Source organism: Rissa tridactyla, chromosome W (assembly GCF_028500815.1).
Source record: "Rissa tridactyla isolate bRisTri1 chromosome W, bRisTri1.patW.cur.20221130, whole genome shotgun sequence".
Lineage (NCBI taxonomy): Eukaryota > Metazoa > Chordata > Aves > Charadriiformes > Laridae > Rissa > Rissa tridactyla.
Window position 1 is genome coordinate 22,788,942 of NC_071496.1, and position 144,179 is coordinate 22,933,120.

Here is a 144,179-nt window from a genome sequence, read left to right on the forward strand (position 1 = left end):
TGATAAAGGGGCTCTTCCCTTCCCATTGAGGACTGGCTATAGGAAGCAACAGTATCAAATGTATTTTATACACATTGTATAAGCTTTGTTATACAAAGAGGTTTGATAATCTTTTGATCATTTCCACTATATTTTACAAGGATATTTCCTAAGTTAGTGACAGCTGTTTAATTTTCTTCTACCCATTTTCATTTTAAACAAATAGAAAGCTTTTTGTATTATAATCATTAGTTTCTTAGCAGGATGCAACAGCCTTTTTCATAAGCATTGCTGTTTGCTCATATTTTCTATTATTGTGATAGAGATTTAAGAACTGCAAAAATAATATTGTTTTCAATATATTAACCTAATTTACTGTTACTGTTTAGAGAGTTTTTACAAAGTTGTTTAGGAGAAAAGTTTTAGTTGAACTATACTGTCATCTTGTGGTGACCAATGTTCAAATTCACACATGAAAGTTTTCTTTTCAAACTGAAGGATCTGGATACCATACAAATAAAGTTACATTTCTTGTGGCTGCTTGGTAACAGATATTCAGGGTAGTTTCTTCCTCACTAATTCCAACGACATGTCTGCCTCTGCAAATCAAGATGATATCCAGAAACAAAGACATCCAAACTGACTCTCATGTCTTCCTGATACATTGTTACCTAGGTCAAAGTGGTCAATATCCAAGAGGACCTAAAAGCATTCCTTTGATCTAAGAGATCACATTTAGAAATAAAGACTTCAGCTTGTCTGCATCTCTGAAGATAATTGATATCAAGCACCAACTAGCTTCTAGCATATATCAAGCTTGAATCTTCACCATTCCTATCCCTTGTAGTCATCCTCACTTGCACAAAGGGTGTTCCACATGTGCACAAATAAGTGATGCCAATATGATGACATTAGACAGAAATTGCTTGTATATCAGTCTTGCATTTGCCACACATGAGTCCTTTCAGCAGTGTTCAAGTTTTGTAGAACCAATACAACTACTCTATTTTGGAGCAAATCACACCATAGTCACATCAGGGACTGTATGGCTGTACTGCACCCTGGCAATAGTGCTACGTAATATGACACCAAACCTATGCAAAACAAATGTCACTGAGGTTATTTGGTGCTCATACCCACCTTCCTCTGTATTGCCTAGCCAGCCCTGGTTTTGGTCTCCCTGTCCCTGATCTGGACTTATCTGTAAGGCTGCTCTGCTTTAGTTGTGGGGAGGGACTGGAAGTGGGCGATTCTCCTCTTCCCCATCAAAGTGCCAGGGCAGAGCAAGGAGGTTGGGAAGGTCCTTGGATAGGATCAGCTTGAGGCAGAGGGGCTTGTACCCCAGAGGGATGGAAGAAAAAAATGGATGGGCGCATCCAGTGCTGCATTTTGCTTCAGTTTTTCAACCCCAACCAGATCAGACAGACTGCAGAACATGGTGTTAGGGGATACAGAAAGGCACCCACCTCCACAATATTCAATAAACCCCGATCTAGATGCTTAATAGGATCACAGTGTTTGCTGGCATGACAAAGAGTTTCTCCCATCTCTGGACCTGGATGGACCAGAAGTGCTGTGCAGAAGCTGTGATGGGACACAGGCTGCAGTGACAGACTGCTGTTTCCTACATCAAAAAGACAGTCCTGAAATCCAGATGTGTCACCTTCTAAATTGTTTGGACTACTTCCTATGCATTGAAGCAGAAGGGTGAATTAGCTAGTGCTGAATTTAGGCTGGTGACATTCAGCAGTTGCTAGTACATGAGTCTGTGGGTTTTGAGCAGGCTGGAGTTCACTATTGGCAGTGAACTCTGTCCTCACCTGTGACCTGCATGGAGGCTAAGAGCTTCTGGGATTGTACTGGATCAGCCACAGCTCTGCCCATTCCCTACCCTAGAAGTAACCAGTGCTCCTGAATACTAAAGATGATTGCATGATGATATATATATAAAAAAAAAAATAATCTTTTGTTCCTAACAGGTTTGAAGACATGTAAATGAACAAGATTATTTTTATCCCACAAAGGATAAGAATAATTCCTCTGGCAGCATATCTTTGCAGGCAGCCAAACCAAGATGCTTCTTTTGGAGGCTGTTGCCATGGCATCTGTCCAACGTCTTCACAGCATCTTCCAGATTTCTGAGATCTAATGAGAAAGAAAGAGGAAAGGAGGCACTAGTTAAAAGACACACAGCAAGGTTGCTGGGAGAAATATGACCCAGTCCAGCCTGTAGGATGTATTCATACTTTGAATTAATTGGGATTTTTTTTCTGTGTGGCATTTCATCCATAGGACACAGAGTTTTCTCTTTTGATTTTTGGCAGACGACAGAATTGCTATAAAAATATTTTCATTGAGTCAATCAGGGAAAAATTAATTTTACCTAACTTTAAACTAATTAGTTTACCTAACTATGTGCCTAGCCTAAGGGGGCTGTCTAGGCTCCTGTTAGAATTAATGGAAGGAGAAGGGTTCCTCCCAAGGATCCAGCCTACTTTGGACACCTAATTTAAGATGGGATGATTTACCCTTTGGAACCATTTATATCTCTCCTTTAACTACAGCGGGACCATGGATGGACTAAATGCCTGGATTTTCAGGTGAGGTAAAATGAATATGAGCAAAGACCTCTGCCTTAGGTGTTACTCCAGGGATAGTAGAATCATAGAATCTTCATGGTTGGAAAGGACCTTGGAGATCATTGAGATCGAGTACAACCATACACACACGCAAAAAAAAAAAACAAAAAAAACCCCAACAAACCACAAACAACCTACAATCTCTGCCACTAGAGCATGCCCTGAAGTGCCACATCTAGACGTTTCTTAAATACCTCTAGGGATGGTGACTCAACCACCTCCCTGGGCAGGCTGTTTCAGTGCCTGACCACTCTTTCAGTAAAGTAATTCTTCCTAATATCTAATCTAAACCTCCCCTGCCGCAACTTCAGACCATTTCCTCTGGTCCTGTCATTATTCACCTGGGAGAAGAGGCCAACACCCACCTCTCTCCAACCTCCTTTCAGGTAGTTGTAGAGGGCAATGAGGTCTCCCCTCAGCCTCCTCTTCTCCAAGCTAAACATGCCCAGCTCCCTCAGCCTCTCCTCATATGACTTGGTCTCCAGACCTCTCACCAGCCTGGTAGCTCTCCTCTGGACACGCTCCAGCACCTCTATGTCCCTCTTGTACAGAGGGGCCCAGAACTGAACACAGTACTCGAGGTGAGGCCTCACCAGTGCCGAGAACAGAGGCACGATCACTTCCCTACTCCTGCTGGCCACACTATTCCTGATACAAGCCAGAATGCTGTTGGCCTTCTTGGCCACCTGGGCACACTGCTGGCTCATGTTCAGCTGGCCGTCCACCAGCACCCCCGGGTCCTTTTCTGCTGGGCAGCTTTCCAGCCACTCTTCCCCAAGCCTGTAGCGTTGCTTGGGGTTGTTGTGACCGAAATGCAGGACCCGGCACTTGGCCTTATTAAACCTCATACAGTTGGCCTCGGCCCATCGATCCAGCCTGTCCAGGTCCCTCTGTAGAGCCTTCCTAACCTCAAGCAGATCAACTCTCCCACCTAGCTTGGTGTCCTCTGCAAACTTACTGAGGGTGCACTCAATCTCCCCATCCAGATCATTGATAAAGATATTAAAGAAAACTGGCCCCAAAACTGAGCCCTGAGGGACACCACTGGTGACCGGCCGCCAAGAGGATTTCACCCCATTAATCACAACTCTCTGGGCACGGCCATCCAGCCAGTTTGTAACCCAGCGAAGAGTACACTTGTCTATGCCATGATTCGCCAGCTTCTCCAGGAGAATGCTGTGGGGGACGGTGTAGTAATTGCCAATCAAAATGAAAGAGCTGAGTGAACAGCCTGAGACACACATTTGTGCATCTGGAAACAATGCAGCTAAAGTGAAAATGGCTTTTTACCCCATCCCTCAACCTTAGCAAAAGTCAAAAGCCTCCCAGCACATAAATCAATGCCAAAGGAATTCAGTGAGAGGCCATGCTCAGGAAACAAGTGAGGATAAATTAATATTGAGGCAACTGTACAAAGCTGGTTTGTCCAGGAGTGAAAATGCAGCAGTCAGACACAGCTTAATTGCTTTGGGGATTGTGCCATGGGATGATGCCTTTTTCTGAACAACAAGCTCCATGTTACGGGGTTCAACTGTCCACACATTCACTGTGGGGGGGTTCATCACAGTTTGCTGGCTTGTGGCAGACCCGGACAGCTGCATTTTGGAATAACTGCATTTTTAGTCAGCTTCAGTAAACCAGAATCAGAAAGAATGAGATCTAGCCTGCCAGATAAATACATACTTTTATCAAGAGCTGTTAGACAAGGTTATATAATTCTACAGTCGAGGTTAAATAAATTGGTTTTATTGTCAATTGCTGACTTTGAGACAAGTAGGTATTGAACTGGTGATAAGTTAAACACAAATTTCCTCAAGTTCTCTCTGTACATTATTTCCCTAAAATTAACTCTTCTAAGATAAAATTGCCTATAGATTGTGAGTCTACTGAAGATGTGTGGTAGGCTGGCATGTGAGAATTTAAATGGTGCATCTGAATAAAAAACAATTTTGCATTAATGATGCCCATTGCGATGCTTTAGACTGCAGGCAGACTGTCACATGACGTGGGGGGGACTGGGGACAAGCAGAGCGTGCAGTAAGGGCTGCCTATTTTTTAAGGCAGTTCACTTTGAAAGTATGTATTACAGCCAAGAATACCCTGTCCCTGAATTTCAGTCATGAAAAGTTTTCACTGAACATGGAAATAGAGCCAGGACTTGATTCTGCAGCCTGAAGTGGAGCTGTACCTGTGAATAGCATCATAGGCACTATCGCAGAGAAGCTGCATTAGAGTTAAAAATTATGTGCCAGTAAGGCAACTTAGGTGCGTTAAATATTTTCTTGACCAGGTAGAGACATATTTACACAAAGATACTCCTTAGTCGTTATTTCCGGGACCAGTCGTACCATGGCCTAGGACACATTGCAACGCACTAATAAGCACCAGTTTTGAGGTGGTGTCACCAGGGACGACCAAACTTTTGGGGCCCAGGCCCCCGAGGGTCTCACCTGGGACACCAGGGCTTTTGGGGACCCCAGTCTGTCCCAGCAGGCCGGGTCCGGCAGGAAGGGGCCACCACACGGAGGGGACTCCTGAGCACAACCCGGGGCTGTTACCTGAAATGAAAGCTCTCAAAACCAAAAGCATAGAGAGGAGATATTGCTTTATTCAACATCAGGTGCCAGGGGGAAACCCACAAATCTAGCACACTTCACCGGGCATATTCTCCCATTATTTATACACAAAAGATTCTCATAATTCCACCTACCTAATATATAACTTCACCTAGGCTTACATATTCATTAGGATGACCGAATAGCTTTTTTGCACATGCGTATTAAGTTTTTCTGCGTTGGCAAAACACTTCTGCACAAGCATGAGTGTCTCAGTGGTCGTTTGGGTAAGGAGACCCTTCCTCACATTATCCTTTTAAGGTATTGAGTCATCTCAGAACAGTATAAGTTTACTGTAAGTTTGCCAACTTCTTGAGGATGATAAGGATGTTCCTTGAAGTAGCCACAGCTCTGTCCTAATTGGTATAGGAGTACATACTTGACGCATAAAAGAACCTTGAAGTGATTTACTACTTCTCGTTATCCCATCCTTGGTGATCAGCTACTTCTGGCTGTCTCCTCATTATCACTATATGTAAGATCAGCTCAGTGACTACTTTCTCACACAGTAAGAAGGTCAGTAATTAGCTGTTTTCTAAACAAACATTTTAGCTAGCATATGGTTATAAACAAAGCAGAGGCCTGTCTTTGGTAACAGGGCGAGGCCAAGCCAAGGACCACACTCGCTCTCTGCCGCACCGGGCCTCCCCAGCCGGGACGGACCCCTCCGCCGCGCCCAACCGGACACTCTCGGCACACACCCGGAAGCGCTTGCCGGGCTATAGCGGAAGCGGGGCGGGGCACAGCCTCTTTGGTGCTGGCGCCTGGAAAAGATGGTGAGTGCTGGGACTCGAGTGCGGGGTATCCGCTGCCATCCGCTGCCGCGCCGGGCCATGGGCCTCGTCTGGGGTGTGGGGCGGCCCTGCGCCCTGCTGTAGCCGGGTTCGGCGGCGGGACGGCGCTGCGGGGCCGGGGTCTGAGCCTGAGCGCCTGGCGGTGGGCGCCGCTCCTGGCCCGGGTAGTGGCGCGGAGTGTGTCGTCCTGGGCGGGAAGACCGCGGTGGGGTGTGGGGCCGTGCTGCCGCCGGGGCGCCTCTGGGGTCTTCTCCGGGGTCTTCTCGGTGCTTGCTGCGGGCCTGGCTAGGCTGGCGCTCTCCCTGGGGATGAGGCAGCCTTTCTGATAACGTAGGAAGAGGGGGTTTGCTCGCCAAAGCCTCTTGTAGTGAGTGTACGGCTGATCCGCGTGAAATAAATACCTTTTCTCAGGAAAAAGCAGTTTACTATTTATCCCTCATGATTTTGGGGTAGATGAGAAGGGAGCTGGAGATAACCACTCGGTGGCTTCGTTTTAGTTCAGCACTGGGCGGGGAGGTAGGAATGGCAGAGAGGTGTAAGGAACTGATTTCTAAAAATGGAGGATACCTATAGGTGAAACTGAGTTCAGTGTGCCTCTGACACGTTTATTAGACTTTGTGAATTTGCGCATGTTTTTTAAAGGAGCTTATGCTTGAGTTACGTGACTTGTGAGTGCTAGTGATATTTGTAATGCCTCGAAATGTTTTTCAGACGAAGGGTACATCATCATTTGGCAAGCGACGAAATAAGACACACACCTTGTGTCGTCGATGTGGGTCCAAGGCATACCATCTGCAGAAATCTACCTGTGGGAAATGTGGTTACCCTGCTAAGCGTAAGAGAAAGTGTAAGTAATGCACTTGAGTTTAAAAAGTTGTGTTTCTTTGTCATCTTCAATAGTCTGGCTTTTTTCCAACCGAGGAAGAATACTGTGTCATCTTGCAGTGTTTGGAGCTTTTTTTGAAATTAACACTGATTTAACTATATTTCAGCTAACGTGTGCAGTATTACTGCATAGAAATTGACTTAATTTATAGCTTTTTTTCTTTTGCTTCTGTCAGATTGAATAGTTGTGCTATTCAGACATACTGTGCAACTAATTATTTGGTGCAGATGAGCAACAGTAACTTCTGTGTTCTAGATAACTGGAGTGCAAAAGCTAAAAGACGTAGCACCACGGGTACTGGTCGCATGAGGCACCTGAAAAGGGTCTACCGTCGATTCAGGTATATTTTATTACAAACTAGTGTAATGTGAAACCTTTCATGGATTTCACTGAATTATAAAATTTGTCATTCAAAGTTAACGCTCTTATTTAGTACATTTAATGTGATATGGTCTTTCTTTTTAAATATATTGTGGAAATAAATGATGCCTTATGTCTTCAAAGAAATATGCTGCCAATTATAAAAAGCCACTCACTGTTAACACATAGGATGTATAGCAAGCTCTGATGTTTCTGTTAAGTGTAGATAGTACAGAACACAGAGGGTATTGTAATAAAACGCCCACATTTGAAAAGGTATGCTTTGTGTAGCATTGCCTCTATTTGTGAATCAGTGAAATTGCTGGTTGCACTGAAGTGTGGGTTTTTGTAAGAGACAATTCTTGAAATGCATTCCAATCCCCTCTTGCCCATAAAAAAGTTCAGGATTGAAATACTTCAGTAGTCACGCTCTAATTTGGAGTTCAGATAGCAGTAACTGTAACATCAGATTCTGAGTTGCAGGTTTCTAAAATGTGTTATAAAGCTTTGAGTTGTACTTATGAGGTACTGTACTGTTAAACTCATTAAGAATTTATTTTGTATGACCTCCATGTTCTAAAACAGAGCTCTGTAACCTCTGGCCTAATACACCAGAAAGCCAGATGAAAAATACCGAGCAATTCAAGAGTCTTTTCCTAAAAATGTAGATTGGATTTAATAGTGAAAAGTAGGAGTCTTTTAAGTCTTCGACCTAGGTCTAGTTGAGGGATCTATTCATCTGGGTTTTTTTGGTGAGTGCAGTCTTTCCCAGCAGCAGCCAGAAAATACCTTATGATGTGCAACTGCAGCCTGATTTCCACCAAGTGTTGCTGAAGTAGAAATATCATATCCAAAAGCAAGCTTGAGGTTGACTCTCCTTATGTCATGCCTGTCTTAATCTCTGGTTGGAGACATAGAGGATTTCTGTAAGAAATGGACTTGCATGTCAGTACTACCAAATGTGAAAAGTTTTGCTGAGTTGCTTAGTAGGAACATAAAGTAAGGAGTGCCTTCAGTTTGGCGTGTTGTATCTGATTCAGTCTTGCAGTATTTACTCAGTTACTGAAATCTTCCTGTTTGAATCATAGAATCATAGGGTTGGAAGGGACCTCTTACTTCAGCAGGAGAGAGAGAAAACCACACTGCTTATTCCAAACAGCTTGTCAATTATGTTTTTTATTAAAAATGTCTGAACATGTGAACTCCATAGTGATTTCAATGCATTACTGAGAGACGCTGAAAAAAGCTGGTGAACTTGATCTAAAATATTACTTGTTAGAAAATAACCTGGAGCAGAAACCACCTTTTCAAAAAGTGGTAACCATATTTCTACTTGTAGGAATGGATTCCGTGAGGGAACCACGCCGAAGCCCAAGAGAGCAGCTGTTGCAGCCTCCAGTTCATCATAAAGGCTCATCTATTTGTTAAAATAAATGGTCTTATTCAGAAAATGTCACCTTTTATATGTGTTTTACTTCGGTGAAATATGGGATTCCTGAAAATACATATATTTACACACACACAAAATCTTGATGGTATGCACTAAAGCAATTCATTAAAAATAATCCTTTAATTGATTTTTTCATTTGATAGCACCTCCACCTTGAAAAGGACCGTTATCTCCGTGCTGAACTTAAAAAGAGGCTTGTATGTGTTACTCAAAAGAACTTGCCTGCAAGAGAAATGGAATATCGGCTCTATGGACTGTTTCATTGTGCCCAAGCATGGAGAGTCAGAGTTTATCTCAAAGATAGTAACTTGAATAATGGCTCTAAGTGCTGTTCTGGAAAGGAATAGTTGAAGAGGGAAACTCCCAAGTCTGGAGCACACGTACTACCAGACATGAAGAAACTGGAGATCTGCTGTAGTTGAGACAAGTTACCCAAATGGTCTGGGAAGGTTGGTGTGGAAAGATGACGCACAAATAGATCAGAGTTAATTATGCTGGGTGTAAACAATAAATAGTAGGTAGTATGATACAGAAGTCAGTGACTTGGGGGTATGTTTGAATTATGGATTGATACCTGATAAACTTGCACTCTACATGGTGTGTTACTGGGTCACTCAGCTGGCTCTCAAACTCAGCTTTAAAAAAAGTGATCATAAGATGCTGAAAAGAAAGTTTTAGGAATTTAAAAGATAGTAATCACTGAAAGGGTTTAGAGGACTTTCAGATGCCTTGAAGAGAAAATACTTTGGGGGGAAAAACAAACCAATCAAAACCTTCTGATACTTTAAGCTTCTGAGGCTGTTCTACGATTCCTTTGGTTTCATCATGAATTTCCAGAAGTCGCATACTGCTTTGTCAGTACTGAAGGATCATCAGTCAACAAATGTATTGTGCAAATCACTAAAGAAATTTTCAGCCAGGTTTGAAACAAGTGCACCTGACTACACTTTCTTATATTTTAAATGAAGTATAATCAATGCCTTTAGATAATTGAGTGTATCTACTTAGGCTGTTTCTAAGCAAAAAGAGAAATCTTACCCTGCTGTTCTCTTATCATGTACCGAATATACTGTACTCATTCTGCTTTCAATTGGTCCTCCTGAGAGTCTGAAAGTGGTGTTCAAGCTGTTAAATTAAAAATACATTTTGTACATATTACACATCTATGTATTTGCAGGGCTCAGGAGTGCATCTAAAATGTGGTTTGATTATATACTGGGAAACAAATATAGGAGGAAGTAATTATAATGTCTTTGTTTTACTCAGAGTGATAATAACCCCTCAGAGCATCTTAAAACAGGTCAGCAAGGCACTAAGGGCTTGTTGGACAGTGGTATGGCAGTTATTCTGACTATGGGTGAGAATGAAAACCTTTGCTTTGCAAAGTCTTATATGATGTTTTCTGTGTAATGTGGGATTTTTGTTTTGAGCAGCCTGTTACGCTGATCCACAAACGTGATATAATACTGCAAATGCAAGTGCTCAGCTATTTGCTGCTGCTATGCGTTAGCGCCTCAGCATGAATTATATTATGCTGTACCATGCTCCTGACAAATGAGCATTTGTATAATATACAACATATCAAGGTTATAGTGATTGGAAGGAAACGGGAGATCTGATCACTCAGGACATGAAGGCTGAGGTACTCAACAATGTTTTTGCCTCAGTCTTCAATGGCAAGGGCTCTAGCCACACTGCCCAAGTTGCAGAAGGCAAAGGCTGGGAGAATGAAGAACTGCCCACTGTAGAAAACCAGGTTTGAGACCATCTAAGGAACCTGAAGGTGCACAAGTACGTGGGACCTGATGAGATGCATCTGCGGGTCCTGAGGGAACTGATGGATGAAGTTGCCAAGCCACTCTCCATCATATTTGAGAAGTCCGTGGCACTCTGGTGAAATTCCCACTGACTGGAAAAGGGGGAAACATAACCCCCATTTTTAAAAAAGGAAAACCTAGGGAACTACAGGCCAGTCACTCTCACCTCTGTGCCTGGCAAGATCATGGAGCAGATCCTCCTGGAAACTATGCTAAGTCCTTGTCTCTAAATTGGAGAGACATGGATTTGATGGATGGACCACTCAGTGGATAAGAAATTGGCTGGATGGTTGCATTCAAAGAGTTGTGGCCAAAGGCTTGATGTTGAAGCAGTGACGAGTGGCGTTCCTCAGGGGTCAGTACTGGGACCAGTGCTGGTTAACATCTTTGTCGGAGACACGGATGGTGGGATTGAGTGCACCCTCAGCAAGTTTGCCGACGACACCAAGCTGTGTGGCGCAGTTGACATGCTGGAGGGAAGGGATGTCATCCAGAGGGACCTGGACAGGCTTGAGAGGTGGGCCTGTGCCAACCTCATGAAGTTCAACCAGGCCAAGTGCAAGGTCCTGCATCTGGGTCAGGGCAATCCCAAGCACAAATACAGATTAGGCGGAGAATGGCTTGAGAGCAGCCCCGAGGAGAAGGACTTGGGGGTGTTGGTTGATGAGAAGCTCAACATGAACTGGCAATGTATGCTCGCAGCCCAGAAAGACAACAGCATTCTGGGCTGCATCAAAAGTACTGTGGCCAGCAGGTCGAGGGAGGTGATTCTGCCCCTCTACTCTGCTCTGGTGAGACCCCACCTGGAGTACTGTGTCCAGCTCTGGGTCCCCCAACATAAGAAGGACACAGACCTGTTGGAGCAAGTCCAGAGGAGGGCCACGAAGATGATCAGAGGGTTGGAGTACCTATGCTATGAGGACAGGCTGAGAGAGTTGGGGTTGTTCAGCCTGGAGAAGAGGAGGCTCCAGGGAGACCTTATAGCAGCCTTCCAGTACCTAAAGGGGGCCTACAGGAAAGCTGGGGAGGGATTCTTTATCAGGGAGTGTAATGATAGGATGAGGGGTAATGGTTTTAAACTGAAAGAGGGGAGATTTAGATTAGATATTAGGAAGAAATTCTTTACTGTGAGGGTGGTGAGACACTGGAACAGGTTATCCAGGGAGGTTGTGGTTGCCCCATCCCTTGGAAGTGTTCAAGGCCAGGTTGGATGGGTCTTTGAGTAACCCGGTCTAGTGGGTGGTGTCCCTGCCCATGGCAGGGGGTGTTGGAACTAGATGATCTTTAAAGTCCCTTTCAATCCAAACCATTCTCTGATTCTATGACTGAAACTTGAAATGGCTTGCAGTAACTTTGAAAACTTGCAACCTTAATTTCAGGGGGAATTTTACCTACAGCATGAATTAATTTTATGTACAAACAGTTTGATAGACACTGTATTTTCAACTGTTTTAAAATTCTTTGTGAGGGGCAGGAAATCAGTTAATTTGGGTTATGTGAAACTGTACTGGTTTGGGGTGGAGCAGAGCCAACTTTCTGTTCAGTGAGAGAGGCTCTTGCTTATCCTTGTTGCTGTGGCAACCAGGGTCAGCTGACTTGGTTGTTTACCCTGTGGAGGGGTCACACCTGTGGGGAGGAGTGGACAGGTCAGGTGACTCAAACTGACCACTGGGGTATTCCATCCCATCTGCCCTGCTCAGTATAAAAGCTGAGGGAGCAGAGGGTTTGAGTTGGCTCTTCTTCAATGGACTGTTTCTTTGATGTGTCTCTCTCTCTTTAGTGACTAACGTCTGAGGGAGGATCCTGTTAGTTTGTCTACATTCAGTCCCTATCAGTGTGTTCTGGAATCCAGTTCCCATTCAACACTGAGTCCAGTCTGGAACTTTCCCAGGTGTCTGCCAATGACATCTACCTGGGAGCTTGGTACAGTTTTGTATATATTGTATCTATTTCATTATTTCCTTTTTTGTTTTGTTATGAATATTTCATTACAGTAGTTTATTTTTTTCTAAATTTATAAATCTTTTTATCTCTCTCCTTCTTCTCCTTGGAGCAAGAGGTAGGGGAGAACATCTGTTGCCTTGTCATTGGCCAACCAGTCCCAAACCATGACAGAAATATATTCATAAGAACTTGGGTAGCTCACCATTACATGTCAGTCATAGTTGGACTAAGCTTCACTAGATATAGATTTTGAGGCGCTTCAGTTCTTTGTAGTGTTTTCTTAAATGTTGAAAGCTAGACTGCCTCAGTGGTTTTTTAGTATATAAATCTTTTGTTGAGATCTTTTTATAATAATCTTATTTCAAGGGTTATCGGGATTGAACCTCTGCATAATTTTCACTGTTAGTTTAGATCAGCCCCTTTATGTATAGAACTATTACCATATACCGTCTGTAATATCTTTGATTTTTGTATCTTTCAAAATGATACATATGGCACAGTTAATCCAAGAGACTATTAGATGTACAGTCTAAATTACACCAGAAATTATTACATTTCATATTCAGCGTAGAAAGTCTCACTTTTTAGACAAAAATGTTTCAGATTAAGGTTTCTCAAAGGTAGAGAGGTGTTGTTCAAGTGATTGTGGTGGTGGAAGATCGACCAGATTTGGTATGTCTAGCTCCAAAAGTGTAACTGCATGATAGAGTTTAAAAAGAAAAAAAGGATCCTTGTCAGATTGACTTGATGGTCAGAGCTTTTTTCAGTCTCAAACTTGTAAGTGGGAACTCTGGTCATTGCCATGAAGTAGTATTTCATCTGTGTTGATTCATATTGAAAAGATAAAAAGACCTAAGACAGCTGTTCAATGCATAGTGAGCCATAGGTATCAGGCAACTAACCAGAGAGTTACTTTAAATCCAGAGTTCTAGGTTTATAGTAGAATGGGGGTTTTTGTTGGGTTTTCTTTGTTGTGTTGGTTTTTTTTTTTATGTATGGGCTATTGAGGGTAAGAAAGAACAAATGCCTACACCAGTACAAATGGTTGTATGTTGCAGTTAATAAAACTAATACAGTCTCTCAAAGGTAATTTAGACTTTTAGTACCATTGTACTTCCTGAGAAGACATTTAAATAACAGTACCTGCTTTAGGTAGGCTGCTTGTGAACTAGCAAACCCAATAGGGTGAATGAGCTACACCTCTATCAGTGTGAGATTTTTGACTCCACAGCAGGAACAGCTGAACAAAGTGTTTCACACTTTCTGACCCCCAGCTGTTTCTACCATCCAGTGTGCTAGCATAAAGTGGTGCTAATTTCACTTTACTATGAGTTGAGATTAACTCCTCTGATGCTGTATTGTGAGGGTAGTATGGAAATCAGTCTAGCTACTATTTCCACAACAACACAAGCAAACAAAACCCACTAGATTTTTGTGACCCCTGGAAAGGGGAGAAGTGGGATATGTCATGGGATGCTCTAAGAACAAAATATTGGGGGAAGAAGGGTGTTAGTCACTTTTCCTCATGAATTTACATGAAAAAGGTTCATGATTCAATTCATAACAATGATTTGAAGACCTCTCCTAAGAGTAAGTTACTTTCCTATGTGCGGCCGTAACTACTACACTAGATTCTTAAGATTTTCTGCTGTATTAAAATTTGATTCAGAGACATAAATGATAACATTTGAGGTCTTGGCCTTACAATATAAATGTGGAGGGTTTTTTACTCAAAATATTGAATAGCTTAAGTGATGCTGTTTGTTTTATTCAGAATGTATATAAACTCCCCTACCTCATGGGGCAGTTGGCATAGGCTGCGTCCATAAAAACATGTAGATAAAGCAAGGCAAATTCCAACATAAATATTTTTTTATGTGTTTCATGAGGTAAACAGGCTTATGAACTGTCTTGGTTTCAGGTAAGACAGAACCAATTTTTTGTTCAGTAATTTTACTTTTTAGCTAAGCCTCTTCTAACTAACTGAACTCTCTGAAATTACCAGCATATTTTTCAGATGGTAGCCCACTTCCAGAGTGATAAAACCTTGTTTATAATTAATACCAATGAATGGTATGCAGAGAGGCTCCTGCTTATACTTATTGCTATAACAACCAAGGTCAGCTAACTTTATTTGCACTGTTAGAGGGTCGGAAGCAGAAAAGCGTAGAGGGGTTGCACCTACGGGGAGGAGTGGACAGGACAGGTGACCCAAAATTGACCAACAGGGTATTCCATCCCATCTGCCTCATGCCCAGTATAAAAGTCTTATCACTCTGAGAGTGAACAGTTTCTGAACAATATGCTGTTAATTTCAGACTTTAGTCAGTTAGAAGAGGCCCAGCTAAAAAGTAAAATTACAAATCAGAAAATTGGTTCTGTTTTACCTCAAACCAGGACAGTATATATCGTATATATTTCATTATTTCCTTTTTATTATTTTATTAATATTTTTATTAAAGTAATTTAGTTTCTTCTAAACTCATAAGTCAATCTGTCTGTCTCTTTCCTTCCTCTCCTTGGAGAGCGAGAGAGGTGGGGGAGAGCATCAGTTGTTCGTTTCAGTGGCCAGTCTGGCCCAAACCGCATTATTAGTGCCTGAGACCCCGCCTGCATACGGGTGTTCAGCCGCTGCCCCAGCGAGAGCTGCTGCATATTCTCTGCAGACAGGCCTTGCAGCATGCAGCAGCACATTGCACGGCATCCTGTGGCTGTGGCAATGGCAATGCAGACAGCCCTAGCTATCTCACTGCGATAACATGATTTCTCAATTAAAAGTATGTGTATGCTTGACGTATTTCCTCATTTTGGCATCAGGAGGGACAACCCGTGCTGTGGGGAGCACTTAGCCCTAGCTTCCCGCTATCCGCGGGCACAGGCCCCGCGGATGATGGCAGTGCCAGCCGGCAACACGGAGGAGCTTCAGTTTCGGCCGACACCGGTGGGCCCAGGCCAGCACCGCGCCGGCGCTGAGGGGAACTGTCACCGCCGCTGAGAACCGCCCTGCGCCCGCCTTCTCCCCCAGTCCCGAAATCCGTGTGAATTCTCAGTACTCCTCGGGGGAGGTGCTGATGTAAAAACGTCCTGGCCCCTCCCCCCGCAGCTTTCGGGGGCTGTTTCTCCCATTCCGCCGCCTCACCCCGCCCCTCGGGGCGCCGCTGAGCCGACCCAGCCCTTCCCCCCCCGAACAGCAATGGTTTCTTCCCGGGGAGGGCGGAAGGATGATGTGCGGAGTTCGCTTCTGGGTTTTGGGGTGGGTGTTCTGTGGTTGCTCCTCCTCCGCTAGCGTTCTTGCGCGGCGCGGGCTATGCGCAGACTTGGCCCTTGGCTCAAGATGGCGGCGGCGGATAAACAGAAGCACGAGCACGGGCGGGTGAAGATCGGGCACTACATCTTAGGCGACACGCTCGGTGTCGGCACCTTCGGCAAAGTCAAGGGTGAGCGGTGGGGAGTGGGGCCGCTGCCTGCACCGCGGAGCGGCACGACTCAGTCAGGCTGCGGGGGGTAGTGCCCCGGGCGGGTGTGTCGGGCTGAGCAGCGGAGCGTCCGTTGCCGGCTGAGGGACGTGGGCCTCCTGCGGTCGTCTCGCAGCGGACGGTCCCTTGGGGCTGGGGCCAGGTGGCTGTTGAGGCCTGACCGGGGCTGGGGAGCGTGTGGGGGACGGGCCGCTGCCCTAGCCCCACAACGTCTTCTGCCCAGTGTGTTGGGGGGTCTGAGCTTCACCAGGGGCGACACTGGGAAACCTGGGCTGCTGGGCGCTGCCCGGCCGTACTCGCTGGGCTGAGTGAGTCGCTGGGCTGTGGCGGCGCTAGCATCGCGGGCCGATGGGGGCAGTGGGAGAGGGGCCGGGGAGAGCGACTGCAGGGCTGACGTGTCGTCGCAGCAGCCGCGAGGTGTTTCACGGGCCGTTAGCTGGAGCCTCGGCCCTAGCTGCGGTGACTGCAGGGTGGGAGCCTTTACGGTCTGAATGTTGCCGACTGAGTGGAAATAGCGCCTGATATTCTGTGAACGTCTTTCCTGAAAGAGGAGTTGTATTAGTTTACTTCTCGGGGGGTGGGACTTGCAGTTCCGCAGCGGGAAGTAATCGCTAGAGGAGCAACAGCTTTCTCTTTAGGAAAATAATTCCTCGAAACTAATTATGCTGCATTTATTTAAAACATCACCGGATATGTAATGAAAGTAAGCAGTCTTAATTCTTGAGCTGTCTGTATGTTTTGCTGCAGAAGTACTAATACTTGATGCCCTTATAAGGCAAGCAAGCTTTCTCCTTCTACAAGGGGAGAAATAAACATAAAAAGATGTGCCTGAGATTATTGGATTAACTGGCAGCACAGCTGACACACAGACATGGAAAGACTTTGTGCTAGTAACAGTTGACTAGTGGTTATCAAAGGTTTTTTTCAGCTCAAACTTAAACAACTTTTCCCAGTAAGGGTGCAGATGCCATGCAGTAAACTTGAAGCCTAGTAGAAATAAAATAGAAATTAAGTTCTTTCTTGATGTCATTCATCACAGATGAAAAAACTCTGCATTATCTTAAACTGTTCCTGCTGTGTTGTTTGTGAGAATTGTTGAAGTATTGGGGTATGCACATTGAAAACAGTTTCATGAATGAGTTAGACTAGACTCAGGTTGTATTCTTAAAATAAGTTGTTTTTTTTTTTTATGGTTAACCTAATGGATTGCTTATGTACCAGTATAATCAGTAAAAAAAACCCCATTTTATCCTGTTGTATCTAATGTGCTAGCTGGCTTTTACCATGATATCTTTTTTTAGCATAGATGTTCCTATTGTATGTTCTCTGGCACAAGCTCTTTCAACTGTTGTCACGTTCTGAAGAAATTACTAATGTTTCAGCAGTCTTACCATGTTTCATTTCAAATTTACTTCCCTTTAGTTTAATTTCTTTCTCCCAGAAGTAGCATCAGATTATGGGCATCTCTTTTTATGATTGAAGAAAGTGGGCGAAGAGCATAGATTTCCCTCTCTAGAAATTGAAAGCGATGTCATGGATGGTGCTCTATATAACAGTACAACCGAATCCTACCTGAAACTTGCTCATTAATAAGGAACTTCTGTCAGGCTATAGAAAATAGGAATAAATTTGACTATAAGAATATCTAGGAAAGCAGTGGAAGAATAATTTGAGAGTGAAGCCCATTGAGTCTCCTTTACAGGCTGAGAGAGTTGGGGTTGTTCAGCCTGGAGAAGAGAAGGCTCCAGGGAGACCTTATAGTGGCCTTCCAGTACCTGAAGGGGGCCTACAGGAAAGCTGTGGAGAGGCTGTTTGCAAGGGCATGTAGCAATAGGACGAGGGGCAATGGTTTTAAACTAGAGCAGGGTAGGTTTAGATTAGACATTAGGAAGAAGTTCTTTACAGTGAGGGGGGTGAGACACTGGAACAGGTTGCCCAGAGAGGTGGTGGAGGCCCCATCCCTGGAGACATTCAAGGCCAGGCTTGATGAGGCTCTGAGCCATCTGATCTAGTTAAGTCCCTGCTTAGTGCAGGGGGGTTGGACTAGATGACCTTTAAAAGTCCCTTCGAACCCAACACATCCTATGATTCCTTTTTTTTTTTTTTTTTTTTTTTTTTTTTCTCCAAGGCTGGCTTATAAAGTGACACCGCCACACCCCAATCACTGGGGAACAGTGTGAGCTAGCACAGGCAAGGATGTAGGAACAACCACAAAACCATGGGCAAAATACAAAGAGTAAATTTATTCTTATTACCTTGCCAACTGGGGAATCCCCGAAGCAGCACACAAGTGGGGATGTAGGCACTGCTGAGCAGCTCGGTCCATGTTTTCGCCTGTATATCAAGGATTCAAGCAGGTATAGTTTGCCACTGTGCTTTGATCTTTCCCACAGCAGGGCAGGAATCTCAAGCATGTTCAATAAGGTGCCTCTAAGTCTATCACAGGCCTATGTTATCTAAACACAGATGTTCTACTTGTCAAGCACACAAGGCTAAACAGACATTAATGATTTATGTGTTTTTGACACCCCAGCTGCAAGTCACTTGAGACCATTTACAGTCTTCCTCACTGATCTTTCATTACTTTCCCATAAACAGTAACCCCCAACTGGCAGCTGAAGTACCATTCCTTTCCTAGATAACTTGGTGCCTCCTTAAATAGAGAGGAAACCAGATAAGGAAGACAGGCATCAGATTATCTTTTCTCGGGGAGGGACTACATGGTTGAGGGGAGGAGTCAAAGATGATATTTTTTTTTCAGTGCACTGCACAAAACTAAGGTTGGCATACCCATAAATGTTCCAATATGTTTCCTCTTACACTTTCGAGTGTGCTGTTTGCGCTGCTGCTCCTGTTCTTATCTGCATTGGCAAAAACATGCCTGAAGTTGAAACCTTGAAAGATGTTATTTTATATTTTATTTTTTTTTTATTCAGTTAGGGTTTTCCTTGAGAGCTCATGTGATGTAGGGGGTCAGGCATATAGCTTCTTGAAAGTGGGTCTTTGGGGCTGCCAGTGGTTGCAGCCCCAAAAGATGAGTTGGAAAACCAGTGCTTTACTTAATAATTCCTAAAGGTCTCCTGTTGTCAAGGTAGCTGTCAGATGACTTCACCCTCCTACTTAGCCTTTTATCCTCCCAGATAACTGTTACGGATGTGATGTTTTTCCAGTTTAACGATTCATCTGGCTGTACTAGCCTGAATTAACTACTGACTGACTGAATTTATTTGATGGTGCCTCAGATGGGCAGTCATGGAGAAGACAGCTGTTTTGAGCCAATATCCAGGCAAAGATAAAATATCACAGAAGTAAAAAGCTATGGGGTAAAAGAGAGTACTGAAACTAAATTCACTTCAACAAGGCCAAGTGCAGGGTCCTGCACGTGGTTTGGGGCAGCCCCTGGTATCAATACAGCCTGGAGGATGAAGGGATTGAGAGCAGCCCTGAGGAGAAGGACTTGGGGGTACTGGTGGATGAAAAGCTCAACATGAGCTGGCAACATGCGCTTGCAGCCCAGAAGGCCAACCATATCTTGAGATGTATCAAAAGAAGCGTGTCCAGCAGATCGAGGGAGGTGATTCTGCCCCTCTGCTCTGGTGAGACCCCACCTGGAGTACTGCATCCAGCTCTGGAGCTGTCAGCACAGGAAAGACATGGACCTGTTGTAGCAGGTCCAGAGGAGGGCCATGAAGATGATCAGAGGGCTGGAGCACCTCTCCTATGAGGACAGGGTGAGAGAGTCGGGGTCATTCAGCCTGGAGAAAAGAAGGCTCTGGGGAGACCTTATTGCGGCCTTTCAATACTTAAAGGGGGGGTTGTAAGAAATATGAGGACAGAGTTTTTAGTAGGGCCTGTTACGATAGGACAAGGGGTAATGGTTTTAAACTAAAAGAGGGTAGACTCAGATTAGGTATAAGGAAGAAATTTTTTACAATGAGAGTGGTGAAACACTGGCACAGGTTGCCCAGAGAGGAGGTAGATGCCCCATCCCTGGAAACATTCAAGGTCAGGTTGGACAGGGCTCTGAGCAACCTGATCTAGCTGAAGATGTCCCTGCTCATTGCATGGGGTTGGACTAGATGATATTTAAAGGTTCCTTCCAACGTTAACTATTATATGAATCTAAATCAGTTCTGTGTTGTTTTTGTTTGTTTTTAAAAAGCTGATGTTTCCTGCTGAAACCAATTGCAAACTTTATTTCTATATATTTTTTGAAATAAAGTTAGCTTTCATAAAGGGAAGAGTAGTCAGGCTTCCAGTGATTTGTACTGAGACAATGAGGGGACTAATTAAGAGTGTAAATATTTGATATTTGTTCCAGTCTGTAGAATTAGATTAAAAACCCTGGTCTGTATAGCCTGGAAAGCTGATGTAAATAGGCCTTCTTGATTAAGACAATGATAGGAGACCTGGGAATGGACAGTGAAGATCAGTTTGTTATCTAATGTTGTGCAGCAATATGCTTTTGCACAGCACTAACTTTTTTTTATATTAGTGAAAACATTTGTTTAGCTCATATTTTTAATGACTACCTTCCTCTGAGCCTCAGGTTGGCTTTTTGGCATATGACAGAAATGCTTCATTAAACACAGCATATACTTGTTCAGCTTTTTTTTCTACAGCCTTCATGACTGGTACCTGTATTTCATAAGAATATTATATTTACTCTTAATGGACTCATGATCTGTTTTCTTTTCCAGTTCAAGACCTGGTGAACTAAATTTAGAGACTGTTGCTCCTGCACTTGAACAGTTAAAACAAGTCATTGCTGCTTTGAGACTGTCTTGGAAATCTTTGTTATGCATAGCCATAGTGAAACTTTAAAGGAATTTGCATTATCAAAGAATAAAGAAATATAGGGAAATGTTAGGTCTGTAAAGAGAACTTCTTTTTGTGGTGATTCTTCTGAAGGACTGATAGCTCATTAAGGCTTAGGATGACTAACATAAATATATTTTGATTATTTGTGAGCTTTCCCTTTCATAGGTAAAACTTCTGTCAAGAGGTGTAATACAAAGTAGCTTTCGTAAAGATAACACTGGCTTCTTTTCTGCATGATGCTATCTGAGATCTTGCTTTCAGTTCTGTTTTTATGCTGAATTCAAAAGTAGTTGGCAGTCTGTTACCAATTAGTGTCTGCTGTTTTGCTGATACCAGATACCTTGAACTGCTTCATCATACAATAAGTTCTTATGGCATGTGGATAAAGACTTAACTTAAAACCATAATAGCAGCTCAGTATGTTTTTTCCTTGGAATTAACAGTTTAGTTCTAATGTGATAGTACACAAACAATAACAAAGCTGCAAAGCCACTTGACAGTAGAAAAAAATGACAGCTCTTTTTGTCTTGGTTAAATGTATGTGGAAAAACTTGTATTTGCTGTTACTTTATGCAGCAAAGTGAAGATTACTTTTGTCTGGGAAGACTGAAAGATTTCCGAAAAGAATACATAGTTTAAGACTTAAAGTATGTAACTTGTGGTAGCTGAACAGTGCTAATGGATACTTAGTGGGTCGTATCCAAGACGACAGTTTTATTTCATGAAGTAGATGGCTAATGGAAACTCATATCTTAAAAAACTAAATTTGATATAATCTTAAAGGGGGGGGGGGCAAAAATGACTGAAGAAAATTGCCATTCAATTTGAAAAGTCTTAAGCAAGTGAACAGACTTTTTGAGATCTTTTTGCACCTGCACAAAACCACAGTATGTTTTCATTTAAATAATTTATTTGAAGTTGGCAAACAGCTGAAGAAGCAGAAAAGCTTGTTATCTTCTCATCAATGAATAGGCTTGAGGCACACAAGATTGAAGGCTGTGATGGCTAGAATTGGTTTTAGTCAACTGCAAATGTTACTGTTTAAGTACTTTGAATGAAAAATGTGTTTTAATATAAACTTTTCTTATGTGCCTTGCATATTGAACATAGAATGTTGTCGCTAATAAATGACCTTCTAATGTTTTGCTGAGTTCTAATTCCAGTTTTCATCTAAGGTAGACTGAAAAAACAGAAATGAAACAAACTTGCTGATAAATTAAACTTTATAACACAGTGCATGTCAGAACTGAATATTTATATGCTAAGCTGTAGAATTGCTCAAATGTGCTACTTACATTTAAGAAGGTGTTTAGTTTAGTACTTTTTAAACGATAGGAAGATGCAAATTAATGTGTCTGATTTTTGGTTAGTTTCTAAGAAGCTGTTTCTTACTAACAAATTAATGTTAAAATTTAACTTGCTGATTAGAGATATTTTTTTTTTTTGTAAATACTTCTGGCTTACCTCAGTTCACATTATTGATAGGCAAAAACTTTAATTTGAATGGGATAGTTGCTTTTCTAGTGTTTTATGTTAGTGATTCGTTAGCCCTTGGGGTTCGGATAGAGGTGATATAATTTGTTAGGTTCCTTTAAAACCTCAATCACACTTGAACTGAAGAAAAAATTGGGATGTAATTGCTTTAATTGTAGATCTGATTGAAAGCAAATAATTCTCATAGGTGATGTGATTTTACAGTTCTAGGCACTCGCCTATCACTGCTTTGTGGTCTGTCTAGAACTTGTGATGAGTGTTGGCTCCTTCGAATGAGTTTTCTTTCACCTTTCAGGCAGAGCCTTTCTGTATTCTCAGGTACAAAAGACATCTTGCCACTGCATCGTGATGGTTCAGGGTCTTGGATGATCCACTACTTAGTTACTTTCCTACAGGAGTTTAGACAAACTGCTTTATTTTACACAGTAGCCATCTTTTTGTTGTAAGAATAATCAATCGGAGATGCTTATTGTTATCTCTGTCTCTCTGCTAAGAATTTCTTTTCACTTGTATTGGTTTTTAGCTCAATATAGAGGCAAAAGGCAGCAGGAAAGTCTTCTGTTGGGAATGAGATTTACAGATTGATAGGTGTTTGCGAATCCTGACAAAATTATCTGTTGAATGCAGAAAGATTTTTTTTTTTTGTTGTTGATCACTGCTGTTTATCACAACTTCCCATTGATATATTTAAATAAAGTTTGAAGCCTGGAGATTAGTTAAATTTTTGAGTGAGGAGAGACACCCAGATGAATAAGTACTCTGTTCAGCAGAGATCTGTTACCAATGTCCATTCAAGTGGACAAGGATGAACCATGTAGGTGTCCCTGTAATCTGGCTTGTCTTCAGAAGGTAGGGTTCAGGGTGGCAAATTAAAGTGATGTAGTTATGATATTAGTAGTGTTAAATCACTGCATGCAGATAGCAAAGCCTTCTAGTGGAAGAGATACTTACTCTCTGTGGCTTTTCTGTGATCCGATGTTGGGTTTAAGAAAAATATTCTTAGCAACTCTGTTGTGGCTACTTCCAACAGCACCTGCAAAATTAAGGGATTTAAGAAGGGTAACTGACTAGGAAATGTTTTACACTTTCAAGTTCCTCTGTTGAAAGAAAAATGGAACTCTCCTGGAAGTAGGAAAGAAACTGAGGAATGTAAGAGGTTGCATGTTTGCATTGCTTCTCATAGTTACTACTGGATTTCATTTTGTGTGTTTCATATAACTTTTGCCACTTATTTTATATAATAAAGCCCTGATGTTTACTACACAGAATGTGGAGCTTATATAGGGTCAGACTGCTCCAAAAACAGATAATTATTTATTTTTCAAGTAAACTGATCAGATACTTTTAGCAGTAGTGCGGAGTAATTGCTGAAACAGGTTTCTTGAGGGAAGGATAGCAGTGATGTCTTCAGTAAGAGCATCCTTGCAGATAAAGTAGAAGAGCTGTAGGAAAGCATGTCTGAGTGGGTTACCAAGTGAGCCAAAAGTTTGGAGTGACTTGTACAGGGAAAGAAAACGGTTTCCCCAATTAAAAAGGATGGCAGTGTTTTGGGATGCAAAATGTTTTGTTTGTTTGCAATAGTGCAAAAACATAGTCACGCTGCAAGACTTCTGAGGGTTAGGTTTAAGGTTTGTTCCTACATATCCAATTAATCTTCTAATGATAGAATTGTGGGAAGAATTGGAGTAGGGCAGAAGAAATGATGTGCCATCTGGTTTTCAACCTCCCCAAAGATAATGGAGATATGTGGAATGCTAACTTCTTAACTGTGGTATTTCTTGGCTATAGTTGAAATGGTCCAATTAATGTCTTTAGGGAGCAATTGAGAACTCTGACTACTTCCTTGTTCCTTGCAGTTGGCAAACATGAGTTAACTGGGCATAAAGTTGCAGTGAAGATCCTGAACCGACAGAAGATTCGCAGCCTTGATGTTGTAGGAAAAATCCGCAGGGAGATTCAGAACCTCAAACTCTTCAGACATCCTCATATAATTAAGCTGTAAGTTTTGCTTGCTGTAATCAATTCTATTTAAGCAGTAATCTCTTGCTCTCACCGATCTGAAACATGTTTAAAGGGCAGTACTACTAGCAGTATACTGTTAGGAAAGTAACCGGTTTCCAAATATGCAACCATCTTCAGTGTTCTCTGTAATGCATTTTCACAAAACTGATTTCTGCAGGGCAGAGAGCTTCCATTAGGTCTTTACTTGCAAATTCTTTGGGCAGGTATATAAAAGGTAGTGGCATGATAGATACTTATAGTAACATCCATCTCAGTTTTTTTAGCTGCTGCTTCCGTATTCTTTTTTCTGGTTATATTTGATCTTTGTTTTTGCTTAGAAACCGAGTTAAGAACAAGATTATAAAGGGCATTTCTGTAGTTTTTTTAGGGATGTGTTGGTCAGTGACCTATATTTTCCCTATGTAGATGGTGCTCTGCAAGGTTTTTCTGAAAGATGTGTAGTCTGTTAAATATGATCTGATATTTCAGAGTTCTTCAATATAGCTACTTGTCTAAATAATTGTGATATTTACAGTGTGCCTATTTACACTGTTTGATCAATAGCTCATCAGTAGAGTTCAGAGTACAATTAAATATGTCCTAGAGTATAGACCCCTTATATCTCATCTGAGGAAATAAATTATAAATGCTATTGACTTTTTTACTTTTGTTTCCTATAAAGTGAAACTGCACATCTAGAATGTGAGTGACTCTCACTGTTAATTGTGGTGTTGGAGTTTAGTTTTGTTTGTTTGTTTTTTTACTGGCAGAGTCTTTTCTTAAGACCATGCTGCTACTGACAAATGCCATCCCTATACACTTCTTTGATTTGGGAACAGCACTTATACTGGAGCTAAATCAGACTGTCTTAAAACATCACACTAACTTCTTCAGTGGGTCAGTTTTCGGAAGACTATTGAGCTGATTTGTCTGGCTACAGAACTGCTAATGCTGTCAGTTAGAATTCATGAACAAGTCCAAAGCACATACCTGTAGCTAAAACAAAATAGGAAGTGTCAATGTACCAACTGAGATATGGGAGTGCAACAATAATGTGTACTTCTGGTGCTGCTAAAATTTTAAGTCAGCTTAACAGGTTTCAGGTGACAATTTCTTTCTTGGGGAATTATGGGGAGAATTTTCTCTCCTGCGTTTGGAGAGAAGGGACAAGATGTAGGAGATGATGGAAAAATTGATGGATCCCCAACTTTTCAGTTGGTCAGCCTGTGTTTCCAAAGCAGAAGGGTCATTAGCCTGTATGTAAATAGCATTTGAGCTATAATTGATACTGTTGTGTAGATAGACTTGCTGGTAACTTAGGATCATGCCGCTTGTGCGATTAGCTGGATTGGGGAACTGCTAGATAGCAGCTCAAGATACTTGGGAATAAAGGTAAACAGATTACTTCATCTGAATATTATAAATTAGACAATGTTTAATCAGGAACATTGCTGTGCCTTATTAAAAATTTCATACAGTGCTTTAGCAGTATATGCAGTTGCAAGCCTGCCTCAATAAGATTTTCTTTCTATACTATACTTTAAATAAAAACCTTTGGAGCATCTCCTCTTGTGGTTTTTGACCTCTAGCAATAGAATGCATCTTGTTTTCCTATATAAAATTGCCTCTTTGTGTATTCTGGTCATCTATGCTGTGTGGTTTGATAACCTTATTTATATTATAGGTATGTAACTCTTCCACAGCCTCCTTTTCCATAAATAGAAAAATTAACTGACTATAGAGAAGTGTGTCTGAGTCTTCCAAGAGGCTGAAAACATGCGAGGTGCAGAATGGCTCATTCTTTTCAGTGATGCTGAGAGGTTTATCTCCTGGTATTGTTCACTATCTCACTATCCAGAGGATAGAAAATCACTGTGAAGATCTAAACTATAAACTGTTGCTCATGTTTGCCTGAAGCATGGAGCTCATTGATTTCATAACTATGGGAAAGGTCATTAACGGTAATGCTGTTAGAAATGAGGTTGCACTGTAACTTTTGGAATAAAAGGATTAAAATACTATTTCTGTAGAGCGTCTTAGCCATGGCTTCAGAATGTTCATGTTTAAGTACATGACATACTTTCAGCCAAGGTATTTGAGAGAAAATTAGTAATGGTAAAGCATCTTGAACTATAAGATGTTAGGTAAGGTTAACTTTGAAGAGCTTATGTTGATAACTGCCTCAGAATAGTATTCAGGTTATTGGAATGCTACACTATAATACTAAGCTGTTAAATACACACACGCATATATATGTGCACACATACATTCATTTGGATAGTCTGAACTCATTGCTGTCTATGCAGTTCAAGAATAACTTGTCTCAGTAAGCTGAAGCGTGTCTATTTTTTCCCCCTTGTCTTAGAATCAGCATTTTGAAGAACATTTCAGTTCTGTAGTGTATGCGTGAATTCAATTATATTTTTTTTACAATTGGGATATTTGTATGCTTAAGCGTAGTACCTTGAAACATTCACTTTTATCCAGTTGCTACCTCCTGTCTTCTCAATATAGTATCTGAATTTTGACTGAAGGTTTATCAGTGTGCGTTTTCTTGTTACATTAAAAATCGATCACTTCTGACTGCTGTAAGGGGGGAAAAAAATAAACAACTTTTAGGTAAGGATACGTAGAAAACATATCAATCTCTTAAGTGGGGAGTTTGGCCATAAACTAGTTATTTAAAAACATCAAAGCTTTTTTCAAACTAAAAGTATAATGATAAATATATAATAACTAGGGTGCTAATGCTCTTAAATACTAATGACAAATTTAGGTCTCTGTAAAAGATAATTGCTCTCAATCATCATTTTTCAAGTCTTGAAGTACACTTTCTTTTTATTTATGGCGAGGCAGGGTGCAGTTTTTTTGCCTGTTAAGGTTTAAAGGTGTATGCTTTTGAGACACTAGCACAGTCCTTTTGAATTCCTTCCTCACTGCACTAAGATGTCTGTGGGGCAGCACTGTAAACGGCTTCATAGAAATCATTTCAACTAAGAATAGTCCTCTGAAAGTATGAAGACTGATTTTTTTTCCCTGGTGGGAAATACAAATTCCCTGCTAGTCTTGGCAATGATGGCATCACATAGTGAAAGGAAATAGCTTCTAAAAAATATTATCATTCCAGTAGCTGTAAACTGTCTGATAAAATAAAGTATACTTTTATCTGACTCTCTGCACAACTTTGGTTTTACTAAATGTAACTAGCGTCTTTTACTGAGTGCGTAGACTTAACAGATACCTTTTCTTATCAGGTACCAGGTCATCAGTACACCAACTGACATTTTCATGGTGATGGAATATGTTTCAGGAGGAGAACTGTTTGATTATATCTGTAAAAATGGAAGGGTAAGAAGTAGTCCAACTCTACAAATCAATGACTTGCATTCTGTTATTGCTTTTGCAACATTCCTGTTAAATGAAGGTTTGTTTTTATGTATTCAACATTAATTTTGCAGTTAACTATTAGAATATACTTTATGACTGCATCTTGTTTTGAAACTAAAAATGGTTATGTGTTAACATGTTTCAGATCTTTATGTATGACTTCATAGCATTTTTCCACTCTACTGAAGAATAAATGATACTGATATGTTAATTTACAATGGCTACATATCCAGTTGGAGTAGCTGAAAACTATTTCTTCAGTAAAACCTATTATTGGAAAGCTACCGTTGTGCCCTTATTACCCTCTTCTACTAATAGAATGGTTTCTGTGAAAGTCCCAAAGTCACTTTTGACAAACCATCTAGATAGCCAGGATACTTTTAGTTGTTAGATTGAGCAAACTTTGACATAGATTAGGAGGTGTTTATAGGAAATGCCCAGCTAACAGGAGCATAAGTAGCATCTAAAATTTATCACTTCTGCATTGAGCGTCAGCAGCTTTTGTCAACTTAAATCTTACACTGTACTTAAATATAAGAGCTCATTGATTAGAGCTCAAACCAGGACAGGTACAAACAAAATGATGTAAGCTATGATGCTTTCTGCTACAAGTTCTGATCATCTGCTGTATAAAGTATCAAAACTATGAATAATAACTTTAGGTCATGGGAAAACTGCCTTCAATTCATATAGAGGAAAACCAGTTTATCTTCCACTGTCTCAAAATTGTCTAAAACCTTTGTTTGTCTTAGCTTGATGAAAAGGAAAGTAGACGTCTGTTCCAGCAAATCCTTTCTGGTGTGGATTACTGTCACAGGCATATGGTAGTACATAGAGATCTGAAGCCTGAAAATGTGCTGCTTGATGCACACATGAATGCCAAGATAGCTGACTTCGGTAAGCATTCCTATTTATATGCGATCACATTTCTGGTGTTATTTAGATCCTGTTAATTACTCTGGGAAATGATTAATAAAATGTGTATACTTGAATATCCTGGTGTGGGACATAATACAAGAAAACCTGAAGAGTATGACTGTAAAACAAAATTGTGTTCTTGCGCACGTGTAGAATTTTTTTTCCTCTAAAGCTTTCTCTTCAAGTCAGGTATTTTCTGTGACTGGGTGAAACTGTTTGGTCTTGCTCAATATTATCTCTGAAATGCTAAATAGACTTAGTTTCCTACCTTGCCACTTCAAAATTTACTCTTGTTGCCTGTTTCTCCATCTGTAAAATGTAGATGCTTAGCTGTCTTGGAAGTACAGTGCAAGGACAGTTCGTCATATTTAAGGACCGCGTTGCTCTAGTAAAATACACTACTCCTCCTATGAAACTATTTTAAATTCACTTTAAAAACTCTAAAGATGTGATTGAAAAAATGTAATTAAAGCATAAAAGGTAAAACGAGAACAGTTAATTTTGCAAACTCCTATGCTTTTTGTTATATAGCTGCCTAACTAATCAGAAAGCTTAATTGTTTATACTAGCTGTTTAACACAGTTGCTGAGAAGACTGGCAGCTAGTTCCTGGAACTATCTGAATCGGGAAACCTGACCATATAAGCATATTAAGGTATCCATATTGCTACGTCATCATGATATATCTCTTGTAGGCGTAGTAGATAATACCTGCCTTTGTAAAGCGCTTGGAGGTCTCTGAAAGGTGCTAGGTAATGCTGACTATTCTAAGTATATCTTAAAAGTACGATGTTCAAGTATGTGTGCGCTGGGATTCATAGTGATTTCTCAAGTGTAGGAATATAAAATGCTTTGGGTGAAATGGCTTACCTGGTGAAGAAATTAAGTACAGTAACTTATAAAAAATCTTCCTGTAACTCAAGTATCAGAAAAGCTGTAGCATTCAGTTAATCATGACAAGTTTATTAAGCAAGAACTTAAAAGCTTTTGTATGAAAGCTAGCCAAGCTGTATTCTTTCATATTTCCCTTCCCCGGTAAAAGGGCATAATTCCTTCTCTGAGACTGAGTTCTCTGGCCTGTAGTAATCTTGATTATGCAGCCTCCACTGAGGAAACACAGCTGTTTGAGAAGTGGTAATTCTTTACTGATCATAGGGTATGCTGAGGGCTGGTGAATGAAGATGGCCTAGTTCTAAAGTATGCTATAATCACTAACAATATCTAAAAATCAAGCTATACTAAACTGCAGTGATTCAGGAACCAATTGAAGCAGTATAGGTGTCTAAATTGTGGCGAAGCTGTGTGTGTTCCTCGGATTCCTTATTTTATATAACTTCTTACAGAATTTTATGCAGTTCTGTGGTAGCATCTTCCACTTCAGCATTTAGAAACGAATGTGGTTTAAGACACTTTCTTGTTAATGACCAAAATCCTGTCTTGCTATGCTGCTCTCTCCCTTAGAGCATCTTTGTTCTGTATCATGCCTGTGTAATCCAAAATGGACTGGTGTTTGTCTTAGAATGAATATGTTTTCAAACATTCCTAGGTTGTGTGCAATAATGGATTGATGTTACTCAAATTTCTAGTAAATTAAATGCAGGATCGTGTGGCATTCTCATATTAAAACTTGAATAATTCCAAACAGTGTTGCTTCCTTACTGACATAAGTTATCTTTCTAATTTGAATTGCTAGTGATTTGTTCTAGGTGGTATATGCAGTGTGAAATCATTTTGCTCCCTGAATCTTTAGTAGTTACTCTTATACACTTTCAGGTCTATCAAATATGATGTCAGATGGAGAATTTTTAAGAACAAGCTGTGGTTCCCCTAACTATGCTGCACCAGAAGTAATTTCGGGAAGGTAGTTTCTTTTCTATTGGATGTATGTACTTCATTTTGCTGCTTAATTCTAAAGGCTACAAAACTAGTGCAATTGACAAGCTTGATGCTGAGAAACTGTGGGCTTAACTCTTAATTGACTTGATAATTTTTCATAAGTATTTAAGGCTTCAGTGAACTAGCTTTAAATAGTTCCTGTCAGGTGGAGGTGATGTCTAATGTCTCAAATCCAGTGTGTACAGTGTGCCTGAATTGGTTTAAGAATCTCACAGCTCAGATCTTGGAAGTAGAGGTACAGATAGAAATACAGGCAAAGTCTACTGTGAAGTTGAGTAGCAGTGAAATATCTGCTGCAGAATCGATAGTCAGTCTGAAGGTAACTTCCCCCTATTTTTTTTTTTTTGACTCAGTGATTGTCAAATCTGCTGCTTTCAGCTACCCACCCCAATATCTCTTGCTGATTGGAGGCCAAATGTATGTTTTATTCAGGCAGAAACATAGATGATGTGACAAGTTCTGCTATATGGACTTGTCTTAAACTTAGCCTCCAAGATTTGGAGGCTAGATGACTGCATAGATTCCACTCAAACAGTGATAACAATGTATAACGTGGGCTTTCTTGGTAGTAGGTGCAAGTTTCTTCCAGTTTACCATTGTCTTAATTGTATCTGTGGATTATTTTTATACAGTAGAGAGGAAAACTAAGTACTTGTGCCCTAGCTTGTGTTACATATTTGAAGGGGAAGGGCACTAGAGTTCAAGGGAGGCACAGCACTGAAATGGTATAGTAATTGCAGATAAGTTGTCCCCAAGTTCACACACTCTTAATTAAATATGATACAATGTAAGCAAGTAGGAAAAAAAATAAATCTATTTAAATGTATTAAGCATAAATTGCTAATAGTTAACTTTTTCCCAGATTATATGCAGGTCCAGAAGTAGATATTTGGAGCAGTGGGGTTATTCTCTATGCTTTGTTATGTGGAACACTTCCATTTGATGATGATCACGTGCCAACCCTTTTCAAGAAGATATGTGATGGTATCTTTTATACTCCTCAGTACTTGAATCCATCTGTAATTAGTCTTCTGAAACACATGCTGCAAGTAGATCCAATGAAGAGAGCAACAATCAGAAACATTAGGTAAAACATTAACTGATGTCTGATTGCAGGATGCTGGAATGGTAATCTCAGTGAAAATATGCAGAACAAAGAAATCATTCATATAGCTTGTCCCTGTTTTATAGTCTGAGATGAAAAATTTAACTTCTGGTTGTTTGGTTGTTACAGATAGCCATCATGGGCTCCAGATTCCAAGATAGGATTCTGAAGAGGGTGATGCTTTGACAAGCGTGCAGTGGGTAGAATAAAAAATGGTAGCTAATAAAGCTGTCCTTCATGCAGTAGCTTAGTTAGGTTTTCCTCTTTCCTTTGTAAGGAGCTTTGAGAGAGCTCTAAAAGGCTACCTTAGTGAAAATACTTCCTCTTTTAGGGTTGAAAGTTCAGTAGAACAAAAAATTTGGTATGCATATCCCTTGCTACTTTTTTATAATGGGAAGTACTTTCTTGCAGAAATCAAGGCACTGTGAGAACTAAACTTTGTAAAAGTTAAACTAAGTTTCTGTCCACTCATCTAAATCATGTTAAATAAGTCCAGAAGAGAAGTGATGTGAAAAAAATGTTGAAAAATGTTGACTACAGAGCATGGATGGATTTTGAATCCTAAACAATTTTGTCCTGTTAGTCATGAGACATGTCATCCCAGTTTAAAGGACAAACTCTTGAGTTTAATTGAATACCTTAATTTTTCTAAGGGGTGTGTGTGAGTGCAAGGGAAGAGGCCCACTGCAATAAATAGTAACAAAATACTCCTCTTGACTTAGTTATTCAGCTAGAGTTGTGCTTTGTAGTCATATAGGAAAAGCTTTCTCTACTTCCAAATTAACTGCTTGCTTATGGTGAAAGTGCATTTTGCTCAACGCGTTTGTGCTGGGCATGTTCTCAGGCTCATACTGACTAGAGCTTGATCCATATAACTGCTCTTAAACCTGTAGCAAGTCTTTATGCTATAGACTGGGATACTTTTAAAATTGGTGTCATGCCATATCCTTTGGCTAGTTAAGCAGATTACTCTAGACACACAAAACAATTTTTTTTTTTTTCTGTATGATTGGGCAACTTAAGTATTTGGTTCCTTCTTTATACTTCCTCTTCCCTCTTATGAATACTAGCCTATGGATACAGTAGTAAAGAGGTACAGATCGACTCTTCCATAGCCTTCCCTCAACTCTAAGTCTTGAAGAGACAGTAGGGGGTTTTCTGAATGAAAAAAAATCATAGCTTGTTGGGGGTGGGAAGCATGTGGCTTTAATGTTCAGAAATCCTTGTTCAAGCATCTACCATTCAGTATCAAGATCAATTTATTACATATGTGCTTGGGGAGGGACAACTCAAGTGGGTAGCATGCAAATTTCAGTTCAAAATATCTCAAAACTAGGACAGTGGCAGTAAAAAAAAAAACCCCAAAAACCATCAAACCCACAAAACCCGACCATTTTATATAAATGCTTGTTGATGAGTTATACAAATATATTTTTGGAGATTAGGTAGTTGAAGCCCTTACAGGAAAGAGGATTTCTTTCAGTCTCCTGTAAAATGTCTAGCAAAATCTTGTGAAAGAGGTGATTACTTTCCATTATGTACTGTTGTGCTGCACGGAAGGGGACTTGGACTGACGACTGTGGGGTTTTTTTGTACAAACTAAGAATAACTTTATTTTAACAAATAATTTAATACTAAAAGGGCTTGCTTTACATATATATATATATATACACACACACACACACACTCAGACTTTGTTTATTTTTAAATCTAGGGAACATGAATGGTTTAAGCAGGACCTTCCCAAATACTTGTTTCCTGAAGACCCATCATATAGTTCTACCATGATTGATGATGAAGCCTTAAAAGAAGTGTGTGATAAGTTTGAATGCACTGAAGAGGAAGTGCTAAGTTGTCTATACAGCCAAAATCATCAGGACCCTTTAGTAGTTGCTTATCACCTCATTATAGATAATAGAAGAATAATGAATGAGGCCAAAGACTTCTACTTGGCTACAAGCCCACCGGATTCTTTTCTTGATGATCACAATCTGTCTCGCCCTCATCCTGAAAGAGTGCCATTTTTAGTAGCTGAAGCACCACGTCCCCGCCATACTCTTGATGAGCTGAATCCACAGAAGTCAAAACACCAAGGTGTAAGAAGAGCTAAGTGGCATTTGGGAATACGGAGTCAGAGTCGACCTAATGATATCATGGCTGAAGTTTGTCGAGCAATTAAACAACTGGATTATGAATGGAAGGTAAAAGAGTAAAGGACAACACCAGACAACAGTAAATTTCTGAGCTGTATAATTGCATAGCTTAGAAGTCTGAAACTACATTTCTCCTGTGCTGGAAAATAATTTCATGTGCCTGTGCTGACTGCTTGTGCTTGCTGTGCAGGAAGGGTTTTGAGGGGGGCTATTTATGCTGACAGGAAAAGTCTTGCTAAGGTATTTAACTTTTCTACTGAGGCTGTGGGAATGTGTTGAGTGGTATGGGGGTGGAGGGGCAAAAAAAAATAAATGCTCTGACACGTAAGCCTGGAATAACTTGATAATACCAGTGAGTTGAAATAAGAAAAACAACGTGCGGTGCTTCTCAAGCAGTTCTAGTTACTAACTCAAATCTCTTTTATACTAGGTTGTAAATCCATACTATCTGCGTGTTCGAAGGAAGAATCCAGTGACAAGTGCATATTCCAAAATGAGTCTACAGTTGTATCAGGTGGACAGCAGGACATACCTACTGGACTTCCGTAGCATTGATGGTATGTGAAGACTTACATAAGTTAATGGAGTTGTAAGGGAAATAATTCTAAATGCAAACATGTCTTAATTTACTTGTTTAGAAGTAAGTGTTGCTCTTTATTAGTTTAAGTCAAGCTAGATCTGAATTGGTGTTTCTTTATTCCTTCCTGGTCTAGTGTTCCTGTGACCAGACGGTTAGCTGTTTCATCCCTTAAATAATCATATTTTAGCTATATCAAATCCCAAACTGTTCCATTTTGTTTCTGCACCAGCACTAATACCACTGGTGCAAAAGGGGAAGGATTGTGGGAGGTGAGATTTGGATCAACCTAAACTGCCTCTGGGGCCTCACCCCCAAATTTAAACATTAATTTAGATCTGAAGTATGTGAACATATTTTCCTAGTGAAGATAAAGCTTGGTATCTAGGCATGCAAATTTTGCTTGGGCTGTACATTGCTGTACTGTGTCTGGCTGAGATGGAGTTGATTTTCTTCATGGCAGCCTGTATGGTGCTCTTTTCAATCTGTGACTAAAAGTGTGTTGATAACACACCAGTGTTCTGGCTATTGCTGAGCAGTACTTGCATAGTATCTAGTCTTTCTCTTTCCCCACTGTGCTGCACCCAATGAGTAGGCTGGGGGTGAACAAGAAGTTGGGAGGGGACACAACCTGAATAGCTGACCCAGACTGACCAAAGGGATGTTCCATGCCATATGATGTCATGCTTAGCAAAAAAACTGAGGGGATGGGGATTTGGGGAAGGCAGCCATTGCTCAGAGACTGGCAGGGTATTAGTCTGTTTGTAGGAGGTGGTGAGTGGTTGCCTTTACATCACTTCATTTTTCCTTTTTTTTTTTTTCTTTTTTTTCTTTCTCCTTCCTCTTATTAAACTGTGCTTATCTCGACCTATGAGTTTTCTTGCTTTTGTTCTTCCAATTCTCTTCCTCCATTGCACTGAGATAGGGTGGAGTGAATGAGGGCTTGGCTGGGGGCTTAGCTGCCAGCCAGGTCCAACCTACCAATGCTAGTAGTGGACAAAATTTGAGATGGGAATTGTATGCTTGCAGTAAGTGTGAAGTCTTGAAAGCAGTTGGACTAAACTGTAGAAAAATCTATTTTATAGAGTGAAAATAACACAGCATACAACTCTATTGTTGTCTAACCCCAGCTGGCAACTGAGCACCACACAGCTGCTTGCTCACTTTCCCCCTGGTGGGATGGGGGAGAGAATCAGAAGGGTAAAAGTGAGAAAACTTGTGGGTTGAGATAAAGACAGTTTAATAAGCAAAGCAAAACAAGGAATTCGTTCACTACTTCCCATTGGCAGGCAGGTGTTCAGCCATCCCCAGGAAAGCAGGGCTCCATCATGTGTAACGGTTACTTGAGAAGAAAAAATGTCATAACTCTGAATGTCCCTCCCCTTCCTTCTTCCCCCAGATTTTTATTGCTGAGCATGATGTCATATGGTATGGAATATCCCTTTGATCAGTTGGGGTCAGCTGTCTTGTGTACCCCCAGCCTATTCACTTGATGGGGCATTGTGAGGAGCAGAAAAAGCCTTGACTCTGCGTAAGCACTGTTCAACAACAATGAAAACATCCCTGTATTATCAATACTTTTTTTCATCACAAACCAAAACCATAGCCCCATACTAGCTACTATGAAGAAAATTAACTCAGTCCCAGTGTCATGGTTTAGCCTCAGATGGCAAAAAAGAACCACGTGCCGCTCGCTCAGGCCTTCCTGATACAGGAAGAATCAGAAGAAAAAGGCAAAACTCTTGGGTTGAGACAAAGGCAGTTTAACCGAACAGCAAAGGGAACAAGAAAAAAACAACAACAATAACGCGGACAGAGGAATATACAAACACGATTACGGAACTGCCGCTCACCGACCGGACCCGGTATGCCCCAGCCTGCTCCAAGCAGGACTTCCTGCCCCCCTCCCCCTGCAGCTCAGGGTGGGCTCCACCTGTTATAACAGTCTCTCAGGGCAGGTGAGATGCTGTGTGGTGCTGGCCTGCTGCATGCTGTATTTTTTGGAGCTTGTGACTGGTGCACCCGGTGTGGCTCATGCACACAGTCCGTGGGCTGAAGATGTAGATTTTGAGGAAGTTGCTGGGTGCCAGCTGCTGAGGTCAGTTCTGATCCCATCACTGCTGTGCCTTACTTGGTTTTTCATCAAAGTCCATCTGTCCTTAATTTGGATGATTCTTACTGTAGTACAGCTGATAGCATTTACAGTAATGAGGACATACAGTGACAGTGTTACTTAGCAATCAACAACACACAATTTGATTCATTGGCCATTCTCGTACAAAAACAGATCCCCATGAGGTACACATCGGACCTCCCCATCCTTCCGCATCACCCACCAAGTGCACCCAGGTCCTTGGGCAAAAGCAATCCCACGGATGGGTTTGCCTTTGCCTGAGGCAGGACTAACCAAGACTGTCTTCCCTAACATATTCTTCATGTGCACTACGGGGACTTTATCCCCTCCTACGGTACGTGGAAGTTTTGATTGGGCAGGGCCAGCTCGATTGGTAGATCCCTCCGGAAATGAGTCCCGTTGTCCGACTCAATTCTCTCTGGGGTACCATGTCACCACAGGACTTGCTTTTCAAGGCCCAGGATAGTGTTCCGGGCAGTGGCATGGGGCACAGGGTATGTTTCCAGCCATCCAGTGGTTGCTTCCACCATTGTGAGCACATGGCGCTTGCCTTGACGGGTTTGTGGCAGTGTGATATAATCAATCTGCCAGGCCTCCCCATATTTATATTTCAGCCATCGCCCTCCATACCAAAGAGGCTTCAAACGCTTGGCTTGTTTGATTGCAGCACATGTCTCACATTCATGGATGACCTGTGCATTGGTGTCCATGGTCAAGTCCACCCCTCGGTCACGAGCCCATCTATATGTCGCATCTCTTCCTTGATGGCCTGAGGTGTCATGGGCCCACCGAGCTACGAAGAGTTCACCCCTATGTTGCCAGTCCAGATCCACCTGAGCCACTCCAATCCTAGCAGCCCGATCCACCTGCTGGTTGTTCTGATGTTCCTCAATGGCCCGATTCTTCGGTACATGGGCATCTACATGGCGTACTTTCACAACCAGATTCTCTATCCAGGCAGCAATATCTTGCCATAGGTCAGCAGCCCAGATGGGTTTGCCTCTGCGCTGCCAGTTGCCCTGCTTCCACTGCTGTAACCACCCCCACAGAGCATTTGCCACCATCCATGAGTCAGTGTAGAGATAAAGTACTGGCCATTTTTCTCGCTCAGCAATGTCCAAAGCCAGCTGAATGGCTTTTACCTCTGCAAACTGGCTTGATTCACCTTGTCCTTCACTGGCTTCTGCAACTTGTCATGTAGGACTCCACACAGCGGCCTTCTACCTTTGATGCTTTCCCACAATCCGGCAGGACCCATCAGTGAACAGGGCATATTTCTTCTCATTTTCTGGCAGTTTATTGTATGGTGGGGCCTCTTCCACATACATCACCTCCTCCTCTGGTGACATTCCAAAATCCTTGCCTTCTGGCCAGTCCATGATCACTTCCAGAATTCCTGGGCGACTGGGGTTTCCCATTCGAGTTCGCTGTGTGATCAGTGCAATCCGCTTACTCCATGTAGCATCAGTTGCATGATGTGTGGTGGGGACCCTTTCTTTGAACATCCAACCCAGCACCGGCAGTCGAGCTGCCAAGAGGAGCTGTGCTTCCGTACCAACCACTTCCGAAGCAGCTCGAACCCCTTCATATGCTGCCAATATCTCTTTTTCTGTTGGAGTGTAGCGGGCTTTGGATCCTCTGTATCCCTGACTCCAAAACCCTAGGGGTCGACCTCGAGTCTCCCCTGGTGCTTTCTGCCAGAGGCTCCAGGTAGGGCCGTTCTCCCCGGCTGCAGTGTAGAGCACATTTTTAACATCTTGTCCTGCCTGGACTGGCCCCAGGGCCACTGCATGGACTATTTCCTGTTTGATTTGTTCAAAAGCTTGTCGTTGCTCAGGACCCCATTTAAAGTCATTCTTCTTCTGGGTTACTTGAAACAGAGCGTTTACAATTAGACTGTAATCTGGGATATGCATCCTCCAAAAACCCACAATGCCTAAGAAAGCTTGCGTTTCCTTTTTACTAGTTGGTGGAGACATAGCTGCTATTTTGTTGATCACATCCATTGGAATCTGACGGCGTCCATCTTGCCATTTTATTCCTAAAAACTGGATCTCGTGTGCAGGTCCCTTGACCTTACTTCTTTTATGGCAAAACCAGCTTTCAGAAGGATTTGGACTATTTTACTCCCTTTCTCAAAAACTTCTTCTGCTGTGTTGCCCCATACGATGATGTCATCAATGTACCGCAGATGTTCTGGAGCTTCACCCTGTTCCAGTGCAGTCTGGACCAGTCCATGGCAAATGGTGGGGCTGTGTTTCCACCCCTGGGACAGTCGATTCCAGGTGTACTGGATGCCCCTCCAAGTGAAAGCAAACTGTGGCCTCCACCCTGCTGCCAAAGGGATTGAGAAGAATGCATTCGCTATATTAATCGTGGCATACCACTTGGCTGCCTTGGACTCCAGTTCGTACTGGAGTTCTAGCATGTCCGGCACGGCAGTGCTCAGCGGTGGCGTGACTTCATTCAGGCCACGATAGTCTACAGTTAGCCTCCACTCTCCATTAGATTTTTGCACCACCCATATGGGACTGTTAAAGGGTGAGCGAGTCTTGCTGATCAGTCCTTGAACCTCTAGTTGACGGATCAGGTTCTGGATGGGAATCAGAGAGTCTCGGTTAGTGTGATATTGCCGCTGATGCACAATTGTGGTAGCAATCGTCACCTGTTGTTCTTCGACCCTCAACAACCCCACAACAGAAGAATCCTCCGAGAGACCAGGCAAGGCAGACAACTGTTTAACTTCCTCCGTCTCCAAGGAAGCTATGCCAAAGGCCCACCGGTACCCTTTTGGGTCCTTAAAATACCCTCTCCTGAGGTAATCTATACCAAGGATGCATGGAGCCTCTGGGCCAGTCACAATGGGATGCTTTTGCCACTCATTCCCAGTTAGGCTCACTTCCGCCTCCAGTACAGTCAACTCTTGGGGTCCCCCTGTGACCCCAGAAATACAAATGGGTTCTGCCCCTCTATAGCTTGATGGTATTAGAGTGCACTGTGCACCCGTGTCCACTAGAGCCTTATACTCCTGTGGGTCTGATGTGCCAGGCCATCGAATCCACACCGTCCAATAGACCTGGTTGTCCCTTTCCTCCACCTGGCCAGAGGCAGGGCCCCTCTAATCCTGGTCATAGTATCCGTTACTCACTTCTTGCAGAAATGACTTGGAAGTTCCCTCAAGAGGATCAGTAGCAAGATCAGGCCTTCTGCTCTGTCTGGGGAACTGCCCGCTGGAAACTGGGGCAGCACTTTTCCTGGAGGGATCCCCTTTTGTGGTTGTCCTTCCTTGCAAGTGCTTTACCCGTGTCCGCAGGATCCAAGTAGGTTGTCCATCCCACTTCCTCATGTCCTCTCCGTGGTCACGCAGGTAGAACCACAGGGTGCCTCGTGGTGTGTACCCTCTGTACTCTCTCTCTTGAGTGGGGAAATGCCTGCTTCTAATAGCTGAGACGCTGGCCCATACAGGAGGGGAGTAGGTCATATTCTCTTCAAGTGGCTGGACCTTCCGGGACAGTTTCTCCACAGCTGAGACAAGGGCGGAAGAGAGATATTCTTTGTATCGCGGGAGCTGGCCAGCCACCTCATCCACCGTTGGTCCCTCTTCGCCTTTCCATTCCATTACTGCCAGTGAGTTGGCATCTGACGATGGTGTGCTTCGTACAAACTTCCACCACATGGGCCTTGTGTATTGGACCTCATCGGGGTCTGTGGGTAAGTCTGCATTGTCCAAGTCATAATAAATCATCTCCCGCACAGCTAATTCCCTCAGGTACTGGCTACCTCTTTCCATGGTAGTCCACTTGCTTGGTTGACATACAACATCTTCACTGAAGGGGTACCTCTCCCTCATGCCTGACGGGAGCCGTTTCCAGAGGCTGAGGGCTTGGGTCTTCTTTCCAATGCCTTGTCAATGCCCCCTTCCCTAGACAGGGATCCCAGCTGCCTGGCTTCCCTACCCTCTAATTCCAGGCTACTGGCCCCATTATCCCAGCACCGGAGCAGCCAGGTGACAATGTGCTCACCTGAAAGTCAGCTAAAATCTTTTTGCATATCCCGCAGCTCACTCAAGGATAGGGATCGGGTGATTATCTCTGGTTCTGCCTCTTCCTCCTGCTCTTGTGATGACCCTGGTTCATCATCATCCCTTACTAAGCAAACTGATTTCTTCGTGTACTACTCCTTCTGTATGGGGGCAACTGATACTGGCACGGATTGGTTCCCTGGTTCAGCCGCAGTGGCTGTCGCAGGGGTTGCAGTAGCCGCAGTGGCTGTCGCAGGGGTTGCAGTAGCCGCAGTGGCTGTCGCAGGGGTTGCAGTAGCCTGTCAGTCTGGTCTCCATCTCTTTCCCCTGAGGGTGCTGCATAATACTGAGCAGTGCCTGGTAGATACTGGCCAGGGCCCAGCACAGTGCGGGGAGTTGTGCCTCTCTAGAATAGCCACAGCATTTTCCCTTTAGATATTCTACCACTTTATCAGGGTCCTGTAACTGTTCAGGGGTGAAGTCCCAGACCATGGGAGGTGAGAGGTTCTCTAGGTGCCTGCCCATGTTCTCCCACATGCCATGCCACCCCTGACTATCCAGCCTTGGAGCAGATCTCCGGGTGGTAGTCTTAAATAGTCATTTAACCCTAAACAAGATCTGGAACATATTCAGGAGACATAACACTAGGACCAGGCTGGTTTGAGTATCCCAAGGATATTAAAAATTCTCAAAAGCTGTCATACCTGGCCTGAAGGAGAATAGGGAGTTAAAAAGAGCTGGGGAAAGTGTCCCTCCCTGTTTCCCCCACAGACTGGGTGTAATTATTAATAAATTCTGAGAGATGGTGCCCAAGGTATGGACAGGACAGCAATACCACATAAACGCCCCAAAGTAACTGTCTGAACAGTAATGTTATCATATCATAAGCCGATATCGCACAGGACAGCAAAATGATAATCCTCATCCCTCTCCCAGAAGTAACAAAAATCATTGCAGGCAGTACATAAGCCATATAGGAATTCACATAACACAGCCATGAGAACAAACCAAGCAACATGATGACCAGCACCTATTTATCTAATACGATAAATGCACACAACAAATTCATTTTTACAAGCTCTAGTTGGATTCTGTCGTTATCTCAACCCTTCGAGCCCCACGTTGGGCACCAAAAAGGACTGTCGTGGTTTAGCCTCAGACGGCAAGAAAGAACCACGTGCCGCTCGCTTGGGCCTTTCCAATATGGGGAAGAATCAGAAGAAAAAGGCAAGACTCTTGGGTTGAGACAAAGGCAGTTTAACAGAACAGCAAAAGGAACGAGAAAAAACCAACAACACTAACAATAACACGGATAGAGGCATATACAAACACGATTATGGAACCACCGCTCGCTGACCGGCCCTGGGGACGCCCCAGCCCCTTCCCATCACCCTATCCCCGCTGGAACCAGGACACCCAGTCAAAACCAGCACAAGCTCCAAGCCTGATACGTTCCTGAAAATGGAGGAGCTAATATAGGCCAGCCATAATGCTTGTTTAAGGGCATAGTGGACTAAAGCAGAATTGCTTATAGCCAGTGGTGTACATGACATGCTTAGGAAAACATGTGGTGTGGAAAAATTATTTGCTGGAATAGGGCTGGATTACAGTATAGGATTGCTAAGGCTGTGTCTCATGATGTTTTAACCTGATCTGACTTTGTACTGCATTTCTTGCCTTGTCCCTTTAGACAATACAAGTGCTTGCTTAGATCCAGTAGTATTTGATACAGGGGATGAATTGCTTTACTATACTCACCACCTGCAGTACAGGACAAATGCCATCCCTGTGGGAGGGGAGATGACTGCCATGCAGCTGAGGGAGGGCAACCTGCTGCAGTCCTGGCCTCAACTCTTGATGGACTTGGCATCTGTCTTCCAATAGTGAAGCTGATCTGACTTTCCTTTCCCTCTACCACAGCTAACCATTCTCTATTCCTCTTAACAAACTGTAGTTTGAAGTAGCTTTCTCTCTCCTCACAGCAATCTCTCCTGTGTTCACTAATTTCTCCTGGAAGTAACTTTTTCTGGTGTGAGTCAAAACTGATGTTGAGTATTTAAAGTAAAAATAGAGATACTTCAGCAGAACGCTACCCTCAGTATGAGGAGGAAATACTTCCATCTTAGAAGTAAACTTAAACTGCTGCAACCCAAATGCATTTTAAGGAGGAAAAACTTCCAAAAATGAAGGATAAATTAATGTAGATGCTAGCAATTAATGCATCAATGAATTATAATAAAAATAAAAAGTATAAATAACCAAATAGAAAGAAAACAATAAAAAATAAAGTTGATACTAGCAAAAAGCATATACAAAAAGTTTGAACTGTTGTTTGACTTAACCTTATGATGCTATCCTGTTTCTGTTTTAAGTTTAAATAAATTGAACTATTCGCTTCTGAAACTAGTTCATGGAAAATATGGTGATTGCTGGTCTAAACTAGATCAGATAGTCCTGGAGCACAATTCAGAGCATGAGAATAATTTGCATAAGGACACTTGATTCTGTGTCGCTATATGTATAAGCTTTTATTTTGTATCAACTATATACAGTTTTCAAAAGCTGTTTATATATTAAGATTTAAATTACAAGATTAGAAGTGTGAGAAGGGGAATGTGTTTGCTGTTCCTATGACTGATTTGATACTGATAATTATTTTTCCTCCTCTCTCCACTTGCCCCCCAGATGAAATTACTGAAGCAAAATCTGGAACTGCAACTCCACGGAGATCAGGTTCTGTGAGCAACTGTAGATCCTGTCAAAAAGATTCAGATGCTGATACACAAGGAAAATCTGCAGATATATCCCTTACCCCATCAGTGACCTCTTCACTTGACTCTTCTAAAGCTGACTTAACTCCAAAACCAGGGAGTCATACAATAGAATTCTTTGAGATGTGCGCAAATCTTATTAAAATACTTGCACAATAGTTTTGAAGATGGGCTTATTTCTTTTACAGCAATAAGCATGCTTAAATCAGTCAGATGTTTCCAGTTATAATCAAGTTAAATTAAGGTGCTGTAAAAACTAGACACAGAATGCAATTTGCAGAGGAATTGGAATGATTATGGGCAGTTACGTATATTATTTTGAAGCTGGAGTGAATTATGATTGTCTGCTGTCCAATAGCATAATATGAGTACAGGAAGTCACATGCCCTTGGGGGGGTGTTCATAACACTTTACATAAATGTTATATGAAGTTTAATGTGCAAAGTTACATGGACCTTCTTGGTTTTTTTCACTGGTAATATATACATCTGATGCCCTGTAAGTAAATGTACACTTACTAGTTCAATGACCTAAGCGTGACTTGTTGGTCACTGTCTACAGTTGTGCCTCAGTTGATCAGAATTGTCAACATCTAAAAGTAATGTGTGAACTGCTGTGTTTCAGAAAATAATAAAGACTAGTTTAATGCATTATAACATACTACTTTTAATAATGGATAAATTTGATTAAATGCATGCAAAGCCAACCACGTGGAAACGTACGTAGATGCTCTGTAATGCACTAAGGGTGAAATTCTGTGGGCTGTAAGTAGAACAATTGAGGCCACAACAGTGGTGAGAGACTTAATGCTGAGAAGACTTGGCATCCTGTGGGCTGAAACAAAATGTTGCTCTGTAAAGAACTATGTCAGCAAGTTCCTGATCTGTGCAGATTTGCTAGCTCACACCTTAGTGTGGTAGCAGCACAGTAGCTCCCCACTGCTACTGCAGGCTGAGAATCCTGCTCCTTATAAAGGTGTGCGTGCAGCTAAGAGCACAGCCCTAATGCTATTCCAGAAGCTAAAATTTAAAGTTTTTAAAATATATGTTAATACTCTGATACAGCTGTTTATATTGTATGCTAAATAAGCATATATTATGCTTATTCACATATATTCACTTTGCAGTTGAAACTACATATCATAGAAGGGTTTGGGTTGGAAGGGACCTTAAAGATCATCTAGTTTCAACTCCCCCCTGCTATGGGCAGGGACACCTACCACTAAACCAGGTTGCTCAAAGCCCCATCCACTCTGGCCTTGAACACCTCTAGGTAGGGAAGGGGCATCCACAACTTCTCTGGGCAGCCTGTTCCAGTGCCTCACCACCCTCACAGTAAAGAATTTTTTCCTAATATTGAATCTAAAGCTACCCTCTTCCAGTTTAAAACTGTTACCCCTTGTCCTATCACTACACTCCCTGATAGTCCCTCTCTACCTTTCCTGTAGGCCCCCTTTAAGTACTGGAAGGCTGTTGTAAGGTCTCCCTGGAGTCTTCTCTTCTTCAGGCTCTCTCAGCCTGTCCTCATAGGAGAGGTGCTCCAGCCCTCTGAGCATCTTCATGGCCCTACTCTGGATTTGCTCCAACAGGTCCATGTTCTTATGTTGGGGGCCCCAGAGCTGGATGCAGTACTCCAGGTGTGGTCTCACCAGAGTGGAGTAGAGGGGCAGAATCACCTCCCTGAACTTGCTGGCCATGCTTCTTTTGATGAAGCCCAGGATGTGGTTGGCTTTCTGGGCTATGAGTGCACATTGCCAGTTCATGTTGAGCTTCTCATCAACCAACACCCCCAAGTCCTTCCCCTCAATCCATTCTCTGCCCAGCCTGTATTTGTGCTTGGGATTGCCCCAACCCAGGTGCAGGACCTTGCACTTGGCCTGGTTGAACTTCATGAGGTTGGCATGGGCCCACCTCTCAAGCCTGTCCAGGTCCCTCTGGATGGCATCCCTTCCCTCTAGAGTATCAACCACACCACTCAGCTTGGCGTTTTTGGCAAGTTTGCTGAGGGTGTACTCAATCCCACTGTCCATGTCACTGACAAAGATGTTAAACAGCACTGGTCCCAGTACCGACCCCTGAGGAATGTCACTAGTTGCTACCTGGACATCAAGCCTTTGAGCGCAACTCTTTTGAGTGTGGTCATCCAGCCAGTTCCTTATCCACTGAGTGGTCCATCCATCAAATCCATGTCTCTCCAATTGAGAAACCAGGATGTCATGCAGGACAGTACCAAACGCTTTGCGCAAGTCCAGGTAGATGACGTCAGTTGCTCTTCCCTTATCCACCAATGCTGTAACCCTGTCATAGAAGACCACCAAATTTGTCAGGCATGATTTGCCCTTAGTGAAGCCATGTTGGCTGTCACTGATCACCTCTGTTTTCCATGTGCCTTAGCAGAGTTTCCAGGAGGATCTGCTCCATGATCTTGCCAGGCACAGAGGTGAGATTGACTGGCCTGTAGTTCCCTGGGTCTTCCTTTTTTTCCCTTTGTAAAAATGGTGGAAAAGATTTTCCTGATATATAGGTTGAGGTTTTTCCAAGCGACCTTTATAGTAAACTCTGCTATTTAAATTGTGACATTAACAGTCCAACTTTTCAGTTGAACATTTAAAACTCATTGTGACAACTTGACTGCTAATATTCAAAAAGTTTTCAACAGTAGATTGCCATTACCAATGACATAAATCCTTCTGTTTATGGTTTTTGCAATGTTTTGGGAAGAAAATTGAACCTTAAATGTTAATGTCACAGCTAGTACTTGCACAAAACCATTTAATATCTTGTAAACTGGATGTAATTATCCACAGTTCCATTTTCATCTAGCACTAATAGATGTAAACATTAAACAATAAACTAATAAAACTAAATTAAACATTTAGTTTTGCATTCATGAATGAGCATTCTCTTCAAAATAAACTTTGCGACCTACTCAGTGTTGAAGATTGTCCTCCCAGTTAGAGACTGGAAATCAAGGCATTACTAATGAACAGTCAAACCTTGACTCTTGAAATTAATGGGGGTTCTTGCCAATGACTAGCTGAAAACTGCTAGCTAACAGCTATAAGAACAGTCTAGTCCAGGCCAACTGGCTTCAGTTCAGAAATTCATGTTATGAATATGCAAAGCACAGAATTTGAAAAAACTTAAAGCTGCTTAAACCCTGGAGCTGCTGTAACTGTGTTCTGAACTGGGCAATGGTGTGGTCTGCCTAGTATGTAGGTACAAGTTACAACTTCAGTTCTTTATCCTCAAGTGTCACACACAGTCCCTGTAATGCAAGGTTCTATTACTGTATCTCAAAGTGGAAGATTTCTCTTAAATAAAGCTTTGGGTTTAAACTCCTGAGATTGAGATGTCAACATGAGGGACCAGCTGCAAATCCTACTTAAGGTGGTGGTTGGTTTTTTTTAGCCTTGTAAGAATTGGTCCTGATGTACTGAATAAATCAGTGTACTCATTTTTGTTACCCTTTTATTTTGAAATTGTTAAATATTGCACTTGTACAACATAACAAATGCACAGATTCTTGTTATTGCAGTAATTCCTCATCTGGAACTGGTTTGGGATCACTGAAAGTGTCTCTTGCATATGTTAAACTAAATATTTGCAAATGGTATCTGCTCCTGGTTTGCAAATTTGTAATGCTGACCACAAACGTAAGGTGTCCAGATGCAAATAGCTTTTAATTTTTATATACTTTTTTGGCCCTCTTGTGCATTAAGGCAACCATGGTTTTTACTTTGCCTTGGTATCTGGATGCTAAAGTAAGTTTCTGGCAGGAGTGCACTATATGCAGTTTTAAATAAAGTAAATTTTATTGGTATGGTAAATCAGTTGTGATGGCCAAAAGTTTCCTGATGGAACAGTTGGGTTTTTTTTGTTGGTGGTTTTTTTTTTTATACAGCGTGGGGGAGGGAGAAAGGGGGACTGACAAGCTATTTGAATCCAGAACCGGTTGTCTGTTGCATAACTTTTCTATGCTTTGTAGATCTTGCTGTTGTAACTGCTTTCTTTAGATGTTCCTACTGATCTTGCAGACCTTCTTTTAGCATTGCACTAGTATCTGCTAATAGGCTGTGAAACAAAAATTCACTGAGAAGTCTGCCAGGGTTGTAAGGAGGCAGTTTATGCAAACATACAAATTGATTAAGTATGTTACTCTATATTCCCAAACTTAGTCCAGTCGGAGTACGTGGAATTATCTTGCTTTTGTACTGTAATTTTTTCAAAAACATGGATAAACCTGATTGTCCATGTGTAATATAATGGATAAAAATTTCATCTTGGTGATGCAATATTTTAAAAAAAACTTTCATGGTTGTTTTGATATGAGTGTTTAATACAAACTTGGAAATAAATTTTATTTTACCAGTTGATTACTATCGTAAGATATAAAGTCCTGTTCTTTAACAAAGATGTGCCTACTTCCTGTGTTGCGTGTTGGGGTTTTTTTTTTGACAAAGCTGAATGCCTCAAATGCTTGTTTATAACTTTTTAACCTCTCAAAAACTTAAAACTAAGTAAACATAAAATACTAAACCATTTTTTTTTAAACTGTGCATGCTGTCTTCTAGTGTCATATATGTTATAAATTAATAGACAAACTTACACTTGTTTTAAAAACAATAGTAATTACGATTTTAGAATAAGCAGCAACATGACAACTAAAATTATTGCAGAATTCCTAGCTAGGCAGGCTGGGTGCCACCAACTGCTAGCCTGGTGACTGACTGACTATTTTCCCTTTGATCCTATAAACTCCCTTACAGCAAAATGGAATTTGAGATGGAAGGAACACTGGTAAAGTCCCCTTTTGCGCTGCCCTATGGTGACTCACCTTATCTAGCATCTTGCACTTTGCTGATTTTGTGCACCATGGATGGTTCTTTTATCTTGATATTTGCCCCTGTAACTAGGGAGCAATTTAAAACCTGTAGTTTTAAATTAAATAGTCTGTCTTTTTGTTTTTCTTCCTCATCTTCATTCTTGTCCATTTTTCCTTGTAGTATTTCCTGCTCTTAACAGATTCCTTGGGAAGAGGTGACTGCTCTCATACTTAACAGTCACATATTGTCAAGAGTTTTGTGTGACAGATGGCATTCCCATCTTCCTTCACCTCTCCCTTTGTGGTACTTGCCTTCATAGTTGAGTATCACTAGCAGGTGATAACCACTCAGACTTGCATATTATCATCCCCTTGCATTCCCACAAGTAGTACTTCTGTACTTAACTATGCAATGTACTTAGCGTTGCTGTTATTAAAATTCTCAAAGCCGTGTCTCCTGCCTTGCAGCATGGAACAGGTCAGCTAGGCTCACCCCCAGGGTGCTCCTTTACCGAATTGGCACACCCCCTGTAATGCCCATACGCGTCCCAGTCTCTCATTAAAGCTGGAGTTCACTTGCGTTTATACACATCCGAGGGCTCCCTCGAGCCGGGGCCTCCAGGGCGGGAGCTCTAGGTGTCCTAGCCGTCTCCGGGGAAATTACAGCTCCCGACGTGTCCTGCGGCACCCCCGGGACTACAGCTCTTGCCGTGCCCTGTGGGCCTGATGGTGATGGTTGTTCCTTGTGCTATGGGAGATGATGGGCCCTGCTGCTCGTGCTAGGTGGACGGGGAGGAACCCTTTTTCCTGCCCATCTTCTCTTTTCCGCTATTACCGCTCTGCCTTTTCGCTTCCTTCCGGTTGTAGGTCAAAGCTTGCGTAGGCTTTTCAGCCGGGAGAGAAGTGTCCGGAGGAGGGTGGTAAGTAATGGTCTCTTCCTTTAGGTTCCTGCTCAAGACTTGGTTCGTTTGGAGGGGGGCTGTAGGGAGGTTGGGGTGGGGCCGACGCGGATGCAGGATGCGATTTCCTTCAGCCCACCTGGCTGCTTTTTTCCTGTCGCCTCCTCGTCGGTTGTGCTGGACCTTGTTCCCGGTCGCGGTGAGTGGTGGGCCGTGCCCCGCCGGAGACGCCCGTCTCGGGGGTGCCTTGCTGTCTGAGGAGCAGCCGCGCGGGGAAACTTCCCCATAGGCGGCCGGGACGAAGGCATTTAGGGCTGTGCAGCGGGAGGTCTGGTTTTTTGTAGTGTATTTTTTTTTTTTTTGGTTGGTTGGTTTGATTTTGTGCTGCGGGATTTTGGTGTTGGTTTTTTTGGGAGGGTGCGTGTTTCTGCTCGAGAATACCTTCTAGCTAGGCTCAAAATTATAATTGCCTGACTAACGCCTCTAGTAAAGCTGATGGGCAGAATTTGTGTGGGTGGGTGGCAGTCTGTTACCTATTATTGTTTTAGAATCAAGGTAAGTGAGTGTAAGAAAGGCAGGTATTGTTTTTGCAACGGGGAAAAGCTGTTTCCATCAGAGGTGACATGATAAGGGAATGACTAAGACAAAGAGGCTCCAGCAAAGGCTTGTAGAACAGCTCTTATCACACAGACAAAAGGACAATGATTCTTACTGGAGTAGTGTCTAGAAGGGTAGTCAAACATTTAACCGGGGCTAATGACATTAAGCAATTTTACCAAAAGGGAAGGAAATAAACTAGTCAGATAATCCCTTTAGGTGTAGCATAAAGAGAAGTAAACAGAGGCAGGACATCCGGGAAGGATTCTAGGCGCTCCGGACAGACTGTGAACCCTGGAGTACCTAACCAATGGGAAACGGGAGGGAAAATTCGTCTGGGGATTCGGAAATAAAAAGGTGTGTTTCAAGAACCAAAAGTGTGCCTACTTGCTAGGTCACCCATTCTTGCAAGAATCTTCAAATAAAATGTGCTTTGTATCGTTCACTGCCTGAGCCGTTGTTATTGGATAAGGAACGTTTCTCACAGTGAGTTGCATTAATTTATTTTTTTTCTACGTACTTAAAACCTAAATTACCTAACTATTAAAAACATATTTTTCTCTAGTTCTCCAAATGGTTTCTTTTGAGTGGAAGAGAAAGATTTGCGAGAAAGTTTCAAAAGCTACTTCCCAGCAATGGGAAGATGGGGATGACAAGGATCTGGTTGATGATGATGTTAACTGGGTGCATGCAACTAAGAAGAAAGGAAATTCTCTTAGAAGACTGTGTAAAGAAAAGTAAGCAGCTGAAGGTGCAAGTTTGGCTGAAAATAGGTATTGATATTATTTTACTCCTTTTTTCATTGACTGAATCAGCGTTAAATAATATTTTAATCCTGTTCTAATTGCTAGGTAATTTGCTAGCAGCTGCATTCACATTTTTCATGTTTAAAAAATTGATCATTCCTTTCATTCTACCTTTACTGTCTGGTACTAAATAAGTTGTTTTCTTTGGTGGTGTTGGTAGCTGTGAAATGAAGCCTGTATTCAATCTCATTTTTGTGTGTTCACATAACAACAAAAAAAAGATAGGAGGGGGGAGATGAAAAACTGACTGGATTTGAAAGTTGAAAGGGTAAATAAGTTACCATGAGATAAGCCATACTGTAAGTAATGCTTTAGCTACTGTGGTAGCTTTTTCCTCTCCTGTAAATGTGTGGTAATCTTATTTTTCTGTTATTAAGACTAAACTTATTTGCATGTATACCGTGCCTAGGTAAATAATGCAAAAACAACTAATGCACTAATTCTTTTGGAAAGTCAGGTTCCGGTAGCTACTCTGAACATTTTCTGGTAGTAGTACTGAATATTGATCTTGGGGGAGGGGGGATGGGATGATGGATGCGGGGGACAGTTCCAAGAATAGTCTCCTTAAAAATCTTCAGAATGCTCGACATCTAAAAATATATCCTGACTTTACTTGTACGAGCATCTCTGCTTTATTAATTATCCCAGACCAGTGATGACATTATTTTCTTGATACAGATAATTCCATAATAAGTCAGTATATGCTCCTGTTCTGTTAAACTATTTGTGTTAAGAAATTTCAGCCTAAAAAAGGGTGCCCTGGGCCGTCTGGAAGAGAGAACAAGTTAGAAGTTTAAAGCAGGCAAGTTTGTTTATGATAATAAACATGCTGTGTGTGTGGTCTGGTTTAAAAAAATAATAAAGAAATAAAAGACTTTCTTTGAGAAAAGGCTTTCTGTTCAAATATTAAAATAGTTTTCTCTTTGTACTGTTCAGTCTGATGGTGACACTTCAGGGGGGCAGTGATTCACTTTTGTACATCCTTTTGTGTTCCTGAGTTCTGTAATTCCTGAATAAATCTTTAAAGGTGACTTAAATTAAAACCAAATTAAGCTAAATCAGTTTTAAGCATGCTGTCATCGATACCTTTAATGCAATAGCTGCATAAGTTGATTACATCAATATTAAAAGCTTAAAACACAGAATACACAAATTAAGAGCCTTTTGTCAATATCTTTGTTATTAACACTGGGAAAAAATCATACAGTGGTCTACAGAAAGGTAGGTCTATTCTGTCCTTTTTGGGATATTGTCACAAAAATTTTGCAACTGGCCCATGCCGACCAAGAAGAGAGAGGCTAGACCACAAAGTATAGAATTACAAAAGTAATTATTTTATTCGTGCTCATGAGGTGTCCCGTTCAAATTGAGGCACCCCGAATGCAGTTTTACACATGGTTGTTATACCTTTCAAGTGTTCAGATACAACAGGATTTGACCAATCACTACTTACACACATACTACTGTTTTGCAAAGCAACTATAATTCTATGGTGTCATTGTCCACTTGCTGCTTTCTTGATCTAGATGTCCCTGGAGTACATCTTGCTATGGTTACTTATCTATGATGCCAGATAATGGGAGGGTTTCCACAGAGGTGTTAGAGGGGCTAGGATGCTGGCATTGTCTTGGTAGTCCAGCATATCCTTTATTCTTCAGGATGGGGGCTGTCCTCCTTGCAATGAGCTGGGGTCCTTTAGTCATGCTTACTTAACCATGACTATGCAGTATACAATGTAAAATCTCACGCTCTCTTTCATGCAGTTTTATACTATAGACTAATTGGTACAGTAGTTAGGGAATGAGATTTTCCTAACAATATAGAGATTGTGTTTTTAAGCTTGAGACAGTAGAAGTATTTCTAAATGCCTTCATTCTACACTTGATAATTGCTAATATTTACTGTATTTAAAGATCAACTTCTGTTTAATATATGTATTTCTGTCATATCTCCCTTCTTCCCTTTGCCCTCCTTCTATTTTGGTTTGGATGTTCTATATTGTGGAAGACACTTCTTTTCTCGTATTTTGGTGTTCTTTTTGATTTATTTGCTTTTGAGTATTATGTAAAGTGCAATAAGTCTCTTGAATGGCAGCAAATAATCTGTTGTATGTGTAGTTTACAGCAGGGAGATACAGACTGCTGTATATTCATTTTGAACAGCAGGTAATTTTTGGTGATCTTAATATTTTAAGTTGGGACAAAACTTGATCTCCAGGACTAAGGTTTTCCTTTTTCTATCGGTTAGGAAACAATACAAAAATTAACACATCCATAAGTAGCAACATGTGAATTTTTTTGCAAATTTAATGAGAACTCTATCACATCATGTCGTAGTTTTGGCCAAATTGGCCAATGGCCGGTGACAGATGCTCCCCCCAGCCTGTCATACATGGAGAGGAGGAGGAGAGATAAAGAGATTGATGAGTTTGGAAGAAACTAAACTACTTTAATGAAGTATTAAAAATAAGATAAAAAGGAAAATAATGAAATAGATACAGTATATACAAAACCGTATTAAGCTCCCAGGATGACGTCACTGGCAGGCACTGGGGAAGTCCCAGACTGGACTCAGCCACGGGTGGGAACTGGATTCCACAGATGGAGTCAGGAACACACAAATCGGGATCAAAGGCAGATGAACAGACAGGGTCCTCCTTGGATGTTGGTCATTGAAGGAAGAGGCCTGACCCTTTGATCCCTCAGCTTTTATACTGAGCATGGGGCAGATGGGATGGAATACCCCTGTTGATCAATTTTGGGTCACCTGTCCTGTTCACTCCTCCCTACAGGTGAGACCCCTCTACGCTTTTCCATTTCTGACCCTCCAACGGGGCAAATAATGAAATTAGCTGACCTTGGTTGTTATAGCAATAAGTATAAGCAAGAGCCTTTCTACATACCATTCCTTGGCACAAACTGTCTTATCACTCTGAGAACGAACCATTTTCGACACAACATGCTGTTAATTTCAGAGAGTTAGAAGAGGCCTAGCTAAGAAGTAAAATTACTGAACAGAAAGTTGCTTCTGTTTTGCCTCAAACCAGGACACATCAGAAGCACTTATGAGAGCTACTGAGAAATACAAAATGTTTTGTAACAAGAAATAAAAATGGAACTTTCAGGAGGCTTTTTACTTGCTTTGGTGTTTACAGGCCAGGAGGCTCTTCCCGTGCATTGATGATAACTTTTTGACACAGGTGGTACAGGAGCCAACAAGGAGAGGAGCACTCCTGGACCTGGTACTGACAAACACAGAGAGACTGGTGGAGGACATTAAGGTTGGGGGCACCCTAGGTTGTAGTGATCATGAAATGATTGAGTTCAGGATCACGGGTACTATGCACAAAACATCAACAAGAAGTAAAATCACAACCCTGGATTTCAGGAGGGCTAACTTTGACCTCTTCAAGAAAGTGCTTGGAGAGATCCCGTGGGCTAGGGCTCTGGAAGGCAAAGGGGCTCAAGAGAGCTGGTTGATATTCAAATACCACTTTCTCCAAGCTCAGGATCGGTGCATCCCTGTCCTGGTTCCGGTGGGGATAGGGTTAACTTTTCCTGGTATTCCATGCCATGTGAGCCACGCCCACCCTGAGCTGCCGGGGGAGGGGGCAGGAAGTTGCTGCTTAAAAGCGGGCTGGGGCGGCCCGGGTCCGGCCGGCGAGTGGCGAGCGGCGAGCGGCGGGGGGAGCGGCGGTTCCGTAATCGCGTTTGTATATTCCCCTATCCGTGTTGTTGTTGTTGTTGTTTGCCTGTTCCCTTTGCTGTTCTATTAAACTGCCTTTGTCTCAACCCAAGAGTCTTGCCTTTTCTTACGATTCTTCCTGTGTTTGGAAGGCACGAGCGAGCGGCACGTGGTTCTTTGTTGCCGTCTGAGGCTAAACCACGGCAGTCCTTTTTGGCGCCCAACGTGGGGCTCGAAGGGTTGAGATAACGACAGAATCCAACTAGAACGTGGAAAAAATGGTTTTGGTTTTTTTTTGTATGCATTTATTTTATTAGGTAAGTAGTCACTGGTCATCATGTTGCTTGGTTTGTTCTCATGGCTGTGTTACATAAATTCCTATATGGCTTATGTACTCCCTGCGATGCTGTTTACCATGTCTGGAACAGGGATGAGGATTATCATTCTGCTGTCCTGTGCGATATCTGTTTATGATATGATAACATCACTGTTCAGACGGCTATTTTGGGGTGTTTATGTGGTTTTGCTGTCCTGTCCGTACATTGGACACCGTCTCTCAGAATTTGTTAATAATTTCCCCAGCCCTTTTGCCTCCCTTTTCTCCTTCGGGTCAGGTATGACAGCTTTTGAGAATTTTGAATATCCTTGGGATACTCAAACTAGCGTGTTCGTAGTGCTATGTCTCCTGAATACGTTCCAGGTCTTGTTTAGGGTTAAGCGACTAGTTAAGACTACCACCCGGAGATCTGCTCCGAGGCTGGATAGTCAGGGGTGGCATGGCATGTGGGAGAGCATGGGCAGGTACCTAGAGAACTACTCACCTCCAATGGTCTGGGACTTCACCCCTGAACAATTACAGGACCCTGATAAAGTGGTAGAATATTTGAAGGGAAAATGCTGTGGCTATTCTAGAGAGGCACAACTCACCGCGCTGTGCTGGGCCCTGGCCAGTATCTACCAGGCACTGCTCAGAATTATGCAGCACCCTCAAGGGGAAGAGATGGAAACCAGACCTGCGGCGGCCCCTACGGCTGCGGCGGCCCCTGCGGCGGCCCCTGCGGCTGCTGCAGCCCCTGCTGCAGCCCCTGCGGCTGCTGCAGCCCCTGCGACGGCCCCTGCGGCGGCCCCTGCGGCTGCTGCAATCCTTGCGACGGACACTGCGGCTACTGCAATCCTTGCGACAGACACTGCGGCTACTGCAACCCCCGTGGTAGCCACTGCCACTGAACCAGGGAACCAACCCATGCCAGTATCAGTTGCCCCCATACAGAAGAAGAAGTACACAAAGAAATCAGTTCGCTTAGTAAGAGATGATGATGAACCAGGGCCATCACGGGAGCAGGAGGAAGAGGCAGAACCAGAGATAATTACTCGATCCCTATCCTTGAGTGAGCTGCGGGATATGCGAAAAGATTTTAGCCGACTTTCAGGCGAGCACATTGTCACCTGGCTGCTCTGGTGCTGGGATAATGGGGCCAGTAGCCTGGAATTAGAGGGTAGGGAGGCCAGGCAGCTGGGATCCCTGTCTAGGGAAGGCGGCATTGACAAGGCGATCGGGAAAAAGACCCAAGTCCTCAGCCTCTGGAAACGACTCCTGTTAGGCGTGAGGGAGAGGTACCCCTTCAGCGAGGATGTTGTATGTCAGCCAAGCAAGTGGACTACCATGGAAAGAGGTATCCAGTACCTGAGAGAATTAGCCGTGCGGGAGATGATTTATTATGACTTGGACAATGCAGACTTACCCACAGACCCTGATGAGGTGCGATGCACAAGGCCCATGTGGCGGAAGTTTGTACGGAGCGCACCATCGTCATATGCCAACTCCCTGGCAGTAATGGAATGGAAAGGTGAAGAGGGACCAACGGTGGATGAGGTAGCTGGCCGGCTCCGGCGATATGAAGAAAGTCTCTCTTCCCCCCTTGTCTCAGCTGTGGAGAAACTGTCGCGGAAGGTCCAGCAACTTGAAGAGAATATGTCCTACTCCCCACCTGCACGGGCCAGCATCTCAGCTATTAGAAGCAGGCATTTCCCCACTCAAGAGAGAGAGTACAGAGGGTACACACCACGAGGCACCCTGTGGTTCTACCTGCGGGACCACGGAGAGGACATGAGGAAGTGGGACGGACAACCTACTTCGATCCTGCGGACACGGGTACAGGAGTTGCAAGGAAGGACAACCACAAAAGGGGATCCCTCCAGGAAAAGTGCCGCCCCAGTTTCCAGTGGGCCGTTCCCCAGACAAAGCAGAAGGCTTGATCTTGCTTCTGATCCTCTTGAAGGAACTTCCAAGTCATTTATGCAAGAAGTGAGTAATGGATACTATGACCAGTATTAGGGGGGCCCTGCCTCCGGCCAGGTGGAGGAAAGGGACAACCAGGTTTATTGGACGGTGTGGATTCGATGGCCTGGCACATCAGACCCACAGGAGTATAAGGCTCTAGTGGACACGGGTGCACAGTGTACTTTAATACCATCAAGCTATAGAGGGGCAGAACCCATTTGTATTTCTGGGGTGACAGGGGGATCCCAAGAGTTGACTGTACTGGAGGCAGAAGTGAGCCTAACTGGGAATGAGTGGCAAAAGCATCCCATTGTGACTGGCCCAGAGGCTCCATGCATCCTTGGTATAGATTACCTCAGGAGAGGGTATTTTAAGGACCCAAAAGGGTACCGCTGGGCCTTTGGCATAGCTGCTTTGGAGACAGAGGAAGTTAAACAGTTGTCTGCCTTGCCTGGTCTCTCGGAGGATTCTTCTGTTGTGTGGGTTGTTGAGGGTCAAAGAACAACAGGTGCCGATTGCTACCACAACGGTGCATCGGCGGCAGTATCGCCCTAACCGAGACTCTCTGATTCCCATCCATGAGCTGATTCGTCAACTAGAGGTTCAAGGAGTGATCAGCAAGACTCGCTCACCCTTTAACAGTCCCATATGGCCGGTGCGAAAATCTAATGGAGAGTGGAGGCTAACTGTAGACTATCGTGGCCTGAATGAAGTCACGCCACCGCTGAGTGCTGCTGTGCCGGACATGCTAGAACTCCAGTACGAACTGGAGTCCAAGGCAGCCAAGTGGTATGCCACGATTGATATAGCGAATGCATTCTTCTCAATCCCTTTGGCAGCAGGGTGGAGGCCACAGTTTGCTTTCACTTGGAGGGGCATCCAATACACCTGGAATCGACTGCCCCAGGGGTGGAAACACAGCCCCACCATTTGCCATGGACTGATCCAGACTGCACTGGAACAGGGTGAAGCTCCAGAACATCTGCAGTACATTGATGACATCATTGTATGGGGAAACACAGCAGAAGAAGTTTTTGAGAAAGGGAGTAAAATAGTCCAAATCCTTCTGAACGCTGGTTTTGCTATAAAGCGAAGTAAGGTCAAGGGACCTGCGCAGGAGATCCAGTTTTTAGGAATAAAATGGCAAGATGGACGCCGTCAGATTCCAATGGATGTGATCAACAAAATAGCAGCTATGTCTCCACCAACTAGTAAAAAGGAAACACAGGCTTTCTTAGGTATTGTGGGTTTTTGGAGAATGCATATCCCAGATTACAGTCTAATTGTAAGCCCTCTGTATCAAGTAACCCGGAAGAAGAATGATTTTAAATGGGGTCCTGAGCAACGACAAGCTTTTGAACAAATCAAACAGGAAATAGTCCATGCAGTGGCCCTGGGGCCAGTCCGGGCAGGACAAGATGTTAAAAATGTGCTCTACACTGCAGCCGGGGAGAACGGCCCTACCTGGAGCCTCTGGCAGAAAGCACCAGGGGAGACTCGAGGTCGACCCCTAGGGTTTTGGAGTCGTGGATACAGAGGATCCGAAGCCCGCTACACTCCAACAGAAAAAGAGATATTGGCAGCATATGAAGGGGTTCGAGCTGCTTCGGAAGTGGTTGGTACAGAAGCACAGCTCCTCTTAGCACCTCGACTGCCGGTGCTGGGTTGGATGTTCAAAGAAAGGGTCCCCACCACACATCATGCAACCGATGCTACATGGAGTAAGTGGATTGCACTGATCACGCAGCGAACTCGAATGGGAAACCCCAGTCGCCCGGGAATTCTGGAAGTGATCATGGACTGGCCAGAAGGCAAGGATTTCGGAATGTCACCAGAGGAGGAGGTGACGCGTGCAGAAGAGGCCCCACCATACAATAAACTGCCAGAAAATGAGAAGAAATATGCCCTGTTCACTGATGGGTCCTGCCGTATTGTGGGAAAGCATCGAAAGTGGAAGGCTGCTGTGTGGAGTCCTACACGACGGGTTGCAGAAGCCAGTGAGGGACAGGGTGAATCGAGCCAGTTTGCAGAGGTGAAGGCTATTCAGCTGGCTTTGGACATTGCTGAGCGAGAAAAATGGCCAGTACTTTATCTCTACACTGACTCATGGATGGTGGCAAATGCTCTGTGGGGATGGTTACAGCAGTGGAAGCAGGGCAACTGGCAGCGCAGAGGCAAACCCATCTGGGCTGCTGACCTATGGCAAGATATTGCTGCCCGGATAGAGAATCTAGTTGTGAAAGTACGCCATGTAGATGCCCACGTACCAAAGAATCGGGCCACGGAGGAACATCAGAACAACCAGCAGGTGGATCGGGCCGCTAGGATTGAAGTGGCTCAGGTGGATCTGGACTGGCAACATAAGGGTGAACTATTCATAGCTCGGTGGGCCCATGACTCCTCAGGCCATCAAGGGAGAGATGCGACATATAGATGGGCTCGTGACCGAGGGGTGGACTTGACCATGGACACTATTGCACAGGTCATCCATGAATGTGAGACATGCGCTGCGATCAAACAAGCCAAGCGTTTGAAGCCTCTTTGGTATGGAGGGCGATGGCTGAAATACAAATATGGGGAGGCCTGGCAGATTGATTATATCACGCTGCCACAAACCCGTCAAGGCAAGCGCTATGTGCTCACAATGGTGGAAGCAACCACTGGATGGCTGGAAACATACCCTGTGCCCCATGCCACTGCCCGGAACACTATCCTGGGCCTTGAAAAGCAAGTCCTGTGGCGACATGGTACCCCAGAGAGAATTGAGTCGGACAATGGGACTCATTTCCGAAACAGCCTCATAGACACCTGGGCCAAAGAGCATGGTATCGAGTGGGTGTATCACATCCCCTATCACGCCCCAGCCTCTGGGAAGATAGAACGATACAATGGACTGTTAAAAACTACACTGAGAGCAATGGGTGGTGGGACTTTCAAACACTGGGATACGCATTTAGCAAAAGCTACCTGGCTAGTTAACACCAGGGGATCTAACAATCGGGCTGGCCCTGCCCAATCAAAACTTCCACGTACTGTAGAAGGGGATAAAGTCCCCGTAGTGCACATGAAGAATATGCTAGGGAAGACAGTCTGGGTTAGTCCTGCCTCAGGCAAAGGCAAACCCATCCGTGGGATTGCTTTTGCCCAAGGACCTGGGTGCACTTGGTGGGTGATGCGGAAGGATGGGGAAGTCCGATGTGTACCTCATGGAGATCTGATTTTGGGCGAGAATAGCCAATGAATCAGATTGTGTGCTGTTAATTGCTAAGTAACACTGTCACTGTATGTCCTCATTGCTATCAGTTGTACTACAAGTAAGGCACAGGGATGATGGGATAAGAACTGATCTCAGCAGCCGGCGCCCAGCAGTTTCCTCAAGATCTACATCTTCAGCCTACAGACTGCGTGCATGAGCCACACCAGGTGCACCAGTCACAAGCTCCGAAAAATACAGCATGCAACAGACCAGCACCACCCAGCATCTCACCTGCCCTGAGAGACTGTTCTAGCAGATGGAGCCCAAAGCCGTGGATTAAAAGAACTCAACGGACACTTTGGAGGGATGACCCATAAACTAAGGGTATTATATGTGTGTATATATATATATATATAACAGGGGAAAGTGGTGGCAATTCATTGGAACCTGCTGGGCATGGCATAGATGGTATGGAATAAGGGGTGGATAATGTCCTGGTTCCGGTGGGGATAGGGTTAACTTTTCCTGGTATTCCATGCCATGTGAGCCACGCCCACCCTGAGCTGCCGGGGGAGGGGGCAGGAAGTTGCTGCTTAAAAGCGGGCTGGGGTGGCCCGGGTCCGGCCGGCGAGTGGCGAGCGGCGAGCGGCGGGGGGAGCGGCGGTTCCGTAATCGCGTTTGTATATTCCCGTATCCGTGTTGTTGTTGTTGTTGTTTGCCTGTTCCCTTTGCTGTTCTATTAAACTGCCTTTGTCTCAACCCAAGAGTCTTGCCTTTTCTTACGATTCTTCCTGTGTTTGGAAGGCACGAGCGAGCGGCACGTGGTTCTTTGTTGCCGTCTGAGGCTAAACCACGGCAATCCCTAAGAGAAAGAAATCGGGCAAGGGATGCAGGAGACCTGCATGGTTGAGCAGGGAGCTTCTGAAAAAGCTCAAGTGGAAGAATTAAGTTTACAGTAAGTGGAAGAAGGGACTGACCATTTGGGAGGATTATAAGAATGCTGACGGAGTGTGCAGGCATGAAACAAGGAAAGCCAAGGCCTCCTTGGAATTAAACCTGGCAAGGGATGTCAAGCTCAACAGGAAGGGCTTCTACAAGTATATTGGAAGCAAAAGGAAGACCAGAGAAGTTGTGGGCCCCCTGTTGAATGAGACAGGAGCCATGGTGATGGAGGATGCGGAGAAGGCGGAGTTACTGAATGCCTTCTTTGCTTCAGTCTTTACTGCTCAGGCCAGCCCTCAGGAGTCCCAGGCATTGGGGGAAGTAACAGGGAAAGAGGAAGACTTCCCCTTGGTTGAGGAGGATCGAGTGAGGGATCAATTAGATATCCACAAGTCCATGGGCCCCAATGGGACGCACCCGAGAGTGCTGAGGGAGCTGGCGGAAGTCATTGCTGGGCCGCTCTCCATCATCTTTGAAAGGTCCTGGAGAACAGGCGAGGTGCCTGAGGACTGCAGGAAAGCCAATGTCACTCCAGTCTTCAAAAAGGGGCAAGAAGGAGGACCCGGGGAACTACAGGCCGGTCAGCCTCACCTCCATCCCTGGAAAGATGATGGAACATCTCGTTCTGGGCGTCATCTCAAAGCATGTGGAGGGAAAGAAAGCTATCAGAAGGACTCAACATGGATTCACCAAGGGGAAACCATGTCTGACTAATCTGATAGCCTTCTATGATGGCATGACTGGATGGATAGATGAGGGGAGGGTGGTAGATGTGGAGGTCAGTGATGAGTGGTGTTCCCCAGGGGTCAGTACTGGGTCCAGTCCTGTTCAATATATTCATCAATGACCTGGACGAGGGGATAGAGTGCACCCTTAGCAAGTTCGCCGATGACACAAAGCTGGGAGGGGTGGCTGACACACCAGAAGGCTGTGCCGCCATCCAGAGAGACCTGGACAGGTTGGAGATCTGGGCAGAGAGAAACCTTATGAAATTCAATAAGGGCAAGTGTAGGGTGCTGCACCTGGAGAGGAATAACCCCAGGCACCAGTACAGGTTGGGGGCTGACCTGCTGGAGAGCAGCTCTGTGGAAAGAGACCTGGGAGTCCTGGTGGAGTCAGCAATGTGCCCTTGTGGCCAAGAAGGCCAATGGCATCCTGGGGTGCATCAAGAAGAGTGTGGCCAGCAGGTCGAGGGAGGTCATCCTCCCCCCTCTACTCTGCCTTGGTGAGGCTGCGACTGGAGTACTGTGTCCAGTTCTGGGCTCCCCGGTTCAAGAGGGACAGGGAACTGCTGGAGAGGGTGCAGCAAAGGGCTACCAAGATGATTAGGGGACTGGAACACCTCTCTTCTGAAGAAAGGCTGAGGGATTTGGGTCTCTTCAGTCTGGAAAAAAGAAGACTGAGGGGGGATCTTACCAATGCTTATAAATACTTAAAGGGTGGGTGTCAGGAGGATGGGGCCAGGCTCTTTTCGGTGGTGCCCGGAGACAGGACAAGGGGTAATGGGCACAAACTTGAGCATAGGAAGTTCCACCTAAACATGAGGAGGACCTTCTTTCCTTTGAGGGTGGCAGAGCACTGGAACAGGCTGCCCAGAGAGGTGGTGGAGTCTCCATCTCTGGAGACATTCAAAACCCGCCTGGACGCGTTCCTGTGTAACCTGCTCTAGGTGAATCTGCTCTGGCAGGGGATTTGGAGTAGATGATCTCCAGAGGTCCCTTCCAACCCTATGATTCTGTGATTTATAGCTGAGGCTTAACAGAAGTTCTAACTTGTATTTTCCATTAATTACACTAGCACACTCTGTAGAGTTTGGACAATTGTGGTAGCATGGTGGTGTCAGGGCACACAACTTTCAGGCAGATCTTAATTTGAAAAACATTTCACATATATTAGATGCTGTTGTGGTTTAGCCTCAGACGGCAAGAAAGAACCACGTGCCGCTCGCTCAGGCCTTCCCAATACAGGAAGAATCAGAAGAAAAAGGCAAAACTCTTGGGTTGAGACAAAGGCAGTTTAACCGAACAGCAAAGGACACAAGAAAAAAATAAGAACAATAACGCAGACAGAGGAATATACAAACACGATTACGGAACTGCCGCTCCCTGCTGCTCACGGACATGAGCCGGGACACCCCAGCCCGCTGCCCCCGGCAGCTCAGGATGGGCATGGCTCATATGGCATGGAATACCTCTCCTGGGGAGAATTAACCCTGTCCCTGCTGGAACCAGGACATTATCCACCCCTTATTCCATACCATTTTTGCCATGCCCAGATCTTACAGGTTCCAATGAATCGCCACCACTTTCTCCTGTCATATATATACACACACATATATATTCATGCAGATATAATGCCCTTAGTTTATGGGCATTAGTTTATAGTCTTTATGCTATAGACTAGGATACTTTTAAAATTGGTGTCATGCCATATCCTTTGGCTAGTTAAGCAGATTACTCTAGACACACAAAACAATTTTTTTTTTTTCTGTATGATTGGGCAACTTAAGTATTTGGTTCCTTCTTTATACTTCCTCTTCCCTCTTATGAATACTAGCCTATGGATACAGTAGTAAAGAGGTACAGATCGACTCTTCCATAGCCTTCCCTCAACTCTAAGTCTTGAAGAGACAGTAGGGGGTTTTCTGAATGAAAAAAAATCATAGCTTGTTGGGGGTGGGAAGCATGTGGCTTTAATGTTCAGAAATCCTTGTTCAAGCATCTACCATTCAGTATCAAGATCAATTTATTACATATGTGCTTGGGGAGGGACAACTCAAGTGGGTAGCATGCAAATTTCAGTTCAAAATATCTCAAAACTAGGACAGTGGCAGTAAAAAAAAAAACCCCAAAAACCATCAAACCCACAAAACCCGACCATTTTATATAAATGCTTGTTGATGAGTTATACAAATATATTTTTGGAGATTAGGTAGTTGAAGCCCTTACAGGAAAGAGGATTTCTTTCAGTCTCCTGTAAAATGTCTAGCAAAATCTTGTGAAAGAGGTGATTACTTTCCATTATGTACTGTTGTGCTGCACGGAAGGGGACTTGGACTGACGACTGTGGGGTTTTTTTGTACAAACTAAGAATAACTTTATTTTAACAAATAATTTAATACTAAAAGGGCTTGCTTTACATATATATATATATATACACACACACACACACTCAGACTTTGTTTATTTTTAAATCTAGGGAACATGAATGGTTTAAGCAGGACCTTCCCAAATACTTGTTTCCTGAAGACCCATCATATAGTTCTACCATGATTGATGATGAAGCCTTAAAAGAAGTGTGTGATAAGTTTGAATGCACTGAAGAGGAAGTGCTAAGTTGTCTATACAGCCAAAATCATCAGGACCCTTTAGTAGTTGCTTATCACCTCATTATAGATAATAGAAGAATAATGAATGAGGCCAAAGACTTCTACTTGGCTACAAGCCCACCGGATTCTTTTCTTGATGATCACAATCTGTCTCGCCCTCATCCTGAAAGAGTGCCATTTTTAGTAGCTGAAGCACCACGTCCCCGCCATACTCTTGATGAGCTGAATCCACAGAAGTCAAAACACCAAGGTGTAAGAAGAGCTAAGTGGCATTTGGGAATACGGAGTCAGAGTCGACCTAATGATATCATGGCTGAAGTTTGTCGAGCAATTAAACAACTGGATTATGAATGGAAGGTAAAAGAGTAAAGGACAACACCAGACAACAGTAAATTTCTGAGCTGTATAATTGCATAGCTTAGAAGTCTGAAACTACATTTCTCCTGTGCTGGAAAATAATTTCATGTGCCTGTGCTGACTGCTTGTGCTTGCTGTGCAGGAAGGGTTTTGAGGGGGGCTATTTATGCTGACAGGAAAAGTCTTGCTAAGGTATTTAACTTTTCTACTGAGGCTGTGGGAATGTGTTGAGTGGTATGGGGGTGGAGGGGCAAAAAAAAATAAATGCTCTGACACGTAAGCCTGGAATAACTTGATAATACCAGTGAGTTGAAATAAGAAAAACAACGTGCGGTGCTTCTCAAGCAGTTCTAGTTACTAACTCAAATCTCTTTTATACTAGGTTGTAAATCCATACTATCTGCGTGTTCGAAGGAAGAATCCAGTGACAAGTGCATATTCCAAAATGAGTCTACAGTTGTATCAGGTGGACAGCAGGACATACCTACTGGACTTCCGTAGCATTGATGGTATGTGAAGACTTACATAAGTTAATGGAGTTGTAAGGGAAATAATTCTAAATGCAAACATGTCTTAATTTACTTGTTTAGAAGTAAGTGTTGCTCTTTATTAGTTTAAGTCAAGCTAGATCTGAATTGGTGTTTCTTTATTCCTTCCTGGTCTAGTGTTCCTGTGACCAGACGGTTAGCTGTTTCATCCCTTAAATAATCATATTTTAGCTATATCAAATCCCAAACTGTTCCATTTTGTTTCTGCACCAGCACTAATACCACTGGTGCAAAAGGGGAAGGATTGTGGGAGGTGAGATTTGGATCAACCTAAACTGCCTCTGGGGCCTCACCCCCAAATTTAAACATTAATTTAGATCTGAAGTATGTGAACATATTTTCCTAGTGAAGATAAAGCTTGGTATCTAGGCATGCAAATTTTGCTTGGGCTGTACATTGCTGTACTGTGTCTGGCTGAGATGGAGTTGATTTTCTTCATGGCAGCCTGTATGGTGCTCTTTTCAATCTGTGACTAAAAGTGTGTTGATAACACACCAGTGTTCTGGCTATTGCTGAGCAGTACTTGCATAGTATCTAGTCTTTCTCTTTCCCCACTGTGCTGCACCCAATGAGTAGGCTGGGGGTGAACAAGAAGTTGGGAGGGGACACAACCTGAATAGCTGACCCAGACTGACCAAAGGGATGTTCCATGCCATATGATGTCATGCTTAGCAAAAAAACTGAGGGGATGGGGATTTGGGGAAGGCAGCCATTGCTCAGAGACTGGCAGGGTATTAGTCTGTTTGTAGGAGGTGGTGAGTGGTTGCCTTTACATCACTTCATTTTTCCTTTTTTTTTTTTTCTTTTTTTTCTTTCTCCTTCCTCTTATTAAACTGTGCTTATCTCGACCTATGAGTTTTCTTGCTTTTGTTCTTCCAATTCTCTTCCTCCATTGCACTGAGATAGGGTGGAGTGAATGAGGGCTTGGCTGGGGGCTTAGCTGCCAGCCAGGTCCAACCTACCAATGCTAGTAGTGGACAAAATTTGAGATGGGAATTGTATGCTTGCAGTAAGTGTGAAGTCTTGAAAGCAGTTGGACTAAACTGTAGAAAAATCTATTTTATAGAGTGAAAATAACACAGCATACAACTCTATTGTTGTCTAACCCCAGCTGGCAACTGAGCACCACACAGCTGCTTGCTCACTTTCCCCCTGGTGGGATGGGGGAGAGAATCAGAAGGGTAAAAGTGAGAAAACTTGTGGGTTGAGATAAAGACAGTTTAATAAGCAAAGCAAAACAAGGAATTCGTTCACTACTTCCCATTGGCAGGCAGGTGTTCAGCCATCCCCAGGAAAGCAGGGCTCCATCATGTGTAACGGTTACTTGAGAAGAAAAAATGTCATAACTCTGAATGTCCCTCCCCTTCCTTCTTCCCCCAGATTTTTATTGCTGAGCATGATGTCATATGGTATGGAATATCCCTTTGATCAGTTGGGGTCAGCTGTCTTGTGTACCCCCAGCCTATTCACTTGATGGGGCATTGTGAGGAGCAGAAAAAGCCTTGACTCTGCGTAAGCACTGTTCAACAACAATGAAAACATCCCTGTATTATCAATACTTTTTTTCATCACAAACCAAAACCATAGCCCCATACTAGCTACTATGAAGAAAATTAACTCAGTCCCAGTGTCATGGTTTAGCCTCAGATGGCAAAAAAGAACCACGTGCCGCTCGCTCAGGCCTTCCTGATACAGGAAGAATCAGAAGAAAAAGGCAAAACTCTTGGGTTGAGACAAAGGCAGTTTAACCGAACAGCAAAGGGAACAAGAAAAAAACAACAACAATAACGCGGACAGAGGAATATACAAACACGATTACGGAACTGCCGCTCACCGACCGGACCCGGTATGCCCCAGCCTGCTCCAAGCAGGACTTCCTGCCCCCCTCCCCCTGCAGCTCAGGGTGGGCTCCACCTGTTATAACAGTCTCTCAGGGCAGGTGAGATGCTGTGTGGTGCTGGCCTGCTGCATGCTGTATTTTTTGGAGCTTGTGACTGGTGCACCCGGTGTGGCTCATGCACACAGTCCGTGGGCTGAAGATGTAGATTTTGAGGAAGTTGCTGGGTGCCAGCTGCTGAGGTCAGTTCTGATCCCATCACTGCTGTGCCTTACTTGGTTTTTCATCAAAGTCCATCTGTCCTTAATTTGGATGATTCTTACTGTAGTACAGCTGATAGCATTTACAGTAATGAGGACATACAGTGACAGTGTTACTTAGCAATCAACAACACACAATTTGATTCATTGGCCATTCTCGTACAAAAACAGATCCCCATGAGGTACACATCGGACCTCCCCATCCTTCCGCATCACCCACCAAGTGCACCCAGGTCCTTGGGCAAAAGCAATCCCACGGATGGGTTTGCCTTTGCCTGAGGCAGGACTAACCAAGACTGTCTTCCCTAACATATTCTTCATGTGCACTACGGGGACTTTATCCCCTCCTACGGTACGTGGAAGTTTTGATTGGGCAGGGCCAGCTCGATTGGTAGATCCCTCCGGAAATGAGTCCCGTTGTCCGACTCAATTCTCTCTGGGGTACCATGTCACCACAGGACTTGCTTTTCAAGGCCCAGGATAGTGTTCCGGGCAGTGGCATGGGGCACAGGGTATGTTTCCAGCCATCCAGTGGTTGCTTCCACCATTGTGAGCACATGGCGCTTGCCTTGACGGGTTTGTGGCAGTGTGATATAATCAATCTGCCAGGCCTCCCCATATTTATATTTCAGCCATCGCCCTCCATACCAAAGAGGCTTCAAATGCTTGGCTTGTTTGATTGCAGCACATGTCTCACATTCATGGATGACCTGTGCATTGGTGTCCATGGTCAAGTCCACCCCTCGGTCACGAGCCCATCTATATGTCGCATCTCTTCCTTGATGGCCTGAGGTGTCATGGGCCCACCGAGCTACGAAGAGTTCACCCCTATGTTGCCAGTCCAGATCCACCTGAGCCACTCCAATCCTAGCAGCCCGATCCACCTGCTGGTTGTTCTGATGTTCCTCAGTGGCCCGATTCTTCGGTACATGGGCATCTACATGGCGTACTTTCACAACCAGATTCTCTATCCAGGCAGCAATATCTTGCCATAGGTCAGCAGCCCAGATGGGTTTGCCTCTGCGCTGCCAGTTGCCCTGCTTCCACTGCTGTAACCACCCCCACAGAGCATTTGCCACCATCCATGAGTCAGTGTAGAGATAAAGTACTGGCCATTTTTCTCGCTCAGCAATGTCCAAAGCCAGCTGAATGGCTTTTACCTCTGCAAACTGGCTTGATTCACCTTGTCCTTCACTGGCTTCTGCAACTTGTCATGTAGGACTCCACACAGCGGCCTTCTACCTTTGATGCTTTCCCACAATCCGGCAGGACCCATCAGTGAACAGGGCATATTTCTTCTCATTTTCTGGCAGTTTATTGTATGGTGGGGCCTCTTCCACATACATCACCTTCTCCTCTGGTGACATTCCGAAATCCTTGCCTTCTGGCCAGTCCATGATCACTTCCAGAATTCCTGGGCGACTGGGGTTTCCCATTCGAGTTCGCTGCGTGATCAGTGCAATCCGCTTACTCCATGTAGCATCAGTTGCATGATGTGTGGTGGGGACCCTTTCTTTGAACATCCAACCCAGCACCGGCAGTCGAGCTGCCAAGAGGAGCTGTGCTTCCGTACCAACCACTTCCGAAGCAGCTCGAACCCCTTCATATGCTGCCAATATCTCTTTTTCTGTTGGAGTGTAGCGGGCTTCGGATCCTCTGTATCCACGACTCCAAAACCCTAGGGGTCGACCTCGAGTCTCCCCTGGTGCTTTCTGCCAGAGGCTCCAGGTAGGGCCGTTCTCCCCGGCTGCAGTGTGGAGATTATTTTTAACGTCTTGTCCTGCCCGGACTGGCCCCAGGGCCACTGCATGGACTATTTCCTGTTTGATTTGTTCAAAAGCTTGTCGTTGCTCAGGACCCCATTTAAAGTCATTCTTCTTCTGGGTTACTTGAAACAGAGCGTTTACAATTAGACTGTAATCTGGGATATTGTGGAATAAATACTAAATTGGCTAAAAAATACAAAAGTACAGCATTGTTCACACATTAAGGAAAAGTATAAAATCAAGAGGCTTCTGAGGTAGAAAATAGCCGCAGCTGGCATGAAGGACACAACATCTGTGGTTCCCTGATAAGCTACCTGAGGTACGGGACGGGATGCAATTATTCCGTGGCTTTACCTTATGATGTATAGCGGATACAGGAATGGGATGATACCATGAAACAGATAAGCTGCCAATTAGCTGCCCGCTAGATGCTCAGAGCCAACATTTTGTCAAATTTTGATGAAATGCTGTCCTTTGTGCGAACTTTGCTCATTATAATGTCATTATAATACCAAAACACACCTCCATCCCGAAGGCTACCCGCCTCCAAGGTGCGAGCACTCCTTCTTGAGTCTGCGCCCTGAATTTCTCGTAAACTATACCTTTAATTGTGAAGCGAGAGAAATTTACACCAATCATGATAAAAGTATGTATGACTAAAGTCACTCAAACTCCACCTTGAAGATAACAAATAGTATAAAAATAGCCCGAGAGAGGGGGGATACCCAGGGAAGACACCATCATAAAGAATTACATCACTGACTTCTGGGATCAGTCGACGGGCTGAGCCTCTCTTCCCCCCCATAGGGACGCCTTTGGGTAAGACTTAGATTATACCGAGTGCTTCCTCGGGAAACTTAGAAATTTCTCTAGAGACTCTCTTTTTCTACATTTAAAGCCAGGCTGTATCGTTTATAACTTTGTCGCGCGTTTTGTATATGTAACAATACTTTCATTTGCACGTGCTTTGCAGACAGTGTATTTATCACCGGCAATCCTAAGAACCTATATATCTGTTGTTTAAATAAACTGCACTTTTTTAAGTAGCTAGTCGTTTCGCTTTCTCACTGAACGCGACCAAAAACTCAAGAGTGGCCGTGCTAGTTCATGAGCACGACTAGACTGAAGGTGCAGTCCACTATTAGTGTATCCAAATCGTAATAGTTTAATATATATTAAACGCGATTGGACTGATAGTGCTGAATTGGGCATCACTCAGAATTTAAACCTAGCCGCACCTAGCCTCCCACCTCGGTGAGGAGTGTTAGAACGCAAGGGGGTTTATCTTCTGCCAAAACCGCTTTGCCCCTTTTCACGCAACAGAATTTTGGCGTAGTCGGCAGGATTGCCATGGATAAACTGCTGCAAAAATATGATTGTGCCCCTTCCCAGGCTGGGAAGGAGTGGGCCCATAAATTTTGGAAGGATGAAGAGAAAGTGGTGGAACGTATTGAAGAGTGTCGGGTTTCACAGAAGCTCAGAGCGGGGAAAGGCAAAGGTGTGATTTGTGCGGTGTTAGGCGCCTGTTTATCTTGTGCACAACAAGAAGCTAGGGAAACCCCTGCTCCTAATCTGATTTCAGCTGTAGAATATGCAACCCTGAAATCGGAGAATGAGGTGTTGAAGTCATCACTAGCCTTTCAAAAGGAGACAGGAGAAAAATTAAGAACTCAAGTTGATAAGCTTGTGAGTGAGAATGAATGTTTAGGAAACCGGAATGCTCAACTTGGGAGTGAAAATCACCAACTTAAAATGTTATTGGAAAGGGTGACTGGGCTCTTAGATAAAATGCAGCCCTCGACCCAGGTCCAACAGATTCGTAAATTAATGTGTTATCCAAATTCTGGAACCCAGACCGGAGATTTTTGGTCTAATAGTGAAGATGAGGAAGAAGATGAGGAGGGAAGGACTTTTACTGTGAAATCTCGAGTCTTTCCTTTACGACCTCTGATTAAAACTGAAACCACAGTTGATGAGGATGATGAGGAAGTCCGCAACACTGTGCGTACTATTCCGTGGACACCAACAGAGTTAGCAAAAATAAGGGAAAAATATTCGAGGCGGCCAGAAGAATCAGCTGTTGAGTATGTGTGGCGAGTTTCTTCTGAAGGAGGAGATAGAATTATGTTGAGTGAGGAAGAAGCAGGAGACTCTTGGGGACCAGGAGTGTTTTTAACTACAATGGACGGGGATCATAATTATTCCCTAACCGCTCGAGCAGCCTTTTGGGCAGGTGGTATGGATCCGCGAGAGAGGGGAGAGCCATTAGAGATTAGAGCTACAGGCTACTCTGAACTGTTTGCGGCGATACGGAAAGCAGCTTGTCTGCAAGCCATGTATGACAGAGAGGAATTTCGGAAATCCCCAATGTCAGCTGCTATCGACCCCGATCGATTAGCCCCTCTTATCCGTGGTCTTCCCGATTGCCTGAAGCCATTTGTTGTTCGTACTCAAGATCGTATACGAGAGGCTCGGGATGCTCATGGGCGGGGCCGGCGTCGCTACATGCCCACCTGGAATGAATATGTACAGGAAATAGACCAATATGGGCGCCGAATGGGCTGGGCCAGCCTAACTAGCGAAAAATCCTCCGAACACCCCCGAAAGGTTCGCCAAGTCCGAACTCACACTCAAAACCCCAAACCGGTGGAAAGGTTTAAGCCTGATAAGGACCGGAATGAGTTGTGGCGTAAAGCCCTACAATTAGGGGTGCCCCGACAATTCTTGCACGGTGTCCCTACGGGAGATCTCCGTACACTGGTCCAATCTCTAACTAGAAAGAATAATTCGGCTGGGGAGAAAAGTCTAACCAGAGAATCCCCAAGCTGTGAGAAAATTGTGCCTTCTGCACCGGAGCGTAATTTGATTGATTTGACAGAGTCCCAGTCAAAAAACTCCTATCCCCGGGGAGGGCAGTGAGCCACCCTGTCCGGCGGGTACTAGCTATTCAATGGCTCTCTCATAAAGATTCTGAACCTATTATCGCCATTCCTGTCGGACCCCGGAGGATGTCAGTAAACTTTATTATTGATACCGGAGCCCAAATGTCTGCAATCACTAATGAAACGGCACAACTTCTAGGTATAAATCCCACTAGACGCAGAGTCAACTTCACAGGAATTGATGGTGTGGTAAAAACATGCCCCGTTGCAAAAATTAACCTCTGGTTGCCGGGAGAGCAGCGGATGACCAGGGCGGAAGTGTTAGTGGGTGCCTCGCGTACTAACCTCCTAGGATTTGACGTGCTGCGTGGGCGAATGTGGAAATTCCCAGATGGAACTGTGTGGAGTTTTGCAGGATGCGAAAAAGTAATAGACACAGTGAAATTGAGTCTCTTGGAAACTTCCATGCCTTTACCTCCCTCTAAAATCACTAATGTCCGGCAGTATCCACTGCCTGCAGCTGCACTTGCAGGAGCAGACGGGGTGGTATCAGATTTAGAAAAAAGAGACATCATCAAGAGGACTCACTCGCCTTATAATTCACCAGTGTGGCCGGTAAAGAAACCAAACGGGCAATGGCGTTTCACAGTAGATTACCGAAAGTTAAACGCCAACACTGCACCCCTCACTGCCGCAGTTCCAAATATCGCGGAAATTGTGACAATGATACAAGGAGCTGCCCATCCTTGGATGGCTGCCTTAGATGTTAAAGACATGTTTTTTATGATCCCCCTCCTTGAGCAGGACAAAGCGCGGTTTGCATTCACGTGGAAAGGAGTCCAATATACCTTTAACCGACTTCCACAAGGATACAAACATTCCCCCACTATTGCTCACAATGCTTTAGCTAAAGTGCTATCAGAGATTCCTGTTTCACAGGGATGTACGGTATACCAATATATTGATGACATCCTAATAGGGGGAGAGAACCAAGAAAGTGTAAAAGACATGATGGAAAACATCCGAAAAACATTACTTGATTTAGGATTGGAAATTCCAGACTCAAAGTGTCAGGGACCTGCACAGGAAGTTAAATTCCTGGGGGTCTGGTGGATTAAGGGAGCTGCTTCTGTCCCTCAGGATACCCTGGAAAAAATAGAGCGTGGACAGAATCCATCCAGCGTGAAGGAGTTACAGCAAGTTCTGGGAACTTTAAGTTATTGGCGTAAACACATCCCTGGCTTTTCCATCATTGCTCGCCCCCTTTATAGTTTGCTCAAAAGGGGTAGATCCTGGGAGTGGACTAAACAACACACTAATGCTCTGCAATTACTAATAAAGGAGCTAAGGTTATTCCAACAGCTTGGTCCTATACATCCAACTGACCCTGTCCACGTAGAATGGGGGTTCAGTGAACATGGTTCCCATTGTAATTTATGGCAGAAGGGACCAGCAGGACCGGAGAGACCATTAGAATTTAGCTCTCACTCCTTCAATGATACTGAGAGCAGATATTCAGACCTTGAGAAGGGTTTACTGTCCCTAGTGCGAGCGTTGCAACGAACAGAGCAGATAAGAAGAGAACAGAGTGTGATCATTCGGGGACCTTTTCGCCTCCTAGATGTGGTCCGTAAAGGGACAACACCACCAGCTGGCATTGCCCAGAAACCTACAGTTCGAAAGTGGTATGCTTATTTAGAAGGCATTAATGAAATCATGCCAGTCTCTGAAGGCAGTGTTAAAGTATCCAAGCTGCAAAAGGATATAGATGGTGCCCTATTGTTCCAATCCCCACCAAATAGACCATCTCCGATCCAAGAAGCTCCTCCTTTGAAGGAAGGCAGTGATCTTACAGGAGTGTGGTTTACTGATGCGTCATCTCACCGTGAAAACAATAAGTGGAAATATAAGGCCGTAGCACTGGAAGTAGCAACGGGAGAAAGAGCGATTGAAACAGGGGAGGGTAGTGCACAAGTAGGGGAACTCAGAGCTGTCCTACTAGCTGCACAACATGGAGCCACCTCCATTTACACTGACTCATATGCTGTTTTTAAAGGAGCCACTGAATGGATAGGACACTGGGCAGCCAATGATTGGCAGGTGAACAGAGTCCCGATTTGGGAGACGGACAGTTGGAAGCAACTGTTAGAAATAGGAGAACAGAGAACATTGCACATTGGTTGGGTAAAAGGCCATGATCGTTCAAACTCGATCACTGCTCAATTCAACCAACAGGTAGATAGCCTCACGCGGCTACAGCAAATTGACATTGTAGATGATGGTCGGGAATGGGAACGCTTACTTGAATGGTTACATGTTAAGCGTGGCCACACAGGCCGTGCTGACCTGTATCAGGAAGGTCTAGCCCGGGGGTGGCCCGTGTCGGTTAAGCTGTGCGAACAAATAGTAACTGCCTGTTCACAATGTCGCCTACGACTCAGCAAAGATCATCCGAGTAAGGCGCCTCCCTTACACATTCGGGACAAGAAAACGTTGTGGCATTCATGGCAGATTGACTATATTGGGCCCTTGAGATTATCAGGTGGGAAAAGATATGTCCTGGTAGGAGTGGAGATTATCTCCAGCCTCAGTATGGCCAGCAGTTTCAAATCAGCTACCGGGGACAACACAGTGAAAGGCCTAAAAGGGTGGTTCAGCACACTTCCCCTTCCCGAGGAAATCCAAAGTGATAACGGTTCACACTTTACCGCTTCGGTGGTACAAGATTGGGCCAAAGAAGAAGGGATTCGATGGGTATTTCATACTCCCTATTATCCCCAGGCTAATGGCATTGTTGAACGCACCAATGGATTGGTTAAGCGTTTTGCAAAAACTCATGAACCTGGTTGGCATTTGCGATTGGACGATGCCATCTATCAATTAAATAACAGATGGAGTGGAGACGGCTGTCCTAAAATGAAAGCTTTCTGTGCATCTGCCAATATTATCTCTCCAAAGGCTCCCAATGAACCGGGAAAATACCCCGGAAGATTTCACCCTGGACAACCTGTGCTAGTGAAAATGCCTCAAATTGGGACGGTACCAATGGTGCTAGCTACTCCCAAAAATCCCTATGCATGGGAAGCCAAGGACTGTTCAGGGAAGATACACCGGATCAGCACCCGGTGGATCTCGCCTTCTTTTTAACCCCGTCGGTCGAATAAGACCGAGCAGATTTTCTTTTCCTTTGTGTCTTACAGGAACCTTGGATGAACTGTACAGACGGATTGGCCTACGCTACCTTTGAGTGTCTCCAGGGAATCCTGACGTTGATCCTGGCAATAATACTATTTTTATTATGTATGGCTACCTGGAGGCCCAAATTCTAAAATGACGAATTGGCAGATGGAATTGATGCTATTCAGTTTTACCTTTTTGTTCCCTGTTGTTTGTAGTCAGAGAGACCCAGAGTGGCCATGGTCTCAAGCCTTTGTTAAACACAATGCGATGGCAGGTACTAGAAAGGGAGAATTGAGTTTGGCCACTGTAGTTCTACAGGAAAATGAGGTGTTACATGAGTGGACCTGGAATAGTTGGTACCCAGTCCTGAAAGGTAAGGCAGGGGTGGAAGCCCGAGTAGGGTGTAGAATGATCAACGGCTCAAACCATGAGAAGGCCATGAGAATAGAGATATTTCGCCCTCAGAACCCACGCTCAATGACAACAAAGCACTGTGTCACCGACAAGTGGGATTGCTGGTATAATTTTACTCTTGTTGAACCCACTCTTGTAACTTGTCGTTGGCAACAGGATGAAATAGCGCTGCTATTTGAATTCAAGATAGACGTAGCACCTGAGCTTTGGGATAATGCATTGTCACGGTACACTGCAAGCACCGGAACACCAGGAAACAAAAGGGGTTTAAATCTCTCCACTTTGGTTATACAAGGAAGTGAAGTATATTCCAGAGATAAATGGAGATGGAATGATTCACTTCAAATGGCTAAAATAGAGGCCACCCTTGGAAAGAGAATACACATTGGTTGCCGATTTATCAATGGGTCTACTCACCACAGGCCAACTGTAATTAAAACCATCTATGTAGACTCTACCAAACCAGACAAATACAACACTGACTGTTACAAAATTATGGAGCCAAATTCAGATTGCTGGCACAATTTCACTTTTATCAAACCTACAATAGTGTATTGTATTTGGGGCTACAAGGGCACAGAATTGTTATTTGAATTTATGATTGACTCAAATACACCTGAACTTGCCGAAATAAATCCAGAACCTACACCCCCACAAACTCTCAAAGGCGTACCTTCTGAGCCCTCCATTAGTCTAACTCCTTACATTTTCAACATTGGCCCTTATGTTATTAAACACACAGGTCAACAACAGATACTGTTTAATCCCACATATTCCCTCAAGCGAGTAGAATTGTCAATGCAGATTAAAATCTCTGCGATCAAACCCACTTGTTTACCATTCCTAAGTACATCTTATGCAGGATGGTCAGCATGGTTACGCAGACGAACTTTTGCCACTTCACAACGACTGAAGAGGGATGTGACTGGTATCTTAGGAACAGGCCTGGGAGTCTTAAATAGTATAGATGCTGAGATACTTGCCAACAAACTAGTCACAACCACTACTGATCTGGACAAATTAAGACGTCCCCTACAGTCCTCTCTATTAGCATTGGGAAACCACCAATGGCTTTTATCGAATATATTGCCTCAGTGGGAAGAAACGGGTGAAAAAGACCATCAGCTGATCACAGATGCACTTGGTACAACCCAAAACAATGTTTCCTTGGCTCTTAGTTGTATCCAAGCCCAATTGTGGATGCAATCTATGACAGCCGCAATCATAAGGGAAGGTGAAGAAGGCACCTTGCCCACCGAAATTCAAAAAGTAATATGGGATAACGCAATTGAATTTGAGAAAAAATTTCAGTCCTGGTGGTATCTGGTTAACTTCACCTATGATCCCATTGAGAGCAAGGCCACAGCTTTTGTCTTAACAATACGCAATGCTTTGGTATACACCATATACCCAATCATTGCACTGGGGTTGAATCACCAAGGAGCCATACTCTATCCAATGGAGCACAGAGTGTGGGCACAACAAAATGAGAATAAGTGGCAAACTGTTGATGTTGACGCATGCGTTTCACGAGATCAACAAGGATTCATTTGTGAGAGTAATACCCTGAAAGCACAAGACATTTGTCTTGACACCAACCAGAATGTTTGTCACTTTGAGATACATCCTGATGAAACCCCAGAGACTGTGCTTGTATATATTGGGAAAGGGTGTGTTTGCATGAGGTCTCCCTGTAGTCTTGTATTCATAGATGACATAGTAGTTGATATAAGTAATCACTCAAACCTTTGTGTTTGTAACTTTACTAACATTATCGGATGTGACTTCAATTATTCAGCTCCTGTTACATCTTTTCAATTGCTACAATCTAATTATACATTGATTCGAGATTTGTTGCCTACCCCCATCGGAATGAATCTCTCACTGGTGAAGAAGTTACTACAACACGATGAATTGAAGCGACTGTTGAAAGAGGCCCAAGAAAATGGACAGAGAACTTTGATTACCGTCCATCATGATGTTGAAGAAATACACCAAGTGCTGGAAAGAGTCAAGAGAGACGGAGGACATGGATGGGGAGATACTCTTTTTGGATGGTCACCGACAGTTACAGGACTTTATAACAAGATGCTCCATCCTGTTGTTGTTTTACTAATACTCATTGTTTTGTGCTTCGCTTTGACAATTGTTTTGTATGTTAGACTTTGGATTATGATGAAAAGTTTAACTCATTTGATCACTCCACGAGATGTATTTGCACTTGATATCCCTCACCACAAGAACACATGTGATCTTTCCTATCCGTATTGAGTATCGTGGAGCTTGAGTGACTGTAGTCACGGGGTGGATTATGTGGAATAAATACTAAATTGGCTAAAAAATACAAAAGTACAGCATTGTTCACACATTAAGGAAAAGTATAAAATCAAGAGGCTTCTGAGGTAGAAAATAGCCGCAGCTGGCATGAAGGACACAACATCTGTGGTTCCCTGATAAGCTACATGAGGTACGGGACGGGATGCAATTATTCCGTGGCTTTACCTTATGATGTATAGCGGATACAGGAATGGGATGATACCATGAAACAGATAAGCTGCCAATTAGCTGCCCGCTAGATGCTCAGAGCCAACATTTTGTCAAATTTTGATGAAATGCTGTCCTTTGTGCGAACTTTGCTCATTATAATGTCATTATAATACCAAAACACACCTCCATCCCGAAGGCTACCCGCCTCCAAGGTGCGACCACTCCTTCTTGAGTCTGCGCCCTGAATTTCTCGTAAACTATACCTTTAATTGTGAAGCGAGAGAAATTTACACCAATCATGATAAAAGTATGTATGACTAAAGTCACTCAAACTCCACCTTGAAGATAACAAATAGTATAAAAATAGCCCAAGAGAGGGGGGATACCCAGGGAAGACACCATCATAAAGAATTACATCACTGACTTCTGGGATCAGTCGACGGGCTGAGCCTCTCTTCCCCCCCATAGGGACGCCTTTGGGTAAGACTTAGATTATACCGAGTGCTTCCTCGGGAAACTTAGAAATTTCTCTAGAGACTCTCTTTTTCTACATTTAAAGCCAGGCTGTATCGTTTATAACTTTGTCGCGCGTTTTGTATATGTAACAATACTTTCATTTGCACGTGCTTTGCAGACAGTGTATTTATCACCGGCAATCCTAAGAACCTATATATCTGTTGTTTAAATAAACTGCACTTTTTTAAGTAGCTAGTCGTTTCGCTTTCTCACTGAACGCGACCAAAAACTCAAGAGTGGCCGTGCTAGTTCATGAGCACGACTAGACTGAAGGTGCAGTCCACTATTAGTGTATCCAAATCGTAGTAGTTTAATACATATTAAACGCGATTGGACTGATAGTGCTGAATTGGGCATCACTCAGAATTTAAACCTAGCCGCACCTAGCCTCCCACCTCGGTGAGGAGTGTTAGAACGCAAGGGGGTTTATCTTCTGCTAAAACCGCTTTGCCCCTTTTCACGCAACAGATATGCATCCTCCAAAAACCCACAATGCCTAAGAAAGCTTGCGTTTCCTTTTTACTAGTTGGTGGAGACATAGCTGCTATTTTGTTGATCACATCCATTGGGATCTGACGGCGTCCATCTTGCCATTTTATTCCTAAAAACTGGATCTCGTGTGCAGGTCCCTTGACCTTACTTCTTTTATGGCAAAACCAGCTTTCAGAAGGATTCGGACTATTTTACTCCCTTTCTCAAAAACTTCTTCTGCTGTGTTTCCCCATACAATGATGTCATCAATGTACCGCAGATGTTCTGGAGCTTCACCCTGTTCCAGTGCAGTCTGGACCAGTCCATGGCCAATGGTGGGGCTGTGTTTCCACCCCTGGGGCAGTCGATTCCAGGTGTACTGGATGCCCCTCCAAGTGAAAGCAAACTGTGGCCTCCACCCTGCTGCCAAAGGGATTGAGAAGAATGCATTCGCTATATTAATCGTGGCATACCACTTGGCTGCCTTGGACTCCAGTTTGTACTGGAGTTCTAGCATGTCCGGCACGGCAGTGCTCAGCGGTGGCGTGACTTCATTCAGGCCACGATAGTCTACAGTTAGCCTCCACTCTCCATTAGATTTTTGCACCACCCATATGGGACTGTTAAAGGGTGAGCGAGTCTTGCTGATCACTCCTTGAACCTCTAGTTGACGGATCAGGTTCTGGATGGGAATCAGAGAGTCTCGGTTAGTGTGATATTGCCGCTGATGCACAATTGTGGTAGCAATCGTCACCTGTTGTTCTTCGACCCTCAACAACCCCACAACAGAAGAGTCCTCTGAGAGACCAGGCAAGGTAGACAACTGTTTAACTTCCTCCGTCTCCAAGGAAGCTATGCCAAAGGCCCACCGGTACCCTTTTGGGTCCTTAAAATACCCTCTCCTGAGGTAATCTATACCAAGGATGCATGGAGCCTCTGGGCCAGTCACAATGGGATGCTTTTGCCACTCATTCCCAGTTAGGCTCACTTCCGCCTCCAGTACAGTCAACTCTTGGGGTCCCCCTGTGACCCCAGAAATACAAATGGGTTCTGCCCCTCTATAGCTTGATGGTATTAGAGTGCACTGTGCACCCGTGTCCACTAGAGCCTTATACTCCTGTGGGTCTGATGTGCCAGGCCATCGAATCCACACCGTCCAATAGACCTGGTTGTCCCTTTCCTCCACCTGGCCAGAGGCAGGGCCCCTCTAATCCTGGTCATAGTATCCGTTACTCACTTCTTGCAGAAATGACTTGGAAGTTCCCTCAAGAGGATCAGAAGCAAGATCAGGCCTTCTGCTCTGTCTGGGGAACTGCCCGCTGGAAACTGGGGCAGCACTTTTCCTGGAGGGATCCCCTTTTGTGGTTGTCCTTCCTTGCAAGTGCTTTACCCGTGTCCGCAGGATCCAAGTAGGTTGTCCATCCCACTTCCTCATGTCCTCCCCGTGGTCACGCAGGTAGAACCACAGGGTGCCTCGTGGTGTGTACCCTCTGTACTCTCTCTCTTGAGTGGGGAAATGCCTGCTTCTAATAGCTGAGACGCTGGCCCATACAGGTGGGGAGTAGGAGATATTCTCTTCAAGTGGCTGGACCTTCCGGGACAGTTTCTCCACAGCTGAGACAAGGGCGGAAGAGAGATATTCTTTGTATCGCGGGAGCTGGCCAGCCACCTCATCCACCGTTGGTCCCTCTTCGCCTTTCCATTCCATTACTGCCAGTGAGTTGGCATCTGACGATGGTGTGCTTCGTACAAACTTCCACCACATGGGCCTTGTGTATTGGACCTCATCGGGGTCTGTGGGTAAGTCTGCATTGTCCAAGTCATAATAAATCATCTCCCGCACAGCTAATTCCCTCAGGTACTGGCTACCTCTTTCCATGGTAGTCCACTTGCTTGGTTGACATACAACATCTTCACTGAAGGGGTACCTCTCCCTCATGCCTGACAGGAGTCACCTCCAGAGGCTGAGGGCTTGGGTCTTCTTTCCAATTGCCTTGTCAATGCCCCCTTCCCTAGACAGGGATCCCAGCTGCCTGGCTTCCCTACCCTCCAATTTCAGGCTACTGGCCCCATTATCCCAGCACCAGAGCAGCCAGGTGACAATGTGCTCACCTGAAAGTCAGCTAAAATCTTTTTGCATATCCCGCAGCTCACTCAAGGATAGGGATCGGGTGATTATCTCTGGTTCTGCCTCTTCCTCCTGCTCTTGCAATGACCCTGGTTCATCATCATCCCTTACTAAGCAAACTGATTTCTTCGTGTACTTCTTCTTCTGTATGGGGGCAACTGATACTGGCACAGGTCGGTTCCCTGGTTCAGCGGCAGTGGCTGTCGCAGGGGTTGCAGTAGCCCGGTGCCTGTCAGTCTGGTCTCCATCTCTTTCCCTTGAGGGTGCTGCATAATACTCTAGAATAGCCACAGCATTTTCCCTTCAGATATTCTACGACTCTGTCAGGGTCCTGTAATTGTTCAGGGGTGAAGTCCCAGACCATTGGAGGTGAGAAGTTCTCTGGGTACCTGCCCATGTTCTCCCACATGCCATGCCACCCCTTGACTATCCAGCCTCGGAGCAGATCTCTGGGTGGTAGTCTTAAATAGTCATTTAACCCTAAGCAAGATCTGGAACACATTCGGGAGACATAACACTAGGACCGTGCTGGTTTGAGCATCCCAAGGATATTAAAAATTCTCAAAAGCTGTTATACCTGACCCGAAGGAGAATAGGGAGGCAAAAGAGCTGGGGAAAGTGTCCCTCCCTGTTTCCCCCACAGACTGGGTGTAATTATTAATAAATTCTGAGAGACGGTGCCCAAGGTATGGACAGGACAGCAATACCACATAAACGCCCCAAAGTAACTGTCTGAACAGTGATGTTATCATATCATAAGCCGATATTGCACAGGACAGCAAAACGATAATCCTCATCCTCGTCAAAGTGGAAAAGCATAGAGGGGTTGCACCTGCGGGGAGGAGTGGACAGGTGACCCAAAACTGACCAACAGGATATTCCATCCCATCTGCATCATGTTCAGTATAAAATCTGAGGGATCAAAGGGTCAGCCCTCTTTCTTCAATGGCCGACATCCGAGGAGGACCCTGTGTGTTCATCTGCCTTTGATCCCGATCCGTGTATTCCGGAATCGAGATCTGGAATCCAGTTCTCAGCTGTCACTGAGTCCAGTCTGAGACTTTCCTTGTGCCTGCCGGTGACATGATCATCATCCTGGGAGCTTAATACTGGTTTTGTATACATTGTATATAGTTCATTGTTTTCTTTTTGATATTTTTATCTTTTCTTTTTAAGTAGTTTAGTTTCTTTTCAACTCATAACTCTGTCTCTCTTATTCTCTCTCCCTCCTCTGAATACTGCTCTCATTTCTGATGATACTTATTTATTATTCCATATTGCACTAAAAAAAAAAATCGCCATCCCTAAAGCTGTTACTTGTTTGGGAAGATCATAGTTTCAACTGGAACACTCTGTTTTGTCTGAGCTTATAGAGATTCACCTATGTTAAAATAAATAGTTGATTTCACTTTGTCACTTGATGTGTAAATTAGACTGATTAATAAGGTTTTACTCTTTCTTTCCTTGAGCTTTTGCAGCAGCAAATTAAACAAGGACACATCAAAGTGCTATGAACAGACCAGATAATAGGTCAGTCTTCATGAAGTGGTTTACTTTTCTAGGGAAATTAATCATTGAGAATTACTCAATTTAATTTTCTAATCTGTTTTTTTTTTAAAAAAATCCAACTTTTGTGAAATGCTACTTAATGCACATTTTACAGTTGAGACTGATTTTTTTCCCCCTTATGCTAATATGCTAGCATCACTTCAACATGTGTAGCTTATGATTCCTTAGCTATAAGGATTCATAAGTTGTAATTGAGTTTGTCTTCATCACTAGACACAGTAAGGTGTCAGTGTAAAATTATGTCCTTTAAAAAGTGTTTAGTGTAGTGGTAAACTGAGTTAAGTGTTATAAAATAAATTAAAAAAAATCTATTTAGCAGATGGAGCAGAAGAATAATACCTATTTTTAAAAGTTGAAAAGCCTTTCTGTCATGTTTTTATAATGTTTATATCTCTTCAATTTACCCATGTTTTAGATTATGATAAGCACTTGATTACTAATGAGTTAGGAAAGTGCTAAAGTAATAAAGTTGCTTTCAGATTATCTTGATAAATCATTTTGATGCAACTGACATGGCAAAGGGCAAAGATCATTGTGTCTAAATTGCCTTTCAATTTTCGTTCAATAAAACTGATGTTATTTATAGTGTTTCTCAGAAGATCCAATGGTTGTCTTTGGCAGAAACATTTTAGCAGCTTAATAGGCTTAATTACATTACACAGTAGATGAGAAGTGGGGTATGTTAAAGAGACGAGAGGTTCAGGAGAGCTGGTTGCATATTTTTTTTCAAATTATCTCCTCCAAGCTCAAGAATGGTTCATCATGATGAGGAGGAAATGAAGAAAAGGTGATAGGAGTCCTGCATGGATTCACAGGGAGCTCCTGACAAAATCCAAACATAAAATGGATATATACAAGAGGTAGAAGCAGGGTCATGTGACCCAGGAGGACTATAGAGACCCTGTCTGAGTATGCAAGGATGGGGGTAGGAAAGCCAAAGCCTGCCTGGTGTTGAATCTGGTGAGGGATGTGAAGGGCAACAAGAAGAGCTACAGGTGTATCAGCAGCAAAAGGAAGACTAGGAAAAATGTGTCTTCTGCTGAATGGGGCAGAGGATCTGGTGGAAAAGGATGCAGAACAGGCTGAATTACTCAATGCTGCCTTTGCTTCTGTATTTACTGATAAAACTTGCCTTCAGGAACCCCAGGCCCCTGAAACCAGAGGGAAAGTCTGGAAAAAGGAAGACTTACACTTGGTCAAGGAGGATCAGACAAGGAAATGTTTAGACAAACCTGACATGTACAAGTCCATGGGACCTGATGGGGTGCATCCATGAGTGCTGAGGGAGCTGGTTGATGTCATTGCAAGAACTCTTCAACTGTATTTGAAAGGCCATGAAAGGTTATTGGGAGTAGCTGGCATTGATTAATGAAGGGGGAATCATGCTTGACCAACCTGATAGATGACAGGTTGCCTAGAGGGTGGTGTGGACTTTCCATCTTTGTTGATACTCGGAACCTGACTTGAAAATGTCCTAAGCAGCCTGCTTTTGTTGACCCTGCTTTGAGCAGGAGGTTTGGACTAGATGATCTCCAAGAGGTCCCTTCCTGAGGAGAAATAACTGGACTCCAGACGATCCAATGTGAATCAACAGAAGCCGTTTATTAAGCACAGATCATCATCTTTTATACCCCGCGTTGTAGCCGTACACGCGACTCGCTTATTTCTGATTAGCTAGTTACACTGTCCACGCGCTGTCCATGCAGTTCATTCACACATCAGATTGGTTACAAGAATTCGCATAGTAAATTGCTTAGTCATTAGCACAACATGTTTTCTACCTTCTCAGTTCCCGTTTTTCCCATGTACTAATTCCGTCTCCTACCACCTGTTTTGCTCTTAATCTAATCTCTCACAGTAGGGAGGCTGGCTCACATGGCCATTTTCTCTCAGATACATTCCTACAATACCCCCTTTTTCTTCTTGAGCCAGCCAGACCTTATGCGTGGCATTTTCTATCATGTCAGTCACTTTGCGGAGAACACATGAGGCTACCATAATCAATAATAATATAACCAACAATAGCATGAGCCCTTGCTTTAGGAAGTCTGATAACCATCCCGTTATACCCCATGAGCTTAACCAATCATCGAAACCATTTTTGACCACTTTTAATTTGGACATGTTATCCTTCAGATCCCGTAACTGCTTATGAATGGATGATGAGTGGTCAGAAAGGTTCATACAACACATACCTTCAAAATCTTCACATCCATGACCCTGAGCTAACAGCAAAATATCAATAGCCGCTCGATTTTGCAACGTAGCATGCCGAATGCTACCAACATCAGTAAGCAAGCTAGATAGGATTTCAGTTGTAAGGTTTATCTGTTTACTTGCCCAACACCCTATCTTATTCAACATATTTAATGCCATTGCTGTTCCTAGCAAAGGAAGAATACTTAGCCCTATTCCTTGTTTGAGATTCGGGAATGTTATATGGTCGTCACAGGATGGAGTGAAGGTATGAACTGTTCTCTTGGCTCTGTGTTTCCTGTGTGCTCTGCTCACTGTGTCTTTGGCCGTACGCAGGCCTCTGCTCGTAGATCTGCCACATCTCCCCCTTTTTTGTTTAACACCAGACCATTTATTAACAAGGTCGCCATGACTTGTGCTTCTACTCGTTGTGACGCTCTTAGCGGGTTATATACTAAACACAATTAAAAACAGAATCAAAAAGAACCCTGCTAAGGCAATAAATACCCAGATTCCTAAATTTAGCCCAGAAAGCCAATTTCTTTGGATTTACCCACGAGAAACCCTTTTGTACTATTTCAAATACATTGCGGTTCATTAAGTCTTGAATCTTTAGTATTTGAGCTTTTAGCTGATCATGGAAAGGACGAATATTTTGTTGCAATGACATGTCAAAAGCACCTTGAAGATGGTGTTTAACCATTTCTCAGCCACGTAGCAACGTATTCCAGGGGAGAGATGTAACACAAAGTCTTTGAGAGCTGTACTCCCAATCACAATACAGAGAAAGACGTGTTTTTAATGCATTTTGCCGATTCCCTATCCATATTACTGCTGTTTTATACCTTACTCGTGTTAAATTTACACAATAAGATTGATTACATTCTTGTATACTTGCATTTTGAGCTGAAGCAAACATACGGATGAGAAGTACAAATCATTACAGAATTGTCTTGCTCACAACTTCTATTTGTTGCAGTATTATCTGTGGTTAGCATGCACCCTGACTTAAGGTGCTTGTAATACACCTTCGGTTGTTCAGGCCATTGAACAGTTCTTGCAAAATGTCGCTCTACTGCTGTGGATGACAAAGAAGACATGTTTAGAAAATTTAAAACATGAGTTGCTTTATACACTCACTCTTGAGGTGTCATACCTACGGGATTCCCCCTTTTTTGTTTACCAAGCATGGTTTTTAAAGTATGATGCATATGCTCCACAATTGCTTGCCCAGTTGGGGAATGAGGAATACTGGTGACATGTTTAATACCCCATATCTGTAAAAAAAAAAAGGCCTGTACTTTAGCGGATACATAAGCTGGTTCATTATCAGTTTTTATAGTTTTTGGTACTCCCATGACTGCAATGCATTGCAACCAATGTCGAATAACATCACGAGCCTTCTCTCCTGTATGAGCAGTAGCTACAACAAAGTGAGAAAACAGATCAACTGAAACATGTCCAAATTCCATAATGCGCGTAACATCGGATTGCCAAAGTTCATCAGGTGTAAGCCCTCGCGGGTTAATCCCCACACATGGTGGCAGAGGAGCCAGCTGCTGACTGTGAAAGTGACTGTAATAGTCTGTGCTAGGGGAAAGAATAATTTATTTGCCCAATATAATGTACTAAGGCAATTTGTAGGTTAAGACTTTGTGATAACCAAGGGTCAAGGTCATCCTTTTTGATGGGGACATGTATGTGGCTTGGATCCATTCCAGAAAGCTGCTGACAGCACAAGCGACCCTGGGAAAACAATCGTGGTAACATTTCAATCATTATAGTTACTGGTTTTTAAAAGGTATGTGGCAAAAATACCCACTCTAATGTGCCGCGATTGGGAGACGGGACGCTGCTTGATGCAAGCAAAATGTCAGTTTATTAGATGCGTCGGAAAGCCTTTTATACAGCTACTTAACAGTTACATAAATTCTATCATTTCTGATTGGCTTAGCTCTAAATGTTTCATTACAATAATCCCTCCTACTTGCGGTTTCGCTACATGCTAGAAGCTACAGTTTTGGAATGTGCTAAAAGCTACAGTGATAACTTGTTGCTTAACTCCCTACTTCCTCAAGGTTATTTGTCTCGGATCTGCAAGGCCAGCTGTTCCCTACCTCCTCAGAGTTATTTGTCTCAGATCTGCAAGGTCGGCATGCCCTCGAGTTTCTTGCATACTTGTACTTTTCTGCTAGCCGCCCCCGACATCTCCCCCTTTTTTGTTTCTTTAAAGGCAGAACTGAGGCGCGGGTTTAAAGGTCATCATACTCAGTGAGCTGGACAGAACTAACACTAGCGTAAATCTTCGGAATATCGCCGTTTTGAATAAACCATGTATGTCGAACAACTTTAGTCACCATAGACCTGACACAGGAAAGAACGCAGCTTAGAATCAAAAGGTCTACCAATATAATAACTAATATGAGTACAGCAGATTGTACCAGGCTCCTAAGCCAGCCCTTTAGCCCAAACCAATCACCCAAAGTACCCAATCCGAAGAAGTCCGTATCAGATTGCACCTTTTGTGAATGCGCGAGGAGTTGTGTAATTTGCTTATGTATCGAAGAAGAGTGGTCCTCTAAGTCCATGCAGCACATTCCGTCAAAATCCTCACAGCCATGTCCGTGGGCTAGTAGCAAGAAGTCAATAGCGGCTGTGTTTTGCAGGACTGCATGTTGTACCGTGGACAAGTCTTCAGCCATCTCAGATAGTATGCGGCTGGTAGCATTTGTTTGCTTAACAACCCAACAGGCAATTGCATCTAAGTTTCTGTGGGCTCTCGCTGCTGCCACCCCAGGGGTAAATAGCGAGGTGAAAAAAACCTCCCAGCGATTCCATAGCTTAACATTATCGTCGCAAGTATTATCTAATGCTTGTGTTGTGTCACGAGTAAAACGTAACCGCTGTTTTGGGCTTGGATGATAGTGAGGAGTGCCAAGACTAAGCTGTCCAATAGTACACGGGCCTCCTCTAGGGTTGGAAGGGATCCCAGACCAAGCTCTATTTCCGCAAATAAAAAAGAACCCCAAGGGGAGCCGCCTAGGGAGCATGGTACCGGGGGCTGAGTGAGTGGCGTCTCGAGCAATGCTCAAACACCATTGTTGTTGCCAGAGGGTAGCATTACCAATAGGTGAGATGGCGGTCGGTGCAGAATCCTTTACTAAGCGCCCCTCTTTTTGGGCCCCCGACCATGACCACAGGTGACGCAATGAATATGTTCTACTGGCGTCTCTGCTCTATTGTCCATAAAAGCACTGCATCAGTCCTCCGAATGTTCTCCGGTATGCTGTTCAGGGGAATGATCTAGCTGTGGATTGGTGTTGTGGCCGCCCGACTGTGGTAGGGGTTCACGGAAAGGTCGCACGCTCTTCGCTGGGATCCACCTGGGGCCTCGTTCTGTGGAAACACAAGCATAGCCTCTGCCCCATGTGACAAGGGGGTATGGCCCCAAGACCTTACCTGTCTCAGGGTCGTGGATCAGGACTGGAGCTTTTACGCTGGCTTCGAAAGAAGTGTTTGTGTTAAAGTGGCGAACGATCGGAGGGTTGTTATCTATTAAAGAACAATTTAAAAAGTTAAAAACATACAAGGCTTTCTGTAGACATTCTTCAGGGGTGGCTGTCCCTACTCCCCCCTTCTGTTGCTGTAACAAGCGCTTTAAAGACTGATGAGAGCATTCAATCAGGGACTGGCCCGTAGGGGAATGCGGGATCCCAGTGATGTGAGTGATCCCCCAAGAGATAAAAAAGGTTTTAAGTGCAGCCGAGACATAAGCAGGGCCATTGTCTGTTTTGATTTGTGCAGGGATGCCTAAGGTAGCAAAAGCACGCAGCAGATGCCTGCGAACATCTTTCGCTGCCTCCCCCACATGGCAGGAGGCAAATAGAGTGCCTGAAAAGGTGTCAATAGAGGAATGGACGTATTTTAATCTCCCAAATTCTGGATGATGTGTGACATCCATCTGCCATAATTGCAGGCTTTGTAAACCTCTGGGATTAACCCCGCCTGGGGCCGTAGGAAAGGAATGTTTTTGACAATCAGGGCAGACAGCGATAATGTTCGCCTCTTGCTGAGAAGTGAGGCCAAACTGGCGTTTGAGGCCCCCTGCATTCTGATGGAAAAAGGAATGACTAAGCTTAGCTTGCGCAATACGGTCAGGTAAAACTTGTACGGGCAGCGTGAGCATATCGGCCCGTCGATTGCCCTCTGCAATAAACCTAGGTAAAGAGGTGTGCGATCTAACATGTAAAACAAAATAGGGATGTGTTCGAGAGGTTAAAAGGAAAACAAGTTCCTGCAACAAAGCAAACAAATCAGCATGCGAAGTATGCTGAGCACCGAGGCCTCAGCCCGTTCGACGACGCCTGCAACATAAGCAAAATCAGTAATAAGATTCAGTGGTGTAGACCACTTAAGAAAAGCTCGAACAACAGCGGCAAGCTCTACGATTTGAGGGGACCCAGAGACTGTCTCAACGTCCGACTCCCATTGTTGAGAGCGGTCATCCCACCAGACAATCACCGACTTGTGTGTTTTTCCAGACCCATCGGTGAACACAGTAAAGCCTTTTTTGCTTCTTCGCGGATCGCTTCCAGGGCCTCTCGTGGACAATCTCGAGCCTGTGCCGCTGGATCAGAGTGCTGACCCGTACCCATAAGGTGCTCCATGGTCAGTGCGGCAAGAGCAGCATTATTATGACCCACGTAGCTGGTGAGGAGAGTTTGAAGGCCCCCTCTCCAATGCGACTCCCAGAGGGAATACTGGGTAGGGGTTAATAACAATTGCGCTAGCGATTTTAAATCATGGGGAGTCATAACGTACGTATCAAAGACAGAAGACAGCAGGCTCGCAAAATATGGGGAAGAGAGCCCGTGTTCTGTGACGGTACGGCGCAGCTCTTTAATCACCGGAAGGACAAAGCCTCCCACTGCACTCCCCGGCCTTGATAAATAACAGGGGCGACTATCGTTCGCGCTATTTCCAAGTCACCTTCTTTTAAAGCTTGAGGTCTAATATTCGCCCATGTATCATGAGGGTCAAGGGGGTACAAGTCAGGCTCTCTATCAGGATCAACGGGCCCCGGGTCAAGCGGATCTTCCTCAGGAGGGTAGCCTGCGGCACAGACCTTTAAGGGTCCGGGCGACTTAGCGCGTCGCGGAGGTAGCGGAGGGGGAAGCAAAGGCTGAGCTGATGAAGGTTCCCCCTTAGCATCTGGAGAGTCTTTATGGCCCCTTTCCTGTGCCTTAATAGCCTCAAAGATATTTCTCCACCACGGAAGCAAACGCTGAGCCTCGGCATTCCCTGACGTCGCTGAGTCCCACAACTTTACCCCCACATCGTCCCAAAGTTCCCGGGTAAAAATACTGGAGGCCGTAACAGTGGGGATCTTCATTTGTACCCACTTAAGCATAATCTTTAAGTCCTGCCCGGAAATATCTTTTTTATGTTTCCGGAGGAGCGTTTTCATAACCTCATATACGTCTCTCTCTGCGGGGGACATCTGATTCCCCATGTTTCCCACAGCTCACCTCTTAAATCCAGAGGGATTCCTGGCCAGTTCCTGCTTCCTTTCAGCAGCTCATTCAACGTTCCGTGGGACTCGCAGCAAGCCGCTCAGCTAGGTGGTTCACCAACCCATCACGTCGGGGTCACCAATTTGCCGCGATTGGGAGACGGGACGCTGCTTGATGCAAGCAAAATGTCAGTTTATTAGACGCGTCGGAAAGCCTTTTATACAGCTACTTAACAGTTACATAAATTCTATCATTTCTGATTGGCTTAGCTCTAAATGTTTCATTACAATAATCCCTCCTACTTGCGGTTTTGCTACATGCTAGAAGCTACAGTTTTGCTATGTGCTAGAAGCTACAGTTATAACTTGTTGCTTAACTCCCTACTTCCTCAAGGTTATTTGTCTCGGATCTGCAAGGTCGGCATGCCCTTGAGTTTCTTGCATACTTGTACTTTTCCGCTGGCAGACCCGACACTAATGCAGTCAGGCTCTTTGCGAGTGCATCATCCCACTGTCCTATCAGGGCATAAAGTTGAAATTCTTGTAGGAAGGTGTTCAATGTGTCTTGCAGCAGTAGTAGACTATATCTTATCTTGCAACATGCTGTAATGCCTTCGGAGCTGTTGGGGTTAATGAACATAGAACTTATGGGGGGGCGCGGGGGCAGACACAGTGCTTCAGGGCATCCCCTGTATCTTCAAAGTGCGCTCATGTCTCTCTCCCCATCTCTGACCCGAGACAGCCCCCCTATATCCTGCACTGGATTGAGTGGAGAAGTACAGGCTAGAGTCGCTGCATGCATGGCCAGTGCATGCAGCAAGTCCCACCAGACTCTCCTTCACTGGATTGAGTAGAAAAGTACAGGCTAGAGTCGCTGCACGCGTGGCCAGTGTATGCAGCGAGTCTCACCAAACTCATGATCCAGCTTTGCTAACAGCGGCTGTCTGATACGTGACTACATTGTTGTAATCCCTTCTTGTTATCTTCTTCTGTGAAGGTCGGGTTCTCATGGATACACACATAGTTTTTAGAGCAACATATTCTACAACTCGTACAAGGGTACGATGCAAAGCAGCATTTACAGCTGGTCATATAATGCTTATTAAACACGGCAAACAGCATACTAAACATAACAGACAAATTCCTTCCACACAGGCAATGAGTATAATTTGCTTCAACCAACCCCACCCCCAAGTCCATCCAGCAAAGAGATTTCACCCAGTGGTCTCCACAAGTTGCTGGTTCGGTCGGTGCAGTTCCTGCAACTGGGCATGGATGGATTTGGAGTGGTCACTTAGATTCATACAACACAGTCCTTTAAAATCTTGACAACCATGTCTGTGAGCTGAAAGCAAAAAATCAGTAGCAGCTCTGTTTTGCAACATCGCATATCAAATACTATCTACATCTAGCAATAACTCAGAAATAGCTGTACTAGTAGCATTGTTAAACTTATCCTTGGCAGCAAGAGAGTCCTTGTTATCACGAATCCTTGGCAGCAAAAGAGTCCTCGTTAGCAAGAGCGCATGCGGACTCCCTGTTCTTGCTGGTACTGTGCTTTGATCTTCTTCCACAACAGGCCAAGATTCTCAAGCAGCTGGATAAGGTGTCTGTGAGTCCATTACAGGCTTATGTCATCCAAATGTTTTTCTTGCCAGCACCCAAGACTGAATAACAATCGGTGTGATATATGTGTTTTCCAGCACCCAGGTGCGAGTCCCTTGAGTGTATTTACAATCCTCCTCGCCGATCTTCCGTTGCTTTCCCATATTCCACCCCCTTGTTCAAGAGACCGCTTCTGCTGGGGTTCATTTTAGTCTTGCAGGGTATAACACAGAGGTATAATACTAAGGCATGCAATAACATATACACATATAGGAAAAAAACAAAAACATATCTCTATGGTACTGCTTTGAATCAGGTGTCCTATTTCTCTTTTTCTGACGCTTTTTCGTAATGCGTATGGCATACTTTTGTGCTAACGTGGCACATTTCCCATCTAATTGTTCCTGTTCGGTTTCCCTTTTTTTTTTCTTTTTTTTTTCTTTTTTTTTCCTTTTTTTTTCTTTTTTTTTCTTTTTTTTCTTTTTTTTTTCCATCACTTACGACTGACATAAAAGTCTGCCTTTGCAACAAGAGCTCAGGTTCTCATTTTTCCTTAAGTGTCTCATTTTCCTACAGAGCATCCTATAGATTTTGGCTCAACTCCTTTTCCCAATCAACCATGATCTTATAGACAAACAACAAACAACCAGCCATACGCCCTGCACGGGCGAGCCGTTCCCGAGAGTGTAAACGTGTCGGCTCGTGAAAACTCCCCCAATATTTCAGGACTTCCATCGGTTCTACAGCCCATCCTGGTGTATCTACCTGGGGCACGCTCGCCTTACGTCTAAACATTGTGTATACACAAACTTCTTCACTTGACGGAGTGTCAGCCCTAGTTGCATACGAGAACAGTACCACACCGGGCAGAACACCTGCTCAAGTGGAGTCACCTAACGACACTGCACACAACAAAAATCAAACAGTAGCACACATGCTGATCAGCAGGTATAAGCTGGCGCCCGCACACACTTACACAGCAGACATACAAAACCAGCACTTCTATCTCAGGAAGACGACTGGGGAGGGGAGGGGGCGAGGCGGGCAATGGCAGGAGCAAACAGCTCCGGCTCTGTCCTTCTCTGCTGACATTCTGCCTCCTCCATCGGCCTCAGGTGGAGCAGAGGGGATCAGCAGGGGATCGTCCCAGACCTTCGGACCTGGCCTGTTCGATCCCCCTCCCGTGGGTTGTAATGCTGCAAAAGCCCCGGCTGCCATGGCTCGCTCCGCCTTCATATCTTGTAAGGTCGATATACCAACCGCCATGTCGTCGCTAACGGTGATGCCTCTTTGTCTCCTTTACTTATCACTTCCCACAGTTTTTTCCCAACAGCCTCCCATATTTCTGGTTTAAAAGCTGTCTGGGGCTCTGGTGCGAATCCGTTCTCTCTGCACCAGGTTAACAACGTTCGGAGCATACGCTCATCGTATTTCACCCCTCTCGTAGAGAGGATATGCAGGAGAAGTCTTAATATAGCCCCTTCTTCTTTTGTTACTTGTTGCCCCATCTCCTGCCCCGGCTGCTCACCTCTCTCTGGCTGTCCGTGGCCACGTCGTCTGTTTCCTCTATTCCAGATTGCCGCCCAATCCGCCCGGTCTCAGTCCAGCTGAGCCGTCCTCCAGCCGGTGGATCTCCTGGGTCTTCCGCCCCTCGCGTTCCGTTGCTCAAGCCAAGCGCCAATCGGTATCACGTCGGGGTCACCATCTGAGGAGAAATAACTGGACTCCAGACGATCCAATGTGAATCAACAGAAGCCTCTTATTAAGCACAGATCATCGTCTTTTATACCCTCTGTTGTAGCCTTACACGTGACTCGCTTATTTCTGATTAGCTAGTTACACTGTCCACGCGCTGTGCATGCAGTTCATTCACACATCAGATTGGTTACAAGAATTCGCATAGTAAATTGCTTAGTCATTAGCACAACATGTTTTCTACCTTCTCAGTTCCCGTTTTTCCCATGTACTGATTCCATCTTCTACCACCTGTTTTGCCCTTAATCTAATCTCTCACAGTAGGGAGGCTGGCTCACATGACCATTTTCTCTCAGATACATTCCTACACCTTCCAATCTCAGCCATTCTGTGATTATATCCTATTAAATCTATGGGTGCATTTAGAATACAGAAGGTTGTTCCTCTGACTTGAATTTAGCTGTACAGGTCATTGGTATGTAACCTTTCTCGGCGGGTGGGAAGCTTGTGTTTCTTGAATTTACTTTTCATTTTGTTTCACTAGTTCATATATCTTTGATGGAATGCTTTGGGTACAGAAAGCGATGCAAAAATGGGCAGTCTTTGCTCTGCCTTCTTCCTATTGCTGTCTGCTGATTGACCTCATTTAAAGCAAAAATGTGTTTGAAAAGTTAGAAAGTTAAAAGGACTGATTCAGTAGAGAATCTGTGAGTTTACAAACTTAGCTTTTATTCCTGGCTCCCAAAATAAAGTCTAAAATTCTGTTAGGCTGTTGACATGTTGCATAGGGAATGTTGACTCTTCCATAAGGGTGATCTAAAAGCCCTACACAATTGGATTTCGTAATTAAGTGTAAGGGAAATCACTGGAAAATGCTTATGATGAAACTAGGAGAACGTACTAGGCACACATTCCTACTGTTCCCTGTAGGCTGAAAATAACTGTTTGGTATCAATCCTGGATGTAATTTGCATGTCAGGTATTATTAGCTATTCCATATAGCGATTACCTCTTTCAGAGTGAATGACCAATACCAGTGTGCTCCAAATAAAATGAAAAATTTTAATCTTAGTAACTATTAGCTTTGATTAGGTTGATTGTTTTCTAAGGTCAATCATGCAAAAATTCAGAGAAAAAAGGTAGGTTTATCATTATAAGTAAAAGTGTCTAGTACGAATAGGGGCTTGATTAAAATTGTTGTGATTTCTAGTCAAAATATCTGATCACTTTTTAATGGTTTTCAGTGTTTAGCATTACTGTCTATTGTGTGTAAATATCTCAGTCTCAAGAGAAGTATCACGATATCTATAATATCATGCTCAAATTTCTAATATGGTGTTTAAATACCATGTCAAAGGTTTTTAGGCAAAGAACCATACCTCTCTACCTCTGGATGGTGTCTGGTACACTAATACCATATAGTGACAGAGATAATGCATCCCTCCCCTCTTCCTTATTTTTCTGAAAAAGTCATTGAACTTTTGTTCTCATGAAGAACTGAAGTTTGCTGTTTTGAAGCCAGTTTAAACTGATAATTTTTACAGGCTGCCATTCTTAGTGTGTATTGGACTTGTTTTCATGCCAGTCTCTGGAGTTTTACTGGCTATTGTTGTGCAATTTGGTATACTACTTATATAGAACTTGTTTAGTATAACTTGCTTAGCATTAGTAGCTAAATTTGCTGAAGCCTTAGGCCGCAAGATGTCAACTTTCACCTAGATATGTTGAACTTTTACCTAGTCAAGTAAAAGAAGGCCCCAGAGTCGGTTCAAGCCAGAAGATAAGGAAGCTACGTTTATTAACAGAAGCTGCAACCTTAGAGATAAGAAAACAGCCTGCCTAGAGACAATGAAAGGACCCAATGAAGACCCCAGACCCTAATATTACTACTGGTCCAAACTGTTGCATGAGGGGTGGGGAATTGAGATTGTGAGGGTATAATTGCCCAGGGATTTCTTTGTTCAAGGTCCCTCTTTGGAGGCATGCAGCTTGAGTTGTAGCACTATTAATAAAAAGGACTTTATGGAAGAATCTCTTTTCAGTTTATGGATTCAGTGAAAACCTAGAGTCGGCTAGGGCCTAGGGCCAGCTCAATTGGTAGATCCCCTGGTGTTAACTAACCAGGTAGCCTTTGCTAAATGTGCATCCCAATGTTTTAAAGTCCCACCATCTACTAAAAACTACACTCTCCGGGTAGTTTTTAACAGTCCATTGCCCCGCTTGCTTGACTTCCAACACTTTGGAATTGCCTACTCCTGTGCTCTTAAGAGGTGGCACTTAAAAAGTGACCAGCATTCCTGGACCTGGACCCCAATACCTTCAAAAGCAGATTCCCAGGGGACCTCATGTCATAGTTTGGGCCAGGTTGGACAATGACAAGATGACAGATGCTGTCCCCCACCTCTCACTCCAAGGAGAGGAAGAAGAAAGATAGAGATTTGTGAGTTTAGAAAAAACTACTTTAATGAAAAATTAATAATATAATAAAAAAGGAAATCATGAAATAGATACAACATATACAAATATACACAAAACCATATCAAGCTCCCAGGGAGACGTCACCAGCAGGCACTGGGGGTTTCAGACTGTACTCAATGACAAATGGGAACTGGAACACACTGATGGGGACTGAAGGTAGACAAACTAACAAGCCCCCCCCCCCCTCAGACATCAGCCATTGACAAAAGAAAGCCATTGAAGAAGAGCCAACTTGACCCCTTTTATCCCTCAACTTTTATACTGAGCAGGGCAGATGGGATGGAATACCTTATTGGTCAGTTTGGGATACCTGACCTGTCCACTCCTCCCCACAGGTGTGACCCCTCCACAGGGTAAGCAACCAAGTCAGCTGACCCTGGTTGCCACAGCAACAAGTAAGAGCAAGAGCCTCTCTCACTGAACAGAAAGTTGGCTCTGCTCCACCCCAAACCAGGACACCTCACTAATTAGCTCCTTCAGCAGTCTGAAGTCTGTTCTCCCCATATCCAGGGTCGAAGTTTTGCTGGCAGTTTTTCTCCTATTGCCAACGATTTGAAACTCAACTACTTCATGGTTACTGTGACCAAGACAGCCATCAATCACCACTTCGCCCACAAATCCCTTTCTGAAGTCACCTACAGAGAAAAGAAAAAAAAAAAGTGGTTTCCAAATGTGGAAATCTCTTTTACTCAGTAGTTCACGTTAGTGAAAGCCCGTTATCATAGTATTCTATTCCTTGCATTTAATCTCCATGTTAATGACACATAACATGGCTCAAAGCTTGCCTTATTTTTCCAAGGCCACCATGAGATTGGCACGTTACCTGAAGACCTGCATCACTCTCAGATCATGATTTTAGACATATACATGCTATGGTGATAGATACCAGTATAAGAAACAAATGACAACTGCATTCCTACAGTATGAGAAGAATGTCAAACATGCAAGACTCGTGTGTGAGCAACCACTTTCATCCAAACCGACCCTCAAGCATGATGAATAATATTAAAGCACATTAGGACTATTGCTGAAGTGCAAAAAGAATTTATTTAACCTTACTGTCCTATGATATATTAAAGAGACAAATATGAGTGTGGAGTAGAAGAGTTTTAATAAGACTAATTTTTTCTAGACAGTAGTCATATGGCTTCTCTAATTCCATTTAATAGGCTGTACACTGGAATTTAGAAGTACCTGAAAATCTTTTAAAAACACCCAAAAGCTGTATGTCATGTAATTTTTCCCTTTTTTTCGCGACAACTGTGCTTTCTAAGCAAAGTTTGTAATGAATACTATGTATTTTTCCAAAACTTCCTGTTCAACTGCATTTTTGCGTTCAGTTTCTCTTATCTGCAGCAGATCTGTGAACTGAACTGTTACTAGTGGATAGGTGTACATCCTACCAAGATGTCGTGGTTTAGCCTCAGCTGGCAACAAAGAACCATGCAGGCGCTCTCTCAACCCCCCACAGCTGTGGGGGAGAACTGGAAGAAAAAGGCAAAACTTGTGGGTTGAGATAAAGGCAGTTTAACAGAACAGGGAAGGAAAAGAGGAAAAACGACAACAACAATACTGACAGAGGAATATACAAAACACGATTACTGTACCACTGTTCACCGGACCTGGAAAGCCCCAGCCTGCTCCCAAGGGGTGACTTCCTGCTCCCTCCCCCGGGCCAGCTCCCCGGCTATAGACTGGGCATGGCATCTGTCATATGGCATGGAATACCTGTGCCAGCTCCTTGAGAAAATTAACCCTATCCCTGCTGGAACCAGGACATTATCCACCCCTTATTCTATACCATCTATGTCATGCCCAGATCTTACAGTTTCTAATTAATTGCCACCACTTTTCCCTGTCTTTGACATATATATATGTACATACATATTCATACAGATATAATTATCTTAGTCTATAGGCCATCCCTCTAATATGTCCGTTGAGTTGATTTAATCCATGACTTTTGACTCCGTCTGTTAGAACAGTCTCTCAGGGCAGGTGAGATGGTGTGTGGTGCTGGACTGCTGCATGCTGTATTTTTGGAGCTTGCGGCTGATGTATCCAGTGCGGCCCATGCCCACAGTCCATGGGTTGAAGATGTCGATCTCAAGGAAGTTGCTGGGTGCCAGCTGCTGAGGTCAGGTCTGATCCCATCACTGCTGCACTTTACTTGGTTTTCATCAAAGTCCATCTGTCATTAGTTTGGGTGATTATTACTGTTGTACAATTGATAACAAATATAGTAATGAGGACATACAGTGGCAGGATTATTTAGTAATTAACATCATACAATTTGATTCATTGGTTATTTTCACCCAAAATCAGGTCCCCATGAGGTACACATCGGACCTCCCCATCCTTCCGCATCACCCACCAAGTGCACCCAGGTCCTTGGGCAAAAGCAATCCCATGGATGGGTTTGCCTTTGCCTGAGACGGGACAAACCCAGACTGTCTTCCCTAAAATGTCTTGGATTGGGCAGGGCCAGCTCGATTGGTAGATCCCCTGGTGTTAACTAACCAGGTAGCCTTTGCTAAATGTGCATCCCAATGTTTTAATGTCCCACCACCTACTAAAAACTACACTCTCAGTGTAGTTTTTAACAGTCCATTGTATCTCTTGATTTTCCCAGAGACATACGGGATGTGATATACCCACTCAACGCCATATTCTTTGGCCCAGGTGTCTATGAGGCTGTTTCGGAAATGAGTCCCGTTGTCTGACTCAATTCTCTCTGGGGTGCCCTGTTGCCACAGGACTTGCTTTTCAAGGCCCAGGATAGTGTTCTGGGCAGTGGCATGGGGCACAGGGTATGTTTCCAGCCATCCGGTGGTTGCTTCCAGCATTGTGAGCACATGGCGCTTGCCTTGACGGGTTTGTGGCAGTGTGATATAATCAATCTGCCAGGCCTCCCCATATTTATATTTCAGCCATCGCCCTCCATACCAAAGAGGCTGTAACCGCTTGGCTTGCTTGATCGCAGCACGTCTCACATTCATGGATGACCTGTGCAATAGTGTCCATGGTCAAGTCCACCCCTCGGTCACGAGCCCATCTATATGTCGCATCTCTTCCTTGATGGCCTGAGGAGTCATGGGCCCACCGAGCTACGAAGAGTTCACCCCTATGTTGCCAGTCCAGATCCACCTGAGCCACTGCAATCCTAGCAGCCCGATCCACCTGCTGGTTGTTCTGATGTTCCTCCGTGGCCCGATTCTTCGTTACGTGGGCATCTACATGGCATACTTTCACAACCAGATTCTCTATCCGGGCAGCAATATCTTGCCATAGTTTGGCAGCCCAGATGGGTTTGCCCCTGCGCTGCCAGTTGCCCTGCTTCCACTGCTGTAACCACCCCCACAGAGCATTTGCCACCATCCATGAATCAGTGTAGAGATAAAATACTGGCTATTTTTCTCGCACGGCAATGTCCAAAGCCAGCTGAATGGCTTTCACCTCTGCAAACTGGCTCGATTCACCTTGTCCTTCACTGGCTTCTGCAACTTGTCATGTAGGACTCCACACAGCAGCCTTCCACTTTCGATGCTTTCCCACAATCCGGCAGGACCCATCAGTGAACAGGGCATATTTCTTCTCATTTTCTGGCAGTTTAATATATGGTGGGGCTTCTTCTGAACGTTTCACCTGCTCTGGTTACATTCAAAATAATAAGAGATAAGAGATAAGATGAGATGAGATGAGATGAGATGAGATGAGATGAGATGAGATAAGATAAGATAAGATAAGATAAGATAAGAGATGTTGGTGATGAATAATGGAAGACACCTATTAAATATGTTAAATAGCATACACTTATTGAAAGGAGTTCTAGAGCCTAGACTTCTCTGTAGGAAGTTGTATTTGTCTGGAAGTTTTAATACAAGCTTTCCTTTTCCTGGCAATTGGCTCTTGTGATGATGATAAATTCACCCTCAGTGGATTTGGATGTTGACATAGGTGTTTTTAAGTGTCTTTAATCTAGTCTGCCAATGAAACTGTTTTGTTTGTCAGAAGGTTAACCTTCCCTGGTATTGCTCGCACAACTTATTTTCCTGTACATATTTGAAGTATTGCATGTTCTAAAATAAAATTGTAGTTCAGTGAAGTACTTCAACTTTCAGTTCACAAAGAGCATTTGTCATCTGAATTTGATTAATATTTATTGAGACTTTGGAAAGGGCAATTAAAAAAAGGCTTGTATAAGCCTCACATGTTGAGATTGGAATAAATTTTTTTCCAATGTTTTATTTTCTATTGAAGTTTTTTTTAGTTGGCCCTTGCTAGACCATCTTTCTTTCACTGCTAAATTGAAAAATCTGTTTGCAGAGCTCTTGGTACGAAGGTGAATATCACAACACTTGTCTTGTTTAGTAAAGTAACAACTGTGAAGTCCTCCAGCATCTAAAAATATACTTGAGATGTTAAAGTTTAGCTATCATGTTAAACCAGTACAATATAGAGGTGTCAGTGCTGCCTAAACAAAGCTATGTTCTTTGGTTTTGTGTAGCCAAATGGAGAATTACATTGGAGAGCTGCTTGGGTTTTTTGTTGTGTTTTTTTTTTTTAAAAACAAATTAACATTTGGACAGGTCATAATCTAGATTAGACTGTTGATTTGGTTTAAGAAGCACAAGCTTTTATACTGGTGCAAAGTAGGGGCAAGAAAGACTGAGATGAGGAGAGTGCAGAATAACTTCTGGGAACTCACAATGACTTTGCAACTTAAAGGCAAATACAAAATGTATTAATATTCAAAAATGTGACAAAATTCCAATACTTCTGTATTGTGGGTGGAATTGAATGAACGAGGTTTCAGAAATTATTTATTTTAGTAGCTGATTTCTTTTGTGGGATTTAAAGTGAGAAAGGAATTCCAAGCAATACTGGAAAAAATGTTAAAGTGCTGATGACATACAGAATGAAAGAAATGAATACTAAAATTAGAATCAAAAATCTTACAATGACCGAAATAATGTAGAGAATAAACTGCTGTCATAAAACCTAAGAAAGCTTTAGGTAAACTACTCGTATAAACAACTGTTACATGCAGCATTGCATCAGTATGGGAGAAGTCTTACAGTGTTTGAATATATTTTAGCTGATTGTGAGGGTGCCCAAGTTATTTAGTTTTGGTCATCATATTCTGATGATATAAATTCTGATAATTTAAATTGAGAGAGAGAAATTTTAAATATTGAGCAAAACTGGAAAAAACCACCAAGGTTGAGTATATTTCTCAATCTAAAGAAAATTCAGTGACACTTTTAGAGTTTGTGGATGGTAGCTTTCATTAAATACAGGAAAAGGATTTGTAGAGAGATAATAAGGCTTTTGTGAGTCAAACTTATTATGTTTATCTAATCAGTGGGATCAATCTAATGTTTAAAGAGAGAAGGTAGTAAGGAATACATGTTAAAGGGCATATTTTTGTAATTGAGACATGTATCCTTTCTCTAGATGCAAAACTGAAGCTATCAAGCTTTGGTTGCTTGCTCTCTTTTCCAGAAGAAGGGATCTTCTAGTTCATAGATGTATTACAGCTGTGTGGATTATTGCAAGAAACTAGTGTCTGCTGTCCTGCTTCCTTTTCTGAAAGTGGGTTGTAAATCTATGGGTAGTTTAATGGAAAGGGAGTCCTTCCAGAATTCAAAATGTTCTCTGTAGATGTTCCCCTCTAGGTAGAGCATAGGATTTGAGTCATAAAATAAGAGAAAGAGGAAGAATTAATTTTAGAAGTTAGGCTTCACAAGCATAGGATACTGTGGACTAAATGGCTTAAGTATTCCTATCCAGTAACTAATGTAGATAAAAACATCTGGAATAATAATTTTCTGTTGAATCTTTTGTTTTATTTTGCATCTCATGCTGTGCTATGGGATAAATGGAAGAAGATAGTTCAACCAGTTTTTGCTGTTATTCTCATTCGATAGGCGCTATTACGTATATGCAAAATCACACTACCAACAGAAAACATCATTCTGAATCTATTAGTTCTTGTAAGGTTGCTTATCAGTAGAAACAGCATTTTAAGTAACTAGCTCTGTTGTGGAAATTGGAGCACAAACTTGAGCTTGCCTTTTCTGTCCCTTTACAGAACGTTTTTGCCTAGCGACACTGAGGCTCACCACTCCTTGTCTCTGTAGTGCTGGTAGTGAGAGTTCCCACTCCTCTTGCCACTTCTGTGTGTGTAACTTGCAGGTTATTCATCTTGGGATTTAGAAGTGTCTGATGCGTTCTTTTAGTTCTGGATGGTGACATCATCATATACAGATTGTATAATGTCCTTGTAGTGTACTTTTTATTACACATCTATATTTCACTTATTTCAGGAGACTCGATGGTTTTTGTTGACTAATATTTGCATTGGTACTTTATGGTCATTTTACATCAATGCTTTCTAATAATTTCAGCTACATGGGGAGGTTTATAGGGTACCTGCCTAAAGGGTACCTACCTAAAATTTATTGGTCCTTTCATTAATAATAAATTAAAATTGCCTTTTAAGTCTCAAAATGCCATAGAGAAATACATGTTTCCTGTCTTTTTCTCTCTGTTTTTGTATGTAACTTCTGTCATTGTTACTCTGATGTCGACATCAGCAAGCATTGTAAAGAGGCTAGAAGTATTATAGGGAAAGAAAATGAAGGGGAATTACATTATTTAGTACAGATAACAAGAGCATGTCATCTAGGTGAAATGGAACTGCTGGTACTGCTCAGAACAGAATGTGAGCAGACCGAAGACTATTGCTCTTTGTGTATCATCTCTCCCAAAAGGTTTTGCCCTGTTAATACCCTACCCTTGAGCATCACATTTTGGCAATAAGTCATTTTGAGAAAGGTAGAGAAATACTGGTGCTGTGGACAATTTTGACTTTTTGTTATAGTTCCTATGACTGATTTCTGGGAACCAATAGGACCATAACATGAGGTGAGGGAGACAGAGCTGTCAGCCATTTGTGGATAAATATTTACAAGATTAAAAGGATTAAATGCCTACTCAACTAAGAAGAAAACAGATGGTACCCATCATTCTAGCTCTACTACTATGTTTCTAGAAGCTATCTGAACAATTAATTCTCAAGACCAGAATACAACCTCAATATTGTTTCAAATACAGCATAAGTTTTTCTTATACATTTTTCTTTCTGCTGCTTTCAGAGGAAGTACTGTTGAAACTATTTTTTTACAAATGAGACTTACTGTATTGGTGATGACAACCTAAGCAGTAACAATTTCACAATGATATTTTCTTCCCATGAGACAGTGAGCCCCACACTTTCATTAAAAAACAAACAAAAAACCCAAACAAAAGCAGCATAAAAAAAAAAAAGACCAGCTGAAAGTGACTGAGTCTCCTACCTTGGAGATATTCAAAAGCCATCTGGATGTGGTGCTGGGCAACCAGCTCCAGATGGCCCTGCTTGAGCTCTGGAGGTCCCTGCCAACCTCAACCATTCTGTGATTCTGTGACTTAAGTTTACCTCATTGTGGGCTGGGGCCTCCATGTCAAATGCAAAGTACTGAAGATTACATCTGCCCAGTTAACTTTGTATAAATATGAACCAATTGTGCATGCTTTTTGTTTGATGTTTTGAAGAATGTGGTTTGCTGTATTGTTACTAAGTAGTGAATGGTTTAGCAGTCTATAAGTGTGATACTGTTTTATAAAAGGAATCAAGTCTTGACAACATGAATCCTCAGATCAGCCCTTTCCTTTTATTTCTCTCGAAAGAAATAGTGTCAGCTTTTTTACATAATGATGGGAGTTATGTATTAGCAAAGAGAGGAATTACTGTGTTTTAATAGAATCCAGCTAATGTAACTAATTCTGAATTTGAGATAATTTTTCAAAATGATACTAATGTAAGTGTATAGAAACATAAAGATTTTAGTAATCAAAAGGAATGGTAAAAGATTTAGTGGCATTTTATAGCCTTTATAAATTGATGGTTGGCTTTCCATTGAAAAGCAATCAAGTCTGTGCTTCAGATTGTGTTCCTGTCAACTTGAGGGGATAATAACTCAGATTTTATCTTTATAGTTTTATATGAGATGAAAATATTTAATTACACTGCTGTGATAATCTTCCTTCTAAGCACAACAGTGTGGATTATTTTATAGTCAATTACTTAAGCACAGTGATGGAATATTTAACTTTATCATTATATTAATATAGTTGATACTTATTCTTCTTATGTGCATAAATGAAAATAAAAAGAAGCAATGCAATTTTAAAAATAGCTATTTGTTTTATAGTTTTGGCCTAGAATTTTCATTATTCCATTTGCAGTTTTTGTTTCACACTTTAAATGGTACTGCTTTCCTTATCAGGATTTGATAAGACATTTCTTTGATAAGACAGGGCATATTTCCGTCCTGCTGGCTCCATCCTGAACTACATGTCAGCCACATACACACTGTAGCACATAGTATTTGGGAAGTTAGAGAGAAAATAAAACTTTTTGTCAGATAAAGTGGGGTTCTGTTAAATTCTTTTCAACAACTTTAAACAATCCTACCCAGTTATAGGTAATACCTGGTAATACTAGCTTCCCCAGAGGTCCTGTCAGTCCTGCAGTCCCCAGATACTATAGCATGCTCCAGTTTTTTAACCGTTAGAAGCCATAAATATATTTTGATACCCAACCAAATTTTTTAATGCATGAAAATACCTTCTACTCAGAGCTGTCTGATTTTTATTTTCAGTCAACAAAGCAGAAGAGCAAGCACATCCAAAAGTTTAAATACCCTCTCTGCTACATTTCTATCAGGGCTACTTAGTTTTTGCAACCATTCCTGACTGACTAGTTGGTGTTTCCTGTTAGTTACTCTTTTCAGTTGCTCTGTTAACTGTTAAAGTTTTTGCTTTTGTTAAAGCTTTTGTTTGCTAAAGTTAAAGCTTTTGAGGCTTTAACCTTAATCTCAACATTTAGACTTTGTAATTAAAAGCATTGGCTAAAACAGATGCAGGGTTTATGACAAACTGGGCTTGGGGAGAAAGTTGTTGTTACCATTATTTTAAAAAATCCTTGTAATAACTGTAACAGTATAATTTGGTAATAGAGAAGTACATGTCTTCCATCCTCCTGTGTTTTCCTGACTTATAAGTTAAGAGCACTTATTGATTCAGTGTTTATTTTGCTGGGCTAAATATGTCAAGTTCTAGGATGGGATAGATATTTTGTTCCCTTGATCAATGTGGACTATTTCCACATGTGTGGTAGAGCACAGTGTACAGAGCTCTACATGGTAGAGACAGCCTGAAGCAATGACTTTTGCAGAGCATACTGCAGTGTCTTGCAGGGATGCTCACTGAGGTGTAAAGGCAGACGGGCAGTAAGCATTGTGATGAAGGAAGGGCCAGGAAGAAATTAGTTGGTGCAAAAGGAGATCTGGGAAATGGCAATAATCACAGGAGCAAAAGAAAGTAGAAGAGGAGAACAGGAACTTAACCTTCAAAAGAAGAGGAAGAAGGAAGCTGCAGGAGTGAGGAAGATGCACTTTGAAGAGAAACTGAAGTGGACACAGTGGCTGATGGAAAGTTTCTGAAACTCTAGTCTATATGGAGATGGGTGCCCAGGGACAAAGAAACTGAGGAGATTTTTTTTTCCTATCAGTTGCCGCAGGCCATTATGTTCCTGTTCTTTTCTCATACCTACAGGCTCAGGCACATGTCCCTCTTGCCTCTTGTGCCAATCATTAGGCACTGCACTCCAGGGAGGACTTGTGCTGAGTCACCCCTGGGGGTGATGCATCCTCATCTGCTCCACAGAAGTTCTCTGTGGTGGCAACTGTCCAGCATAGGAGAATTAAGCTACTGCCATCTTGCAGACGTCTACCAAATGGGAACAAAGACTTCAACAGGTTTATAACTTAACCAAATTCCAGTAGGTTTAATGCAAAAAGTCACATCTGGAAAATTGCCTACTATATTTCAAGTCCTTTCTCCAAAACATGAAAGCACCAGAACCTTTGAATAAAATGGTTTTATAAACTTAAGAACTGCAAAACATTGTGTTCACCTCATTCTTGAAGGCGGAAGAACTATTTTTGATGAAAAGAAATTTTCAGTGAGAAAATTTTTATTGAAAAGAAGAAATAATCTGAACAGAAATATTTTATAGAACAGTTCAGCCCAACAGTTTAAAGTTAAAATAGATGAAGACACTTACTATTCAGATTAAACCATATAAACTATTAAACTAGAGTGAAAATATCTGAAAGAACTGAATTTTTTTTAAAGAAGAGAAATGCGATGAGAAGTCTTTAAATATACTAAATTCCATAATGAGTGTCTCTAAATATGCTAAAGGTTTCTGTAAAAATGAGTTCTTTTTATTCATTGTGTGTAGTACAAGAAATAAGGCTTAAATTGCAATAAAATGTTGGATGCTGGAAAAAATGCCATACGTAAGGATCATTAAACACCGAAAAAGATTATTTACAGATGTATATATGTCCTTGCTGGTGGACATCCTTTAAAATAGGTCAGATAGATAGTGTCTGTCAGATGTAACATAAAGTCCTAATAAAAGCCTTGGGGGTAAACATGACCTGCATAACCTCTTAAAATGCTCCCTTACCTTTTTTAGAAGGTCACTGTATAGTGACAATTACTAGGTCCATGTGTTATAAAAACATGTTATACAAAGCATAGTCTGATCAAAACCGTCCTTCACATTTAAAGGCTCTGCAAACCAGCAGAAGAGATTTTGCTCATGGGACAAATGAAAGAGGATGATTGTTTGCTACAGAATACCCTATAGTGAGACGAAATGTAAAATATTTAAAAAACCCAAATTCTTCAAATATTGTAACTTGGCAAGTGAGAATGTCTTGCAGTAGATTTTTATAATACTCTTCCCTATGGAAGCAAAAGCAAATGTGTGAATACATACTGATTTGAAATCCCATAGTCCTTACATGCAGGGTCTCCGAGACCACAGCTGCCCATTAAAATGAGACTAGAACTATTAAGGTTATCTAGTGACACCACATTTTCCTATAATGCCAGACAGGCAGTTGGAGTAAGAGAAGATTTACATCTCTATCAGCAGGAGAATTAAAAAGTAGCACTTTTCTTTTCTTTTGTCTTAATAGAAATTAATGACTGTGGAAGCAGTTACAGTGGCAACATGAAATTTTATGTGGATAACAATTCTGCATTTTTCAGTATTATGTTGTGGCTTTAAAACTAATCCCTCTGATCTTTTGCACCACTTAAAATTTATTTTTTTATTTTATTTTTTTAATTTGTAATAATGTCACATGCAAAATCTTTTTTCTAATAGATTTACAAAGATGATTGTTTTATGCAGTATGGTATGAATCAAGACAGCTTCTCAGTTTATTAAATGTTGTCTTAGATTAATCTATATTTGATTATTGTGTTTAATGTGCATGAACATAACTATATAGACAGGTTTTAATTAGGAGGCCTCTTTCATGGAAAGCTTAAAAGCAGATGGTGTTTGTTTATTTTTTGCTTTCAACAGTGGCCAGTCCAGACCAAACCATGACAAACAGAAATAAAAAGAAAGAGCATTTAGTGTTACTTGTAGCTTATCTGTCCCTGGAAATTAAAAGCTAGCAAAGTTGAATAAAATGACACTGTTTTGCAAGAATTAAACTCCTCCTTCTGTTTAAAGTTCAGCATGCTCCTATACTTCAGAGCTGGCTAGGGACCAATAATAAAGTTTGGTTGCATTTTTTTTCCTGGAGCTGAAAGGCTGCCTATTACAACAGCAGTAATACTGATAGCATACTCAGCATTTCTTAAATCTGATTTGTATCTCTTGTCTGCTGAGTTCACGTTATATGGAGTTCGTATATTAATCTGTGCCAGCAGAAGGATGAATTGGCAGTTTCTGTCAATACAGATGAAAAGTTGTGATTCTACAATTAATTTGCATGCTTTGAGCATTTATAAATTACAATAGAATGGTTGTTCGTGTCTTTAAAGTCTTTATATGCAAGTTGCTAGAACTCTTCCCAAATATAATCCAAATCAGTATCATCACTGATTTTCCACCCCACAGGAAGGCTTCTGTAAATCATCATGCAAGAGTTTGTTCACTCAGATGGCCACTTCCATAACTGACCATACAGTCATAAATGTGAAATACACACATACCTGTGTGCACATATACATAAGTCTGAGTAGATAAGGTTGGTCTTGACCTTTTTGCTGTTAATATAACTATAAATCCCACACAGTTGTAATTTTTGGTCTAGAATTTTTCCAGTATTGTAGCAATTTATTCTTATTGCTGAATATCACATCTACTGGATTAGATGGTCACATTTTTTTATATTTAACAACTTTTGTTGAGTGTTTGTATTTGCAGAACTTTTCCCAATTGAGCTGACAGTATCAGTTATACTTAAATAATTGTATTAATTCTGCATGGTTTATAAGATTATAGGAGTTCTTTCTTAGAGCACGTCTCTAGGTTGGGAGTTTGTTTGTGTGCTTTTGCCTGAACTGGTGTGTTTACAACCACAAACCTGTTATAGAAACTGCTTATTATGGGGCTAGGGTTACTGTATTATTAGGTCTGTATATGAGATGACTATATGAAAATTTAAAAGGAGCAGTATTAGTGATACTTCAAATCCCAATCATCCCTTTTCTCTATTTCTTTAAACCATATCTGTCTGCTTTTGCCTTCCCATACGTCTGATGATAGGAGAAGAGTGGGATAGAAAACCATCAAAACAAAAAAATATTTTGGCTTTTACCCTTTTAATTACAATATTATTTTTGACACATGGACTCTTATTTGTGCCTTTGTAGCCAGGTACCCGATTTGTTCATGCATTCTTGGTACTTTCAACACTTGTATGCACAGTTTTTTGGGGGTAATGCTGCTGTTGAATTTACAGCTGAGGGAGGATTGTTCCACTAAAGACAGATTGGAGTAAAATCATTTTGTCTTTGCTTGAATTATGTACATAACTTTTTCTGTTAATTCCTTACATATCACGGAATCTTCAGAGTTGGAAGGGACCTCTAGAGATCATCTAGTCCAACTCCCCTGCTAGAGCAGGATTGCCTAAACCACATCCCTCAGGGCTGCATCCAGGCGGGTCTTGAAAATCTCCAGAGAAGGGGACTCCACAACCTCCCTGGGCAGCCTGTTCCAGTGCTCTGTCACCCTCACTGTAAAGAAGTTTTTCCGTGTATTTGAACGGAACTTCCTATGTTCTAGCTTGTGCCCATTGCCCCTTGTCCTGTCGCTGGGAACCATTGAAAAGAGGCTGGCTCCGTCCTCCTTAAACCCACCCTTTAGATACTTGTAAACATTAATCAGGTCCCCCCTCAACCTTCTCTTCTCCAGGCTAAAGAGTCCCAGCTCTTTCAGCCTTTCCTCATAAGGGAGGTGCTCCAGTCCCATAATCATCTTGGTTGCCCTTCGCTGGACTCGCTCCAGTAGTTCCCTGTCCCTCTTGAACTGGGGAGCCCAAAACTGGACGCAGTATTCCAGTTGTGGCCTCACCAGTGCAGAGTAGAGGGGGAGAATGACCTCCCTCGACCTACTGGCCACAGTCTTCCCTATGCAGCCCAGGATGCCATTGGCCTTCTTGGCGACAAGGGCACACTGCTGGCTCATGGATAATTTGCTGTCTACCAGGACCCCCAGGTCCTTCTCCTCAGAGCTGCTTCCCAGCATGTCCGCCCCTAACCTATACTGGTGTTTGGCATTCTTCCTTCCCAGGTGCAGGACCCTACACTTGCTTTTGTTGAACCTCATTAGGTTCTTCTCTGCCCAGCTCTCCAGCCTGTCCAGGTCACGCTGGATGGCAGCACGGCCCTCTGGAGTGTCGGCCACCCCTCCCAGCTTGGTATCATCAGCAAACTTGCTGAGGATACACTCTATCCCCTCATCTAGGTCATTAATGAATATATTGAACAAAATTGGTCCAAGTATTGACCCCTGAGGGACACCACTCGTTACAGGCCTCCAACTGGACTCTGTGCCACTGATCACAACCCTCTGGGTTCTGTCACACAGCCAGCTCTCGATCCACCTCACCGTCACCTCGTCTAGCCCATACTTCCTCAGCTTCCTAATGAGGATGTTATGGGGGACAGTGTCAAAAGCCTTGCTAAGGTCAAGGTAGATGACATCTACGGCTCTCCCCTCATCCAGCCAACCCTTTATAACATCATAGAAAGCTATCAGATTGGTCAGGCATGATTTGCCCTTGGTAAATCCATGCTGACCACTTCCAATAACTTCCTGTTCCTCTATGTGTTTGGAGACGACATCCAGAATGAGTCGCTCCATTACCTTCCCAGGGACAGAGGTGAGACTAACCGGCCTGTAGTTCCCTGGGTCCTCCTTCTTGCCTTTTTTGAAGATTGGAGTGATGTCAGCCTTCCTCCAGTCCTCAGGCACCTCTCCTGTTCCCCATGACTTTTCAAAGACGATGGAGAGTGGTCTAGCGATAACATCTGCCAGCTCTCTCAGCACTCGCGGGTGCATCCCGTCAGGGCCCATGGATTTATGAATGTCCAGCTTGGCCAAGTGGTCTCTGACCCGGTCCTCCTCAACTAAGGGAAAATCTTCCTCTCTCCAGACCTTCCCCCTTGCCTCCAGGGTATGGGATGCGTGAGGGACGGCTTTATCAGTGAAGACCGAAGAAAAGAAGGCATTCAGTAACTCTGCCTTCTCTGTGTCTTCCACCACTAGGGCACCCGTCTCATTCATCAGTGGACCTACATTTTCCCTAGTCTTCCTTTTTCTGTTGATATACTGGAAAAATCTCTTCTTGTTGTCTTTAACTGCAGTGGCCAAGCTGAGTTCTGATTGAGCTTTGGCCCTTCTAATCTTCCCCCTGCATAGCTTTGTTATATCTTGATAATCCTCATAAGTTGCTAAGCCCCTTTTCCAGAGAATGTAAGCCTTCCTTTTTTTCCTGAGGTCCAGCCAAAGCTCTCTATTTAGCCAGGCTGGCCTTCTTCCCCGTCGGCTCGTCTTTCGGGACATGGGGATGGCCTTCTCCTGTGCATCTAAGAGCACCTGCTTGAAGTATGACCAGCTTTCCTGGGCACCTTTGCTCTTCAAAACTGCCTCCCAGGGGACACTCTCAACCATGCTCCTAAACAGGCTAAAGTCTGCCCTTCGGAAATCCAAGGTGGCAGTTTTGCTGGCTCCCCGCCTCCCTTCACCAAGAATTGAAAACTCTATCATTTCATGGTCACTCTGCCCAAGACGACCTCCAACCTTTACATCCCCCACAAGACCTTCTCTGTTAACAAACAGTAGGTCCAGTAGGGCACTTCCCCTAGTAGGTTCCTTCACCAGCTGTGTTAGGAAGTTGTCTTCCACACACTCCAGGAACCTCCGGGACTGTTCCCTCTCTGCTGTGTAGTATTCCCAGCGGACATCCGGGAAGTTGAAATCCCCCACAAGAACAAGGGCAGATGATCGCGAGACCTCTGCCAGCCGCTTATAGAATATTTCATCGGCCTCTACATCCTGGTTGGGGGGTCTATAACAAACTCCCATCACGATATCTGCCTTGTTGGCCTTCCCCTTGATTTTTATCCATACACACTCAACACTGTCATTCACAGTGTTGAGCTCCAGACATTCAAAACCGCCCCTAACATAGAGGGCCACCCCACCACCTCTCTTCCCTTGCCTATCTCTTCTGAAAAGCTGGTAGCCATCAATTGCAGCACTCCACTTGTGTGTGTCTTCCCACCACGTTTCCGTGATGGCAACCACATCATAGTTTCCCTGCTGCACGATGGCCTCCAGCTCGTCCTGCTTATTCCCCATGCTGCGTGCATTAGTGTAGATGCACTTCAGTTGGGTTAATTGTCCTACCACTTTCTTGGGGGGACAGGCCCTGATTTGCACCTGATCATTCTCGGACACTACTGTAGTTACCAAATTATCACTACTCCTTGTGTCTATGCTGCCACACAATTCACTATCCCCCACCATCGCTGAGACAGGCTGCAAGACCTTGCTATCACTTATACCCATGAGCACTGCTATGTTGCTCCCAGGCACCACTTTTGTGATCCTGGTTTCGTCCCCATCCCCCATCAAACCTAGTTTAAAGCCTTATGGATAAGCCCTGCTAATTCTTGTCCCAGTCTCTTTCTTCCCCTTCGGGTTAGGCTTCCCCCGCCTGATGCCAGCATGCCTGGTTTCCTGTAGATCAGCCCATGTTCAAAAAAGCCAAAGTCCTGCTGGATGCACCAGTCTCGGAGCCAGGAGTTAATTTGCTGGCTCCTCCTATTTATCCCCTCGTCTACCCCTGCAAATGGTGGGATAGAGGAGAACACTATTTGTGCTCCCGATCCCTTAACCAGCCATCCCAGGGCCCTGAAGTCATTCTTCATTGCCCTCAGACTTCTGGTACCTACTTCGTCACTGCCTACCTGAAATATCAGTAGCGGATAGTAATCTGATGACTGGACCAGGGAAGGGAGTTTCCTCCGTATGTCCTTAATTCTGGCCCCAGGGAGACAGCTGACTTCCCTGTGGGATGGGTCCGGTCTACAGATAGGACCCTCTGTTCCCCTCAGAAGGGGGTCACCTACTACAATAACCCTTCTTTCTTTCTTTGTTGAGGACGTCCTGAGGCGTGGGGGTGAGTGACGAGCACTGTGCATTTCACTGGATGGATCAGCTTCTCCATCCTCAATCGCCTGGTCCTCAATTTCCAGAGCCTCATACCTATTACGTAAGGGCAGTTGGGATGGTGAGGGGGGCCGTGAGAGGTTTCGCTTACCTCTCCGAGGAGGGATCTGACTCCACTCCCCCTTATCCCTTGAGTCCTCTCCTTCTGCCTGGTGACAGGAGGGAAGTGGGTCATCCACTTCTGATAGAGCCTCTCCCTGCTGCCTTTGCCTCAGGGTATGGCTCCACCAATCTATTTCGTTTTCACAGTTCCTAATACTTCTTAACCTTTCTACCTCTTCCTTCAGTTCAACCACCTTCCTGAGCAGATCATTTACTTGATCGCACCGTATGCACACAGTGTCTCTGGAACCCTGTGGGAGCAGTGCCAGACTCAGGCATTCATTACAGCCCGAGACCTGCACAGCCACATGCTTGCAGAGGAGCTCAGTCTGAGTTCCCATGTTCTTCCTCGCAGAAGCTTTTGACTGTTTTGCGGCCATGTTCTTTTCTCGTGCCGGGAGATGGAGGATCTCTGCTGTTCGCTTCCCTCGCGCCCTGAGCCAGTGCCCTTGCACACCGATGTTCCTCTGCTTGTGGTTGCCCAGCTTCTGCTTACCTTAGACTCAAGGCTTCCAGTGACCCACCGTACGAAATGCTGCTCCTTGTTCGTTCGCTCGCACTGCGGTGCCGCCCTGGGTGACCCACGTAGGCTACCCGCGTGCTGGGTGCGCAGCAGCCGGCCGCTGCGCTCCGGGACCACCCGTTTAGAGCTGCCGCGTGTGACGCTGACTCCGCCCCTGCCGCGTCAGCAGCCCGCCCCCGAGCTGCCGGTTTCAGCACGAGCTAGCCGCCTTTCCTGGCTACAAGAGCCCTCGAAAGAGCCCTCAAAAGAGCCCTTTGCCGGCCTTATCTGCCGCGATCCCCTTCCCCAGTGAGGCCTTACCTGCACTGAAGCTGGTCTCCACGGCGACTGGACTTTATCTTTCCAATAAACCCTGAAGTATGGAAAGAGGACCTTTCCTGGGCAAGAAAATTACATGAACAGCAGAAGGCAACAAAGACTGAGGCAGTGCAAGCACTGGCAAAAGAAAAAGCTTGCACAAGAATCAATATGACTTTGAAAGTGATGAAATTGTGGCAGTCTGTGCTGCCATCGCAGAGAAGGAGAAAGCTCTTTCAGCAGCTAAAACAGAATCACAGAATCACAGAATGATAGGGGTTGGAAGGGACCTCTGGAGATCATCTAGTCCAACCCCCCTGCCAGAGCAGGGTCACCTAGAGAAGGTTGCACAGGAACGCGTCCAGGCAGGTTTTGAATGTCTCCAGAGACTCCTCCACCTCTCTGGGCAGCCTGTGCCAGTGCTCTGCCACCCTCAAAGTAAAGAAGTTCCTCCTCATGTTTTGGTGGAACTTCCTATGCTCAAGTTTGTGCCCATTACCTCTTGTCCTGTCCCCGGGCACCACTGAAAAGAGCCTGGCCCCATCCTCCTGACACCCACCCTTTAAGTATTTATAAGTGTTGATAAGATCCCCCCTCAGTTTTCTTTTTTCCAGACCAAGAATACCCAAATCCCTCAGCCTTTCTTCATAAGAGAGGTGTTCCAGTCCCCTGATCATCTTTGTAGCCCTTTGCTGTACCCTCTCCAGCAGTTCCCTGTCCCTCTTGAACCGGGGAGCCCAGAACTGGACACAGTACTCCAGGTGCGGCCTCACCAGGGCAGAGTAGAGGGGGAGGATGACCTCCCTCGACCTGCTGGCCACACTCTTCTTGATGCAGCCCAGGATGCCATTGGCCTTCTTGGCCACAAGGGCACATTGCTGACTCCACCAGGACTCCCACGTCTCTTTCCACAGAGCTGCTCTCCAGCAGGTCAGCCCCCAACCTGTACTGGTGCATGGGGTTATTCCTCCCCAGGTGCAGCACCCTACACTTGCCCTTATTGAATTTCATGAGGTTTCTCTCCGCCCAACTCTCCAGCCTGTCTAGGTCTCTCTGGATGGTGGCACAGCCTTCCGGTGTGTCAGCCACCCCTCCCAGCTTTGTGTCATCAGCAAACTTGCTGAGGGTGCACTCTATCCCCTCATCCAGGTCATTGATGAATATATTGAAGAGGACTGGACCCAGTACTGACCCCTGGGGAACACCACTTGTCACTGACCTCCAACTAGACTCTGTGCCCCTAATCACTACCCTCTGAGCTCTGTCTTTCAACCAGTTTTGTATCCACACCACTGTCCATTCATCTAACCCACACTTCCTAAAAAACAGTAGTGATTGTTTCTGCTTCAGGCACAGTAGACACTGTTATTGAGAAGGAGAATTGTCCTACAACTCCTGATGAAACCCTTTTTATCGGAGCCTGATAGCGCAGCCTTATGGATTGCCATACTGTTTTAAGAACTAGTGTTATTTATTTTGTTGGGTTTGCTTTGGTTTTGTTTTTTAATCAGTGGGGGAGCCTACGAAATAAAAAGAATTTATTTTTCTTTTGTAAATTGAAAAAGCAATGACCTGAGTTGTTTTTTCATCCATATTTTTGTAGAAGAAAACCAAGATGAAGTAGGCTCAGGCAGAATCCTCTGTGAAGCACATTTTTATTCATGTTCTTGCAAGAGCGGGTGACCTAGCAAGTAGGCACACCTTCAGTTCTTGAAACACACCTTTTTATTTCCTAATCCCGGCCAAATTTTCCCTCCCCTGTTTCCCATTGGTTAGGTACTCCAGGGTTCACAGTCTGTCCGATGCGCCTAAAATTCTTCCTGGATGTCCACCTCTGTTTACTTCTCCTTATGCTACACCTAAAGGGATTATCTGACTAGTTTATTTCCTTCCTTTTTGGTAAAAAAATTGCTCAATGTCATTAGCCCCGGTTAAATTTTTGACTACCCTTCTAGACACTAATCCAGTATGAATCAGTTTGTCCTTTTGTCTGTGTGATAAGAGATGTTCTACAAGCCTTTGCTGGAGCCTCTTTGTCTTAGTCATTCCCTTATCATGTCACCTCTGATGGAAACGGCTTTTCTCCTCTGCAAAAGCAATACCTGCCTTTCTTACAATTAGAAGGGCTGCTATGCAGGAATGGGAAAGAGGAAACTCACCTGGTCAGGGTGTAGTGCCAGCCTGTCGTGGTTTGGCCTCAGACGGCAAGAAAGAACCACGTGCTGCTCTTGAGCTTTCCCAATATGGGAAAGAATCAGAAGAAAAAGGCAAAACTCTTGGGTTGAGACAAGGGCAATTTAACAGAACGGCAAAGGGAACAAGAAAACAACAACAATAACACGGATAGAGGAATATACAAACATGATTACAGAACCGCCACTCCCCGCCGCTCACCACCCAGACCCAGGACACCCCAGCCCCCTCCAAGCCGTGACTTCCTGTCCCCTCCCCAGCAGCTCAGAGTGGGCATGGCTCACATGGCATGGAATACCTGTGTCCCTGACCACCCTATCCCCACTGGAACCAGGACACTGGCTACCTGGAAAGGTACATGTGGAATAGTACAATTGGCAATACCATTCACCCTAGCATTTGAAAAAGGAACAGGAACCCTGAGATCAGGCAATAGAGTAAAAAGAAGTGTGGGTGTATCCTTTGATGAACGGATATATATATAGATCCCATTGGAGTCCCTATAGGAGTCCCAGATGAACTCAAAGCAAGGAATCAGATAGGAGCAGGATTCAAATCTGTCTTTTTCTGGTGGGTAACTATAAACAGAAATGTAGATTGGATAAGTTATATTTACTATAACCAACAGAGGTTTATTAATTATACCAGGGATGCATTAAAAGGAATAGCTGAACAATTGGATGCAACCAGCTGAATGGCATGGGAAAATAGGATCGTCCTGGACAGGATCTTAGTAGAGAAGGGAGGTGTGTGTGTAATGTTAGGGAATCGGTGCTGTACCTTCATCCCCAACAATACAGCTCCAGATGGTACTATAACTAAAGCCCTTCAAGGGCTCACCACTCTAGCTGATGAGTTAGCCGAGAACTCTGGAATAGACACCTCACTGACAGGTTGGCTGGATTCCTGGTTTGGAAAATTGAAAGGTAGGGTGGTATCAATATTGACTTCTCTTATAATAATAGCAGGAGTATTAGTGGCTGTAGGATGCTGTATCATTCCCTGTGTGTGAGGATTAGTTCAACGATTAATTGAAACTGCCCTAACGAAACAAATGGAAGTAGACCCTCCCCCATACCCTGGAAAAATGCTTCATCTAGAAGAAGAAGAAAATAAAAACCGTCGAGAAGAAGAAAAAGAATGTAACATCATGCTGTCGACCCTAGAGGCCTCATATGGAACCATGCCCTAGAAATGCAAAAAGCAATAAGATTATGAAAAAGGATAGGGGGAAATTGTAAGAAAGGCAGGTATTGTCTTTACAAGGGAGAAACGCTGCTGCCATCAGAGATGACATGATAAGGGAATGACTAAGACAAAGAGGCTCCAGCAAAGGCTTGTAGAACATCTCTTATCACACAGACAAAAGGACAAACTGATTCATACTGGATTAGTGTCTAGAAGGGTAGTCAAACATTTAACCAGGGCTAATGACATTGAGCAATTTTTTTACCAAAAAGGAAGGAAATAAACTAGTCAGATAATCCCTTTAGGTGTAGCATAAGGAGAAGTAAACAGAGGTGGACATCCAGGAAGAATTTTAGGCGCATCGGACAGACTGTGAACCCTGGAGTACCTAACCAATGGGAAACAGGGGAGGGAAAATTTGGCCGGGATTAGGAAATAAAAAGGTGTGTTTCAAGAACTGAAGGTGTGCCTACTTGCTAGGTCACCCGCTCTTGCAAGAACATGAATAAAAATGTGCTTCACAGAGGATTCTGCCTGAGCCTATTTTATTCTGATCGAAACTTATTTCTCACATTCCCTTTCTAGGGGCACTTATTTTCCCCTTTTTATGTTTGCTGAATTAGCATGGTCCACCCCCCCCTTGCCCAGGACAGCCTCGTCTCAGGTTTCTCCCTTCTCCCAGGTGATGTGTAGCATGATTTGGGTGGAGAGACGAATGCTATAGTCATACATGTTTAGCCGAGACAAACAGCTTTGGTGCTGGCACGTCAGCAGCGGAGATGAGCTATCGCGGCGAAAAGGGTCTTTTCCCGAGTTTTTCTGAGGCCGGGACAAGCCCGGGCAGTGTCAGGAACCCGCAGGGAGCCCCCAGCTCGTGCAAGGGCAGCTGTCAAGGCAGGGGTGGAGCCTACAGCAGCAGCGGTCAGCCCCCACCCCCTTAAAAGGCAGCCCTAGGGAGTGTGAGCGATCAGGAGTGTGGCAGTTTGTGCAGAAGGGTGTGGAATGCTCAGAAGGGGAGCTCAGCTATGGTCTCTACCCGAAAGATGCAGCTTCCTGCGTCTTCTGCACTTGCTAGAGCAGATGTAGCCATACAAACAGAGCTCCCCTGGAAGCATGCAGCCACCCAAGTCTCTGGCTGCAGGGAGTGCCTTAACCTCTCAGGGCTAGTGGATGGTAGAAGAGATGACAGCTGTGTGAGGTGTGACCAGGTGGATGATCTACTCAGCCTGGTAGCAGAGCTAAAAGAGGAAGTAGAAAGCCTGCAGAGCATCTGGGAGAGTGATAAAGAAATTGATTGGTGGAGTCAGGCTCTGACGTCCCTGAGTAAAAAAACAGAAGAGCCACCAAAAAAACCTGGAGATGAAGGAGATCCAGTACCCTCCCCCTGCCAGGCTGAAGGCAGTGGCCAAAAGGAGGCTAGTGAATGGAGGCTAGTCTGTACTAGGGGTGGCAAGTGAACCCCCTCCTTGCCCACATCCCCTAACCAGGAGCCTCTGTATAATAGGTATGAGGAGGGTAATAGTAGTAGGTGACTCCCTTCTTAGGGGAACAGAGGGCCCAATATGCCAGGCAGATCCTCTTCATAGGGAAGTATGCTGGGGCCCGGGTCAGGGACATCGCTAGAAAACTTCCCAGCCTGGTTTGGCCCTCAGACTACTACCCACTGTTGCTCTTTCACATGGGTGGCGATGAGGTGGCAACACATAGCCCAAGAACAATCAAAAGAGACTTCAGGGCCTTGGGAAGGTTAATAAGGGAGTCTGGGGTGCAGGTTATCTTTTCTTCTGTTCTCCCAGTTACAGGCAGGGACTCTGAAAGAAACAGATGTGTGCAGTCTGTCAATACATGGCACCGTGGCTGGTGTCACCGCCACAATTTTGGGTTTTTCGACAATGGGATGGCCTACATGGCACCAGGCTTGTTAGTGTCGGATGGGTTTCATCTTTCTGAAAGGGGGAAGAGGGTGTTTGCTCATGAGCTAGCAGGGCTCATTGACTGAGCTTTAAACTAGGCTTGTTGGGGGGGGGGGATATTACCCGGCTTCCTCGTGACAAGCCAAGGGATGATGCTCCAAGGTCTGAGGGGTGGGTCACTAGCGAAGGCCCTCAACCTGTTGCTCCGAGATGTGCTAAGTATGCTGCAGCACACTCAAAGTCTCATGGGGACAAGCCAGGGGCTCCTGAGGCAATAGGAACCAGGGAGTCACAGGTAAAACACCTCAAAGGAAGACCACCTGAAGAGCAGCATGAAGGAAATGCAGCTGCTCCAGCCAGTGAGTCAGCTTCATCAGGCACCCAGCTGAAGTGCCTTTACACAAATGCACATAGCATGGGAAACAAGCAAGAGGAGTTAGAGATGTGCACACACCTCCAGGGCTATGATCTTATTGGCATCACAGAGACATGGTGGGATGATGGCTCTTATGATTGGAGCATTGGAATGGAGGGATACAGACTCTTCAGGAAGGACAGGCTGGGAAGACGAGGAGGGGGTGTTGCCCTCTATGTCAATGAACAGCTGGAGTCCATGGAGCTCTACCTGGGGATGGATGAAGACCCAACAAAGAGCTTATGGGTCAAGATTAAAGGGAACACAGGGGCAGGTGACATGACAGTAGGGGTCTGCTACAGGCCACCTGACCAGGATGACAGAGCGGATGAGGCCCTTTATAGACAGATAGGAGCAGCATCGCGTTCACAGACCCTGGTCCTCATGGGGGACTTCAGCCACCCCGATATCTGTTGGAGGAACAACACAGCAGGGCACAAAAATCCAGGAAGTTCTTGGAATGTGTCGATGACAACTTTCTTCTTCAAATGGTAGAGGAGCCAACGAGGAGAGGAGCCATGCTGGACCTTGTCCTTACCAACAAGGAGGGGCTGGTGGGGAATGTCAAGCTCAAGGGTAGCCTCGGCTGCAGTGACCATGAAATGGTAGAATTCAAGATCCTTCGGGCAGCGAGGAGGGTACGCAGCAAGCTCACTACCCTGGACTTCAGGAGAGCAGATGTTGGCCTCCTGAGGGACCTGCTTGGCAGGGTAACATGGGAAAAAGTACTGGAGGGAAGAGGGACCCAAGAGAGCTGGTTAGTATTCAAGGATCACCTCCTCCAAGCTCAGGAGTGGTGCATCCCAAGAAAGAAGTAGTCAGGCAAAAATGCCAGGAGGCCTGCATGGATGAATAAGGAGCTCCTGGACAAGCTCAAAAGCAAAAAAAAGGAGGCCTACAGAGGGTGGAAGCAAGGACGGGTAGACTGGGTGGAATACAGAGAAACTGTCCAAACAACCAGGAACCAGGTTAGGCAAGCTAAAGCCCAGATAGAATTAAATCTGGCCAGGGACATCAAGGACAAGAAGAAAGACTTCTATAAGTACGTCAGGGGTAAAGGCAAGACTAGGGAAGATGTGGGCCCTCTCCGGAAGGAGACAGGAGGCCTGGTCACCCAGGATATGGAGAAGGCTGAGGTACTGAATGACTTTTTCACCTCTGTCTTCACTGTCAAGGGCTCCAACCACACTACCCAAGTTGCAGAAGGCAAAGGCAGAGTCTATGAGAAAGAAGAACCGCCCACTGTAGGAGAAGATCAGGTTCGGGACCATCTGAGGAACCTGAAGGTGCATAAGTCCATGGGACCTGATGAAATCCATCCACGGGTCCTGAGGGAACTGGAGGATGAAGTTGCTAAGCTGCTTTCCATTATATTTGAGAAGTTGTGGCAGTCTGGTGAAGTTCCCACTGACTGGAAAAGGGGAAACATAACCCCCATTTTCAAAAAGGGAAAAAAGGAAGACCTGGGGAACTACAGGCCAGTCAGTCTCACCTCTGTGCCTGGCAAGATCATGGAGCAGATCCTCCTGGAATCTCTGCGAAGGCACATGGAAAATAAGGAGGTGATTGGTGACAGCCAACATGGCTTCACTAAAGGGCAAATCATGCCTGACAAATTTGGTGGCCTTCTATGATGTTGCCACAGCATTGGTAGATAAGGGGAGAGCAGCCGACGCCATCTACCTGGACTTCTGCAAAGCGTTTGACACTGTCCCACATGACATCCTGGTCTCTAAATTGGAAAGGCGTGGATTTGATGGATGGACCACTTGGTGGATAAGGAACTGGCTAGATGGCCACACTCAAAGCGTTGTGGTTAACGGCTCAACGTCCATGTGGAAACCAGTGACGAGTGGTATTCCTCAGGGGTCAGTACTGGGACCGGTGCTGGTTAACATCTTTGTCAGCAACACGGACAGTGGGATTGAGTGCACCCTCAGCAAGTTTGCCAACGACACCAAGCTGTGTGGCGCAGTCGACATGCTGGAGGGAAAGGATGCCATCCAGAGGGACTTGGACAGGCTTGAGAGGTGGGCCTGTGCCAACCCCATGAAGTTCAATCAGGCCAAGTGCAAGGTCCTGCACCTGGGTCAGGGCAATCCCAGGCACAAATACAGGCTGGGCAGAGAATGGCTTGAGAGCAGCCCTGAGGAGAAGGACTTGGGGGTGTTGGTGGATGAGAAGCGCAATATGAGCAGGCAATGCCAACTGCGTCCTAGGCTGCATCAAACGAAATATGGTCAGCAGATCGAGGGAGGTGATTCTGCCCCTCTACTCTGCTCTGGTGAGACCCCACCTGGAGTACTGTGTCCAGCTTTGGAGTCCTCAGCACAAGAAGGACATGGACCTGTTGGAGGGGGTCCAGAGGAGGGCCACGAAGATGATCGGGGGGCTGGAGCACCTCTCCTGTGAAGACAGGCTGAGAGAGTTGGGGTTGTTCAGCCTGGAGAAGAGGAGGCTCCAGGGAGACCTTATAGCAGCCTTCCAGTACCTAAAGGGGGCCTACAGGAAGGATGGGGAGGAACTCTTTATTAGGGAGTGTAATGATAGGACGAGGGGTAACAGTTTCAAACTGAAGGAGGGGAGATTTAGATTGGATATTAGGAAGAAATTCTTTACTGTGAGGGTGGTGAGGCACTGGAACAGGTTGCCCAGGGAGGTTGTGGATGTCCCATCCCTGGAAGTGTTCAAGGCCAGGCTGGATGAGGCTTTGAGCAGCCTGGTCTAGTGGGAGGTGTCCCTGCCCATGGCAGGGGGGTGTTGGAACTAGATGATCTTTAAGGTCCCTTCCAATCTGAACCATTCTATGATTCTACGATTTCTATAATCTTCATTAGCATATGCAGGGATGTGCGCTTTCATATGCTTTTTGCAGATAATGAAGCAAAGGTCGCGTATCGGACACAATGGCCTCAAGAACAGAGAACTAGCAAGCTCACCACACAAGTGGTAGAACTATCTTGCCTTCACAAGGCAGTTCTCCCATGCTTTCAGGTGCCAGAAGTGTTAGCCTTATCAATTCTTTGAAAGCCAGGCCTGCATTATTTATTTCCTTGTGAGTGTTTGAGGCATTCCATTGAAGGCTTGGAGGGCCTTGTGCCCCTTGTCAGGGAATTTACAGTACGTCTCTTACAATGGTATTAAAAAAAAAAAAGCTCTTTTGAAGTGGATCCAACAGCAGCTGGACTACTGAGGCTTTCAGGTTTCCCCGTGTGATACAGGGGATCCTTGCACTGTGACAGAGAAGGAAGGATGAGCACTCTCACCATTGGCTAGGTAAGTAATTCTTTTCTTTTGCTTGTGGGTGCACGATATTAAGAGTTATGGGTTGTAAGTTATGAAACTTTATGACTTGACCAGTGAATAAGTGAATTTGTGTGATTGATAGACTAGTCTGGGCAAGGGGGATTAAGCCCCTGTTTGTCATGTTTGTTTATTATATTTCTTAATGAGCTCATGAAATAAAGTTTAAATCACAGAGTATGTTATCCTGTAAACTTGAGAGATCCAAATGGACCTTGACATATGGTTTGATAGACAGTTTAAATTGTCCCAGTTGAAGAATTTCTTAATCATATTTTTCCTAACAACTTAATACAATCTGTTCAGCCATAGGAAGAGTTAGCATGAGAAGGGTTTGGACAGATTTCTTCAAAGAAGAGACATTCTCTGGGTATAAAAGGAAATATGTGAGAAGCAGTAAAGTATGTTTTCTGTTTCCCATTTTGAAGGAGCTCGGTTATAATCAAACATCTTTTCTTTCTTTGTGCTTTATACTTGCATAAGTGTTGTGTATTTGCTCGTACAGGAAGGACTGCTTCCTTCCTTTCAGAGGTCCATGTTATCACGGTAATATTGAAAACTCTATGATTGTAACTCTGTAAATCATTTGGGTAAATGATTCTTGACAAGATAATTGGATAGAAGGAACAACCAGACCTAAAACCAGGTAGCAGAAACTTTAGTGGGCTGATTGTCCAAGAAACTTGGCTATACCGCGTGAAATGTGTTCTTGAGGTGAACTTGACTAATTATAATATGAAAACCACTCCTCTGGAAGTTAGGATACCCACCTCTGCTTGAAGACCCTCGCCCACTGAGCCTGCCCAGTAAAATTAAGAGACACTGTACCTTTAATTGAAGATGAGGACATTTTACAGCAATCAGCTTCAAGATGAGGAATTATAAGCACCAGTAAAAAGTTGATAAGCAATTAATATGTTAATTATGCTAATTTACAGTGTATAAATGAATGACTGTTTTAATGCTGGGTGTGCTAGCTTTGCGGAGATACCCCCTAACACCCTTTTCTGTGCAGAACTACTAATACCTCAACTCTGTGTGTTTATTGGCTTGCACACCGGGTAAACGATCCCACGAGTTTTGGGACAACAATGGAATCTGTTTCCACTGAAATGATTCACAGAATTCCTATTGACTTCAGCACTGCTAGGCCAAACTAATGGAGGGGTGTGCATCTACGCTATCAGGCTGAATAGCTATGCTGAGTTCGAGGGACTGTTGTTTCCATCCCTTGTACTAAATGTGTTTTTCCTTCTGTTTAGATTAGGATGTGAATTCTAGGTATTGTCATGACTGTAGAGTCTTGTAATGGTGAGCAGATGATAAGTTCTTGTGACGGTGTTGTTCTCAAACTGTGAAGAAATTCAACAGTTGATAGAATCATAGAATTGCTGAGGTTGGAAGGGACCTTTAAGATCATCAAGTCCAACCTTTAGCCTACCCTGACAAGAGCCACTTCTAAACCATGTCCCTAAGTGCCCCATCTACCCTTTTTTTTTTTTTTTTTTAAACACCTCCAGGGATGGCAAATCCACCACCTCCCTGGGCAGCCTATTCCAATGTTTAATAACCCTTTCAGTGAAAAAATGTTTCCTAATATCCAATCTAAACCTCCCCTGACATAACTTGAACCCGTTTCCTCTCATCCTATCACTTGTCACCAGGGAGAAGAGGTCAGCCCCCATCTCTCTACAACCTCCTTTCAGGTAGTTGTAGAGGGTGATAAGGTCTCCCCTCAGCCTCCTCTTCTCCAGGCTAAACAACCCCAGCTCCCTCAGTCGTTCTTCATAAGGTTTGTCCTCCAGACCCCTCACCAGCTTTGTAGCCCTTCTCTGGACACGCTCCAACACCTCAATGTCCCTCTTGTAGCGAGGGGTCCAAAACTGAACGCAGTACTCGAGGTGGGGCCTCACCAGTGCCGAGTACAGGGGGATGATCACCTCCCTAGTCCGGCTCACCACACTATTCCTGATACAGGCTAGGATGCTGTTGGCCTTCTTGGCCACCTGGGCACACTGCTGGCTCATATTCAGCCGGCTGTCCACCAACACCCCCAGGTCCTTTTCTGCCGGGCTGCTTTCCAGCCACTCTGCCCCAATCCTGTAGTGCTGCATGGGGTTGTTGTGACCCAAGTGCAGGACCCAGCACTTGGCCTTGTTGAACCTCATACCATTGGTCTCAGCCCATCGGTCCAGCCTGTCCAGATCCCTCTGCAAAGCCTTCCTACCCTCAAGCAGATCAACACGCCCGCCCAGCTTAGTGTCATCTGCGAACTTACTGAGGATGCATTCGATCCCTTCATCCAGATCATTGATAAAGATATTAAAGAGAACCGGCCCCAGCACTGAGCCCTGGGGGACACCACTTGTGACCGGACACCAACTGGATTTAACTCCATTTACCACCACTCTCTGGGCACGGCCATCCAGCCAGTTTTTTACCCAGCGAAGAGTACACCTGTCCAGGCCACGAGCAGCCAGTTTCTCCAGGAGAATGCTGTGGGAAACGGTGTCAAAAGCTTTGCAAAAATCCAAGTAGATAACATCCACAGCTTTTCCCTCATCCACTAAGTGGGTCACCTTATCATAGAAGGATATTAGGTTTGATAGGCATGACCTGCCCTTCACAAACCCATGCTGACTGGGCCTGATCACCCTGTTCTCCTGCATGTGCCATGTAATGGCACTGAGGAGGATCTGTTCCACGACCTTCCCAGGCACCGAGGTCAGACTGACTGGCCTGTAGTTCCCCGGATCCTCCTTCCGGCCCTTCTTGTGGATGGGTGTCACATTTGCTAACCTCCAGTCAGCTGGGACCTCCCCGGTTGTCCAGGACTGCTCATAAATGATGCAAAGTGGCCTGGCGAGCACTTCCGCCAGCTCCTTCAGTACCCTTGGGTGGATCCCATCCGGCCCCATAGATTTGTGCACCTCCAGGTGCTGAAGCAGGTCCCTCACCGTTTCCCTTTGGATTACGGGGGCTTCATTCTGCTCCCCATCCCTGTCTTCTAGTTCAGGGGTCTGGGTGCTCAGGGAACAACTGGTCCTACTGCTGAAGACTGAGGCAAAGACTGCATTAAGCACCTCAGCCTTTTCCTCATCCTTGGTCACTATGTTGCCGGCCCCATCTACTAGAGGACAGAGATAATCCTTAGTCCTCTTCTTATTGCTAATATATTTATAGAAGCTTTTTTTGTTGTCCTTGACAACAGAAGCCAGGTTTAGCTCTAGCTGGGCTTTGGCCCTCCTGATTTTTTCCCTACATAGCTTCACTGCCTCCTTGTAGTCGTCTTGAGTGGCCTGCCCTTCCTTCCAGAGGCCATAGATCCTCTTTTTTTCCCTAAGTTGCAACACTAGCTCCCTGTTTAGCCAGGCCGGCCTTTTTCCCTGATGGCTTGTCTTCCGGCACATGGGGACAGCCTGCTCCTGCGCCTTTAAGACTTCCTTCTTGAAAATCATCCAGGCTTCCTGGGCTCCTTTGCCCTGAGTGGCCACATCGGAGCTGCTCAGTGCAGAGCTCAGAGATGCCGTGGCCTTCTGCCGAGTTCTTACCATGACGTCCTGGTCAGGTCGAGAGGCTTCCAGTAACTTACCGTTCAAGGAGCTGCGTCCTGTACGCCCGCTCTCGCCACAGTGACACCCACCAGCTGCCTGCATGCTGGGTGCGCAGCAGGCGGCCGCTGCGCTCTGGGACAGTCCGTTTAGAACTGCCGCGTGAGTCGTTGTCTCCGCCCCCGCCGCGTCAGCAGCCCACCCCCGAGCTGCCGGTTCTGGCACGAGGCCGCCGCTTTTCCCAGCCACGAAAGCCCTCAAAAGAGCTTAATCTTTTTGATGACTTAATTTTTTTATTTTTTTTTGTACAGCATGCCATGTTTTGCATATATGGGATTTTTTGGATCTGTTTGAATAAAATACTGACTTTGCTGCTTAGTGATGCCTGTTTATTCTTTTGGTTATAACAAGAATAAGGGTTACCACTGACCATTTTAGAATGCTCCTCCAATCAGTTGGCTGCTTATGTGTCTACTGAACATGTTAATGTGTCATAGTAAAAAAAAAAAAACAAACAAAAAAACCAACCAACCAACCAAACCTCCCCCAGACATCTCAAAAAAAATGTTTAATAAAAAGTAGTACTCAGGGCTTTTGAATGAGAAAGCCTTTGTTATCAAAAATAGGATATCTGTGAAGTACACTCCCACTTTGCCAGCAGGAATTTTTTTTTATTGTTCTTCATCACTAGTGTAAATGGCTACAGTAGCTTCCATGTGTTTGCCTTCAATATGATTTGTATATTAAAATGCTTAAGTGTTGCAACATAGTTAAAGAGGAAATCTCAATGACAACAGTAGTTTAGGTGGATTAATTTTGCTTAATTCAGCATCTACAATTAAACATTTAAATCTAAATATTTCCCTTTGAATCCCTTTAGATCTAATGGAAAGAAATACACAGGCTCAGAGGGCCATTCATATGCCTTGTTAGACAAGTATGTTAGAATTAGTTGTATCAGCCTTCCAAGGTTCCTAATTATTTCCATTGACTACAAAGGAAGGTAACTTACTGGCAGTTAACTTCAAATGCTCCACCCTTATAGATGGAGATAAATATCTTTTAAAAAGAAACTAAACATAGATTATACTGAGAGAGAATAAATCCTTTCTGACAATACTAGAGGGTAAAGAAAGTATGGATCGGATAACACAACAGTGACTCTAATTTGATAATACAATAAGAGATTAGATTTTAAAAGTAGTCGAAGGGTGGGAAGGGGGAGCAAATTTAACAGTTTCCACTATTCTTCTAGATCCTGAAAGTTGTCTTTGAGTAACTGTTGGTGTTTGGAATCAAGATGAGAGAGGTAGCATTGAAAACTTACCTGGCCATATATAAGGTAAGCGCACCCCAGATCCTAAAACCAAGGGTAAGGAGGAGGTAAAACCTAGTATGGAGGGCAGGTGCTCTCTTAATTTATTTCAAGGTCATTTAATAGCTATAAAACTATAAGAGTAGTTAGGACTGGGGCTCAGGAAAGCAGAAGCATATGGGCTTAGTTTATTGGCAGGTTGCAGACAGCACATGTTTATTGTAGGTTGGTATGAAGTTAACATCATGTTCTCGAATGGATTGGAGTCCTTGGCCTGTGGTATCTCCAGAGAGGGCTAGTTTAGAAACAAGAGGAGTTTATGAGCATGGAGGATTGCTGGCTCAGGTGTGTTGGCCTGGTTTTGAGGGCTAATTTTTTTTTTTTTTTAAGATCTCCTAGAGTTGCTGCTCTGTGGGTTGTAGAGGGTAGACGATCAAGGGAAAAGATTAGAGGTGGGGAATGAGTTGATTACTTGGGTTCAGAAAGCAGGGGATTTTTAGACTTCAGTTGGCTTCCAGATCTGGTAAAGCTGACAGGCCTAGAACAAGGCCTAGCAGTGGAAAGGTCTGCTGGTATTTAGTAGCTCTAATAGTAAATCTGCCTTAAGTAAATTAGATTTGCAGTTGTGTCTAGGAGCAGAACAGGGACTATGTTAGGATGATGGCTGATGCCATTTGAAGATAGTGGATTACATTGATTTTTTGTTAGTGTTTTGGTATTGTGTCTATAGCACTGATTTGGGTTGGGTATCAGTAGCGTTGCAGACAGCAGAGATGTATAAGCTTGGTTTAAAACAGGATACTACAGCCCACCCTTGTAGTCCAAGCCCTCTGTCAGTATATCCTAAACCCAGGCCTAATCATAATGCTAGCTTATATTATTGATCAGAGATTCAAATTAATCTACAAATCTTCATAGAATAACAGAAAACACTGTCTCCTACAGATACTGGTTCTCATCCTTCCTGTGGTGGGTAGATTCTCCAAGCCATGCCACAGGATGGACTTAAATTGAATTAGGACTGGGGTTTAGGGCATGGTATGGGGGTGAGAGGTCTAGCAGTACCTCTGGATGGAAAGGGTTCTGTGAAGCGGTTGTCTGGGATGTGTGGGCTTAGCAGACAGCTGGAAGTGAGGGCATGGGACTGCCAGTCACAGGACTAGCAGGATGGAGTCAGAGAGATATAATTTTGGTATGAGAATTTTTTCAGTGGTGAATTAATGCATTTTCTGGGAACAGAGGACTGAGAAAAGTGGATACAGATGTGTAAGACAGGTTATTTCAGGGGTATATGGATCTCTGGGAGGTGGGGAGTGGAAGGGAGCTATTATGTGTGAGAAGGGAAGCCCTTTTGAATGTATGGAAACTACTCATAATACCTAGCAGGAAAATAACCTTTTCTTTTAACTTCCATGTTGCAAATTAATCTCTACAAATTTGTAGCTTTATTTTACAGGACATGTTATACTAAGAGAAGGTGAGGAAGAGAATTCAGTAGTGTGTTTGCAGTCAGAATGGAGGAGGGTGCCAAAGCTGAGTGGAACTGGCAGCCAGGTGAGAGACATATGTCTGTCACCCTAAACAAAGGCACAGTTGCCCTGTCCTTTTAACCAAGCTACTTCTGAACATCCATCTGTGTTTTCAGCTAAGCAGTACAGATGCTCCCATTTTATCTTTGTGTGCTGTCATTGAGTTGTCACAGACAATTCCAGTGTTGCTCAGGAGACTTTGTAATCTGTGGGTTGATTGGGAATCCTTGAATTCATTACTGAGGGAGTTAGTGTTGATGATGTGTGCTATGAGTCCAGTCCACTACTGACACACCAGCAATGCTGTGGGCAGGAGGAACACCTCAGGCTTATCATACATGTTTGCTAAGGGAAAGCTAGAAGGTCAGCAACTTAAGATAGTCTATTGTTGCTTAAAGATCTTCCAGACCACACGTAGTTTTCATCAGTAATGCATAGCCCTTGCTTATTTAAATACTGGACTCTTTTATTATATGCTATTGATATTTAATTCTGTTATTGCATTCAGTACCAATAACATTGGTGTGCTGCTTTGGGCCAGTTGCAAAGGTGTGATCCAATATTTGTATAGGTGGTGTAGCTGCAAGTGGCAGTCCCACCTTCCCGCGCTGCCAGGTATTATTTCCTGTCTTAGGAAATATGATGAGTGTATTCTATTTGTTGCTCACTAGTAAGCAACAGACCATAGTTAAGTGGTTTAATTGCAAAGAATTCAGGCAGATCTTTATCTGTAGCCTCAGGAGGAACTCGAGTAATACTGTTCTCCAGCTTAACTAGTGGAAAAGTAGCTTCTGCTGCAAATATTTCATAGAGATTTAACTTCACTTTCTATATGTATCAAGGCAAATAAGCTCAACTGCTCACCTGTTAAAGGAAAATAATGAAACAGGCCTTTGATTGAATTGAATGTGGTGGTTTTTATTTACCTTGTTGTTTGCTTGCATGAATAATTTTCATGGTTCTGTGTCATTGCTCTCAGGGATATTATCAAAGATGGCTGTCTGCCTCTTGTTGATGGTGATCATTCTGTGGTGTTTTAGAAACTTACAGAAAAAAGTATGTTTTGACAGTAGCTAAGTGCAAAGTGTTCCAAGGTGGGTGGCTTAGTAAGGTGAGGAGTTGGCACTGAATGGCAGACTCATATAAACTTCTGTCGTGGTTTGGCCAGATTAGCCAGTCAAAATGACAGATGGCCCTCCCCCTCCTCTCTCCAAAGAGAGGAGAGGAAGAGATAAGGAGATTTAGGAGTTTAGAAAAAGAACTAAACTACTTTAATGAAAATAATAATAAATAAGGAAATAGTAAATATAATTATAATAATAATAACAACAACAATAATAAAAAGTATACAATATATACAAAACCGTATCCAGCTCCCAGGATGACGATCGCGTCACCAGCAGGCACAGGGAAAGTCCCAGACTGGAGTCAGTGATGGACAGGAGCTGAATTCCGGATCTAGAGTCAGGAATGCTCAGATCGGGATCAAAGGCAGACGAACAGACAGGGTCCTCCTCAGATGTCGGCTATTGAAGAAACAGAGTTGACCTTTTGATCCCTCAGCTTTTATACTGAGCGTGATGCATATGGGATGGAATACCCTGTTGGTCAGTTTTGGGTCACCTGTCCTGTCCGCTCCTCCCTACAGGTGTGACCCCTCTACACTTTTCCCTTTCCGACCCTCTAACAGGGCAAACAGCGAAGTGAGCTGACCTTGGTTGTTATAGCAATAAGTCTAAGCAAGAGCCTCTGTGCATACTGTTCCTTGGTATAATCAGGTCTTATCAGTCTGAGAGTGAACAGTTTCTGAACAATATGCTGTTAATTTCAGAGAGTTTAGTCAGTTAGAAGAGGCCCAGCTAAAAAGTAAAATTACAAATCAGAAAATTGGTTCTGTTTTACCTCAAACCAGGACATTCCACCCCTTATTCCATACTATTTGCGTCATGCTCAGATTACTGTCACTTCTTATCCATCAAATATATACACATAGATCCCTTACTTATGATTTATCTTTATACACCAAAGTTCATTAAGTTCACTTAGTTCATAATTGCAGGTTTTCATCTATCATAGCAGACTCTCAGGGTAGAAAAGATGATGTAAAATTCATTATGGTCCATGTCAATAGGTAGCATGTCCATCCTGAAGAGTTTGTTGGACACCACTTGATGAAGCTAGCTCAGGTTTTCATCACCATTATGTTATCCTGAAAAACACTTATTGAATACTGTTAGTATTATATAACAATTAACATCATACAGCTCAGAATTGAGTATTCTCAACTAGGGTTAAATTTCCTTGAGGTACACATTGAATTTCTCCATTCTCCACCGTCACCCACGAAGTACATCCAGGTCCTTGAGCAAAAACAGTCCCACCAACGGGTTTGCCTTTGCCTGAGGCAGGAAAAACCCAGTTTTCCCTAACTTATTCCTTTCATGCACCACAGGGACTTTATCCCCTTCTACAGTATGTAAAAGGTCTGATTGAGCTGGACCAGCTCGATTGATGGATCCCCTGGTGTTAACTAACCAGGTAGCTTGTGCTAAATGTTTGTCCCAATTTTTAAAGGTTCCACCACCCATTGATTTCAGGGTGGTTTTCAATAGTCCATTGTATTGCCTAATTTTCCCAGAAGCTGGTGCGTGATAGGGAATATGATATACCCACTCAATGCCATGTTCTTTTGCCCAAGCACTTATAAGACTGTTTTTGAAATGAGTCCCACTGTCTGACTTGATTCTTCCTGGAGTACCATGTCGCCACAAGACTTGCCTTTCAAGGCCCAGGATGGTATTCCGGGCAGTAGCATGGGGTATGGCGTAGGTTTCCAACCATCCGGTGCTTGCTTCCACCATTGTGAGCACATAACGCTTACCCTGACGTGTTTGTGGGAGTGCGATATAGTCAATTTGCCAAGCCTCTCCATACTTATATTTCAACCATCGTCCCCCATACCACAAAGGTTTTAACTGTTTAGCTTGTTTGATTTCGGCGCATGTTTCACAGTCATGGATAACCTGCACAATAGCATCCATGGTTAAATCCACCCCTCAGTCACGAGCCCATTTATACGTTGCATCCCTTCTTGATGACCTGAAGTGTCATGGGCCCACCGACCTCAAAATACTTCACCTTTATGTTCCCAGTCCAAATCTGTCTGGAAAATCTTAGCAGCCTGGTCCACTTGCTGATTGTTTTGATGTTCCTCAGTGGCTCGACTCATGGGTTCATGGGCATCTACATGACGTACCTTTATGACGAGTTTTCCTAGCCACTCAGCAATGTCTTGCCACAATTCAGCAGCCCAGAAGGGTTTACCTTTGCCTTGCCAGTTGCTCTGCTTCCACTGCTTTAACCATCCCCACAGAGCATTGGCCACCATCCATGAGTCAGCATAGAGATAGAGTATTGGCCACTTTTCTCCTTCAGCAATGTCTAGGGCCAGCTGGATGGCTTTTACCTCTGCAAATTGACTCAATTCACCTTCTCCTTCAGTTGCTTCTGCAACTCGTCATGTAGGACTCCACACAGCAGGTTTCCACTATCTATGCTTTCCTACAATACGACAAGATCCATCAGTGAACAGAGCATACTGCTTCTCATTATCTGAGAGTTCATTATATGGTGGGGCTTCCTCAGCGTGAGTCACCACCTCCTCTGGTGGCATCGTGAAGTCTTTGCCTTTGGGCCAGTTTGTGATCACTTCTACGATTTCTGGACGATTTGGATTTCCTATTCGAGCTCGCTGAGTGATTAAGGCAACCCATGTACTCCAGGTAGCGTCGGTGGCATGATGAGTAGAAGGAACTTTACCCTTTGAACATCCAGCCCAGCACTGGTAATCAGGGTGCTAAGAGGAGATGTGTTTCAGTACCAATTACCTCTGAAGCAGCTCTAACTCCTTGATATGCTGCCAAGATTTCTTTCACAGTTGGAGTATAGTTGGCTTCAGATCCTCTGTATCCCCGACTCCAGAATCCTAGGGGTCGACCTCGAGTCTCCCCTGGTGCTTTCTGCCAGAGGCTCCAGGTAGGGCCATTGTCTCTGGCTGCAGTATAGAGCACATTTTTAATGTCCCGTCCTGTTCAGACTGATCCAAGGGCTACTGCATGTACAATCTCTTGTTTAATTTGCTCAAATCTTATCGTTGCTCAGGACCCCACTGTGGAATAATTACTAAATTGGACAAGAATACAAAAATACAGCATTGTTCACACATTAAGGAAAGTCATAAAATCAAGAGGCTTCTGAGGTAGAATACAGACGCAGCTAGCACACGAAAAATGCAACATCTGTGATTCCCTGTACAAGGTTGTTTGCGAAACTACACGAGGGATGGAACGGAACGTGCTTGTTCCGTGGCCTTCCCTTGTGACGAATAGCAGATATGGGGACGAGATGGTACTACGGAACAGATAAGCGGCCTACACGCTACCTGAGCCAACATTTCGTCAAATGTTGATGAAATGCTGTCCTTTTGTGCGAACTTTGCTCACCACAATGTACCAAAACACACCTCCATCCTGGAGGCTATCCGCCCCCGAGGTGTGAACACTCCTCCTTGAGTACATTAATCATAATAAAAGTACGTATGACTAAAGTCACTCAAACTCCACTTTGAAGATAAAAAAATAATATAAAAACAGCCCAAGAGAGAGGGGATGTCAGGGAAGGCACCATCGCGAAGAATTCCATTGCTGATTTCCGGGATCAGTCGACGGGCTGAGCCTTTCTTCCCCCCTCCATAGGGACGCCTTTGGGTAAGACTTCGATTACACCGAGTGCTTTCTCGGGGACTTAGAAATTTCTCTAGAGAATCTCTACCCTACATTTAGAGCCAGGCTGTATCGTTTATAATTTTGTCACGCGTTTGTATACTTAACAATATCTTTATTTGCACGTGCTTTGCAGACAGTGTATTTATCACCGGCAATCCTAAAGAACCTGTATATCTGTTGTTTAAATAAACTGCACTGTTTCAGTAGCTAGTCGTTTCACTTTCTCACTGAACGCGACCAAAACTTGAGAGAGGCCGTGCTAGTTCAGGAGCACGACTAGACTGAAGGTGCAGCCCACTATTAGTGTATCCAAATCGTAATAGTTTAATACATATTAAACGCGATTGGACTGATAGTGCTGAATTGGGCATCACTCAGAATTTAAACCCAGCCGCACCTGGCCTCCCACCTCGGTGAGGAGTGTTAGAACGCAAGGGGGTTTATCTTCTGCCAAAACCGCTTGGCCCCGTTTCATGCAACACCCCACGTAAACTCATTTTTCTTTCAAGTCACTTCATAGAGAGGTTTCACAATCTGACTCTAACCTGGAATATGCATTCTCCAGAAACCCACAACACCTAAAAAGGCTTGTGTTTCCTTTTCGTTAGTAGGTGGGGACATAGCTGTTATTTTGTTAATCACATCCATTGGGATATGGTGACACCCATCTTGCCATTTAATTCCTAAGAACTGGATCTCTCATGCAGGTCCCTTGACCTTACCTCTTTTTATGGCAAAACCTGCTTTCAGAAGAATCTTGATTATTTTCTTACCTTTCTTGAAAACTTCTGCTGCTGTATTACCCCACACAATGATGTCATCAATGTATTGCAGGTGTTCTGGAGCTCCAGCCTTCTCCAGTGCAGTCTGGATCAGTCCATGGCAAATAGTAGGGCTGTGTTTCCACCCCTGGGGCAGTCGATTCCAGGTGTACTGGACACCCCTCCAGGTGAAAGCAAACTGTGGCCTGCACTCTGCTGATAAAGGCATAGAGAAGAATGCATTAGCAATGTCAGTTGTGGCATACCACTTGGCTGCCTTGGACTCCAGTTCATACTGCAGTTCTAGCATGTCTGGCACAGCAGCACTCAGTGGTGGTGTGACCTCATTCAGGTCACGATAGTCTACTGTTAATCCCCAGTCTCCATCAGACTTTTACACTGGCCATATAGGGCTGTTAAAGGGTGAGCGAGTCTTGCTGATCACTCCTTGGGTCTCCAGCCGATGAATCAGGTTCTGGATGGGAATCAGGGTGTCTTGGTTAGTGTGATACTGTCGCCAATGCACTGTGGCAGTAGCAATTGGCACCTGCTGTTCTTTAACCTTCAGCAGTCCCACCACAGAAGGGTCATCTGAAAGGCCAGGTAAGGTAGGCAGCTGTGTAATGTCCTCAGTCTCTACAGCTGCTATACCAAAAGCCCACTGATACCCTTTTGGGTCTTTGAAATACCCTTTCTTGAGGTAGTCTATGCCAAGGATGCATCCAGCACCTGGGCCAGTGATAATGGGGTGCTTCTCCCATTTCTTCCCATTCAGGCTCACTTTGGCTTCTAATACAGTCAGTTCTTGAGACCCACCTGTCACACCAGAAATAGTGACGGATTCTTTCCCTTTATGATTTGATGGCAATAGGGTACGCTGTGCACCAGTGTCCACCAGGGCTTTATACTTTTGTGGCTCTAATGTGCCAGGCCATCGAATCCACACAGTCCAATAAACTCGGTTATCCCTCTCCTCCTCCTGGCTGGAGGCAGGGCACCTCTAATGTCTGTAATTAGTAGATGAGTTTCTACCTGGAGTGGAGAACCACCCCCTGCGGACTGGAGAAGCAGTCCTCCTGGAATAATTTGTTCTTCGATCTGTGTTACCTTGCAACTCACTCACTCGTGTCTGTAGGGCTGAGGTAGGTTTTTTTATCCCGCTTACTCATGTCCTCTCCATAGTCACAGAGGCAAAACCACAGGATATTTCGTAGTGTGTTCTCTTTCCTCTGAGTCGGTCTCGTAGGAGGGGATCTTCTCCTAATGGCTGCAACACGGGTCCACGCAGGGGAAGAGTAGGATCTCTCCTCCATCCTAGATAGTTTATCAAACAGTTTATCAAACAGATTCTCATTTTTCTCAGTCATTGTCTCAGTTTTATCAGTTAATCTTTCCACAGCTGCTACAGTGAAGGGACGAGAAAGACTGTCTTCATACTGTCGCATTCTGCTAGCCACTTCATTTACAGTTAGTGAATCATCATCAACTCCTCCCCAAATCAGCACTGACAAGGTATGGGAATACACTGGTGGTGCACTCTGCACAAACTTTCACAACATAGGTCATCTACATGGCATTTCATCAGGATCTACGTTCACTTCCCAGTCACCATAAATCACCTCTTTCACAGCCATTTCTCTCAGGTACTTAATACCCTTCTCTATGCTGGTCCATTTAATCGAGCGGCATTCAATATCATCCTTAAAAGGATATCTGCCTTTTACGGTTGATATGAGTCACTTCCAGAGACTGAGAGTCTGTGACTTTTTCCCAAGAGCTTTATCTATACCGCCCTCTCTGGCCAGGTTTCCTAACTGCCTAGCTTCGCTACCATCTAACTCCATGCTATCAGCGCCATTATCCCAGCATCGGAGCAACCAGGAGACAAGTGTCTCACCATCATTCCGGGTAAAATCCTTTCTCATATTTCGCAGATCCTTCATAGAGAAGGATTTAATGATCACCTCTGTATCTGATTCCTCCTCCTGGGCTGATGCAGGAGCCTCTCCCCTATCGTCTTTAGAAGAACTCTTTCCTCCATCTTCATCAGAAGAGTCCTCCCCCCTGCTATCTGGATTTATTTGGTCTTTATCACAAGGGACAGAGGAACTTACTGACCTCCTCTTTTTCCTTCTGGTCACGGGGGCAACTTGTACTGGTGCCGACGCGGTTCGAGCAGTGCATATCGTACAACACCTACTCTTGCACCAAAATTTAAAGAGAAACCACCCCTGCAACCCATGCAGGAAAATCGACACCAAAAGCATGATTTTAGGAATGCAACTGTCATTCACAATATCCAAAGGAGATCCCTCTCCTGGCTCTGATGGTGACAATTTGACATAAGAAGTAAAGGGCGAAGTAAACATGTCCATGGTAAAATTCAAAGTACAATTAGTGTAAGTAGTAACAGAATCCATTACATAATGCCCAAGGTATGCAGGTAAAGAAGCTATACATTCAATCACAGCCTGGATCAGAATGAAACACAGCAGCAAAATAGCACGTTTGAACCACCGCATACAGACAGAAAGAGCAAGCAAGCAATACAACACGTAAGGCAAGCTAAGCATTGTCGTATCAATTAACTTTAAAGTAATCCCTACAAAGAGATGATACAATAATCTGATTAGCAACGACATGATGTGAGCTGTCTGTATCAATCTCTGAGTAAACTGGAATTCAAACTATTCAGACCATCTATCAGAACTCTGATAGTGCCACAGTCAGGCCACAGTCGTGCCCCACGTTGGGCGCCAATTAATCTGTCGTGGTTTTGGCCGGATTGGCCAAGCAGAACGACAGATGGCCCTCCCTCCCCTCTCTCCAAAGACAGGAGAGGAAGAGATAAGGAGATTTACGAGTTTAGAAAAAGAACTAAACTACTTTAATGAAAATAATAATAAATAAGGAAATAGTAAATAATAATAGAATAAAAAAAATTAAAGAAAAAAAGTATACAATATATACAAAACCGTATCCAGCTCCCAGGATGACGATCGCGTCACCAGCAGGCACAGGGAAAGTCCCAGACTGGAGTCAGCAACGGACAGGAGCTGAATTCCGGAACTAAAGTCAGGAGTGCTCGGATCGGGATCAAAGGCAGACGAACAGACAGGGTCCTCCTCAGACGTCGGCCATTGAAGAAAAAGCGAGCCAGAGCCCCCTTGCCCCTTTGATCCCTCAGCTTTTATACTGAGCGTGATGCATATGGGATGGAATACCCTGTTGGTCAGTTTTGGGTCACCTGTCCCGTCCGCTCCTCCCTGCAGGTGGGACCCCTCTATGCTTCTCCGCTTCCGACCCTCTAACGGGGCAAAACAGCAAAGTGAGCTGACCTTGGTTGTTATAGCAATAAGTCTAAGCAAGAGCCTCTGTGCATACCGTTCCTTGGTATAATCAGGTCTTATCAGTCTGAGAGTGAACAGTTTCTGAACAATATGCTGTTAATTTCAGACTTTAGTCAGTTAGAAGAGGCCCAGCTAAAAAGTAAAATTACAAATCAGAAAATTGGTTCTATTTTACCTCAAACCAGGACAAGGTCATATTCAATATAAATTAGAAAGTTTGCTGCGTAGTGCTCTCTCTCCCTCGATGGCGGCGGTCCAGAGAACTTCTTGCCCCGGTGCAACACCTCTGAGGCCGCCTCTTCCTCCCAATGCTGTATCACTCGCAGTGTCTTACATTTGCTGTCCACTGCTGGAAGTGCACAGCCTCCTACTGATGTAATTGGCTGAATACTGGTTCTTTAGTATTACAGGATCACAGGATCACAGAATCACAGAATGGTAGGGTTTGGAAGGGATCTTTGGAGATCATCTAGTCCAACCCCCCTGCCAAAGCAGGGTCACCTAGAGCAGGTAGCACAGGAATGCGTCCAGGCAGATTTTGAACATCTCCAAAGATGGAGACTCCACAACCTCTCTGGGAAGCCTGTTCCAGTGCTCTGCCACCCTCAAAGTAAAGCTTTTCCTCATGTTGAGATGGGATTTCCTGTGTTCTAGCTTGTGTATGTTGCCCCTTGTCCTGTCACTGGGCACCACTGAGAAGAGTCTGAACCCATCCGCTTGACACCCACCCTTTAGATATTTATAAGCATTGATGAGATCCTCTCTTAGTCTTCTCTTCTCCAGGCTAAACAAACCCAGGTCTCTCAGCCTTTCCTCATAAGAGAGATGCTCCATTCCCTTGATCATCTTTGTAGCCCTCCGCTGGACTCTCTCCAGTAGTTCCCTGTTTTTATTGAACTGTGGGGCCTAGAACTGGACATCGTACTCCAGATGTCGCCTCACCAGGGCAGAGTAGAGGGGGAGGATGACCTCCCTCGACCTGCTGGTCACACTCTTCTTGATGCACCCCAGGATAACATTGGCCTTCTTGGCCACAAGGGCACATTGCTGACTCCACCAGGACTCCTAGGTCTTTTTCCACAGAGTTGCTTTCCATCAGGTCCACCCCTAACCTGTACTGGTGCATGGGGTTATTCCTCCCTAGGTGCAGCACCCTACACTTGCCCTTGTTGAACTTCATTAGGTTCCTCTCCGCCCAACTCTCTTGCCTGTCCAGGTCTCGCTGAATGGCAGCACAGCCTTCTGGTGTGTCAGACACCCCTCCCAGTTTTGTGTCATCAGCAAACTTGCTGAGGGTACATGCTGTCCCTTCATCCAGGTCATTAATGAATATGTTGAACAAGACTGGACCCAGTAGTGACCCCTGGGGATCACTGCTAGTTACGGGCCTCCAACTGGACTCTGTGCCCCTAATCACGACCCTCTGAGCTCTGCCATTCAGCCAGTTCTCAATCCACCTCACTGTCCACTCATCTAACCCACACTTCCTAAGCTTACCTATGAGTATGTTATGGGAGACAGTGTCAAAAGCCTTGCTGAAGTCAAGGTAGACAATGCCCACTGCTCTCCCCTCATGCACCCAGCCAGTCATGCCATCACAGAAGGCTATCAGAACGGTCAAGCATGATTTACCCCTTGGTGAATTCATGCTGACCACTCCCAATGACCTTTTTTCCCTCCACATCCTTAGAGATGACATCCAGAATGAGCTATTCCATCACCTTTCCAGGGATGGAGGTGAGGCTAACTAGCCTGAGGCTGGCTTACTGGGTGTGGTGTTGCATGCCTGTAGTCCCAGTACTTGGGAGGTGGAGCCTGCCAGATTGCTTGAGTCCTGCGTTCTGGGCTGCAGTGCGCTATGCCAAGTGGGTGTCCATGCTACGGCCAGCATCACACAGAGGGGGTGTATCACACAGAGGGGGCAGAACTGCTTTGATGGAGGGGGCAGAACTCCCTCGGTGGAGAGGGAGCTCCCCAGGTTGCTAAGGAGGGGTTGGGCCCAATGCGGAGTGGTTGAGATTGTATTATTATTGTTAATTATTTAGTCTTATCCTATTAAATCTATTTATATTTGAACCCTTGGGTTTCCTTGTTTTTCCCCGATTCCCCTTCCCAGGTGGGGAGGGGTCATTGGGTGATAGAATAATTGTCTAAATGACAATAAATTGCTGTGGGTTTCTCAAACCATAACAGAATGCAACAGGAAGTTTTGGACAACAGCCCCTGAAACATATTAATATATTAATATATGTGTTACACATGCAGAACTCCATTGTAAAGTCTTTTCTCCCTTCCTAGCACTCTGTCTTCCATGTGCTGGAGAATAAACCCAAGGATTTATATCTGTGTGCTGTTGCAGATATGGTGGGATGACTCGCATGACTGGTGTGCTGCAATGGTGGGATACAGACTCTTTAGGATGGACAGGCTGGGAAAGTGAGGCAGGGGAGCTGCTCTTTATACTAGAGAGCAACAGGAGTGCATGGAACTCTGGCTGAGAACTTATGGGTAAGGATTAAAGAACAGACCAATATCAGTCACATTGTGGGTGTCTGCTATAGGCTACCTAATCAGAAAGAACAAGTAGATGAGGCCTTCTATAGACAGCTAGAAGCAGCCTCACATTCACAGGCACTGGTCCTCGTGGGGGGCTTCAACCACACTGATATCTGCTGGAGGAACAACACAGCAGGCATAAACAGTCTAGGAGGTTCCTGGAGATCATCTATGACAACTTCCTGACCCAAGTGGTAGAGAAGCCAATGAGGATAGGGACTCTGCTGGACCTCATACAAGGAAAGGCTCATTTGGGTATGTGAAGACTGAAGTGACCATGAGATAGCAAAGTTCAGGATTCAGAGGAGAGGGAGCAGGTAAAAAAGAAATACTACAGCCCTGGACCTCAGGAGAGAAGACTTTGGCCGCTTCAAAGATCTGCTTGCAAGGGTCACATGGGATAAGGCCATAGAGGGAAGAGGGGACCACAAAAGCTAGTTAATATTCAAGGATCACCTTCTTCAAGTTCAAGAGCAGTCCATGCCAATGAGCAGAAAGTCAAGCAAAAAATGCCAGGAGGCCTGCATGGATGAACAAAGAACTCCTTACAAAACTCAAACACAGTAAGTAAGTATACAAAAAGTAGAAGCAGGGACAGGTAACCTGGAAGGAATACAGAGACACTATCTGAGCATACGGAGGGCTTGTGAGCATGAGGCTACTCCTATCTGCCTGTAGAGGGCCTCATCCACTTGGTCTTCCTGGTCAGGTGGCCTGTAGCAAACCCCCACTGTAATGTCACCTGTCCCTGTCCTCCCTTTAATGCACATGAAGGACAAGAAAATGATTGGACTAGTCAGCACGGATTCAGGACCACTGAGATGAAGGGACTGGAACATCACCCATAAGAAGAAAGGCTAAGAGAGCTGGGGCTATTCAGCCTGGAGAAGAGAAGGCTCAGGGGGAATCTCCTCAAGGGGTAGAAAAAAAAAAAAAAAGAAAAAAAAAGACAGAGCAGCGGTGGCAACTGACAGGACAAAAGACAGTAAGCACAAACTGAAACACAGGATTTTCCTGCTGAACACAAGGAAACACTTTTTTTTTTAATTGTGAGTGTGACAGAGCATGGGAACAGGTTGCCTAGAGAGATGGTGGAATCTCCATTCTTGAAGGTCTTCAAAAGACAGCCGGACATGGTCCTGGGTGTTGTGGTTTAACCACAGTAGGCAGCTAAGCACCACGCAGCTGCTCACTCACTCCCCCCGGTTGGATGGGGGAGAGAATTGAAAGAGTAAAAGTGAGAAAGTGCATGGGCTGAGATAAAGACAATTTAATAGGTAAAGCAAAAACTTCCCATTAGCAGGAAGATGTTGAGTGTCACGTACCGCTCTCAGGAAAGAGCTGGGGTAAGTGACTCAGATTCGTAAATCCCCAACAGCACAGACTATGCCATTGCGCTCAGCAAGATCTGCTCGGAGTGCTGAGACCTGAGCGCCGGTGTCCACTAAAAATGTAACTGGGGTTTTAAAAGGGCCAAGGGGAAAGGCAATTAACAAGTCTCCCTTACTATTTTCCGTGAGCCTTCTTAGGTGAACCCACTGGCTGTCCCCCGGCTCACTTATTGGGGACAGATTGGGGAAAGATGATGAAACAACTTGTTCTGGGCATCATCTCAAAGCATGTGGAGGAAAAGAAAGCTATCGGAAGTACTCAACACGGATTCACCAAGGGGAAACCATGACTGACTATGATGGCATGACTGCAGGGATAGGTGAGGGGAGGGCAGTGGATGTTGTCTACCTTGACTTCAGCAAGGCTTTCGACACGGTCTCCCACAGCATCCTCGTAGGGAAGCTTAGGAAGTGTGGGTTAGATGAATGGACAGTAAGGTGGATAGATAACTGGTTGAAAGATAGAGCTCAGAGGGTAGTGATTAGGGGCACAGAGTCTAGTTGGAGGTCAGTGACGAGTGGTGTTCCCCAGGGGTCAGTACTGGGTCCAGTCCTCTTCAATATATTCATCAATGACCTGGATGTAGGGATAGAGTGCACCCTCAGCAAGTTTGCTGATGACACAAAGCTGGGAGGGGTGGCTGACACACCAGAAGGCTGTGCCGCCATACAGAGAGACCTGGACAGGCTGGAGATTTGGGCAGAGAGAATCCTTATGAAATTCAACAAGGGCAAGTGTAGGGTGCTGCAGCTGGGGAGGAATAACCCCATGCACCAGTACAAGTTGGGGGCTGACCTGCTGGAGAGCAGCTCTGTGGAAAGAGACCTGGGAGTCCTGGTGGACAACAGGATGACCATGAGCCAGCAATGTGCCCTCGTGGCCAAGAAGGCCAATGGCATCCTGGGGTGCATCAAGAAGAGTGTGGCCAGCAGGTCGAGGGAGGTCATCCTCCCCCTCTACTCTGCCTTGGTGAGGCCGCACCTGGAGTACTGTGTCCAGTTCTGGGCTCCTGTCATGGTTTAGCCTCAGATGGCAACAAAGAACCACGTGCCGCTCGCTCGAGCCTTCCCAATACAGGAAGAATCAGAAGAAAAAAAAAGGCAAGACTCTTGGGTTGAGACAAAGGCAGTTTAACAGAACAGCAAAGGGAACAAGAAAAAAACAACAATAACGCGGACAGAGGAATATACAAACACGATTATGGAACTGCCGCTCACCGACCGGACCCGGGATGCCCCAGCCTGCTCCAAGCAGGACTTCCTGCCCCCCTCCCCCTGCAGCTCAGGGTGGGCATGGCTCACATGGCATGGAATACCAGGAAAAATTAACCCTATCCCCGCCGGAACCAGGACATTATCCACCCCTTATTCCATACCATCTATGCCATGCCCAGATCTTACAGGTTCCAATGAATTGCCACCACTTTCCCCTGTCATATATATACACACATATATATTCAGGCAGATATAATGTCCTTAGTTTATGGGCCATCCCTCCAAAGTGTCCGTGGAGTTCTTTTAATCCATGGCTTTGGGCTCCATCTGTTAGAACAGTCTCTCAGGGCAGGCGAGATGGTGTGTGGTGCTGGCCTGTTGCATGCTGTATTTTCAGAGCTTGTGACTGGTGTACCCGGTGTGGCTCATGCCCACAGTCTGTGGGCTGAAGATGTAGATCTTGAGGAAGTTGCTGGGCGCCAGCTGCTGAGGTCAGTTCTGATCCCATCACCCCTGTGCCTTACTCGTAGTACAACTGATAGCAATTATAGTAATGAGGACATACAGTGACAGGGTTACTTATCAATTAACAACACACAATTTGATTCATTGGCTATTCTCGCCCAAAATCAGATCCCCATGAGGTACACATCGAACTTCCCCATCCTGCCGCATCACCCACCAAGTTCACCCAGGTCCTTGGGCAAAAGCAATCCCACGGATGGGTTGGCCTTTGCCTGAGGCAGGACTAACCCAGACTGTCTTCCCTAACATATTCTTCATGTGCACTACGGGGACTTTATCCCCTTCTATGGTACGTGGAAGTTTTGATTGGGCAGGGCCAGCCTGATTGGTAGATCCCCTGGTGTTAACTAGCCAGGTAGCCTTTGCTAAATGTGCATCCCAATGTTTTAAGGTCCCACCACCCATTGCTCTCAGCGTAGTTTTTAACAATCCATTGTATCGTTCTATCTTCCCAGAGGCTGGTGCGTGATAGGGGATGTACAGTAGTGATCTGAGCATGATGCAAATGGTACGGAATAAGGGGTGGAATGTCCTGTTTTGAGATAAAACAGAACCAATTTTTCTGTTCAGTAATTTTACTTTGCTGCTAAGCCTCTTCTAACTCTTTGAAATTAACAGCATATTCTTCAGGCACTGTCCGCTTCCAGAGTGATTAGACCTGATTGTTTCTAATTTATGCCAAGGAATAGTATGCAGAGAGGCTCTTGCTTATATACTTATTGCTAGAATAACCAGTGTCAGCTAACTTCGTTACGTGTCCCATTGGAGGGTCAAAAGCAGAGAAGCGCAGAGGGGTTGCATCTGTGGGGAGGAGCAGACAGGACAGGTGACCCAAAACTGACCAACAAGGTAATCGTGCTCAGATCACTACTGTTTTTTTTAATCTTAAAATATATATACACACATG

General features: G+C 44.1%; 3 protein-coding genes and 1 non-coding gene across 9 annotated transcripts; all 4 read left to right on the plus strand.

Moving 5' to 3' along the window:
* The first annotated feature begins 5,970 nt into the window (after positions 1 to 5,970).
* On the plus strand, positions 5,971 to 8,724 carry LOC128902016 (60S ribosomal protein L37-like). Its single transcript, XM_054184274.1, has 4 exons — positions 5,971 to 6,009; positions 6,739 to 6,874; positions 7,169 to 7,253; positions 8,613 to 8,724. Exons 1-4 carry the CDS (start codon positions 6,007 to 6,009, stop codon positions 8,680 to 8,682), a joined length of 294 nt encoding a protein of 97 aa, XP_054040249.1. The 5' UTR covers positions 5,971 to 6,006; the 3' UTR covers positions 8,683 to 8,724.
* On the plus strand, positions 8,431 to 8,511 carry LOC128902140 (small nucleolar RNA SNORD72). Its single transcript, XR_008463646.1, has one exon. It is a non-coding gene; the product is annotated as a small nucleolar RNA SNORD72 (small nucleolar RNA).
* Positions 8,725 to 15,662: 6,938 nt separating the features above from the next.
* LOC128902018 (5'-AMP-activated protein kinase catalytic subunit alpha-1-like) lies at positions 15,663 to 47,720 on the plus strand. 6 transcript variants are annotated; one of them, XM_054184277.1, is made up of 10 exons: positions 15,666 to 15,921; positions 24,132 to 24,273; positions 27,531 to 27,624; positions 28,416 to 28,560; positions 30,354 to 30,441; positions 31,339 to 31,563; positions 33,296 to 33,782; positions 34,165 to 34,291; positions 35,711 to 36,409; positions 43,152 to 43,208. In XM_054184277.1, the coding sequence occupies exons 1-9, from the start codon at positions 15,792 to 15,794 to the stop codon at positions 35,722 to 35,724; spliced, it is 1,452 nt and encodes a 483-aa protein (XP_054040252.1). In that variant the 5' UTR covers positions 15,666 to 15,791; the 3' UTR covers positions 35,725 to 36,409; positions 43,152 to 43,208. The 6 variants fall into 6 exon arrangements, with proteins under 6 accessions (XP_054040254.1, XP_054040252.1, XP_054040250.1 ...); XM_054184275.1 differs by lacking the exon at positions 35,711 to 36,409 and having other exon boundaries at positions 15,668 to 15,921; positions 43,152 to 47,719; XM_054184276.1 differs by lacking the exons at positions 31,339 to 31,563; positions 35,711 to 36,409 and having other exon boundaries at positions 15,672 to 15,921; positions 43,152 to 47,719.
* Positions 47,721 to 49,071: 1,351 nt separating this feature from the next.
* Positions 49,072 to 66,704, plus strand: LOC128901907 (5'-AMP-activated protein kinase catalytic subunit alpha-1-like). The gene is made up of 5 exons (XM_054184053.1): positions 49,072 to 49,159; positions 50,123 to 50,294; positions 63,665 to 64,151; positions 64,534 to 64,660; positions 66,080 to 66,704. The coding sequence occupies exons 1-5, from the start codon at positions 49,072 to 49,074 to the stop codon at positions 66,091 to 66,093; spliced, it is 888 nt and encodes a 295-aa protein (XP_054040028.1). The 3' UTR covers positions 66,094 to 66,704.
* The last annotated feature ends 77,475 nt before the right edge of the window (positions 66,705 to 144,179 follow it).

Excerpts from the sequence above, each read along its gene's own strand:
- LOC128902016 (XM_054184274.1), top strand. Across the intron at positions 6,875-7,168 it reads TGCTAAGCGTAAGAGAAAGT|ATAACTGGAGTGCAAAAGCT; the intron begins GTAAGTAATGCA and ends TCTGTGTTCTAG. Across the intron at positions 7,254-8,612 it reads AGGGTCTACCGTCGATTCAG|GAATGGATTCCGTGAGGGAA; the intron begins GTATATTTTATT and ends TTCTACTTGTAG.
- LOC128901907 (XM_054184053.1), top strand. The coding sequence starts at position 49,072 with ATGCAGGATGCGATTTCCTTCAGCCCACCTGGCTGCTTTTTTCCTGTC. Across the intron at positions 49,160-50,122 it reads GGACCTTGTTCCCGGTCGCG|TTCTCCAAATGGTTTCTTTT; the intron begins GTGAGTGGTGGG and ends ATTTTTCTCTAG. Across the intron at positions 50,295-63,664 it reads AGAAGACTGTGTAAAGAAAA|GGAACATGAATGGTTTAAGC; the intron begins GTAAGCAGCTGA and ends TTTTAAATCTAG.
- LOC128902018 (XM_054184275.1), top strand. The coding sequence starts at position 15,792 with ATGCGCAGACTTGGCCCTTGGCTCAAGATGGCGGCGGCGGATAAACAG. Across the intron at positions 33,783-34,164 it reads AACTGGATTATGAATGGAAG|GTTGTAAATCCATACTATCT; the intron begins GTAAAAGAGTAA and ends CTTTTATACTAG. Across the intron at positions 34,292-43,151 it reads GGACTTCCGTAGCATTGATG|ATGAAATTACTGAAGCAAAA; the intron begins GTATGTGAAGAC and ends CTTGCCCCCCAG.